At 40.4% G+C, this 104146-nt stretch overlaps 1 protein-coding gene across 2 annotated transcripts; it reads left to right on the top strand.

Annotated features, from left to right (window-relative positions):
* Window positions 1–23069: 23069 nt before the first annotated feature.
* LOC132386054 (adenylosuccinate synthetase isozyme 1 A-like) lies at window positions 23070–81769 on the top strand. Of its 2 annotated transcripts, XM_059958346.1 has the most exons (13): window positions 23070–23320; window positions 37602–37704; window positions 38641–38703; window positions 43658–43708; window positions 43871–43937; window positions 44821–44928; window positions 46413–46494; window positions 55668–55794; window positions 64159–64313; window positions 66194–66318; window positions 67435–67532; window positions 74918–75067; window positions 76757–81764. In XM_059958346.1, the coding sequence occupies exons 1-13, from the start codon at window positions 23147–23149 to the stop codon at window positions 76807–76809; spliced, it is 1356 nt and encodes a 451-aa protein (XP_059814329.1). In that variant the 5' UTR covers window positions 23070–23146; the 3' UTR covers window positions 76810–81764. The 2 variants fall into 2 exon arrangements, with proteins under 2 accessions (XP_059814329.1, XP_059814333.1); XM_059958350.1 differs by lacking the exons at window positions 23070–23320; window positions 43871–43937 and having other exon boundaries at window positions 37629–37704; window positions 76757–81769.
* The last annotated feature ends 22377 nt before the right edge of the window (window positions 81770–104146 follow it).

The following is a 104146-nucleotide window of genomic DNA, read 5'->3' as shown; positions in this document are numbered from 1 at the left end:
GGTGCACATTCCAAAGCCCCCATTATCTCTAGCCATAACCTAAACACTGCTGCTACAGAAAAACCATTACATTAGCAGTGAAACCTGTCCCAGGGCGTTACATTTGTAAAGAAATATATCAGAATCAGAATCAGAACCAGGTCTAATATCGCTGGCATATGTTGTGAAATCTGTTGTTTATGGCAGCAAAATGTTACGATACATAATAAAAACTATAAATTACAGTAACAGATATGTATATATTAAAAATTAAGTTAAATAAGTAGTGCAAGAAGAGAGGAAAATATACTGAGGTAGTGTTTAAGGGTCAATGTCCATTCAGAAATCTGCCAACAGAGAAGAAGCTGTTCTTGAAACATTGAGTGTGTGTCTTCAGGCACACAGTTAGTTCTTCAAAATGCATATAAATCTTGACTTGCATGATAAATTTTAGTGACTGCTAAACAATTCTCTAGCACTGATTACTTTTTAATTTTTAATTTTGATTTTTTTAATTTTTGATTCCTAATTCCAACAGCTATCCCTCTCCTTATCTGGTTTCTTAGATTTGATTTTACATACATTTACATTGTTGGTTTTCACAAATGAAAAAGGCAGAGGTGTTTTATGTTTAAGAAAAACTGTAACAACTTATTTATTGCACCCCAAAACCTGAACACAAAGTGCAGGAAAAGTCCATAAGTCCTTTATGTAATTACATCATCACGTCAGACCAGTCTCTTAAAATGAACCCCAACTTAATGTCGATGGCTGTTAATTATGTAGGTTTCCAGCAATTATATTACCCAATACAGACCCCCCCCCCCCCCCAGAATTCACTAAAACCAGCATTGTTAAGTCTGCCAGGAGTCCAGATGAGCTGCTTGGCTTGGGTCCTATGTTCCATGAGTGAAGGAACAGCTGAAGCCTCTGGTTCATCCAGAAGTGTGGAACATGCTCATGGTCTTGTCGTGACGGCAGGCGTGTGATAGTGGAATCCTCCAAATCCTGATGGGCTGGTTTAAAGCAATCCACTGAAATACATTCAGGTTTATCTATAACAAAAGACTTTTCTCTCCATTCCAAAATGTAGAATAGGCCATCGTAAGGGGCCCAAGTGGATCTTGGTGTGCATCATGGCAGACAAAAACAAATGAAGCGGAATGTAACTCAACAGGAATCCAAGGGTGTTGCACACCATGATGGAAGGTAGCAATACGTGCAAAGGAATTTGATTTACAGGAAGGTCGAATGCTATTGATTTACTGAATTTAATGTTGCTACCTCTATCCATCCCAAAGTCTCTGATGAGGACCGGCGCAGAGACCCTGGTTTGCTCCTTGAATTTGCTGACATTAATTAAGAAAGAACTTGTTGTTATGACACCACTCAGCCAGATTTTCAGTCTTCCATCTATATGCTGATTCATCAACATTCTTGACCATAAGACCATAAGAAATAGGAGCAGAATTAGGCCATTTGGCCCATTGAGTCTGCGCTAGCATTTCATCATGGCTGCTCCATATCCCGCTCATCTCCTGCCTTCTCCCTGAATCCCTTCATGCCCTGACTAATCAAGAATGTATCTACCTCTGACTTAAATATACCCAACTAATTCCACCAATTCACCAGTCTCTGGCTAAAGAAATTCCTCCTTTTCTCCATTTTAAATGGATGTCCCTCTATTCTGAGGCTGTGTCCTCTAGTTTTAGACTTCCTCCCATCATAGGAAACATCCTCTCCATTTCCACTCCATCGAAGCCTTTCAACATTCAGCTTACTGTAGTGGTGTCAGGAATAAAATCAACTGGCATTTGTAACAGCCTCCTGTATACCAAGTCAGCCAATCCTCTTTAGCAGCTGTTCTGAGCCAAAGTAGGACCCACAAGAGATGATCATGCCATTCAACCACCCTCAGAGCAGCCTTTAAGGAGCAGTGGTACCGCTCACATAAGCCATTGGACTACTGGTGATACGCCATGGTGTGATGTAGCCTAACGCTAAGGTTCTGATCCACAGCAGCCCAGAGGTCTGATATGACTTGAAAACCACAGTCAGAGGAGATATCAGATAGCGTGCAAAACCAAGCAACCCAGCTGCTTATAAGTGCCCAAGCCACATCTGCGGCCATCAACGATGCTAGAAGGATGACCTTTGGCCACTTGGTGGTATAGTCCACCATGGTAGGAAGGTGCCTAAAACCAAAGGAGGAGGAAAGAGGACCACATTGTCATGATCAAACCTTCACTTAGGGACCTCAAAAGGTGCCAAAGGCACCTAAACATGAGAATTAATTTTTGCCCGCTGACACTCCAATCATGCATGTCCTTACTAAGGCCGTGCCACACAAAAACTCCATTGCAACCAGTCTCTGTGACGCCTTCTGGCCCGGATGTGAGAGACCACGTATGGAGTTAAAAACAGTCAGCCTCCAATTTGCTGGTACTATAGGGTGAGGGTGACTAGCTGAGACATCACATCACCCAGCACCCTCAAATTTAATGTCAGCCAGCTGCAGGCCCTTTACTGCTGCTTGAAAGTACTGCTACTGCTGCTTGACAGCTAGCTAGAGACTGAGAAGCTCATGGTCAAACATCTGTACTTCCTTTCGAGGGACGGAGCTGCTGGCCAGCGACTGCCACATGCTTTCAACCAACTGTTCATGCACTGCACCCACAGGATAGTCTGAGCATCCGTAGTGATGGCTATGGGTGTGTTAGGGAGTGTGTGCCCAGTAGGGTTGATCTTCCAGTCAACTGAAATCACCCAAACTGAATAACTGTAGAACCCTCACATCAATCTTCCAAAGAAAGTAGCACATACTACATATTTCTCAGATTTAGAACCTCATGAATCTACAGAACAGTACCATTGATAGTTTCTTCTTATACAGCTGAGAAATCCAGCCTTCTGGGCTACCTCATCCATACCAACCACAATAGCTATGTAGACTAACCCTATTTGCCTATGTTAGGCCTGAGTCCTCTAGATCTTTTCTATTCAAGTACCTGTCCAATCATCTCCCAAAAGTCGTGATTCTATTTGTCTCTACTAACTCCAAAAAAACCATAAGACATAGGAGCAGAATTAGGTCATTTGGCCCATCAAGTCTGCTCCACCATTCCATCATTGCTGATTTATTATCCCTCTCAAATCTATTCTGATGCCTTCTCCCTGTAACCTTTGACGTCCTGAAGAACTTCCGTTTTAAATATACTCAATGACTTAGCCTCCACAGCCTTCTGTCGCACTGAATTCCACAAATTCACTACTCTCTGGCTAAAGAAATTCCTCCTCTGCTCTAAATGGACACCCCTCTATTCTGAGGCTGTGCCCTCTGTTCCTAGACTGATCCACTATGGAAACTTCCTCCCCACATCCACACCATCCAGACCTTTCAATATCTTATAGGTTTTGTTACGAATGTGACGCAACTCTGAGGGGCTGAAGGGTACAAAGTTGCCCCCTCCTTTTTGAGAATCGCAAGATCACTATTAATTCGGGTCTGGGACCTAGGAAATAAGAGAGAGACATCCAGAATACACAAGGTTTGGAATGTTTCCTGACCTCAGCGAAACGGAACCACTGATAACGGCTATTGTCTCTTGGAGACGGAATTGTGTATTGAGTACTGTACTATTCATTGAAACCCCTCAGGGGACAACCAGAGTGGTCTGGTTGAGGGATTGCATCATCCCAACCTGATTGACATCTGAGACCCCGTGATTAAGGATAAAAGAGGGTCTGGGGAACAACCCCTTTAGACACACCAGGAGAAACGCTGGAGATCCCGTGACAGCGTTTAATAGCGACAGCCAGTGGGGGCTCGTGTGCGTCCTCCCTTGCTAGGGTGGCGGGCTCCTCATGGAAGAATGGTTTAGCTAAAGGAGAGGCCACAAGTGAAAGGCCACGACAACGAGACTCCTGACGGATTGAATCATAAAAGGAAAAGCCGGCAAGTTTTTCTCCAAATCTCTCTCTCTCTCCAACCCTTGCAACCCAGCGGTCCCCAAAGGCTGCAGCCTGCATGAACTGAGTGAACTTTATATTTCCATCGGACAATACATTATCCCCTAGACAACGATAGAGCTTATTTCTTATTGATTATTATTATACCCGCACTTTTAGATTTAGTATTGACGACGTATATTATCTGTATATTTGCATTGATATTATTTTTGTGTATTTTTACTAATAAATACTGTTAAAAAGAGTATCATCAGACTTCAATGGACTTCTCCATCTTTGCTGGTAAGTGACCCAGTTACGGGGTTCGTAACAACGTGGGGCCTCGTCTCGAGATTTGATACCAAATTGGAGGTCCAGTAAATCGGGCTTTTAAGTCCAAACTTGGATCTGGTAGCGCGGGTAACCAGACAGGAAGCCAGCAAAGATGGACGTAGACGAATTTATAGAAAACCCGACTGGAGGTGCTAGAGGCTGCCACAAAGTCAGACTTGATAAATATGGCGAAAGGACTAAACCTCGCAGAGGTGAGGTTGTCAATGAAAAAGCGGGAGGTGCGGAGGGCCATAACTCAGTATTATATTGTGAAGAAAGTGTTTTCGGCTGAGGTATTGGAAAATATCCCTGACAAGGTACCAGCTAGTGGGACAGCTCAGTTAGAGCTGGAGAAATTGAGGCTGGACGCAGAACAGAGGAAGAGGGAGCATGAGCTCCAGCTGAAGGAGTTAGAGGTGAAAAGGGAGCAGGAAAGAGCTGAGAAGCAGAGGGAGCATGAAATTAAGTTAAAACAGCTGGAAGCAGCTGAAAATAGAAGGGCCGAAAAAGAGAAGGAGAGAGCCGAAAAGGAGAGGGAGTATGAGGAGAGGGAGAAACAGAGGCAACATCAGAGGGACCTGGAGAAGTTAAGGCAAGAGCGAAGAGCTCAAGGGCCAGACCGAGAGGAGAGATTTAATGTTAGTAGGGAGTTTAGGTTAGTACCTCCGTTCGAGGAGATGGATTTTGATAGTTATTTCTTACATCTTGAAAAGGTGGCAGTGAGTCAGAAGTGGCCCAGAGATCAGTGGGTGGTGTTGTTACAAAGTGTGTTAAAAGGGAAGGCACAACGAGCATATGCGGCATTGTCCATGGAGGAGGAGGAGAAGTCTGAGAATTATGAGAAAGTAAAGGAGGCCATTCTTTGGACCTATGAATTGGTACCTGAGGCCTATAGACAAAAGTTCAGAAATTTAAAGAAAGGGTGGAATCAGACGTATGCAGAGCTTGCCTACGAGAAGGGTGTGCTCTTGGATCATTGGTGTGCAGCAGAAATGGTGGAAGAAGATTTTCGGCGTCTCAGGGAGTTAATTCTGATTGAGGAATTTAAAGGTTGTGTTTCGGATGATATTCGGATGTATTTGAAAGAGAAGCCGAATAAGTCCATATCCGAATTTGCTAGGTTCGTAGATGAATATGCCCTAACCTACAAGACAAAGTTTTCCTTGAATAAGAGTTACCAGAAAGACCATGGGAATGGTAGAGAAAGCCCGCCGGCTGAGGCAGCGATCCAGCCGGGAGCTAGCGGTAGAAATAAGGAGGAGGAAAGGCAAGACGGCAGGAGGGTTCCTGGCTTGACCTGTTTTAATTGTGGAAAGGTGGGTCATATTGCATCTAAGTGCCTTGCTCCGAGGAAGGTGACAGGAAAAGGGAAAGCAGCAGTCCCTACAGGATGTATTGTGGTGATCAGTAAATCGACGAGAAAACCCCAGATAGACAGAATACGAGAGGGGCCTGAGAAGTTTATTTCAGAAGGAACCGTGTCTGTGAAAGAGGGAGACACACAAGTCCCACTGCGGATCTGGAGGGACACTGGAGCTGAGCTGTCATTGATTCTCAGTAAGGTACTAGATTTTGGTCCTGAAATGGGAGAGGTAGCTTTGAGAGGCATAGGAAAAGGGACAGAAGCTGTGCCTTTGCATAGGATCATTATAAATTGTGAGCTGGTATCTGGACCAGTTGAAATAGGGGTGCAATCAGAATTTCCGAGAATTGACGTAGACATCCTTCTGGTAACGATTTAGCTGGTGGTGACGTTTGGTCAGCCATGGAGCTGACGAGCCAGCCTGTAAGTGTTGAGGACCTGCCCCTAGATTCCAAGATCTATCCCGCATGCGCGACCACTTGCAGCATGTCGAGAAAGGCAGCTGAGAAAGAGGCCAGTATCAATTTGGCTGAGATGTTTTTACCGACCCTGTACCAAGAGGGGTTAGAGGGTGGTAAAACAGAGAATAGGGAGGTGAAAGAGAGTAAGGGAAAGGAGGTAGTCCTGCCCTTAGCCAGGAGGAAATTTATAGAGGCACGGAGTAAAAATGAGAAACAGATAAGGCTGTTAGAAGGTCCAGGGTTTGACAGAACTGTTTGAAGAAGTTGAAAGTATTGAATGTGTTCCCAATAATGAAATGAGGGCAGTCCTAGATGAAAAGGATGCCATTGCCTTGAAGAAGTCTGCTGGGTTGGCAGATGAGGTTGTTTCAGCCCGCAGGGTTGAGCTTACTCCGGAAGGGAGTTGCCCAGAGAGTAACTGGGAGGATCAAGGGAACTTAGAATTTGAAAAGGGTATGAGTATTGAAAGCCTGGAAGAGGCAGATGTCCCGTTTGAGTGTGTTCAATATGTGGATGCACGTGGTACTGAACCTAGTAATGGAACTCAGAAAAAGTCTGAGGTATTTGATTCAGTTGAAAAGGAATGCAGTCCTTGTGGGTCAGATGGACTTGGTTCAGTGAAGAAAGGGTTAACCTTGGTACTAGTGGGAAGTGAGAATTCCCAGTTGTTTGTGTTCGAAGGTGTGTTAAAAGTTAGTGAGGAGATAAAAGGTGGTGAGGTGAATATTATTATTGAAGGAAAAGGGAAAAGTGTAGTTCCTAAATTGAATGAAGAAAATTTAAAGTCTTGATTGGTGTCAGAAGCAGTAACCAGGCTGAAGGGACAATGGCTTGTTAACACGGTGCCTGCGAATCAATTACAGGTTGATTTGGAAAGTAAAGGTGCCCCATGCGCTATTGTTATTCAAGAGTGTGCTGTGAAGAGGCAGAATTTGAAATGCTGTTTGGACAAAGAGGGATTGCTTGCAGATTTTAAATGGAAAATAGCATGAAGGATCCTGAAGATAAAACTAACGACTTGCTTAAAAATAAAGAATTGTGTGGAAGTTCAGCAAATGGACTATGTTTAGGAAACATTGTTGATAAAATAACTCCTACGAAAGGAGCATGCAAAAGCCTATTCCACACTGGTGCGCAAGCTAACCACGTGGGAGTTAACTGGAAAAGGGCCGAGGGTTGACGGGATGCCACTTTAAATAACAGGATCTGGTTTTAAGGGATTTCGACAAAGCATGTGAATAATAACGACAACCCCCATGGAAGATTGACTGTTAAGTTTGAAAGTAAAATAAAGATTAGTATTTGCATGAACTTTTGTAATATACACGTAAGCTAAGATCACATCTCTTTAGTTTTTGTTTGCTGAAGAAAAGGAATAAAAATAGGTGGTTATTAAATTGGAGTCTGATGCTACAAGAATTTATTAAGGTACAAGATGTTAAGATATTAAAGGAAGTGACAATGTAATCTGTAACTGTTAGATGAGTAATTGAATGTATGACGGTATTACTCTGTAGTGGGAAAAAAACTCTTTTGTATTGTGTTAGATTCTGAAATCCTGTAAGACTCTGTGTTAATTAATTTTTACCTATGGTAAAAATCTTAGAAGGAAGGGGGTGTTTCGAATGTGATGCAACTCTGAGGGGCCGAAGGGTACAAAGTCGCCCCCTCCTTTTTGAGAATCGCAAGATCGCTAGTAATTTGGGTCTGGGACCCAGGAAATGAGAGAGAGACGTCCAGAATACACAAGGTTTGGAATGTGTCCTGACCTCAGCAAAATGGATCCACTGATAACGGCTATTGTCTCTTGGAGATGGAATTGTGTATTGAGTACTGTACTATTCATTGAAACCCCTCAGGGGTGTCAACCAGAGTGGTCTGGTTGAGGAATTGCATCATCCCAACCTGATTGACATCTGAGACCCCGTGAGTAAGGATAAAAGAGGGTCTGGGGAACAACCCCTTTAGACGCACCAGGAGAAACGCTAGAGATCCTGTGACAGTGTTTTATAGCGACAGCCAGTGGGGGCTAGTGTGCATCCTCCCTTGCCAGGGTGGCGGGCTCCTCACAGAAGAATGGTTTAGCTAAAGGAGAGGCTGCAAGTGAAAGGCCACAACAACGAGACTCCTGACGGATCGAAATCATAAAAGGAAAAGCCGGCATGTTTTTCTCCAAATCTCTCTCTCTCTCTCTCTCTCTCCAACCATTGAAAACCCAGTGGTCCCCAAAGGTTGCAGCCTGCATGAACTGAGTGAACTTTATATTTCCATTGAACAATACATTATCCCCTAGACAACGATAGAGCTTATTTCTTATTGATTATTATTATACCCGCACTTTTAGATTTAGTATTGACGATGTATATTATCTGTATATTTGCATTGATATTATTTTTGTGTATTTTTACTAATAAATACTGTTAAAAAGAGTATCATCAGACTTCAATGGATGTCTCCATCTTTGCTGGTAAGTGACCCAGTTATGGGGTTCATAACAGTTTCAATGAGATCCCCTCAGTCAACTAAACTCCAGCGAGTACAGGGCCAGTGCCATCAAGCACTTCTAATACATTAACCCTTTCATTCTTGGAATCATTCTCATATCTTCCTATCATCCTCTATGTAAAAAATTTAACATTCTGATTTTCATTATGTTTCTCCCCACTAACCTTAAATCTATGCCTTCTAGTTCTGGATTCCCCCACCCTAGGTAAAATACTATATATCCTATGTGTGCCTTCCATAATTTTATAAATCTCCACATAATGTCATCCCTCAGCCTCTTATATTCCACTCAGAATAAACCTAGCCCCTCCAATCTGTCCTTACAACTAGAAACTTCATGATCAAGTACTAACAGTCACACACAGCATACAGCACATATTACACATGTAAGTACAATAGCAGAAAACATACAGTTACAAAAATCTAATAGAAAACATAATATTGCTCAAGTCCCTAAATGGCATGGCCCATAGATTGATGGTACATGGTTGCTGTCCTGGAGCCACATTTCTGCAAGAACAAACCTGCAGCAGTCCTCATCTTGCCCGAGTGCAGCCTCAGACAAACACAAACCAGCTTGCCTTCCACTGAGTGAATTTTGGAGGGCAACATAGATGGGAGGGGCCAACCCACAACCCAGTGCAAAATCTACCGGCACACAGCCAACTCCGGTGTCCCCTGCCCAGGTGGCAGCAACAAGCGACCCTGAAACATGAGGGTCTGGTCAGCATTGCAAATGAGGCCTCTTAGCTCCCTCAGTGTCGGTCACGCCAAAGAAGCAGTGAATTGGAATCGTAGTTTTCTATTTTATCAATCTCCAAGAGCATCTTGTGATTATACCCTCCGCATTCTGCCTGTACTGTCTTTTTTCTTGAGTAGCTGAAGCAGGCCACAACACGGTACATAACAAGTCCAGCTCCACTGCTATTGAACAACTCACTAGTGGAATAAACCTGAGTAACTGTTGTTTTAACATCCAGCAGTGAAAGATGGAAAAGATGAACAACCATCCTTTGTTTGGACCCAGAGAGTTCACTGTGTCAGAGCACACCATCATCTTACTAGAAAACAAGGAGGTGATACCATGGTGATATTATCACTGGATTAATAATATCAATACCTCGGGCAAAGTCCTGTTGAGACTGATATTTGCAATTCCTTAATGGTCTGGCATACGCATGATTCCATATGCACTGTAATGTAGTTGACTCTTAACTGCTCTCTGAATTGGCCCAGCAAGACAATTGTGGTTGTAATAAACCACTAAAAAGCCACAAAGAAACAAAACTGGATGTATCACCCAGACTTGAAGTAGGCACCAGAAACAACCATGGCAAAAACTGCCCTGTTGGCCCTATTAGGTTCTTCTTACCAACATCTGTAGGTTTGTGCCAAAGTTGGATGAGGTATCTCATAGATTAGTCAAGCAATAGCTTGACATACATTCAGAGAGTTCCAGAGAAATACAGCACAGAAACAGCCCTTTGGCCCATCTAGTCCATGCCAAAACAATTTAAACTGCCTATTCCCAATGACCTGCACTGGGACCATAGCCTTCTATATCTCTACTATCCACATACCTATCTCCTAAACAATGAAATCAGGCTCACATGCACCAAGTGCACTGGCAGCTCATCCTCCACTTTCATGACCCTCTGAATGAAAAAGTTTTCCTTCATGTTCCCCTTAAACTTTTCAGCATTCACCCTTAAGTCATGACCTCTGGCTGTGGTCCCACTTAACCTCAATGGAAAAAGCTTGCTTACATGTACCCAATCTATACCCTTCATAATTTTGTATACCTCTATCAAATCTCCTCTGTCTTCTACATTCTAACCTCTTCAATCTTTCCTTTTAATTCAGCTCCTCCAATTCCAACAACATCCTTGTAAATTTTCTCTGCACTCTTTCAACCTTGTGTACATCTTCCTTGTAGGTAGGTGACCAAAACGGCACACAATACTCCAACTTAGGCCTTGTCAATGTCTTATACAACTGCAACATTACATTTCATCTGCTGAACTCAATACATTGATTTATGAAGGCCAATGTGCCAAAAACTTTCTTTATGACTCTATCTACCTGTGACGCCAATTTCAACAAATTATGTACCTATATTCCCAGATCCCTTTGTTCACACTCCTCAGCACCCTACCATCAACTATGTAAGACCAACCTAAAGTCCAAAATCTCACACTTGTTTGCATTAAATTCCATTTGCCATTTTTCTGCCATTTTTCCAGCTGATGCAGATCCCTCTGCAAGCCATGATAGCCTTCCTCACTGCCTACTAGACCCCCAATCTTGGTGTCATCCTCAAACTTGCAGATCCAGTTAACTACATTATTATCCATATCATTGATATTGTTACGTATCCCGTATCTGGAGAACTTACCAGCAAAGATAGAGAGGTCCGTTGAAGTCTGATGTCACTATTTTCAAACGTTTTTATTTATAAAGGGGCACAAAAGTAAGGTTAATGCAAACATTCAGATAATGCACATCACCAATACGCAATCTAAAGCACAGGTATAGTCATAATCATCATTAATCTCGGCTGTTGTCTAGGGGATAATATTTTTGTCCATTGGAAATATAAAGAGTCATTCAGAAGTCTTTCGAGGAATCGTTGGGTTTCACGTGTTTTAGAGGGATCGGTGAGAACGAAAAGAAGACTTGCCTGTGTCTTTATGACCACTCCGTTAAAATCAGGGGAGCGTTGGTTTCCCCGTTGTTAGTTCGAAGTCCTTCTCGGTAGTATCAGCCACCCGCTCCCCAGGCAAAGGGGTTAGGAGCACACGTGGCATTGAGTGGCTTCCAGCTCTCCCGGGAGCATTGAGCGAGCAAGTTCCTCTGGTGCATCGCTAGGGTACTGCCTCCTGCAGTCCACTTTTATCTTTACTTGCAGAGTTGTAGCTGTTCATCAAAGTAGGGGGATGCAATCTTCACCCCCACCTGGCCCGAGGGTGTTCATGTTCATGGTAGTTGTCACGTAGCCGGGACATGCATGTGACACAGGTGCCTCTAAGAACAAATGGTCAAAACCGTTGCATTGTCTCTCACTTCCGAGTCCCAAATTAAGAGCGATCTTGCGATTCTCCAGAAGGAGGGGGCTGCTCCCACTCCTTCGGCCCCTCAGAGCTGTGGTACCTTCATAACAATATAGATGACAAACAACAAAGGACCCAGCACTAACCTCTGCGGCACACCACTAGTCACAGGCCTCCAGTCAGAGAGGCAACCCTCTACTACCTCTCTCTGGCTTCTCCCAACATGCAATACAGTTTACTACCTCATCCTGAATGCCGAGCGACTGAACCTCCTTGACCAGCTCCCATGTGGGACCTTGTCAAATGCCTTACTAGAGTCCATGTAGACAACATCCTTGTCTTCATCCATTTTCCTGGTAACTACCTCGAAAAACTTTAACATGACTTACCATACACAGTCATAATCAAACTCATAGAATTATTACCTTACTGTCCCGGACATCATCATCTCCACCCCTATGCATGTCCTTCCCAGTAGCAGGACAAAACTGGCAGAAGTGGTGGGACAATGTTTCACAGTTAGCAGGGAACTGAACTGCGAGTCCTCAACAGTGACTTCAGATCATATGAAATCTAATGGTATCAGGTTAAACTCACATTACCATCCACCATTCCTTTTCAACTGATGAATCAAAACTATTCCATTTAGTACTGAGAGTGGCAAAAGCACAGAAAATACTCTGTGGGACAGTCCAATATCCCTCATGAAAGGTGGCCGAGACAATTCAATTCTCAAACCTCTTTTAATTAAGCAAAGACAAACACATTCCAGGTTGCTTGTCCATTGTGTCCACTGTGTCATTGTGTCAATTAGACTGAAAACTGGAACAGAAACCAATAGAACTTGTTTGGACTTCAACTGTGATGATTGATTATAAAATATAGGCAGAAAGCAAAATTAAATAATTTTGTAAGATTGACTAAGAATGTCTGAAAGAAATATACAGTAACTCTAGTCAGTTTTTGATAGATACTGAAATATGCAGCTAAGTGAAAGGCAATAATGTCATATGATAAAACTTCTATATTATTATCCGCATTCATTTCTAACTCCATATATTAATAGAAAGACAACTAATAACATTTAAACAAACTATAATAATATTGTGTATGGCTGCATTAAACATTGCAAAAAACACTATCTCCTTAAAAGTCCTTTATGTATCTGCTTTTAACTAGCACTTAGTCTACACAACTTGAAGTAATAAAATTCAACTTGTCGGTTTGGCCTGTAAAGTCATGTCCTAGCTATTTACTTTACATTAAAAATCTGAATTTCATCTTGATTACTTGCCCTTTTTCCAAGTAAAGCATGAACATACAGCATATGCTCAACATAGTAAGGTCACTTCAGAGTTATCTTACTTAAATTGCTAATTAACAGAATGCATGAGAGATAGACTGAGTAAAATCCATACCCATCTCTACATGCTCTCGGTCCCAAATGATGATATTCTCAGAGGACGTCAGTAATAAAAATTTATGTTCAGATTGGTGTTAACTCCTTTAAATGATCTTGCTGACTGTTCTCTTATTGCTACTTGCTAGTAAAATCCAATAAGTTAGATTTTTATTTGCATACTTTATGAAGTAAAAACACATGGGCATTGCTTACTTCAATGAACTGAAAGCAGAACAGAATCGTTTTAGGCTGGATTTCAAGCCTGGAATAGTCATTGAAAGCAAAGTGCAAATACACAATGCAGAGTGCAGTTCTGCCCTGGTAATCAATATTTTTAACTTTATCTGGGAGACCTGCAAGCACTTGTTGATGTTCCACAGGCAGGAGGACTAAGTTAAATGATGAATCTTTGGCTGCTTGCCTCAACACCAGTGGCCTGATGCCAAATCCCAGTGCTGGGTTGAGGGAAAGGGCTGACGTTTGGGAGGTTGGAGTGGCAAAGTGGTTATCAATTAGAGTACAACAGAGTTGAAATACTAAGCTTCAAGCTTCACGAGAAGAATTTTTAAAGATACATAGTTCTTAGTACACATGGTAGAAGTCTTAGACGGGAGCACAACCCTTCCTGTACCAGCCAAAATTCTGTGCATAATTTATTAAAGGTCTTGCTTGTGCACGCACTTTCTGCTAGTATGCCATTTGCTTCCTGTCCAGTTTATTTTTGTCACGCTTCTTCTGACATGTTCTTTCCATCATAAATTTTTAGTGTATTTTTATTTTACAGCAAAACATGTTTATTCAATTTATTTGCAAAACTTGGCCCTATCTGCCTGGTACCCAAGGTTTTCTTATATTGCACTGATATGTTCTAACTCAAATTCCAAGCTAGGTGGCACTACTATCTAAAATTTTACTCATTTAAACACATGAAATTAGTCTAATTATTTTTAATTTTTATCAGATGTTGCCATCATTGCTAGACATGATTTAATACTTTTTTAAAAGTAATGACAACTTACTTAAGATTTAAAATACTTATTGTTTATTTAGTGCCTTCAGTACAAGAATATAAAGGAGAATGAAACAAAAGTTATTCTGGATCCAATGCAACATAAAGAACACAACAATAGGCATGAAGAACACAAAAACACAACAAGTGTAAATATAAAGCAATCCCATGAAGCACAATGTGCAAGTAACTGCTTTGATTGTTACTATCTTGAAACACTGCTGTCCAACAATTCTGTACAGCATAGAGTTCAGACATTTGAACCAATGACAATTAAGGTTTAATAAAATAACACATTGGAAAAATTGGTCAAACCTCATATTAAATTTCATACCTCATTTCTGTTCTAAATGGATGTCCCTCTGTTTTGAGGCTGCACCCTCCAGTCCTAGACTCATACATTATAGTAAACATCCTCTCCACATCCACCATGTCTAGGCCTTTCAATATTCGATATGTTTCAATAAGATCCCCGCCTCATTTTTTTAACCTCCAGCGAGAACAGGTCCAGAGCCATCAAATGCTCCTCATAAGTTAACTCTTTCATTCACAGAATCATTCTCGTGAATCTCCTCTGGATCCTTTCCATTGCCAGCACATTTTTTCGTAGATAAGGGGCCCAAAATTGCTCACAATACTTCAACTGTGGTGTGACCAATGCCTTAAAAAGTCTCAACATTACAGCCTTGCTCTTATATTCTAGTTCTTTCAAAATGAATGCTAACATTACATTTGCCTTCCTTACCACCAACTCAACCTGCAACTTAATCTTTATAGAATTCTGCACAAGGCCACCCAAGTCCCTTTGCACCTCTCAGTTTTAAATTTTCTCCAGTTTTAGAAAGTAGGCCTTCATCCCATATGGCATTTACATGATTCCTTGTGAATGAGGAGCAGAGTACATCAGCTAGATGGGACACACAGTGGAAACCCGCATCAAGGAGCACAGGAGGTATATCCATTTGGGTTACCTGGAAAAATCGACAGTAGCAGAACATTGCATTCACAAAACTACTATAGTGTGCCAATGGCTTTTGGGACTGCCTGGTAAAGAAAACCATTGAAATAAAACTGGAGGAAAAGAATTTTAATAAAGATGAAGGTCTCGCCGTAAGTAAGAACTGGAACTCAATAGTAAACAAGTTGGGAGAACAGAAATGTGATTGGATGAGGACTAACCAATCGTGAGGGATGGCGATAGGGTATAAATACCACAAGACTAGTCATGCCCAGGCATCATCCCTGATGAAGGTGGCAGAGTTTATCATCGTAACATTGGATGTAATTGATATCTATACCCGGCTGGAAGCCTGAAAAGAGTTTATTCAACATACTATTAACTCTGAACCCATTCTCACTGAATTAGCCATGCACTGATAGACAAAAAAAACTTACTAGAAACTTACTTAGATTTTCTGTTTGTAATCCCCTAAACCTGTGCTCGCCCAAGCCGTTTGAGCCAAAGTCTGACCACTCTAACACTCTACATCAACAATGGCCCCTCCACTTACACCGTGCTTCTTTTTATTGGCCTTTACCAAATGGTTAGAAATTGTTGTAATTGTAGCCTGCTGAAGAATTATGAAAGGCCCCAAGCATTTTTTAAACCTTGTGCTGCTTCAGACATTTATAGAGTCCTTTCATATCAAAATCTTTTATGAGCATACAAAATAGGAGCAGAAGTCAGCAGTTCTGCCCCTTATAGCCTGCACAGCCATTCAATAAGATCAACTCAACTCCACATTCCCACCTATGGACAGTAATATTTTATGCTTATCAATTGACCACCTCTGTCACAAAAACACTGACATTTCTATTTTTGTTGCCCTTTAGGGAAGAGGGTTCCAAAAACTCATGATTCACAAAGAAAAAAATTCCCTCATTTGAAATAGACATACCCTAGGTTCAAAGTTCTCTCCACATTCACCGTGTCATCTTATATGCTTCAGTCAAGTCCCTTCTTGACCTTCCAAAGTCCAGTTTTTTCAGTATGAGGCTTGGTAGAGAACTTATTTAAAAGAGATATTTGATATATTGATAAATTGCACCATTGTACTTCAATAAAACCCACAAATAGTTCATACAGTCATAACATCGTACAGTGCAGAGTAAAGACCTTTAGCCCATTATAACTAAGTCACACACCATGTCTATCTATACATTAATTTCATATTTCTTTATGCTCTGCTCATTCTGGTACTTGTCCATATGCCTCTTTAATGTTGTTACTCTTTCTGAAAATGTATGCCACCTCCTCTGAAAGTTCATTTCGGATACCAACTACTCTTTGCATGTAAAATTTATCTCTCAGAGTATCTCTAAACCTCCTCCCTCTCACTTAAACCTATGATCTCTAGTTTTCAATGTCCCTACCATGTCTCTGTCTTTGCTATTCATAACTCTACATACTTCTATCATGTCACCATTCAGACTCCTTTGCTCCATGGAAAACAGGCTCAGTCTACCTAATCTTCATGATCTCAAGTCCAGGCCCTCCATCCTTGTGAATATTTTCTGAAGCATGGTAATTGGAACGGCACACAATACTCCTAGTGGCGTCATGTGGTATTACATGATGTCTCAGCTCATGTTCTCAGTGATGAAGGCAAGCATGCTATACACTTCACCACCCTGTCTACCTGCATTGCCACTTTTAGGGAACTATATACATGTACCTCAAGGTCTCACTGTTCAACAACATGCCCAGAGCCCTGTCACTCACTTCTTCCATCATGCTCTGATTTAACTTTCCAAAATACATCACTTCACATGTCTTTCAGTTAGTCCTGACGAAGGGTCTCCGCCGAAAAGTCGACTGTACTTCTTCCTATAGATGCTGCCTGGCCTGCTGAGTTCCACCAGCAGTTTGTGTGTGTCACTTCACATGTGCCTGTATTTACCTTGTATTCTGCCATTCCCTTGCCTACTTTCCAAATTGATCAATATGCCTTTGTAACCTTAGACAAGCTACTTTATCTTCCATTATACCAGTAATTCTGGTGTCATCTGCAGACTTGCTAATCATGCCACCATCATCCAAACCATTAATACATATAACAAACAATAGAGGACCTAAAGCTAATCACTGTAGCTCACTACTGATCACAAGACCCTAATTTGAAAAACAGTCCTCCACACCCACCCTCTACACTCTACCATCAATACCTCCCTTTGCAACTGTTTCCTTTACTTTCTACCATTAGACTGCAATCAATTGATAGGCAGCAACACCTCTGCCATGATGATTCTCAATACTGGTGCCCTGTAAGGCTGCCTGAACACTTACAACTGTGGGGCCAGATTCTGTTCTAACTCTATAAGTTTGCAAATTATACCACCATAGTGGGCTGTATCTCAAATACTGATGAATTGAAGCACAGGAAAGAGATAGAGAACCTTGTGACATGGCATTATGACAATAAGCTTTCTATCAATGTCATGAAAAGAGCTGGTCATTGAATTCAGAAAGGTAGTGATGCAAACACTCCTGTTTACATCAATAGTGCAGTGGTCAAGAGGGTTGAGAGCTTCATGTTCCATCAGTAGCCTGTTCTAGTCCACACTAGTGAAGGGCTATAAAGGGCAGTATAAAAATAAAAGAGAAGAAGTATAACATAGCAATGAGCAGGAAACCAGAGGACTGGGAAGCTTTTAAAGAGCAACAGAAGATAACAAAAAGTGTAAAGGGGGGTTTCTTCTTTTTTCTTTGTTACTGTGTATGTAATCAAAAGGGCTTCTTTTGTTAACTAGCAGGAATGCTTCTTTGTTGTGAGAGAGTGCTGGAAGCTTGTTTAGGTTAAAATTTACCGATAACGAGAATTGTATTCCTTTGTAAACCAAATGGGGATTAATGTTCTTTCTTCTGAGTCTGTAAGCTTTTGTTGACGGGCTTTTGGGCAGATCGGCGCGAGGGGGTTGAGAGAGAGGACACAATGCTGTAAGCTGGGCGAGGAATGGACCCCAAGCGGGGGTCCGAGGCCAGGAGGTACTCCGAGGAGGGGGGATGAAGCTAGATGTGCTTGGTTGACCATTCGGAGGGTCCTGAGCTGCGAGTCGAGGAGTTCGGAGGGGAACGAATGGTGGCCAGAAAACTTCAGTAATTGAGCTCCAACGGTTGTGCACGAAGTAGTTTGGACTTTGATAAGTTTGGCGCCTTTTCTTTATTTTTTCTCTTCATATATACTGTATCGTTATTAATCACTTAGTTATAGTAACCTTTATAAATTGTACTCATTTAATCGCTTATGGTGTACTGTCTGTTTTTGGGCGAGGCGGGGACATCACACAGCATCCACACCAGCTGATTACCCAGTTTGGCGGGGCCGAAGGCTGCTCCCCCAGATGAGAACGAGCTGAGCCAGCCTGAGGTGACCCAGGGGTTACACTGGGAAGCTTTTAAAGAGCAACAGAAGATAACAAAAAAGGCAATACACCAAGAAAAAATGAGGTACGAAGGTAGACTAGCCAAGAGTATAAACGAGGATAGTAAAAGCTTCTTTAGGTATGTGAATAGCAAAAAAATAGTTAAGACCAAAATTGGATCATTGAAGACAGAAAAGGGTGAATTTATTATGGGAAACAAGGAAATGGCAGATGAGTTGAACAAGTACTTTGGATCTGTCTTCACTAGGGAAGACACAAACAATCTCCCAGATGTAATAGTGGTCAAAGGAACTAGGGTAAAGGATGAACTGAAGGAACTTTATATTAGGCAAGAAATGGTGTTGGATAGTCTGTTGAGTCTGAAGGCTGATAAGTCCCCGGGACCTGATGGTCTACATCCCAGGGTACTTAAAGAGGTGGCTCTAGAAATCGTGGACGCATTGGTAATCATTTTCCAATGTTCTATAGATTCAGGAACAGTTCCTGCTGACTTGAGGGTGGCCAATGTTGTCCCACTTTTCAAGAAAGGAGGAAGAGAGAAAACAGGGAATTATAGACCGGTTAGCCTGACGTCACTGGTGGGAAAGATGCTGGAGTCAATTATAAAAGATGAAATTACGACACATTTGGATAGCAGTAGAAGGATCAATCCGAGTCAGCATGGATTTATGAAGGGAAAATCATGCTTGACTAATCTTCTGGAGGTTTTTATGGATGTAACTATGAAAATGGACAAGGGAGAGCCAGTGGATGTAGTGTACTTGGACTTCCAGAAAGCTTTTGATAAAGTCCCACATAGGAGATTAGTGGGCAAAATTAGGGCACATGGTATTGGGGGCAAAGTACTGACATGGATTGAAAATTGGCTGGCTGACAGGAAACAAAGAGTAGCGATTAACGGGTCCCTTTCGGAATGGCAGGCTGTGACCAGCGGGGTACTGCAAGGTTTGGTGCTGGGACTGCAGCTGTTTACAATATACATCAATGATTTAGATGAAGGGATTAAAAGTAACATTAGCAAATTTGCTGATGACACAAAGCTGGGTGGCAGTCTGAAATGTCAGGAAGATGTTATGAGAATGCAGAGTGACTTGGACAGGTTGGGTGAGTGGGCAAATGTATGGCAGATGCAGTTTAATGTGGATAAATGTGAGGTTATCCACTTTGGTGGCAAGAACAGGAAGGCAGATTACTATCTAAATGGAGTCAAGTTAGGAAAAGGGGAAGTACAACGAGATCTAGATGTTCTTGTACATCAGTCAATGAAAGCAAGCATGCAGGTACAGCAGGCAGTGAAGAAAGCTAATGGCATGCTGGCCTTTATAACAAGAGGAATTGAGTATAGGAGTAAAGAAGACCTTCTGCAGCTGTACAGGACCCTGGTGAGACCCCACCTGGAGTATTGTGTGCAGTTTTGGTCTCCAAATTTGAGGAAGGACATTCTTGCTATTGAGGGAGTGCAGCGTAGATTCACAAGGTTAATTCCCGGAATGGCGGGACTGTCATATGTTGAAAGATTAGAGCAACTGGGCTTGTATACACTGGAAATTAGAAGGATGAGAGGGGATCTGATTGAAACATATAAGATTATTAAGGGATTGGACACGCTGGAGGCAGGAAGCATGTTCCCGCTGATGGGTGAGTCCAGAACTAGAGGCCACAGTTTAAGAATAAGGGGTAGGCCATTTAGAACTGAGATGGGGAAAAACTTTTTCACCCAGAGAGTGGTGGATATGTGGAATGCTCTGCCCCAGAAGGCAGTGGAGGCCAAGTCTCTGGATGCATTCAAGAGAGAGTTAGATAGAGCTCTTATAGATAGCGGGGCCAAGGGATATGGGGAGAAGGCAGGAACAGGGTACTGATTGTGTATGATCAGCCATGATCACAGTGAATGGCGGTGCTGGCTAGAAGGGCCAAATGGCCTACTCCTGCACCTATTGTCTATTGTCTAAACGGTACGCTGTAGATGCTACACCCAAGGAAGCTCACCAACGTCTCTACTGCCTCAGGCATGGCCCCTTTGACCCTCAGTAATTCTTATCAATGTACCATAGAAAGCATACTATCTGGATACTTAATGGCTTAGTATGGCAACTCCTCTGCCCATGCCTGCAAGAAACTGTAAAGAGTTGTGCTACAGTTCAGCACCTCACAGACTCTGACTACACTTTTTGGTGTCTTGGTAATGCTGCCAATATAATTGAAGACTCCACCCACCCTAGACATTTTCTCTTCTCCCACTACACCCCCCCCCCCCATCAGTCAGAAGACACAGAAAACTGAAATCATGTACCACTAGGCTCAAAAACAGCTTCTGTCCTGTTGTTTTAAGACTCTTAAATGGTTCCCTAATATGATACGATGGACGCTTGATTTCACAGTCTACCTTGTTATGGCCTTGCACCTTACTGTCACCAGCACAGCACTTTCTTTGTAACTGTAACACTATATTTTGTATTCTGGTATTGATTTACCTTATACTACTTCAATCCAGTATTGAAATAAAATTATCTGTATGAATAGCATGCAAAGCAGTTTTTCACTATTCGTGTGTATATGTGACAATAATAAACCACTTCACTAATTCTCTTAGTTATCACTTCAAAAGATCTCAACCAAATTCATGACATAGTTTCCCATGCACAAAGGCATGCAGGCTATGTCAATATTTGCTTTTTTTTAATGCAAATAAATCCCATCTCTCAGAACCCCTTCCAGTAATTTTCTCATCAGCCTATAGTTCACTGACTTGTTCCTACTGCCCTTCTTAAGTAAAGGCACAACATTAGCTCTCCTTGTGCCTTCCAGTGCTTTACTTGTAATCTATTAAGATGGATAAGCCTTTACCAGAGCCCCTTGCCCCCCCCCATGACATTCCAGGATACACATGATCAGGACTCAAAGATTTATCCACCTTTATACATTTCAAGACCTTTAATACCCCCTCTGTTACATTGATATGCTCCAGAAAAACACTATTTTTGAACTCACTAGCTTACATGTCCTTCTCCACAGTAAATATGAATGAAAAGTATTCATTTAAGACCTCGTTCATTTCCAGTAGTTCCACATTAATCCTCGAGGGGGACCTACCCTTTCCCTCATTACAGATTTTGAGATGTCCAGAGATACTAGATATATCAGTTTATAATTTTTGTAATGATAGACTCATTTTCACCAGGACTAATACAACACCACTCAATCACTTTTAAATATATGAAAGACTGTTCTGTTGAATGAGGAAACATAAACAATTACTTTGAAACTACTGGAAATGAGTTTGAGCTGCAACTCTGAAACTTAAACCTTCACTTTACTGTGGAATCCCAGTTTATGTCCAAATACAATCTGTGGCCATATTGTCTATTAGACCCAAAGCAGAAATGATACCCTCCCAAGTCACTGGAGCCCTGGTTGCCTTTCAATGTCAGAACTCCAAATATCTACCAACCATGTAGTCAAAAACCATAGGCTATTTCATGTGATTCTGTATCATTCATCTGTCTATTTCTCAGCTCATCAGATTACAGCAAACAATATGCTGGAGAAACTGAACAAGTTAGACAGCATTGTGCAGAGAAATAGGTAGTCTGAGATAAGACACAAGACACTTCATCTTGGCTATTTCCTTGCACCAGTGTTGCCTGATCTGACCAGTTCCTCCAGCATCTTGTTGATTGTTCCATATTCTAGCATCTGTAGTATTTTGTTTCACTCTTTTCTATTATATCTTTATCTTTGTAATTAACTTTTCCAATGGTCCCCTCAATTTTCTGTCCTTTACCCTCTATACACACACATGTGCACACTCACATGCACACACATTAGATTAGATATTAAGAATTACGTATACACTAACTGTAATTCCTTTTTCTATATTTATCGTGTATTGATTCTACTCTTGCAGCTAAGTTAACAAATTCCATGGCATATGTCAGTGTTATGAAACCTGATTCAGATTCTGTAAACTTCACCTAAAACTCTGCAGACATATCTTAATTCACACCATTTATTGTTTTTCATTGCCTTCCAGTCTGCAACATTTTTACATTAAAATGATTATCCTAGTTTTCAACTTTTTTTCTTATCTGCATAGCATCATTTGTGACACAAAGGACAATTTTTCAATTCAATCCTCATTAGTATATGTAATTTTCAACTTTCCATCAATGATCGTTACACCTTCCATTCCTTAAATGCCCAAATTCCCTCTTTTATTACTTCAGCCTTGATATCCAGCCCTCTCCCATTGTTTATTTTTGAACAAGCTCTTGGCTTCGTGTCCTATTTTCTTTATGTGGTGAGGTGCTAAATTTTGCCATAGAACATTCTAATGCTGTTCCTCAGCACACCTGAGGTACTTCACCCCAAAGTCTACTGACATATCCCGATTTGTTCTTTCATTGATCTTCACTGGTTCCACCACACCTGCAACACCACAGATTCATAAAATGGGGTCTGAATTAGATGCTGGAAGTCTGGGGCCACACAGGAATGTTTTTCACGGCACCTGCTCACATGGATGGAGGTAAATGCCGTTGCTCAGGTGTGAATCCTCCATTTCGACGACGACTCGCCGCCACCGGGGTTTCGCAGCAGTGACGTCAGGGCGCGGGAGGAGGGGCGAGGCCCCATGGCCACGTGCGTGGCGCTGACGCGAGCCCGCGGAGCGGCGGCGAGCAGTGCGCGTGCCGCACGGACCCGGAGAGCACCATGAGCGAGTCCAGCCGTCGGGGCAGCGACCACAGAAGTTACACGGGCTGCAAGCGGGCCCGGAACGGAGAAAACAAAGTGACGGTGGTCCTCGGTGCGCAGTGGGGCGACGAAGGGAAGGGCAAGGTCGTCGATCTGCTTGCGACCGATGCTGACATTGTGTGCCGGTGTCAGGTAAATTGTGCCGGGGAGAGACAGCCAGTATCATCATATTCCTGTAACTCAGATAGCAGATGTGGAAAGAATTGAAGAATATGCATGCTTTGCAAACATACTTTGCCAAAGAATCTATTTACAAAATGTTTATTTAAGTAAATGCAGCATGTGCATTTGATATCATAGGGGAGCTGTGATTCCAGGTATCATTTCCAGTTGTATTCTTAGTTAGAAGACTCTCTGTCTTGAGAAAAGGCTAGACATTGTACACTAAAGAGCCCAAGCAATAAAATGCTACTTCAAACATAACTAAAAATAGCAGGCTTATTTTGTTTGGTTAAAAAGTGTCCTATGATTCAAGCAAGGTCGATCGCCCTCTGACGCAATTGTAACTGATAGTTAGTGCAGGAGTTTTGAACATAACAGTGAACCGGTATATGTTGTTCTGCAATAACTATTGGACTGCATTAAATATTTAGGCTAAATTTAAGTGCATTGTTCTAATGTTGAGAGGATCACATTTTATTATTCCTACAAATTTGATTAAATAGTTCTGAGTGATCTGTATTTATATATGATAATACATTTTTACGGTAAGAGTTTTAACAGTTCAGTGAACAGAATGTGCTGTCTTCTAATAAATGAGCACTGCATTAAATAATCCGTGTGTCAAAATATAATTTAATGTACAATCAAATATTCTTATGTAAATATAAATCAATAAATTGTAAGTTAAATACTTTGCATATTAAATATTTTGCATTGGAATAAGTACCCGCAAGCTTTTTATTTGGAATGTGGAAATGTATATTCAAGTTGATAAAAAGTATTTTTTCCAAGTTAATAGATGTAATGAAGGAAGGCAGTTATATATCACATGCAACTTTCTTTGAAGCTATGCCGAAAACTTCACCTTTTCTGGGAATACATTTCATGTATTAAAGACTGCATGGAGTACTTCCAAAATCAGCTTGAAATTTTCCTTTTGTCCTCTGAACATAGTTGTTTCCTTATCACAGGAATTGTGGATGGGTAATACTTTGCCTTTAGCTAAAACTCACCCAAATGTGTCTTTTATGGAGAAATTATTTTGTTTCAGAGGAAAACTTTAAACATGGCTTAAGTGTAATACAATGTAGCATTTTTTGTGTAATAACTAGGTTTCATTCAAAATTATGCTTGTACAGTATTTTGTGTGTGTAACTAAATAGTGTTAATGAAGACATCCAGTTATGAGGAAGACCAGATACTCAGTTTAAAATAATGGAGCTTATTCATTTTCATTCATGCAAGCAACATGGGGGGGGGGGGGGGGCTGCATGAAAAAACTTGGTCATGTATGTATCAGCCAATTTACAGATGATGAGTGCTAGATTCTCATGTTTTTTCAATTGAAATTTGAATGTATGGATTGGCAACCTATATTTCCTTGAATGGTTGTCATTACCTTCATTTTCCAACTCACTTTGCTTGGAGGGCAGTCTGCTTCAGGAGCAAGAGAAAATAGAAGTTCCCAATAGTTTTGTAAAATCAACATTAGAAATAAACAATACCGGAAGTAGGAATTCCTAATCAGAATTAACATGACAAGCAGCTGCTAATGCTGCCATTAGTAAAGCTAGAACTAAACAATTTTCTCTAACATTAGGCTTCTTATGGATAAGATAAAAGTTCAGAAAATACATTTTATTTTTGTTGTTTATTTTGAATAATCTACATTCTCAATACTCTATACCTTGCCAATTTTAATTCAGTACTTTTTCGACAAATGGAGAATTTTCCTGCTTCCAAGGAGAAATTCTGTAATTTTTCAGTTTTAAGTGCAGAGATTCTTATCCATTGAAATTGTTCAGTAGTTGGATAAAGCTATTTCCTTACCTGTGGATTTTTTTGTTGAATGTTGAAGAAGTAACTTATTTTGGAAGATCATTTACTGTTCTGGCATTTTTTTGACAAATAAAATGTAAGATATTCCAATATTTTCATTAAGTTTATTTATCTTTTCTGATTGCCCAAAATTTAGCTTCATATTTTAATTTGACTTTCTCTAAATATATCAAACCAGTGTGCAAGCCAGGTTTGTAACGTTTACAAAATGCTAAATTGTTGCACAAATTTAGGAGCACAAATTATTACGTTCTGATGAAGAGTCCCAGATCTGTTTCTCTTCTACCTGTACTGTTAATCTTCTAATGTCTTTCCCCATCTTTCTTTTTCATACAATGTGTTACATTTATGATATTCAATAAGCTCTCACATTTTTTCTGACCAAATGCCAGGATTTTTAACATACATTTGTGGGGAGACTTTCACTTTAAAAAAAAATTAGAAGCAAAGGCATAACAATTGGGAGGAAAGTCCTGCTTTGCCCACAGCCCAAAGTTCTGGGCCATTTAATTTCAGAGATTTACTATTGCATAGCCAAAGTCAAAATAAATACTAGACCCCTTCATTATATACTTCCTAAAATTAAAAAAGTGCACGTTTAAAACGTCCAGTGTGTTAATTTTATTAATATTTCTAATTATTGCAGCATGAACAATCTAACAATTATTTGAAAAATGTACTAGGCATGAAGATGAAGCTTGGATTCCAGTTGCAGTATTGAGTAATCATGGAAGTAACTTAAAACTTGAGGATCTGCCCCAATAAACTAGTATTCTATTCGGACATTTGCCCTATTGTCATATCTGTCAATACGATTTAAAGTTGGTTCTGAGGGCACTGCTTGTTTACACTGCCAGCCAAGAACAGCTGCTCCCAAGCCTCATCCATTACGTCCCCTTCAAGCTTGTTTGCCTTCTAGAGTTTGCTTGGGCTTCAGAATCTCCGTGCCATCTGCACCAATAAACTGAGTGGTTGGCCTTCACCATCTGCAGCTAGTCACACATCAATATCAGTCTTGTGGCAGGGGGAGGCAGAGAAGATTCTCTCTCCCAGATTTGATAGTGTTAATATAGAGAATCCTGTGTAGATTCTGCCTTGCAGTTTTGTAACATAGACTACCTACAACAGACTTCACTGAAGAAATGAAACCACACCATCTTCAAAATCCTCCAAATTCACTTGAATGGTAAGTAAACCAATGTCAGCTGCCTTACCCAGTACAGCATCCACAGCCTTGGGACCTGAGTCAATAGACAATAGGTGCAGAAGTAGACCATTCGGCCCTTCGAGCCTGCACCGCCATTCTGAGATCATGGCTGATCATCTACTATCAATACCCGGTTCCTGCCTTGTCCCCATATCCCTTGATTCCCCTATCCATAAGATAACTATCTAGCTCCTTCTTGAAAGCATCCAATGGACCTCCAGTGGAGAATTGGCCTCCGCTGCCTTCCGAGGCAGTGCATTCCAGACCCCACCAACTCTCTGGGAGAAGAAGTTTTTCCTTAACTCTGTCCTAAATGACCTACCCCGTATTCTCAAACCATGCCCTCTGGTACTGGGCTCTCCCAGCATCTGGAACATATTTCCTGCCTCTATCTTGTCCAATCCCTTAATAATCTTATATGTTGCAATCAGATCCCCTCTCAATCTGCTTAATTCCAGCGTGTACAAGGCCATTCTCTCTAACCTCTCTGCGTAAGACAGTCCTGACATCCCAGGAATTAACCTTGTGAATCTACACTGCACTTCCTCTACAGCCAGAATGTCCTTCCTTAACCCTGGAGACCAAAACTGTACACAATACTCCAGGTGTGGTCTCACCAGGGCCCTGTACAAATGCAAAAGGATTTCCTTGCTCTTGTACTTAATTCCCTTTGTAATAAAGGCCAACATTCCATTAGCCTTCTTCACTGCCTGCTGCACTTGCTCATTCACCTTCAGTAACTGATGAACAAGGACTCCTAGATCTCTTTATATTTCTCCCTTACCTAACTCTACACCGTTCAGATAATAATCTGCCTTCCTGTTCTTACTCCCAAAGTGGATAACCTCACACTTATTCACATTAAACGTTATCTGCCCACTCACTCAGCCTATCCAAGTCACCCTAAATTCTCCTAACATCCTCATTACATGTCACACTGCCACCCAGCTTAGTATCATCAGCAAACTTGCTGATGTTATTCTCAATGCCTTCATCTAAACCATTGATGTAAATCGTAAACAGCTGTGGTCCCAATACCAAGCCCTGTGGCACCCCACTAGTCACCACTTGCCATTCTGAGAAACACCCATTCACCGCTACCCTTTGCTTTCTATCTGCCAACCAGTTTTCTATCCATGTCAATATCTTCCCCCCAATGCCATGAGCTCTGATTTTACCCACCAATCTCCTATGCGGGACCTTATCAAATGCCTTCTGAAAATCGAGGTACACTACATCCACTGGATCTCCCTTGTCTAACTTCCCGGTTACATCCTCGAAAAACTCCAATAGATTAGTCAAGCTTGATTTGCCCATGGTAAATCCATGCTGGCTCGGCCCAATCCTATCACTGCTATCTAGATATGCCACTATTTCATCTTTATTAATGGACTCTAGCATCTTCCCCACTACTGATGTTAGGCTAACAGGACGATAGTTCTCTGTTTTCTCCCTCCCTCCTTTCTTAAAAAGTGGGATAACATTAGCCATTCTCCAATCCTCAGGAACTGATCCTGAATCTAAGGAACATTGGAAAATGATTACCAATGCATCCGCAATTTCCAGGGCCACCTCCTTTAGTACCCTAGGATGCAGACCATCTGGACCTGGGGATTTGTCAGCCTTCAGTCCCATCAGTCTACCCATCACCATTTCCTTCCTAATGTCAATCTGTTTCATTTCCTCTGTTACCCTATGTCCTTGGCCCATCCATACATCTGGGAGATTGCTTGTGTCTTCCTTAGTGAAAACAGATCTAAGGTACTCATTAAATTCTTATGCCATTTCTCTGTTTCCCGTAACTGTTTCACCCAATTCATTCTTCAAGGGCCCAACATTGTTCTTAACTATCTCCTTTCTCTTCACATATCTAAAAAAGCTTTAGCTATCCTCCTTTATATTCCTGGCTAACTTGCATTTGTACCTCATTTTTTCTCCCCGTATTTCCTTTTTAGTTAAGCTCTGTTGTTCCTTAAAAATTTCCCAATCATCTGTCCTCCCACTCACCTTAGCTCTGTCAAACTTCCTTTTTTTTTAATGCTATGCAATCTCTGACTTCCTTTGTCAACCACTGTGGCCCCTTTCCCACCTTTGAATCCTTACTTCTCCGGGGGATGAACTGATTTTGCACCTTGTGCATTATTCCCAAGAATACCTGCCATTGCTGTTCCACTGTCTTTTCTGCTAGGATATCCGTCCAGTTAACTTTGGCCAGCTCCTCCCTCATGGGTCCATAGTCTTCCCTGTTCAACTGCAGCACTGACACCTCTGATCTGCCCTTATCCTTCTCAAATTGCAGATAATCATATTATGATCACTACCTCCTAATGGCTCCTTTACTTCAAGATCGCGTATCAAATCCTGTTCATTACTCAAGGCTAAATCCAGAATAGCCTTGTCCCCGGTCGGCTCTCGTACAAGCTGTTCCAAGAATGCATCCCATGGCACTCTACAAACTTCCTATCCTGGGGTCCAGCACCAACCTGACTCTCCCAGTTCACCTGCATGTTGAAATCCCCCATAACTACTGCGACATTACCTTTGCCACATGCCAATGTTAACTCCCAATTCAACTTGCACCCATTATCCATGCTACTGTTTGGTGGCCTGTAGACAACACCCATTAGGGTCTTTTTGCCCTTACTGTTCCTCAGTTCTCTCCACACAGACTCTACTTCTCCTGATCCTATGTCCCCCCTTGCAAAGGACTGAATCTCATTCCTCACCAACAGGGCCACCCCACCCCCTCTGCCCACATTTCTGTCCCTGTGATAGCACATACACCCTTGTACATTCATTTCCCAGGTCTGATCTCCCTGCAGCCATGTCTCCGTTATCTCAACAACATCATAGTTACCCATTCGCACCTGGGCTTCAAGCTCATCCGCCTTATTTCTGACACTTCGTACATTCAGATATAGAATTTTTAGCCCATTTCTCCTCTCTCTGTTTAAATCACTGCCTATTGTGCTTAACCCAGCTCCCCAAACTCCCCTTGAATTTTGTTGTCCTTCCTAAATTTACTTATTCTTTCTGCACATTTAACTCCATGTTCCATCAGACCATCCCTCTGTACATGTGTCCTCCTTATCACTTGTTCCGCCTCACCTTTCTCTACTACACACTTAATATTCCAGAACCAGTCATGCTCAGTCAATTGTTGGCAAGGTCAGATAACTTGTATACTGGACACCAGAGTCCTGAAACAGATACTCTTGTTCAAGATCTGTCGTGGGAAGAGACTACCAAACAGAAAAAGGTCGAACGATTATGCAAAGCTTCCCTGGAGTACACCATCCCAACATTTTCTAGAAGCTTCTAGCCCATAATTACTCAAAGTGGAGTGGGGGCATTTGGATACTTTTGAGAACCTTGAAGCTAAACGTCAAGAACATGCAGAAGTTTTGCTCAAGCTTCACTTCACAGATTACTCATCCATCTGCCCTTTCAGCCTTCTCTTGCCCCATCAAAGGAAGAGTCTGCATTCCCACACTGACCTTGTTAGATACCCCAGAGTCCACAAAACCAGAGTGGAAGCAAGTCATCTGAAGAACCTATCTAAAAAGGAGTTAGGATTAATGTATTTAAGGGCTTAAAGTATACGAAAGTTTAATTTAACAAGGAAACTTTACAAATTTAGTGTGGGCTGTCTTGCTGCCATATCACAAAATGGATATAATGAATTATAATTATATATATGTGCCTCAGGAACATACTAAGGGGGTAATTGTCAGAATCTACCTATCTAAATACTATCACATTTTGCTAGGTATAGAATAGATACCAAAGAAATATCACTCTATCAAAGTATAAACGAATGGTAAACTGTACCTTTGTCTAGTAATAGTCAATGAAACATTGATCTTCAACTAATGGTTTGTAGATTAGTTATTCTGAAATTTTAAACTAATGGGTGTCTTTGAGAGGCAGTAATAAGAGCTTTAAAAGTATATTCAATAAATTTTATATGCTAACATTATGACACAGCAATATGTTTGACCAGGAAAAGATGTAAGTTTTATGTTGGTCATGTGTTGGTTTTGGTATATTTCTAAAAGTCCTAAATTACATTTATTGGTGGTCTTAGGGATTTTATTTCTTTTTGACATCTTGCACCAATAATGATTTCTATATATATATATGTAATGCTCTTTACGAAGTAGTGAGTCCTTAGATACCTGATACACAGGACCATCTTATCCACGTGTAGACACACTCATGTATGGACTGCATTCTGGATCTAAGCAGATTCTTTGCTCCTCTAATGCTGATCACCAGAATATTTGACCCAAGCCATCCTGCTTAATCAGCAAGCAGACTTACTCCGACTGCAGTCAGGATAACATTCTAGAATCTACTTCCACTCTAATAGTATATTCCATATACTGTACATCTCACCCTCTGTTAAGATCCTTTTGTTGGCTTTAGTTGAAAATTTAACTAAATCCCTTATAATGGCTCAAACATCATTATTTCAGTAATATTTATTAACATAACAGTATCAATTTATTAAGAACCAATTAGACGTGTGAAACACAGTATAACTTTAGGAAAATGTACAATTCTGCTTGTCGAGCTTGCAAGATAATCTGAGATAATATCACTAACTTGTCATTGAGATAGCTCTACGGAGGATTTGCTTTAAAAATATAGTGATATTATTTAGCATTTGTTTTACATAATTCCCTCGATGTAAAATACCATTTTATTTTTGGTACCCGAAGTGTTGAATTTTGAAGCAATTTTGAGACAATGGATCAAAATTCAATGTTAATTTATTATCGAATCACATATATCTCACGATATACAATACTGAGATTCATTTTCTTGTGTGCATATTCAATAAATTCATAATAGAATTAATGATAGACAGCAGCAACTTGGGTGTTCAACCAGTGTGCAAAAGACAAACAGTGCAAATAAAGAAAGAAAAAATAATAATAAAAATAAATAACCAATAAATATCAAGAACATGAGATGAAGAGTCATTGCAAATTACCCCCTTTGGTTCAAGAGCCTGATGGTTGAGGGGTAATAACTGTTCCTGAACATGGTACTATGAGTGCTGAGGCTCTAGTACCTTCTTCCTGATGGCAGCAGCAATAAGAGAGCACGTCCTGTGTGGTGGGGATCCCTGATGATGTATGCTGCTTTCCTGTGACACTGCTTCATGTCGATGTGCTCAATGGTTAGGAGGGTTTTACCTGTGATGAACTGGCCCATACCCACTACTTATTGTGGGATTTTCCATTAATGAGCATTGGTGTTTTCACGCCAGGCTGTGATGCAGCCAGTCAATATACTCTCCACTACACATCTACAGAAGTTTGTCAAAAGTTCTAGATGTCATGCTGAAGGAAGTGGAGGCACTGCCATGCTTTCTTGCATTTATGTGCTGGGTGCAGGACAGGATCCTCTGAAATAATAACACTGAGGAATTTAAAGACGTTGACCTTTTCCACCTCTGGTGAGGTCTGACTCATGGACCTCTGGTTTCCTCCTCCTAATGTCAATAATCCAATCTGTGGTCTTGGCAACATGGAGTAAGAGGTTGTTGTTATGACACCATTCAGCCAGATTTTTTATCTCCCTCCTATATGCATCACCACCTACGACAGTAGTGTCATCAGCAAACTTGAATATGGCATTAGAGCTGTGTTTAGTCATACACTCATAAGTTTAAAACAAGCAGCGCAGGAAGCTAAGCACACAGCCTTTCGGTGCACCTGTGCTGATGGAGATTGAAGAGGAGGTGTTATTGCCAATCCAGACTGACCAGGGTCTGCAATTGAGGAAATCAAGGATTCAATTACAAAGGAATTATTGAGGGATAGTTCTTGTAGCTTATTGATTAGTTTTGAGGGGATGATAGTATTGAATGCTGAGCTGTAGTCAGTGAAGAGCATCCTGCTGAATGCAATTTCACTATCTGGATGCTTCATGGTTGAGTGAAGAGCCGGTAAAATGGCATCTGCTGTTGAATTCTTGTGACAGTAGGCAAATTGGAGTGGATCCAAGTCACTTCTCAGACAGGAGTTGATATGTTTCATCACCAAACTCTCAAAGCATTTCATCACAGTCAGTATAAGTGCTACTGGACGATAGTCATTGAGGCACATTGCCATGTTCTTCTTAGGCACTGGCATAATTGAAACCTGTTTGAAGTTGGTGGGTACCTCAGACTGCCGAAGCAAGAGGTTAAAAATATCAGTGAACACTTCAGCCAATTGATCAATGTAGGTCTTTACTACTTGGTCAAGAACTCTGTCTGGGCCAGATGCTTTCCTTGGGTTCACCCTCCTGAAGGGTGCTTTCATGTTGGCCTCTGAGACTGAAATCACAGGGTCATCAGGCTGTGGGAGATAATGAAGGTTTTGATAGTCAAAGCAAGCACGAAAGGCACTGAACTCATCTGGGAGCGAAACCTTACCTATGTCACTTGGTTTCAACTTGTAGGAGGTGATAGCATCAATGCCTTTTACAGTTATCAAGCATCCTCCAGTGATTCAAGTTTGGTCTGGAATTGTACTTTCACATGTGAGATAGCTTTGCGGAGGTCATACCTGGTCCTCTTGTATTTTACTCAGTCACCAGACCTATACGCCACTGAACTGGCCTTCAACAGATTGCAGGTTGTTATCAAGTGTATTGCATCAGAAAATGCAATTGGTTAGAATGTGGACAATTGCCATGGAGCACAGGAATACAATCCAGTTGATATCTGTGTTAAGGCATTTCTAAAGTAGATTTCCATCAGTTTGAAAGTCATGTAATAGAAGAACAATTTATAGTTATTAAAATTGAATGGTTTCATTTCAGCTCTTTTTCTATCAAACTGGGATTTTAAGACTGGTGGTTTTATTGATGAAAGAATATAAAACCTGAATTAATGTCTTGTACTTTGAAAACCTTTCATTTCTTAACATTTTAAGACCTTTTCTATTAATGGTAAGCTTCTTTGGTCATTAGGCAGCCTCTGGGTAGAGCAGAATGTAGATTATTGCCCAGCATTTTGTCTCATCAGTTGTATACCTCAAAGTTCATCAAGTATCGGTAAAGTAAATAGGCCGATCTGTGCTTTAAGTGTTGTTTGAGCATTTAACCAGATCCAGAGTGATCAGAAAATATATGCCTATATAAATAAAGTGAAAACTTCCATCCGTTAATACCAGAATGCAAATTCTAATGATTAATGGGAGTTTTAGTACTGGTAGGCTGTATGTACAGAAGTAATTCCACATCAGCCTTCAGAGCCAGAGACAATATGGCTTGGTGTCAGACTTGAAATAAATTTATAATAATAAGTTTATGATATTAAATTTAGAGTGAACTTTGAGGTTGCTGTTGCAGCTTTTTACTTGACTGGCACATGATGTAGCACAGGTGGGAAATACCTCAGTTTACTGGAAGCAAGATACATGATTTCTTCTAGAACTTCAGTGTTGTCCGCTATTCCATTCCTCACCTCAACACTTAAAAAGGTGTTCATTATGCTGATCTGCTGCTATTCCTTCTTCTAATGTCCCAGCACTAATGACAAACCAAGCAATCTCGCATGTTGTAAATTCAAGAGGAGAGACTGTCTACATTTGCAAAAGAGTGCATTGTTTTAAAAAACAACTTAGCGGTTACCACAGCCAGAAATTGACTTAAAAGAAACTGTTACGGGCTTAAAACAACTAACTAAGGATATCCCTGAATGCAGTTTAGGTTCCTTCTAAATAAATGTTGCATTCATATCTGTTGTCACTTGATAACTTGATATGGTATTAGATTAATTGATTGTAGCAGTTACTAAGTTCAATTTCCACATTAAGTTCAAGAATCCTACTTTATATTTATTTATTGGCTTTCAAATACCTTGGATTTGCTACAATATTGTGACCTGAACAATTCACTTCACTTCAATCACAGCATGGTGTTTATGCTGATTTTTTTTTATACTAGAAAAACAGTATATGTGAGTTGACTTTCTAACCCAAATTTTATTTAGTTTTCCCAAGATTCGAATTGGTATGTCTAACCCATATCTTTCACAATCCCCTATGAAAATGTAGGTTGTTTATTCAACATGTTCTACACTTATGCACTGTTATTATCTTGTGTTTATTAAGCCAAAATATCTGGTCCAGTTTTTCCTTGTGGAGTAGCTAAAGGTCAGATTGGAGTGCTAAGTAAGAACTTGAGAAGGTCAGTTAAATGTTTGTTATTGGCAGCCACACAAGATATAAATCCATGTCATTAGTCACACCAGACATATCAAGGTTTCATTGCATGATTAGATGCTATTATAAACTCATTCAGAAACTCAATCCCAATTGTTGTTTTTTGAGATTGAAGTTTAAAAAAAGCTTCAGAAAGCTGTTTGAATATTTAAAAAAATATTGTCAGACTATTTGTGCGCTTTTCTACATGCTACCATTAGTGAAGTCATATTTCTGTGCCAAATGGTGATCCCTGAAATACAGTACATGAATAACATGTACAAAGATGGGAATCAGTTTCAGCAAGTCTCAGACATGTGTGATAAAAATAACATTTATTGTTTAACTTCTTATGTGGCTGTGTTGTACAGATTGAAGTACTGAAGCCAGCTTCCTCAGCCAGACCACTATGATTTGTACTGCTTTGTAGTATACAGCAATGGCATATCCACTGCTCCAGATAATGAATGATATGCTGACACACGCACAAAAAAAAGTCATTTAATGCATTCTCCTTGGTGGAGTGAATAGAGATACTAAAGAGCTATTCCACAATGACAGAGACTGAACCTCCCACTATGCCCTCTGGATTCAACACTTGAGCCAGTGACAGCTCTGAGACATGCTGAGCTGATGGTCAAACGCACATTGAATCTGACCCTTCAGCTGTATACACTAGGAATGCCTGGCATACAAGGATAAAGATTCATTGAAAAAATAAGTTCAACTTAAATTTGATTTGTTTCTTTATTTCACTTTATATTTATTAATTCAGTTTTCAACTGAAATGATTGTTTGAATTACTTAAACTGTTTGATTTTAATTATCTTCAAATTTGAACAGTGGCATCATCCTGAAGGCCTTCTGGTCTGAAGTGGGTTAGGATGGGATTCCGGATCCACTGGCAGGCTGTTTGCTACTTGCAGCTCACAGCCTTATGGAAGAATTGCAGAGTGAATATCGCCATCTGGCCCATCTACCAGGCACATGTGGCCACAGCGTTAGTGTACAGGGCATTGGTAGTCCACAGGTTGGATAGAGCACCACTTGGTCCAATGCACTGTGCGTTGGTATTGGTTTATTATTGTCACATGTACCAAGGTACAGTGCATTGAGGTAGAAAAAGGTAAAACAATAACATACAGAATATACTGTGGCAGCTGCAAAGAAAGTAAAGATATATAATAAAATGCAAGATCATTACAAGGTAGATTGTGAGGTGAAGAACCTGTCATCATGCAAGAGGTCTGTTCAAGAGTCTAAGAACAGCAGAATTGAAGTTATTCTTAAGCCTGGTGGTATGAGTTTTTCAAGCTTTTGTATTTTCTGCCTGATGTGATGGGGGAGTGACATGTCCAAAGTGGGCAGAGTCTTTGATTATGTCGCTGCTTTACTGAGGGTACTTGAGATGCTAACTTTGAATAAAGTAAAACAACCTAGTGACCAAAGGCAAGACAGGTGATAACAAGGCAGGAAGTGAAAAATCACATGGGTCATTATGAAATAGTCCCTGTGAAAAAGTACTAGAGCCAGAGATGAGACATTGACACTAATTTTAATGCTACAGGGAACAGCAAGACTTGGTCAGCAGAATTCCTTGATTAGTCCAGGAGAAAAACCATTCTGCTTTCATGCCCATGGGAATTCCAGAAAGTTTTTAAGTTGTTGAAATGGCCTTAGCAGCTTCTTCCTGCTCAGCTATTCTCCCCATGATTTGGAATTAGGAATTAGCACCTACAATCTCCTAATTCAAAAATCAAAATTCCATTGCAATCCAAGTAATATCACTGGGGGATAAATATACAATCCAAAGTGTCCCAGAACAAATAGCCCTTCTGAGCTTGTTGTGAGATAACTTTCATATTCCTTGGCATCTTTTGTTCACTACCCATTCCCACCAAACACTTCTCCACCTTGTCTGTCTATATTTGTTACAGCTGTAATCCAAAATTAATATATACCTGAAGAGTCTTATGTATTTATCACGATATTCAGTTTTTCACCTGCAGCCTTTTTAAGTGGTCTGGTCTTTCAGCACATTGGAACTCTGTGTTTTGTCACGTGGAGTCTAATACTAAGTTGTGAAACTCAGAGTGTGCAACTGTAGTGAGTCATGAAGAGAATTTAGTACTTCTCTGAAGACGGGAGGTAAAGGAGTGGGGTGGAATTAAACAGTCTGCTTAATGCACTGATACACAGTATGTTATAGTATAGTTCTTTATGTGTATGTCACACACAATCATGGAGGTTATTGTGCATACTTAGTGACTTCAGTTACCATGCAGCATGCAATTGATGTCGTGACCATGCTTTTCACAGAGATTTATTTTGATAAGTAATTTCATTACTTCATAATCTCCTGCTTCCAACACTGGGTAATCTGGCATTTAATCTCAGAATTTTGCATGCATGGCACTTAGTGTGAATCTTTGAAGGTTCATCAAAAGGTTAAATTATAAATTCAATAACCTGTGCAAATCCTCATTCCTTATTGGTTAATTCAAGCATATCATTGCAATTAATAAATACCCCTCCTTTAGGCTCCTCAGCCACAGTATCAACCACCCAGTTGTCATTATTTCCATACAATATTGATCTCTGGCCAACTCACCTGTTCACTCTGATGTGAAGCCAACCAACACTACCTAAACATCCTCAGTTTTACCATTCCCTCAGGTCCTAACCATCACCCCACACCCAACAAATACCTCACTGCGATCTCACATGTCTTGCACATTCAATTGCATCTGAAGGATATATCCAATGGCAGTTCAATAACCTGCATCTTCGGATACTAAAGAAGTGTGCAGAGAGACTTCACAGTTTATGCAACAACCCTTGTGTATCTGTCAGGGCGTTTGATATACAATTGTTTAGATCATTTTCTGTATTGTTAAAGCACCTCAACTTGGAAATTACTAAAGTACAAATTTTTTCAAGTACAATTTCACCTTTATAATTTCACTACAAACACTAATTTACAACTTTAACTGTGATACAGGGTGGAAACAATGCTGGCCACACTGTTGTGGTGGATGGGAAAGAATACAAGTTCCATCTTTTCCCAAGTGGCATTATTAACCCAAAAGCTATTTCATTTTTAGGTAAGTAAACTGATTCAATGAATATAGAATAAAAGTTTGAATGTAATGTAAATATGGACAAATGTTACCATTGCTTGGATCAAAAAGGTATGTGGATCTTCCTTTTTCATACTTTTAAGAAATAGCCTTTGCAAAATACTGCTCACCAGCATTCTTAGATTAGATGGAGAAAAATTGTTTACCAAATCTGTTCTGGAGATTATTATGTAACTTCTACGGGAAGCTTGAAACATCGAGGGAATGAGGTCAGAGTTCTCAATGATCTCCTTACCAATGACAATAAGCATAGAAATTAGTATACAAACAAGGAAAGTCAACACTGAGGCAAGAGATTGTTAGGGATCTTTGATCACTGATGTACTTGTTCTCATGTCATTGAGATCCATAGAAAAACAAAGACAACAAGGACAGAAAGATTCTATATACTTGCATTACACAGATGTAACTTAGTACTGTCTTTTTAGTTAAAATGATTTGATATACAGTACATTTAACAAGAACGTCTTAACTCAAATAGTTGTACCCAGGAATGTACAAAAAATGATAATGTGTTCATTATTTTCAGAAAAAGTTAGACATTAATTTGCAGAGATGGGAGGATGTTACTGAGGCGTAATCGAACTACAGAGATTGGATAACAAAATCGTTAAAAGTCTATCCTCCATACAGAAATAAATAAAATTGAAGCAGATTTTAATGCCATTTCATGTTATAGTGGGGAAAATTATTATCTTCAAAGAACTTGAATTTCACACCAAAAGAAATTAATGCTCAGGGCTCTTTATTCTGCTAGAAAAGTTACACTTCTGTAGAGAAGGATGTTCTAGACCATTGACTCTAAACTGAAATCACTTAAGACTTTTGATGAACTTTTAACTTATTATAGATTGCAATACCTAGCTGTACCAATATCTCTCACTGTTTTTACTACTTTAGGGAATGGTGTAGTAATACATCTGCCTGGATTGTTTGAAGAAGCTGAGAGAAATGAAAAGAAAGGTATTTTAGTTCCAGATTAAGCATCGTTCCTTTGTAACATGCAAAAAAATACTCCCTTATGTGACAATATTTCTATATCTATAGTTTTAGATGTGCAGGAAACACATCTAGTCACCTGGGAATACTTTTCATCATTACTGTTTAACTTGCCAATTGTAGGTTCAAAAGTAAATGGATAAGATGCATTTTATCTCACTCGGATATAGCCTCCTCTAGCTAAATATATTCATGTTTAAATGCTTTTTGTCCTTGTCTATAATTATTTTAAACTTAGTGATATCGTGATCACTGCTCCCCAAATGCAAATTTCTGATGCATGATTGCTTTAATGTCTATTCTGTATTATATTTCTTTGTTAGACTGAAAGCACACTGATCAAGAAAGTTTTGTTTTTACTGCTTTTAAGAATTCTTCAGACTTCTGGCCTTTTATCCCTGCATATTGGGGTAATTGAGATCCTTTGTTTTCTTAGTTATTGCATCTCTTTGTAATATGGTGGCAATTCTTTTGCTACTATTTCCTCCCCATCTGTAGAATGCAGCTGGTGATATAATAGCTTTTCTCTTCCTTAACTTTAACTAAATTTGTTCTGTCTTTTAAGTCACTAACTACATATATTATTGTTAACAAACAAGAGAAAATCTCCTTATGCTGGAAATCCAAGCAACACACAAAATGCTGGAAGAACTCAGCAGGCCAGGTAGCATCTATGGAAAAGAGTATAATCGATGCTTTGGGCCAAGTCCCTTCATCAGGAATGGAGAGGAAAAAATGATGAGGACTCAGAGTTAGAAGGTGGGTGGAGGTGGAGAAGAAACACAAGGTGACAGGTAAAACTGGGAGAGGTGAGGGGTGAAGTGAAGAGCTGGGAAATTGAATGGTAAAAGAGATAGAGGGCTAGAGAACTGGAAATCTGATAGGAGAGGACAGTAGGTTATGAAAGAAAGAAAAGAGGAAGAGCACCCGAGGGAGGTGATGGTCAGGTAAAGAGATATAGTGAGAGAGGGAAATTGAAATGGTGAAAGAGATCGGGGGTTATTACTGGAAGTTTGAGAAATCAATGTTCATGCTATTAGGTTGGAGGCTACCCAGACGGAATATAATGTGTTGTTCCTCTAACCCAAGTGTGCTTTTTGAGGGAGTCTTTTATTATTGTCACCATATCATAGTTTCACAAGTGTAATTACTATTTCAGTTTATTAATCTTTTAAAAATCATTTTGTAGGATTTTTTGACATGTATTGTCAAATATTAGAGAAAAAATATCAAATGTTAGAGGACATAGCTTTCATATGAGAGAAAAAATCTTTAAAGAAGCTATGAGGCAAGTTTTTTATAACACAGAAAGTAGCAGGTTTCTGAAATGTGTTGCCAAAGGATGTGGTGGAAGCAGATATGACAGCAGTGTTTAAAAGGCCTTTAGTCATTTGAACAAGCAGGGAAGGAAGGGATATAGATCATGTGTGGGCAAATGAGCAGTTTAATTTGGCATCATGGAAATTGCTGGGGCCCTGGTAGAGATATTTAAATCATCCTTAGCGACAAGTGAGGTACCAGAGGATTGGAAGATAGACCAAGTTGGTCCATTGGTAAGAAAGGCCCTAAAGATAATAGGAAGTTATAGGCCTGTGAGTATGACATCAGTACTGGGAAAGCTATTTGAAGGTATTCTAAGGGACCAGATATATGAGTATTCATATAGACATGGACAGGTTAGGGATAACCTGGCTTTGTACGTGGTAGGTCATGTCTAACCAATCTTAAAGTTTTTCGAGGAAGTTACCAGGAAAATTGATTAAGGCAAGGCAGTGGATGTTGTCTACATGGATTTAGCAAGGCATTTGACAAGGTCTGGCATGGGAGTTTGGTCAAGGAGGTTCAGTCACTCAGCATTCAAGATGACGTAGTAATTTGGATTCAACATTGGCTTAGTGAGAGAAGCCAAAGAGTGGAAGTAGATGCTTGCCTCTCTGACTTGAGGCCTATGACTAGAGGTATGCCACAGGGATCAGTGCTAGCTCGGTACATTGTGGTTTGCTGTCTATATCAATGATCTGGACGATACTGTGGTTAATTGGATCAGCAAATTTGCAGATTGCACCAAGATTGGGAGTGTAATGGACAGCAAGGAAGACTATCTGGGTCTGGACCAGCTGAAAAATGGCAGATAGAATTTAATGCAGACACATATGAGGGTTGTACTTCAGTAGTACCAACTAGGGTAGATCTTACACAGTGAACGCTCGGGCACTGAGGAGTACTGTTGAACAAAGGGATCTGGGGATGCAGGTCCATAATTCATTGAAAGTGGCATCATAAATCAATAGGGCTATAAAGAAAGCTTTTAGCACATTGACCTTCATAGATCAATGTATTGACTATAGGAGGTGGGATGTTATGTTGAATTTGTGTAAGATGTTGGTGAGGCCTAATTTGGAGTATTATGTGCTGTTTTCGTCACCTACCCTGAAGAAAGAAGTAAATCAGTTTAAAAGAGTACAGAGAAAATTTACAAAGATGTTGCCAGGACTGGCGGACCTGAGTTATAAGGAAAGATTGAATAGGTTAGTACTTTATTGCTTGGAACATAGAAGATTGAAGGGAGATTTCATAGTGATATACAAAATTGAAGGGTATACATAGGGTAAATGCAAGCAGGCTTTTTCCACTGAGGTTGGGTGGGACTACAACTAGAGGTCATGGATTAAGGGTGAAAATTTTAAGGGGAACATGAAGGGAAACTTTTTCACTCCGAGGTTCATGAGAGCGTGGAATGAGCTGCTCGTGCAAGTGGTGCATGCAAGCTTGATTTCAACATTTAAGAGAAGTTTGGATAGGTACATGGATGGTCGTATTACGGAGAACAATGGTCCTGGTGCAGATTGATAGGAGTAGGCAGTTTAAATGGTACAGCATGGAATAGATGGGCTGAGGGGCCAGTTTCTGTGGTGTATTTTTCTCTGACTCTATGTTAGCCTCCAATATCATTCCAAAAATATCCAAAGCAAGTGCAAAGGATACCGCCGTCTCTTCTTACAGGACCTTTTACAGCTTTCAAGATTCATCATTAAATTCAATAGTGAATAAATACCAATTCCAATTTTATATTTCATATTTTTAGCAGTCACAACTTTTCCCTACTGTAATAACTCAATAAAGCATAAAACAGTACAGCACAGGCCTTTCGGCCCACAATGTCAAGCCAACCTTTTAACCTACTCCAACATGAATCTAACCCTTCCATCCTATGTAGCACACCATTTTTCTTTCAACCATGTACCTTACTAACAGTCATTTAATGTTTTTAATGTACCAGCCTGTTCCACCATTACTTGGCAGTGCATTCCATGTACTTAACACACTGTGTAAAAAAAAAACCTACCTTTGATATTCCCTGTTTACGTTCCTCCAATCACCTTTAAACTATGACCCCTTGTATCAGCTATTACCGTTCTGGGTTATAATATTATGGCTGTTCACTCTAACTATTTTTGCACCTTGATCTAATTTAATCCTTAAAGTGGGCTGAGAAGTGGCAGATGGAGTTCAACCCGGAGAAGTGTGAGGTGCCTTGGAAGGACAAACTCCAAGGCAGAGTACAAAGTAAATGACAGGATACTTGGCGTGGAGGAGCAGAGGGATCTGAGGGTACATGTCCACAGATCCCTGAAAGTTGCCTCACAGGTAGATAGGGTAGTTAAGAAAGCTTATGGGGTGTTAGCTTTCATAAGTCGAGGGATAGAGTTTAAGAGACGCGATGTAATGATGCAGCTCTATAAAACTCTAATTAGGCCACACTTGGAGTACTGTGTCCAGTTCTGGTCGCCTCAGTATAGGAAGGATGTGGAAGCATTGGAAAGGGTACAGAGGAGATTTACCAGGATGCTGCCTGGTTTAAAGAGTATGCATTATGATCAGAGATTAAGGGAGCTAGGGTTTTACTCTTTGGAGAGAAGGAGGATGAGAGGAGACATGATAGAGGTGTACAAGATATTAAGAGGAATAGACAGACTGGACAGCCAGCACCTCTTCCCCAGGGCACCACTGCTCAGTACAAGAGGACATGGCTTTAAGGTAAGGGGAGGAAAGTTCAAGGGGGATATTAGAGGAAGCATTATGTCAAGTGTCTTATGTCAGGACTTTGCAGTGGGTACAGAAGAGCTTTACTAAAAGGATTCCAATGATCAGGAACTTTAATTATGCTATGGTTGTTCTCTTTGGAGCAGAGGGATTGCAAGGAGATCTCATGGAAGTGTTTAAAATCTTGAAGTGTATAAATGGTGTAGGTAGAGAAAAACTGTTCCCATTGATGGGGGAACTCATGAACCAAAGGACAAAGAATGAAGATGATCTGTAAAAGATCTAAGACTGATGAGATTAAAGTATAGGATAAGTGGCTAGGAGAATTGTGAAGGCAGATTCAATTGTTAATTATCTGAAAGGAATGAATTTGCAGACATCTGGGGAGAAAGCAGGGGAGTGCGCTTGATTTGATTATTCTTGTGCCAATGTAGATTTTTGAGTCAAATGGCATCCCACATGCTATAACCATCCTATGATTCTTTAAAGGTGTCATGAAACTTGTGGGTCAGCTCCCACACAACTGGCTTTATTTTAGTTAAGTAGAAACTCTGCTAAAAAAAAAACTATTGATCTATGTCTCAAATATTTTTTGGGTTTATTCTTGTCACATGTACCAAGATAGAATAGAAAGCTTTTGTTTTATGCGTCATCCAGATCGTGCCAAACATTATTACATTATCGTAGTAGAGAGAAAATAGAGTGGAAAATATAGTGTTACAGCTACAGAGAAAGGCCAGCAGTGGTAGACAAAAAAAAGCGTAAAGGCTATGGTGAAGCATGTTGAGAGTTCAAGAATTCATCCTTTAGCATATGAATGATGTTTTAAATTCTGCATTTATCTCCTATTTTCAAATGCATTTTTTTTTGTCAGGCTTAAAAGAATGGGAGAAGAGACTCATTATTTCAGACAGAGCACATTTAGGTAAGTTAATTTAAAGCTTCTCAGCAACATCTTAAAAGTGTAAAACTTCAAATATCGTGCCGACAATGCTTTAATGTTTTCTCTCAGACCTAGAAAACAGTAAGTATACCTATTGAAGCTTTAGTTTTGAACTCAACATTATTTTTCTATTTAATTTGACAGTGTTTGATTTTCATCAAGCAGTTGATGGGCTCCAAGAAATCCAGCGGCAAGAGCAAGAGGGGAAAAAGTAAAAAGTGTCTCAGTGTTAAATGTGTGCTGCAACAGATTTTACTACATGTTAATAACTCAGTCAATGTGTGCTGCTAAAACTCCACTTTGTAGAGTTGCTTCCAATTGTAAAAGTATGACTGTAGGCATCTAATAATTCTGATGTATGAAATACCAAATACCCCTTTGAAGGTCTGTTTTCATTGTTACATGGCTGACTTCAGTGATTTCGGTACCAAGTAACAATAGAGAAACTGAATTAAACATCAAATTTTAAATGGAATAACCTGCTATAAGAACTCAGAATGGTAGTGATAATTGTGCTGTATGTTTGTATTGTGCGTTGACCAAGCTGGAAGAAATACCCAGAAGCAGTTGAATGAATGTAATTATCTCCTGTGTAGCTACGAGAAAATGCCTCCAGTTAGTTAAGCCCTTCACCCCTCCTGGGGTGTAGGCTGCTGACAGCAGCTCGCCAGAGTCCTTTACCCTGAGCCAGTCTTACAGCTAAATTTTCAAATACACTAGTGCTGTTTATAATGATTCTGTTTTTAAGTCAGATGTAGATAGACTCATTTTTCGGGTACACTGTGAGGCTACCCGATATCAGTGAAAATCTGCTAATCCTGACTAACAAAGTTGAAAACATATCCTTAACTTCAGAAATTAAATATCATATTGGTAGAACAGATTTTGTCAGAAAGGGAGTGGATCATAATGCAGAATAAATTGAAATGAGATATTTTATTTGCCACAATCTTGAAAAAACACTTGTTAAAAAATCATTGTCTTGTATAACCAACTGACATGAATAGATAACTCTGGTTGCACTTTTGTTATACAATATATAAAGGAGACTTTTTGTACACAGTACAGTGAAGAATTATATGTTGTTATTCTAGTATTGGCACAACAAAGAAAGGAATAGGACCAACATATTCGTCAAAAGCAGCTCGAACTGGTCTTCGTGTCTGTGACCTTTTGGCTGATTTCAATGACTTCAGTGCCAGGTAACAACAGAGAAACTGTGGTTAAACATCAGAATTTAAATGGAATAACCTGCTATAGTATGGTAGTGATGGTTGTGCTGTATGTCTATATTGTGTGTTGACCAAATTGGAAGAAATACCAAGTAACAGTTGAAGATTTGTAAGCAACTCCTGTGTAGCTACATGGAAATAGGTTTTGTAATAAGTTGTTTAATATTGGCTAAGCATTGCTGAATTTGATAAAGGAGGAGAAAAATAGATTTAAAGCAGAAAATTGGTGAAAAGCAAATAATAGATACTTTTAGTGCTGATTTAACAAAAAAACCCTGAACTTACTTGTTATAAATTCTGTCTAAATGTGATGTAGTCAGTGCAAAAGTTGATGTTTTATTTCAAAAAATTGTATTTCAGAAAATACTTAGTTGTCTGAAATGACAATATTATGCTTATAAGGACAATTAATGCAGACCATTACTAAATGCAGATAATTTTTAACTTTGTATTCAATGAAGGTCTGACTGCAGTAGGGCATTGAATTAAACTTTGAACATGCACATGCTGATCAAGTACATAAAATTATGAAAAGCATTTATAGATGAGGCAATAAGACACTTTTCTCCATAGCAGAGTAGTCTGGAACTAGAGGGCTTAAAATTAGAGAAGATCTCGGCAAAATTGTTTCACCTAGAGCAGGGATTCCCAACCTGGGGTCCATGGTAGGGGTCTGTGGCTTAAAAAAGTTTGTGAACCTCTGACCGATAGGGTCTTTAGAATCTGGGATGCATAACTGCCAGAGAGTCTCATGACATTAAAGAAGTATTTGAATGATTCAACATCAAAGTACATTTATTATCGAAGTATGTATACAATATACAACCCTGAGATTCATCATCCCACAGAGGGCCATGAAACGAAGAAATACCATGGAACCCATTCAAAGAAAATCTAAAACACCCAGTGCACAAAAAAGAACAAATTGCATAAACAGCAAAAAAAAGTGAAAAACACGGATTATAAAACATCAAACCATAGAGTCATTGAAACAGACTAAGAATGTTCAGTTCAGTTCAATGAACTAAATGAGTACTTAAATCACCAAAGGATAGTGCTGTTGGATATTATTAGTATCAATAGATGCTCAATAATTGAATGTTAGCTAAGCAGTCTGTTTCTGTGCTGTATGTCTCTAGGGTCATGCGGGCAGTCATTTAAACTAAATATAATTTATGCGGCAGGTGTATCCACTGGAAACAACCAGGTACATCATGAACCCTGTAATAGCCTGACAATTTAATTATAGCTCTGCCATTTCTTTAATTAGTGGATGGACTCTTTGTTCAGAGGCCAGACAGTCATTGAATTGAGCAGGTTGTGTGTCAATAAAGTAATGTTCGATTACGCTAGCACAGAACAAACTGAATCACCATGTTCTGTGCTGAAATATCAGGTACAAAAGGAAAGGATCCTAATGAAGATGTTTTATATAATTTTTGTATTTCTGACAGATTTAAACTTCTGGCACAACAATATCAGTCCATGTTCCCAAGTCTGAAAATCGATGTTGAAGGACAGCTAAAAAAGTTAAAGGTAAAAGCATGGGGGGACGTTGCTAACTAAAAATACTTATTGTTATGTTAATCAAACTGAATCTGAAAATACACCTGTACTATATCATGGCATCATGCATTTACTTCTCATAACAGTGTATATACTACAACCGTGACAGTAACCTTCTGTTGGAGTGATTTAAAACTAATCTAACTCATCAGGGGTGATTGGTCAGTTTGTGGCCTAAGGTAGAAAGAGATGAGTTATTAACTTCAAACTTTCTGCATAATCACTCAAAGATTTGACCTGCATGTGCATGTAATGAGAGCTGTATAACTCATCTCTTTCTACCTTAGGCCACAAACTTATCAATCACCCATCTGTGGACACTTTCTGGAGGTCCAAGATCCGTATGCACCACGACCGCTGGACTAAGTGTGTAAATGTAGGAGGGGGCTATGTTGGAAAATAAATGTGCTAGGTTTTCTAAAATTGACTCCTTCTACATTGGGCCACAAACTTATCAATCACCCTTCGTATTTCAGGTTGAGACCCCGCATCAGTACTATCTATCTCTCTGATACTGTCTCTCACCTCCCTCAATTAAGCCCATTATCCATCTGTTCTGGATTTCACTTCTGCAGTGACAGGAACTTGTAGAGGGAAGGGCTTTGTGTCATTACTCTCACGAGAAGCTCCCTTTACTGCATAAAGCACTGGGACCTCATATTTGCAAGAACATCAACGACAAGAGGCTCCACACAAAACTAGCAAGGCTGCCATGCCTCCATCATAAACACTGAGAAGCTGTTTGCTAAGAATATTCTCCTTTAAGTAAACATTGAAAAGTTATAGAATCACAGGGCACTACAGCACAGAAAGAAGCTCCTCGGTCCATCCACTTTATGGCAAGGGTAGTGCAGGTGTGGAACGAGCTGTCAGCAGAAGTGGTAGATGCAGGTTTGATTTCAACATTAAGATATGTTTGGATAAGTACATGGATGGGAGGAGCCTATAACATGCTTCTGAAAATACAATGGACAGCACCAATAAACATTTTGGGTGCCACATAGAGTAGTGGTTCGTGCAATGCTATTACAGCTCGGAGTGTCAGAGTACGGAGTTCAATTCCTGCTTCATCTGTAAGGTGTTTGTACATCCTCCTCATGAACATGTGGGTTTCTTTTAGGGTTCCTCCCACATCTCTAATGATGTACTGGTTGGTAGATTAATTGATCATTGTAAATTGTCCTGTGATTAGTCTAGGGTTAAATCAAATGGTTGCTGGTCCAGACGGCTTGTTGAGCCTGAAGGGTCTGTTCCACTTTGTATCCCTAAGTATGATAAATAGTAAATATAACCCTTATACCAATAATACCTCCTCAAAAGATTCAACTGATTTGGTCAGAAATGAACAATCCTTCACAAACTTGGATCTAGGAACAACAAACATAATTTTCAGGGAGAGAAGTTTTAATCAACATTTCCTAATCTTGAAGATGTTAAAAATGTAAAGGTCAAGCAGAAACAATGCATATTCCTTTTTTAAAAAATTTATTCTCCAGCTAAAGTCTCTGCTGACTTTCCTCAGTTGACCTGAGATTGTGTAGTTCTTCCATTTGAAGAGCTACCGTCTAATTTGAGTTGTGATAAAAATAAATATTCTGATAATCTGCTTCAGAAGGCAGGTACATGTGACCATATGACATTGGACAGAAGTTTAATACTGTAAGGAGCACGAATGAATGCTGAATTTCCTACCTTACAAAGTACTTGTGTTTTTCAGTAATCTAGCAATGTCATGATCACAATTTACGATACCAGGAGTTTTTCACAAATTTGCACACTGTTGAGATCTTAATTGGATTAATAGCTAGAGGAGGTTACTAGTCCTGTAAATCTATTTTCTTCAGTTTTTTCACCTGAAAATTCCTGTTTCTTACATAGAAACATGATACTGTGATAGTGAAGAATGAGAAGGGTATCAAGACACATCTTGTTTCCCTTTTCCCTTGTCTCTACCCAATGTAAAACAAATACCTGAAGCAACCTCAGAAGGAGTTGCTAGCAAATTCTCAACTTGCATGTGGTGGGTATAGTAAATGTCTTGCTTGGGCTTGAGGCTCTGAAGCTGCTATTTTTAGGCTGTAGGCACGATTGCAAATCTTGCAGTCAGAACAATTCATTGAATTATCCTTCCACTGAATCTATATTGCATTGGAGACCACCAGAACCATTTTAATGATCTGGATTTTCAAACTAGGTGCACACTAAATGTTCTTCACATGAGGTGCATTCCCATACACTATAATTTAGCTCATCCAACCTTTGTATAGTTAAAGCAGCAAGTGTGGTGGTTAGCATGAAATTATTAATTTGAGTTTAGCTTCTAACTGAAAGTATTGACACAATGGAAATGGTACTGGGTGTTACATGATATGGGAGTATTAAACCCTGTGCGCATAATATTGTATGTTGATACACTGTTGGTGAGGACAACCTACCGGGGACAAGTTGTAGTGGTTGTGTCTCTGGCACCGAGACTGGACCCTCAGCTCAGAAGGGAAGGAGAGCAGTAGTGATAGGGGATTTGATAGGGGGACAGATAAGAGGTTCTATGGGAGAGGTCGAGAATTCCACATAGTCTGTTGCCTCCCTGGTGCCAGGGTCCACGATATCTCAGATCAAATTCTCTGTATTCTCAGGATGGAGTGTGTGTAGACAGATGTCGTGGTCCATGTAGGGACCAGTGACGTGGATTGGAAGAAGGAGGCGGTCCTGCAGAGAGAGTTTAAGGAGTTAGGTGCAAAGTTGAAGGACAGGACCTCCAGGGTTGCAATCTCAGGATTGCTCCCCGTGCCACGTGCTAGTGAGGCTAGAAATAGGAAGATAATGCAGCTAGATACGTGGCTAAGGAGATGGTGCAGGAGGGAGGGCTTCACGTTTCCGGACAATTGGGCTTTGTTCCAGGGAAGGTGGGACCTGTTCCAACAGGACAGTTTGCACCTGAACTGGAAGGGAACTAACATCCCTGCAGGTAGGTTAGCTAGTGCTGCTCCAGGGAGTTTAAACTAGATTTGCAGGGGGAGGGGAACCAGAGTGTTAGAGCAGATGGTGAGGTGGAGGAGGGTAAAGGTCATGCGAGGACTGCTTGTGTGGACAGAAATCAAAGGTTTGTATGTGATAGAAATGTTTTCAGGTGCCAAACTGAAAAGACTGGAGAAGAGGCGTTTGGCTCTCAAATAGATAAAGATAGGAGACAGTGTGTGATGAAGGATAGGCAGGTGATAGAGAAGGGATGCACTCAGACCGAAGGTTTGAGATGTATCTACTTTAACACAAGGAGTGTTGTGAACAAAGCAGGTGAGCTTAGCACGTGGATCAGTACTTGGAGTTACGATGTGGTGGCCATTACAGAGACTTGGATGGCTCAGGGACAGGAATGGTTACTTCAAGTGCCGGGTTTTAAATGTTTCAGAAAGGACAGGGAGGGAGACGAGAGATGGGGGCATGGCACTGTTGATCAGAGATAGTGTCACGGCTACAGAAAAGGTGGACGTTATGGAGGGATTGTCCATGGAGTCTCTGTGGGTGGAGATTAGGAACAGGAAGGGGTCAATAACTTTACTGGGTGTTTTTCATAGGCTGCCCAATAGTAACAGGGATATTGAGGAGCAGATAGGGAAACAGATCCTGGAAAGGTGTAATAATAACAGAGTTGTCGTGATGGGAGATTTTAATTTCCCAAATATAGATTCGCATCTCCCTAGAGCAAGGGGTTTAGATGGGGTGGAGTTTGTTAGGTGGGTTCAGGAAGGTTTCTTGACACTATGTAGATAAGCCTACAAGAGGCGAGGCTGTACATGATTTGGTATTGGGAAATGAACCTGGTCAGGTGTCAGATCTCTCAGTGGGAAAGCATTTTGGAGATAGTGATCATGATTCTATCTCCTTTACCATAGCATTGGAGAGAGATAGGAACAAACAAGTTAGAAAAGCGTTTAATTGGAGTAAGGGGAATTATGAGGCTATAAAGTAGGAAATGGGAAGCTTAAATTGGAAACAGATGTTCTTAAGCAAAAGTACGGAAGAAGTGTTACAAATGTTCAGGGAATATTTGTGTGAAGCCCTGCATAGGTGCATTCCAATGAAACAGAGAAGTTGTGGTAGGGTGCAGGAACCATGGTGTACAAAGGCTGTAGTAAATCTGGTCAAGAAGAAAGGAAAAGCTTACAAAAGGCTCTGAGAGCTAGGTGATGTTAGAGATCTAGAAGACTATAAGGCTAACAGGGAGCTTAAGAAGGAAATTAGGAGAGCCAGAAGGGGCCATGAGAAGGCCTCGGCGGGCAAGATTAAGGAAAACCCCAAGGCATTCTACAAGTATGTAAAGAGCAGAAGGATAAGATGTGAAAGAATAGGACCTATCATATGTGACAGTGGGAAAGTGTATATGGAACCGGAGGAAATAGCAGAGGTACTTAATGAATACTTTACTTAAGTATTCACTATGGAAAAGGATCTTAGTGATTGTAGTGATGACTTGCAGCAGACTGAAAAGCTTGAGCATGTAGATATTAAGAAGAGTATGTGCTGGAGCTTTTGGAAATCATCAAGTTGGAGTTGGATGAGAATGAGATGAACCCCAGGCTACTGTGGGAGGCGAGGGAGGAGATCGCTGAGCCTCTGGCGATGATCTTTACATCATCAAGAGGGACGGGAGAGGTTCCAGAAGATTGGAGGGTTGCAAATGTTGTTCCTTTATTCAAGAAAGGGAGAAGAGATAGCCCAGGAAATTGTAGACCAGTGAGTCTTACTTCAGTGGTTGTTAAGTTGATGGAGAGATCCTGAGAGACAGGATTTATGAACATTTGGAGAGGTATAATATGATTAGGAATAGTCAGCACAGCTTTGTCAAGGGCAGGTTATTCCTTACAAGCCTGATTGAATTTTTTGAGGATGTGACTAAATATACTGATGAAGGAAGACCAATAGATGTAGTGTATATGGATTTCAGCAAGGCATTTGATAAGGTACCACGTGCAAGACTTATTGAGAAAGTAAGGAGACATGGGATCCAAGGGGACATTGCTTTGTGGATCCAGAACTGGCTTGCCCACAGAAGGCAAAGAGTGGTTGTAGATAGGTCATATTCTGCCTGGAGGTTGGTCACCAGTGAAGTGCTTCAGGGGTCTGTTCTGGGACCCTTACTCTTCATGATTTTTATAAATGACCTGGATGAGGAAATGGAGGGATGGGTTTGTAAATTTACTGATGACAGTAAGGTTGGAGGTGTTGTAGTGTGGAGGGCTGTCAGAGGTTACAGCGGGACATTGATAGGATGCAAAACTGGGCTGAGAAATGGCTGATGGAGTTCAACCCAGATAAGTGTGAAGTGGTTCAAATATGATGGCAGAATATAGTATTAATGGTAAGTCTCTTCGCAGTGTGGAGGATCAGAGAGATCTTGGGGTCCATGTCCATAGGATTCTCAGAGCAGCTGCACAGGTTGACACTGTGGTTAAGAAGGCATATGGTGTATTGGCCTTCATCACTCATGGAATTGAATTTAGGAGCCAAGAGGTAATGCTACAGCTATATAGGACCCTGGTCGGACCCCACTTGGAGTACTGTGCTCAGTTTTGGTCGCCTCACTACAGGAAGGATGTGGAAGCCATAGAAAGGGTGCAGAGGAGACTTACAAGGATGTTGCCTGGATTGGGGAGCATGCCTTATGAGAATAGGTTGAGTGAACTTGGCCTTTTCTCCTTGGAGCGACGGAGGATGAGAGGTGACATGATAGAGGTGTTGATCGTGTGGATAGACAGAGGCTTTTTTCCAGGGCTGAAATGGTTGCCACAAGAGGACACAGGTTTAAGGTGCTGGAGAGAAGGTACAGAGGGAATGTCAGTTATAAGTTTTTTTTACTCAGAGTGGTGATTGTGTGGAATGGGCTGCTGGCAACGGTAGTGGAGGCGGTTATGATTGGGTCTTTTAAGAGACTTTTGAATAGGTACATGGAGCTTAGAAAAATAGAGAGCTATAGGTAAGCCTAGTAATTTCTAGCTTAGGGACATGTTCGGCACAACTTTGTGGGCCGAAGGGCCTGTAGGTTTTCTATGTTTCTAAATGCAACTGGCATTTACCTTGCCTATATAATTACTGTGACCTTGTGCACAAGGCCTGCCAAGCCGGAACTATAAAGCTCCTCAAACAATTTATATTGAAATGTTAATAAACTCGACAGATTCCGAACGAGGTGTGCCAGTGGAAATAGTAAATTCAATATCATATTAGGTTAGAAAGTGTGGAAAAGGAAGGACTGGATAAAACAGAGAGGAATGCAATGGCAGTAAAAAGGGACCTAAGGAAAAATAACTGCTAAAATATAAAGGAAAGAGACTCCACATTTATTAAAGACAAGCTTCATTGCTAGAAGGTATGGTTATATGTGAATGGGGTGGGAGGAGGGGGTCCATGCAGTGAATATGGTTTTCAAGTTAATAAGGAAGAGTAGAGCATCTGGGATAAGAGACTCCACTTATCATATTAAACCATCACCTTCACTCAGATGAAATTGCTGTGTGAAGAATGATGAGAGGCACTGTTGGCCTCTTATTTAGTAGTAAATTTTGACCATTCAGATGGCATCTAATTACATGCATGTGTGATTTTTACCAGTAATTCTCAAGCTAAGCTATAGTCCTGCAGAGTGTGAAGGAAATAATATGAGGAATGATAAGGCCCTTCTAGGTAGGCAGTATATCTAACTGACACTGCAAATAATGTGGTTCATTTCATTAAGTTAGTATTCCTTGCTGCAAGAAGACCTATAGTGTTTGAGTAGCAGTGGCTTGTTACCTTTCCCTGCAGCTACATGACCACTTTCAGAACAGGGTCACTTGTTAGTAATAAATATTAATGAACTTCATACATCTTGCAAACTTTGCATGGTACTACTTTGTGCATGATACATCTATGCTTCACACAACTCAGTCCTGATGTAATATTTACGTGATTGTCTCCAACATGAAATTATATTCTGGTTGTGTAATTAAAATGCAGTTTTGGGTCACATAACAATACATGCTTTACATAGGGATAGGGATAGGGACCTGCCCTGCACCTGAACTGGTTAAATAGATCATAGGTAACTTGCATTTTGCTGCACAACCATTTGCAATTTGTTGCCCTTCAGTTGAGAGGCCCAGTCATTGCTGCTAGAACTTATCTTCTACTGCTGGTGAGTGCTGAGCCTCACAGTGACTATCTCAGTGGTGATAAATGGGTGCTTTTGTATGGTTTCTACTGTTCCTATGGCATGGTCAGGAGTCAGAGCACAAGGATGGCTCACCAGAAGAACCCAAAAAAGAAGAGCACCTATTGCCAGAGGAGCCTAAATGACTCAAGGTCTACAGGGAGCAATCTTCTACAGCGACCTGTAAATCTGGTGGCTGAAGTGTGCTAAACTACTGGTAACAGACGTATGTCATTTCTGCAGCTCGATCCCCTCCGTGCACCCATGCCCGGACTGTGCTGCTACCAGAGGTCAAGGTCACTGTCGCCCTAAATTGTTCCTTCTTCAAATTATACTAGGAGAATAATTCTGTTGTACGGTTATTCTAGAGCTGGCTAATCTTTCCCACTATGTAGCACACTATAGACACCTTTGGGTGATCTGACCAGAATGCAGACTCATCAAGGCTCAGGTTTTCCTGGAGTCACTTGGATCTTTAACTAAATCAAAGTCAAATTTATTGCCATTTGCACAGGTGTAATACAAAAGCTTCTTGTGGCAGCATCAGAGGCACATAGCATCATATAAGCACCATTCACAAGGAAAAGAGAAATTACACAGTTGTTACAAGAAAACATAATTAGAAAACAAGTCAATTTTATTGCAAATGGTTAAAGTGGTCATGATGTTGCTAATCTGCAGTGATTATGGTTTTGCTAGTTTATCCATGAATTGTACAGTTAAAGGGAAGTAGCTGTTCTTGAAACTTAGGGTGTGGGACTTCAGGGACCTCTGTTCCTCCTTCCCAATGGTACTTGCAAAAAGATGGCATGGCCCAGATTGTGGAGATCTTTGATAATTGGTTTTGCCTTCTTGGTGTGGTGCCTCCTTCGATACCACTTTGATATCTTGGTGGAAAGGGATGTGTCTGTGATGTATTGGGCAGAGATCACTACTCCCTGTAGCTTCTTGCATTTCTGCGCATATGATTTCCTGTACCAGCCATGATGCGGCCTGCCAGGAGTGTTTCATCAGTACACCTGCAAAAGTACATTAGAGCATTGAGGACAAGCTTAACATAGTTCATCTCCGAAGAAAGATGCTGGCATGCTTCCCTTATGATCACCTATGCGCTGGTCCATTATATTAACATTCAGTAATTTAAAACCACTGAATCACCACCTCTAGTACTCAATGCAAACTGGTGCACGTTTGTCCTCCTTGGTCAACAATCAGCTCTACACTCTGTGCCCACTTTATCAGGAACCTCCTAAACCTAATGAAGAGGCCACTGAGTGTAGTATCACTGACATTGAGTTAGAGGTTGCTTTTGTGGCATCAATCAACCAGGAGACTATTCTCACTCCAATAAGCTGACTAACGATCTTCATGAGTGTATCTGAGGGCCGACTCCCTTTCGCAGGCAACCATCTCTTTGCATTGTATTTGTAATTCCGCAGGTACTTTAAGTAGCTACTTCCTCGTTTGGAGCTAGTAGAGTTCCTGTGAGTCTATTTAAACAGGTGTGAAGAATTTATGAAATTGCCAGTGAGAATTAATTGAGAAATAGATGTGATATATTATTCAATCTGTCGATTTTTTTTCTATGAGACCAGAAGGTGAAATTGGAATAGGAAATTTCCCATACAAGGATAGTACATTGCATATTTTTATGGGCAGTTATTTTCCCTTAATATTGTCAGCACTGTTTGAATTTAAGTTTTCTATTGTAGAGGTTCTGGAACTCGGCAGTGCAAAATTTTAAACCATTTATGTTTACCTGTCACATCTTTTAAGTAGAGAACACTAGAATTGTCTTTGAAAATAAATATATAACACAATAATAATTCAGCAATTTAAAAATATATGAGAAAATACCTGATTGTCTAGCAGATTGCCATTTATCAGAATAGCCTGTGCTTAAAATTTTCTTTGTTCTTTGGCAAAAACATTCTTTAATATCCAAATCTTATTTTAGGAATATGCTGAACGTATCAGGCCAATGGTACGAGATGGTGTTTACTTTATGTATGAAGCTCTTCATGGTCCAGCAAAAAACATTCTTGTGGAAGGTGCCAATGCAGCTTTACTAGATATAGATTTTGGTAAGTTTTTAAAATAATACACACTACTATTTAAATAAAAACGTGCACATCATATTGAAGAATTTAACCTCAAACCTGATATGAATAATTGAATGGACTTTATTTCTTTCATCCTTCATATATATGAGTAAAAAGCTATATGTTACATCTCCATCTAAGTGTGCAATGTATAGTAATTTGTAATAACTAGTACGTACAACAGACAGTCAATATAATATAGAAATATAACTGTATCAGCGTGAATTAATCATTCTGATGGTCTGGTGGAAGAAACTGTCCTGGAGCCTGTTGGTCCTGGCTTTAATGCTGCGGTACCATTTCCCGGATGGTAGCAGCTTGAACAGTTTGTGGTTGGGGTGACTTGAGTGTACGAATTGTACAAAATTCATGTTAAGGAATAATAATAATAGATTTAAATATAATATTTTAGTGTCATTATTTTTATTACTTCCTTCACATTATTGCATCACCAATGAATTGAAGTTAATGCAAACTTAGTTGCAAATATAGTAAAGCAAGAAAGACTGCCTTTGTCCTAAGTAGCATTGTTAGGTCCTCCAGACTAGTAGTGATGAAGAAGCCAAAAGCTGATGAGCACTGCTCAGGGACAAAATAATCTGGACTATTTTCTGTGGAGAATGATAGCATAAGAATTAACCAGGTACATGTAAAACACAGTATGATTAAATACAACATATGGAACCTGTTACTTGTTTACCTGGTCAGGGCTGTTGTGTAGCTAAAACACAGTTAGTAAAACAAGTTTGTATATTGAAATTTGAACAAGGTATTTTCAGCCCCTATAATGAAAGAGAGAGAGATGGCTTATTGGAGCGACATAGGTCATCTGGTTGATCGGTGCCACAAAAACAACCTCTAACTCAATGTCAGTGACATTACTCTCAGTAGCCTATAGCATATCTTCAAGATTGTAATGTCGGCATTCAACGTAATGAGTCTATTCTTGGTATGGAATTTCACCAGCAGGCGGCAGAGGTACACAGCAGCCTATCACACAATTCTTTTATTCTATCTAGTTAGAATAAAAGGCAAGGCTAATAGGTTTAAGGAACCATGATTTTCAAGGGATATTCAGGTGCTGGTTATGTAGGAGGAAGTACATAGCAGGCATAGGCAACAGGGAACAAATGAGGTGCTTCAGGAGAATAAAAAATACAAGAGTCCACTTAAGAGGGAAATCAGGAGAGTTAAAAGAAAGCATGAGGTTCCTCTAGCAGACAAGGTGAAAGAGAATCCCAAGGGCTTCTACAGACATATTAAGAACAAAGGGATAGCAAGGGAGAAAACTGGTTTCTTGAAGGCCAACGTGATCATCCATGCATGGATCTGAAAGATATCAGAAGTGACCCCCTTTAATGAAAATTTTGCATTTGTATTTACCAGGAAATAGACACAAAATTTATAGAGCTGACATAAAACATCAGAATTAGCTTTAATATCCCTGTCATATGTCATGAAAGTTGTTGTTTTGTAGCAGCAATGCTTGCAATACATTATTTTAAAAAATATAAATTACAGTAAGAAATAGATACGGTGGATTCTGGTTAATTGGGACACGTCGGGACTAATACATTTTGACGCAATTAAGCAGTTGCCCCTATTACAAACAGACAGACAGACTTTATTGATCCCGAGGGAAATTGGGTTTCATTACAGTTGCACCACCAAGAATAGTGAAGAAATATAGCAATATAAAACCATAAATACTTAAATAATAATGTTAATCATGCCAAGTGGAAAAATAAGTCCAGGACCAGCCTATTAGCTCAGGGTGTCTGACACTCCAAGGGAGGAGTTGTAAAGTTTGATGGCCACAGGTAGGAATGACTTCCTATAACGCTCAGTGTTACATCTCGGTGGATGAGTCTCTGGCTGAATGTACTCCTGTGTCTAACCAGTACATTATGGAGTGGATGGGAGTCATTGTCCAAGATGGCATGCAACTTGGACAGCATCCTCTTTTCAGACACCACCATCAGAGAGTCCAGTTCCACCCCCACAACATCACTGGCCTTACAAATGAGTTTGTTGATTCTGTTTGTGTCTGCTACCCTCAGCCTGCTGCCCCAGCCCACAACAGCAAACATGATAGCACTGGCCACCATAGCCTCATAGAACAACCTCAGCATCATCCAGCAGATGTTAAAAGACCTCAGTCTCCTCAGGAAATAGAGACGGCTCTGTGTTCTTTGACCTGTCCAGTTCATATCCCCAGGTATTTGTAATCCTCTACCATGTCCACACTGACCCCTTGGATGGAAACAGGGGTCACCGGTGCCTTAGCCCTCCTCAGGTCCACCACCAGCTCCTTAGTCTTTTTCACATTAAGCTGCAGATGATTCTGCTTGCACCATGTGACAAAGTTTCCCACCGTCGCCCTGTACTCCGCCTCATCTCTCTTGCTGATGCATCCAACTATGGCGGAGCTGAAGTTTCATTGAAATAGTTAAAAAGGTATAAAACAGTTCGACTATCATTTAACTGAGTGACAAAAATTATGTATTTAAATGAAATACAGAACAAATAAGAACACTATAGAATTATAATAGTGTATTAGTTCCTAATTATTATCAACAGAGGAATTCATCCAATGCACCTGCATGCTGCAGTTTTCTTTTGATTGACGATAAATGAACAAAATCAGCACAGACACCTAGTGTGGATAATGGAGTGACTTCACACAATGTTATCGATATTTGCAACTTCCAAATCTTCACTTCCATTGTAATATTCAAGATGATTGTTGATACCTTCAGTTTCTTCATAGTTCATACCTTGTTGAAGTAGTGAAATCATTTCATTTTCACTCATGGTCATTTCTGGCATCACTAAGCCTTAATGTTTGAAATCACTTTGAGCAGAACTGTTCTGAATTGTCTTGCAGTTATTTCTCACCAACTATCAGTGACAAAAATCACCGCTTTTGGAATACTAATGCACACAACTGATACTGTTTAAAAACTATTCACTCTAAACACAGTGTGATGTCTAACAGCCACACAAATGCATGCATCTGACACTAGTTAGAAGCTGTTTGGCAACAGTTTCCTGCCCTGATTAAGCAGCCTAGTGTCCCAAATAAACAAAGGGAATCCCAGCTACTTTCTTGATTAGGTTTTGTTCTTATTTCTTCTGTAGAATTGTCCCAAATAAAGAGGCTGCGCTGATTAACTGATGGCCCAATTAACCGGAACTGTAGAAATTAGCAAGTGTCTTTGGTGACACACCATGTCTCTTCAAACTCCTAGTGAAATATAGCTGCGGTCCTGCCTTCTCTGCATGTTGGATCAGAGTAGATCATTGGAGACATTGACACGCAAGAATTTGAAGCCACTCACCCTTTTCACTGCTGATCCCACGATGAGGACTGATGTGTTCCCTCGACATCCCCCTTTTGAAGTCCACAGTCAATTCCTTGGTCTTAATGATATTGAGTGCAAGGTTTTTGTAGCAACACCACCCAAACATCTCACGTCTGATCTCTCCTTCTGTGCAACTCCTCTTCACCACCTGAAATTTTGCCAATAGTTGTGTCATCAGCAAATTCATAAATTATATTTGAACTGCGCCTAGCCACACAGCCATGGCTGTAGAGAGAGCAGAGCAGTGAGTTAAGCACGCATCCCTGAGGTGTGCCAGAGTTGATAGTCAGCTGAGAGGAGATGTTATTTCTGATCCACACTGACTGTGTTCTCCCAGTGAAGAAGTCAGTAATCCATTTGCAGAGCGAGGTACAGAGACCCAGGTTTTGGACCTTGTTGATTAATTTTGAGGGTATGATTGTGTTGAATGCTGAGCTGTAGTCAATAAACCACAGCCTGATGAAGGTATTGCTATTGTCCAGGTGATCCAAGGCTGAGTGGAGAGCAAATGAGATTGCATTTGCTGTTGATCTGTTGTGGCAATAGACAAATTGCAGCAGGTCCAGGAGTTGATTCTAGCTATGACCAATCTCTCAAAGCACTTCATCAAAGTAGATGCATGTGAAACTGAGCAGTAGTCCTTGAGGCAGCTCACCATGCTGCGCTTGGGCACTGGTATGTTTGTCGCTCTTTTGAAGCAGGTGTGAACCTTCAAGCAGTGAGGTCAGCAGATTACAGAAGAGGACGTGCTTGTTGTCTTGAGGCAAGTTAAGGTGGATGAGTCCCTAGGGCCTGTTCCCTCACACCTGCTGGAAGGAAAATACAGCAATTGCAGGGGCCCTGGCAAAGGTGTTTAAATTGTCCTTAGCCACGGGGTGAAGCACTGGAAAAACTAATGTTCCATTGTTCAAGAAAGGCTCTAAGAATAAGTCAGCAAATTATAGGCTGGTGCGCCTGACGTCCGTAGTGGGTAAATTATTGCATTGTATTCCAGGGGACCAGATTTATAAGTATTTGGATAGACAAGGCATGTTTAAGGATAGTCAGTATGGCTTTGTATGTGGTAGATTCTGTCTAACCAATCCTATAGAGGTGTTTGAAGAGGTTAACAGGAAAGTTGATGAACACAAGGCAGTGAATATTGTCTACGTGGACTTTCGCAAGGCCATTGACATAGTTTCACATGGGAATGTGATGAGGTAGTAAATTGGATTCGACACTGCCTTTGCAGGTTAAGCCAGAGAGGTAGTAAATGGCTGCCTCTCAATCTGGAGGCCTGTGACTATGGTGTGACACAAGGATCAGTGCATTGTCTATTGTGTCATCTATATCAATGATCTGGATAATAATGTGGTAAAATGAATCAGAAAATTTGCGATTGACACCAAGATTTGGGGCATAGTGGAGAGTGAGGAAGGCTATCAAAACTTGTAGCAAGATCTGGAAAGAATTTAATGCAGACAAGTAAGAGGTGTTGCACTTTGCGAGGACAAACCAGGGTGAAATTACACAGTGAATGGAAGGGCAGTGAGCAGTGTGGTAGAACAGAGGGATCTGGGAATACAGATTCATAATTCCTTGAAAGTATGTGTCACAGGTACATATAGCCATGAAGGGTAGTTTTGGCCTTCATAAATCAAAGTATTGAGTACAGGAGTTGGGAGGGATATTATGTTGAAGAAGATGTACAAAACTTTGGAGAGGCCAAATTAATACTCTAGAATGCAGTTCTGCTCACCCATGAACTGTACAGAAAATATCAATAAGCTTGAAAGAATACAGAGAAGATTTACAAGAATGTTGCCAGGACTTGAAGACCTGAGTTATAGGGAAAGGTTGAATAGTTAAGACTTATTTTCTAGAGAATGAGGGGAGATTTGATAGAGATGTACAAAATTATGAGGACATTTTCCACTGAGGTTGGGTGAGACTAGGACTAAAGATTATAGGTTTTGGGTGAAAGGTGAAGCATTTAAGGAGAACCTGAGGGGGATCTTCTTCACTCAGAGGGTGGTGCAGGTGGAGAATGAGCTGCCAGTTGAAGTGGTGGATGCAGGTTCAATTGCAGAAGAGAGTTTGGATAAGTACACAGATGGGAGAAGTGCGGAAGGTTATAGTCCAGGTGCAGATCGATGGAGCTAGGCAGAAAAACAGTTTGGCATGGATTAGATGGGCTGAAGGACCTGTTTCTGTGCTATAGTGCTCTGAGTCTATGAGTCTATGACAAGTATGCTACTGTCACTACTCTACCATACATCTTGGCCCAGAAATTGGATTGATAGTACCTATTTAGAAACATAGAAAACCTACAGCACAATACAGGCCCTTCGGTCCACAAAGTTGTGCTGACCATGTCCCTAGCTTAGAAATTTCTAGGCTTACCTATAGCCTGCTATTTTAAGTTATTTTCCATGGTAGGGGATTCCAGGACAAGAGGGTATGACTTCAGGCTTGAAGGACGTCCTTTTAGAACTGAGATGTGGAGAAATTACTTTAGTCAGAGGGTGGTAAATCTGTGGAATTTGTTGACATGCGTGGCTGCGGAGGCCAGATCATTGCGTGTATTTAAGTCAGAGGTAGATCTTAAGTATTAATCAAACAAAATTCTGTTTTACCTGCAATAAATCATTGCTGGAAATCACTTACAGGTAAAATGCACAAATTACAAAATTGGAAAAGACCATAGGACATAGGAATAGAATTAGGCCATTTAGTCTATTGAATCTACTCTGCCATTCCATCATGGTTGATGTATTATCCCTTGCACCCCTATCCTCCTGTCTTCTTTCTGTAATCTTCAATGCCCTGACTAATCAAGAACCTTTCAATCTCCGTTTTACATATCCCCAATGACATGACCTCCACAGCCATCTGTAGCAATGAATTACACAGATTCACTACCCTCTGGCTAAAGAAATTCCTCCTCATCTCTGTTCTAAATGGATGCCCCTCTATTCTGAGGCTGTGCCTTCTGGTCCTAAGTTTCTCCACTAAAGGAATACTTTTTCCACATCCGCTCTATTCAATAGGTTTCAATGAGATCTCCCCTTCATTGGTCAGAGTCAACTATGGATGTTATGTGGATGTGATAGGCAAGCTGGTATGCAAGCCAGGACAGTTGAATATAAATAACAGGCTGTTGCCCATGCAGCAAGCTCACACTCTCCACGCAGCTGATAAATCAGAAGGAATGAGAGAGAATGATACAGTTTAGCACCAGCAGTGTGACAGGAGTTGTCAGACAGTGCTGAACGCAATGTTGGACTGCTTTAGGGTCTCCAGCTCCAGATGTTCCCCTGGTATTTCCTCCAGAAGCCTTCCCTATGAGTGGGTATAGCTGCATGACAGCAGAGGTTTGAAATCAGAGTTTTCCTTTTAGATGAGCTGCCAACCACAGCTGATGAACCCCTTCTGCCCGAAGCTACTGGTTTTAAGGCACCAGTAACCCGCCTTTACCCCTTCTCCTATCAGTAAAAGTGGTTCCACTGGGCTGAGTAGCCGAGCCACACGTGAAAGCCAGGAGCTGGACTCGGTTGTCAGAGGCTATTTGAGAAGTACACCATTAGGAGCGTTTAATAGGAGTTTTCTCCCACTATACCACCCACTGCCCAGCTATGACAACCTTAATGCTCCTCATACATTAACCCTTTCAGAAGAGGTAATTCTGTGTGTGCAACTCCATAGAACCAGACACATCATTTGTTTTCCTAATTGTCTGTACTGAATACCTGCATATTAGTTTCTACCCAAATTGACAGTCTGCCTGTTGTTTACTGACTGAAGAAAACTTGCTGGTAATACAAAGATAGCTGGCCGAGCTATGCTGTGAAACTAGATCAAGCTAAGATAGACTAAGTAACTAGTCAAAGGTCTACCAAATGGAGTATAATATGGAAGATGTGAAATTGCTCATTTGTTAGGGAAAATAGGAAGACCATATACAAGTGTCCCCTGCTTTCAGAACGTTCGCTTTACGCAACTTTGCTTTTACAAAAGACTTACATTAGTACCTTTTTTTGCTAACTGAAAAAGGATTTTCACTTTTACGAAAAAAGGCGCCCGCTTTAAACTTGTGTTTATCTGGAGAAAGACTACCATGACTGTGAAGCCTTGCGTGGGCAGGTGTGTGTGCATGTGTGTACATGCCGATTTTTTTTACTACAAATCGGTTTTGGCTCAATCTTCCCAATTCTTGTAAGTGAAACTACACTGTACATACATTATTTCTACTTTATATTGATGTGTATTTATCATATCATTCCTGCTTTTACTACATGTTAGTGTTATTTTAGGTTTTATGTACTATTTGGTTTGATTCAGTAGGTTATTTTTTGGATCTGGAAATGCTCAAAAAATTTTCCCATATAAATTAATGGTAATAGCTTCTTCGCTTCACGCCATTTCGGCTTTCAAACGGTTTCATAGCAACGCTCTACCTTCTGATAGCGGGGGAACATGTAACTAAAAATTAAACATTACTGGAACACGGTCCCATAGTGGCTAACAAAACACTGTTACAGCACCAGTGACTCCGGTTCAATTCTGCCACTGTCTGTAAAACATTAGTACATTCTCCGCATGGGTTTCCTCCTTTTTGATTCTGTCCAATAGTTTTCTGTAGGAGTTTTGCTGTTAACTCAGTGGTGGAGAAAACCTCCTAATTTTGGCAAAGGATCACGAATGCTTTGCTTGTACCATTTGTTATCGAAAAATTTTAATTACTTAAGACCAGTGTCCTGTCTACCCTCCATCTGCTTACATGTAATTGGCAATTATTGTTTTTCTCATTAACAAACTTGAGTGTTTGGAAACTCATTAAAGTGAATCACGAAATGGCAAGTTGATCAAAAGAAAAGTTTTGACATAATGACCAGATGACATTTTTTTGTTTTATAATAAAGATCTTGAAAATGTTCAGTTATGTGTTAAGGCAGATTAAAAGATATTTATAGAATCTGTTTTTAACTTTGTCTTATAAAAGGAACATACCCATTTGTGACATCTTCAAACTGTACTGCGGGAGGTGTATGCACTGGACTAGGAATACCTCCATCAAATATTGGAGCAGTGTATGGCATTTTCAAAGCCTATACCACCAGAGTGGGAATTGGAGCATTCCCAACTGAACAAAAAAATGTAAGTCTGGGTTATTCACACTAACAGATCAGAAATTTTTGAAGCACATTGAAAGTTGTACTAACAAACACCACTCTGCAAAGTCAATTCCTCCCCCCCCCCCTCTCCTTCTCTCCCTCCCACACCCCTCTTCCTTCCTGCTTTCCCACCCCCACCACCCCCTTCCTCCCTCCCCCTCTCCCCGCTCCCCCTCCCTCTCCTTCTCTCCCTCCCACACCCCTCTTCCTTCCTGCTTTCCCACCCCCACCACCCCCTTCCTCCCTCCCCCTCTCCCCGCTCCCCCTCCCTCTCCTTCTCTCCCTCCCACACCCCTCTTCCTTCCTGCTTTCCCACCCCCACCACCCCCTTCCTCCCTCCCCCTCTCCCCCCTCCTGATTGATATCTGTACCCAGCTAGAGGCTCAAAAAGAATTTATTCATCATATATGCTGGGAAAGCACTAGATTCTTTTACCAGTGAATAGAGTGGACACTTCAAAGGTATGCTGTTGGGCAACTGACAGGAGCACATTACAAGCTTTGCCACTGTTGAATTAGCTGAAAAACATTGAGAGCTTTTATTTCTTCTCCTCGCCAGCGATGGTGGAGAAAGCTTGGAGACTGGGGAGTTCCATATGCAGTACGTTGCACTATTCTTGTGTTGTCTCCTCAAACAAAGCCTGGTGATACTGCCCTCTGCTGGCTGCAGCCTGGCAGGGAGCATGCTTTGACCTGGCTGCAACCTGACAACATGCAAAATGGGAGAAAGGAGACCAGTGATTCCCACAAGCACATCCACACCCTAACGGTCAGACATGGGTCCCAAACATCTCAGAAAGGTCACGGTATTCTATTGACAAAACATTGTTTCCTGCAACTTATACCAAATAACATTAATACCTTGCTGACTTTCTTAGTAGTCTCTACAATGGATATAAACCTTTAATGATCTATTAAAATAATATCAAGATCTTTCTCTCTGTCTCCTCAGATAGTTTTGGTATAAAGTGCAAGCTGTGTCTCAGATGGGGCATTCCTGGAAAACAGTCCTTATAATGTTATAATGATTTTCTGTAACACGAAGGTGTGTCGCCTGTGCATGTACTACGAAATACAACAAAAATTATATTTGCATCTATTTAGTTTTGTCTCACAAAATGAATGATTAGTTTCCATTTCTAAAACTTTTGGCGTGTGACTTATAAATTCTGTAAGGACAAATTACAATTACCCTAACAGCTGCAACCTGGGAATTCCCGTACCCAGAAATCAAAAGGAAGAAAATATCCTAAATCCCACCTACCAAAATTACATTTGTTACAAACTGAAGACTTTTTACCAAAATAAAGGATATAAATTCATTTTAATTGACTTTATTTAGAGATACAGAGTGGAATGTGCCCTCCTGACCCACTGTGCCATGCCACCCAGCAACCCACCGATTCAATCCTAGCCTAATCACAGGACAATCTACAGTGACCAGTTAACCTATTAACTGGTTCGTCTGTAGACTGTGGGAGGACATCAGAGCACTTGGAGGAAACACATGCACACATGGAAAGAATGCACAAATTTTCTTACAGAGGACTCCGGAGTTGAACTCTGAACTATAACACCCTGAGCTGTAATAGCGCCATGCTAACCGCTATGACACCGTGTTGCCTAAATGAAGATATGATGGTGATTGGACTTCCAAATCCACAGAAAGTCCTGTAATTAAATTACTGCTGTAATTGTGTTGTTGTTGCTATCCTCCATCTGTTGTTTAATATCAGGCAGACATCATGCAGTAACAGAAATCATCCATTGCAATCTATTTATGTGCATAGTTTCTAAATGATGTTGTGCCTTAAATATAAATAGTTCATGTATCAGTTTCTGAAATTGAATTACAATGTTTCAGGAAATTGGTCAACTGCTACAGTCGCAAGGCAATGAAGTGGGTGTAACGACAGGAAGGAAGAGGCGCTGTGGCTGGTTAGATCTAGTTATACTGAAATATGCTAATATGATCAATGGATTCACTGCGTAAGTACATTGGCGCAAATTCCATTTTATATTTTGCATTTTCAGTGATGAAACATTTATATTTACTCAGCCCCTCTTGCATCTCAAAACATTCCAAAGAGTTCGTAGCCAAATAATTCTTTTCACACTTCTTTATAGCTTTGCAGACAGATTCAGCAAGGCCCCTGTACCCCTTGCCAACCCTGATAAAAAGCAAATGATTTTTAATCTGAAGCTGGAACACACAGTTCTCCAGCACACTGAAGTTTGATTTGCAAAGTCTGAGAGATCAGTAATTGGCTCACTTGATGACTATTCAGAAAAAGGCAATGGTGTCAGCCTTAGCCATTCAGAGCATGACAATCCGAAATGTAATTCTTAATATCTACTGAGCCAACTGTTCTTAACAAAACCAATGTTAGGCGTTGTATTTACCTTCAAATGATATGTCAGTACTTTTATTCTTGAACTCTTTCTGTTGATCCCAGCTGGTGTGTAGATCCTGTGTGAAATGAAGCTTTGCTGTGATTTCCCCTTCCTTTCCCACTCCCCCCCCCCCCCGCCAAATGTTTAATATCCATCAGCTTTTACTGTTGTGTTTCATGAATGAGAACATGTAAAATTACCTTTCAGCACACAGCATAAATACTCTAAAATGGATAAACACTGAGTTTTTAATAGAAAATACATCAGGAGTGATGAAATGGACTGACAAATTATGATCACCAATTTACACTAATTGGGAAATATCAAAATGTACACCACTCTACTGCCTCAAATCTGAAACTTCTAATTTATTTTAGTTAGGAACCAAAGAAAATCCCGTACTTTCCAGAATATTTTACAGATAAGTAAGAAACAATAGCTTTTAACTTATATAAAATAATTTCCCCAAACAAAAGTCAGGAATTCTAACATTATAACCAACGTATCTAATAGTTGCTCAATAACTTGGAAAATTATAAAAATATACGTGTCAAAATATCTGTGTTTCACATAAAATAATTAAATTAATGATTCCAGACACAGTGATGCAATGGTATTAAAGGTCAGAAAAGTTCTTGCAACTTCTTATAGCTAATGAAACGTTTAATTTCTCATTCAATTTTAACAGTGACATTATTTCTAAACCCACAGCTTGGCACTAATGAAGTTGGATATCCTGGAGACATTTGATGAGATAAAAATTGGTTTAGCTTATAAACTCAATGGAAAGAAAATCCCGTACTTTCCAGGTACAGTATGAAACCATCTACTTTAAGGTAATAATTTATAACCTTCAGTTATTTTCAAAAGTAGCTTTCCTGCAAAGTATGAAAATTTGCACTTCCATCAAGAAAATATGCTCAGCTTCCAATATCCACATCTCTGATCTCTTCATATGGAATTGATGAGAATAAGCCTGTTCAAAATAATGACTTGCTTATAAAACAGAAATGAATATCAAAATACAAAAATCACAAAAACAGCAGTATTCAGTGCATATGACCAATCTTGCTGGTTTTCTGCAGTAAAGGAAGACCTATCAAATATACACTTAAAGTTATTTTAATTATCTACATAACTGTTGCTGAAACCATTTGGTATAATGAATATGCCTTTCTTCATCTAACCATCTTTTATAATATTCTCATGAATTTGTTTTGTTTTACCCATCAAATCTGTGTTAAGTAGGTAGGGCATCTTTAGTACCCAACAAGTTCAAGTTTAACTGTCAATCATATATCAGTACAAACAAACGAAACAGCATTAGTCCAAGGCCAAAGTGCAAAACACAGTGCAAACAGTCATAAACAGCAAAATGCTCTTATAACACATAAGACAGCAGTAAAATACAGTCATACAAGAAAACATATAGTCCAAGTCCTCGAGTGCATGTATTTTGCAGCAGTCTGCAGCTGAACACAATACACATTGTTTTCTGCTGAGCAACCATGGCGGGGGGGGGACAGCACCAACTCCAGCATAGATGTTGCACCACATTGCCTCCAGTACTCCAGTGGAGCACCCAACTCTGATGTCTCCCCCTGGGCAGCTGCAAACAGGCGACTCTGTGGCTTGAAGCCAAGTCCTCATGATGACTGAGGCCAGGCAGCTCTCCCACTGTTCACCAATAAACCAATGGATTGTACTTGTAGCATTCTTCACCACCGATATCCAACAGGATCTTGCAATCACAAGAAAAATCACTAAGATGATCACACACTGTTAGACTGCACACTTCCTTTGCACACCGATGTCTCTCTGCCAACAAGCAACTTGCTGATGGGGTAGACCCACAGTACTTGAACTTTTTAATGTCCAGCAGGGTCTTGTAAAAAAAAATTATTAAAAAGACCTTTGGTTGACCCTGTAGAAGCCAATGCATCTGAGTACGTCAGCAACTTATGGAAGTTATATCACAAACCTTGCTGAGTTCACACCAGCTTTAAATACACTTAAAGGTTTTAGCATTATTCTTGCTAGTTATAGCCAGTTTGTTCATGGAGTGATATAATTGCAGGCAGACTGTCACCATTTATATGCGCCTTTCAAAAAATTAAGATTTAGTTATTTATCACATGCACATCAAAATTAACAACCAAAACAACCTAAGGATGTGTTGGGAACAGCCAGTAAGTATTGCCACACATTCCGTTGCCAATACAGCACACCTACAAAGTTCAGCAGAACAACACAAGCAATAATAGAACAATAGCAACAAAACAACAGCAAAACTTGCACTTTCTTCCTTCCCACCTGCCAACTTGCACACACAGACAGTCCTCCAACCCCAGGACAAACTGCCTCCGGGCCTCCAGCCTCTAGTGAAGTCATGGATTCACAGACATTGGGCCAGTGACTTCCTTTGGACTCACAGACTTGCTGGCCCAGGGTTTTGGCCATTGAGGCCTTGACTGCCAGGCCTTTGCTCTTTGGTATCCACCTCGGGACTTGCTGATGAAAGGACCCCAATCTCCAGGACTCCACTTTGGGACCCTTAGCTCCAGGCCATGAATGCCAGACTAGCCAATTCGCATACCTAGGGGATCACTGACCCCCGTACCTCAGCATGCACAGATCTCTGACTCCGAGACCCGAAAACCTGAGGAGATTCATTGACATAGGGGAGGCCACTGTTTCTCGTCTTCATCCACAGCACTTGTTATGGATGTCCTTCGTCACACGTCCACATTGTTGGCCTTTGCAGAGCAAAGGCCTAGACACTAGCCTGGCCTTTAACTCCAACATATCCCTGTTCCTAAACCACTACTTGACAACCACTGTAAGTCTGAGCCACTGCCTTGATGAAAACCACAGCTCAGAGTCATCTTGACCAATATTTTACTCATGCTTCAAACTAAAAAGTAAGGTAACACAACAGTCTGAATATCAGAACTCCATAATTTGTAAGCAATAGATACTTTTTCAAAGGAGGGTTTTAGAAGGAAACTGACTCTAATTGAAGGATGAACATGGTCAAGGACAGCAATACACTGGTGATATGTAGAGACGGTGGAATAAATTAATTCCCTTGCATTGTGTCCACAATCCGGCAAGAAATATTGAAAAGAATTATAATGATTTGACCAGAATGCCAAGATAAAGCTCTTTATTTACAACTCTCAGTCTTTGCTCTGCCCCTGTAACCCCATCATTCTTCATTAAGCACAGAATCATTTTTCATTCTGCTGTTTAAACAATCTCTGCCCACTGTTCTCTCAGTTACAGTCCTCAGCAGTTCACATCTCTGCCAACTTTTGCATATTAACTAAATTGTTCTTCTCTGACACAGTTTCCCTACCCGACAGAAGACTCCATATGAACACAACCCTTGAATCAGGATAAGCATACACTGCAATATGGAACGGATGTGCATGAAACAGCCATGATAAATTCAAGTATTCTGCATATTGCTTAAGCCTTGATTGATGCAGAGGCTAGAAAGCTGGCAATACTTCCTCATATTAATCTGTATTCCTGTCATGCTCAGCAGGGTACTGACCTCTGGTCTGAGGTGTCGTATACCTATTCCTGGCTGTTTCCAGCTGAACTGTCTCTCTTTATTTTTCAGGGTTCAATAACAAGGCCTCAGCATGATGCTTCTCACAATGATTCACTGTCACTCTGTTATTTTCAAATCCTTCAATTCTCTATTCAGTGATTTACCAAACACATGTGTACAGGGCAGGAGCTTATAAGACAAAAAAGCCATTTATTAGTCAAGTCGCAAAAATTGTAGATAAAGAGATTTGGAGCCAGATTAATGGCTATAACTACCAATTATTCAGTGCCTACTTGGTAACGTAAGAACATCATTACCTTGTGTGAAGGAGTTTATTTTCAAATTTTCGGAAGTTATTGCACAATCCATCAAGTCAAGGGAATCAGAGGTGAAACACATGGTCACTTTGTATCTACAACATAGGAATGACCCTCAATTATAAATACTGCAATGTTGACCCTGACAAGTTTGATGGATGTTACAACAGATGAGTTTAAGGCTCTGGTTACCAGGCCAAGTGTGAATAAAAGCATGGATGGTGTGCCAAACCTTGTGGGCGGTAGTTGGAATGCTGAGACATAACCCCAAGCGAGAGGCAATGGCATCGCCGGAGAGGTGCTTACTGTCCTCTCTCAGGGTGTTGGCTCACCTACTCCCCTACCAGCTGATCACCCAGTGCCCATGTTGGTGTGGAAAAGACACCTGGCCAGACTGGCACTTGCCAAAACATTACAGTCTGCAGTTACACTCTCCTTGGCTGTAACCTTGTGGCTGCCCACAGTCATCAGCGTTCAGCAGCTATCCTTGCACCCTAGCTATTTAAATTGCGTCTCCAATGTGCACAGAATTCAACACAAAAGCACCCAAATCAAAATGGATTTGGGCTTCCTATATTACAGAGTACCACGACTGTACTCTTTTCCTCGAAGCTGCCTGGCCTGCTGAGTTCCTCCAGCATTTTGTGTGTGTTGCTTGGATTTCCAGCATCTGCAGGCTGTCTCTTGTTTGTGATTGGACAATTCAAAAGTGCTTCATTTTGCTGTGAGGCACTTTAGAATGTCTTGAATATTGTGAAAAGTGTGTAAATACTTTATCTTCTACGATCATTCACCCTTTAACAAACATTTCCTCCCTTCTGTTCTCCTGCCTCTGTGCTTGTTTAACATTAGTTGTATCCCTAACTATTACCAATTCAACTGAAAATCATTAATCAAAAATGAGAGCTGTTCCTCCTTTTACAAAAGTTGTTTGAGCAGCATAGAACATTTCTGCTGATTTGTCATTTCATTTCAAATCTGCATGGTCCATGATATTTCCTATTTATTTGAGCTTAAGCTGCCTGCTTTAAAATCACTATATGGCACATCCTTTCATTTCTCTTCTATTTAATAAAGTAAACATTTGGAATCCTAAACCAGTCAGAAGATAATTTTCAGTGGTGCATTTTATTTGCTTAGGATGGGGTGTGGAATCTGTCCAGTCATCATTTAATAGAACTCTTACAAGGAAAAGTCACCCAGTAGTTTGTTAACTTAGTATATCTATTTGCTCTATTTAAAAAGTCTGCATGGCATTTTGATAGCTAATATGCGTCTCTTGGACATTACCAGGACAAGCATCAATTCTTCAGAGAGATTATCTATTCTCTTTCCTCAGTCCCTGAGCCATCAAGAAATCTATCACTGAATGTCAGCTAGAAACAACTACATGGAACCTGCTCCATGTGAATTGCTCCATAATTTTTATGTCTAATCAGTATGTTTACTAACTGCTTGGGGGAGTCACTGTTTTAGCAGATCCAAGCAAGATGAAACCAATTAGCTGCAATTTTGAGCCTATTTTCATCCTTCAAAGTAACCACTTTATAATTGCACTAACTAACTTCTGTCATTTAGTTATCCTGACCAGGAAGTAAATAGTTTGTTCCAGTATTTAAGTCATAATTGCCTAGAAATTCATCCCTGGTCAATGGTGCAAATATGTTCTGTCTCCAAATTCAACATTCAGTTGAAGACAAAAAGAATTTCAGATATGGAGTACAATGAACTTACGCTGTTAAATAGCTCATCTACTGCTACTATCAATGGGGGAATTTCTAGGAAAATTTTGTTTAAATTTTTCTATCTTGGACTTGGATAGAATTTTTAACCTGTTTTTCATCCTTCAACTTAAGTATCTCCTTTTTAATTAACACCTGCCCATTCACTTCCTCTATCATCACCATTCAGGACCCCAAACAGTTGTTCCAGGTAAGGCAATGCTTCATCTGCAAGTCTATTGGGGTCAACTACAGTATCCAGTGCTACTAGTGAGGCCTCTTCTACATTGGTGAGACCTGACAAAAAGTGGGGCCGGCTTTGTTGAGCACTTTTGCTCTGTGGCTAACCATTTTAATACCACTGCCAATTTCCATCCCAACATGTCAGTGCATGACCTCCACTGCTGCCAGGATGAGGCCATTCTCAGGTTGGAGGAGCAACACCTCATATTCCAAGAAAGCCTGGGTCCTCATTTAATTATATTATGTGTTAACAACGTTAATAGAAGTGAACTTGGTAGCAACATGTGGGGGAGGTGAGAACAAATATTGTAGATGTAGGAAATGTTCAAGAAGAAAACTAAAAGAAACACACAAAATGCAGGAGGAACTCAGGAGGTCAGGCTGCACCCATGGAAAGATTGGGAAGACAAGATCTTTACAATTAAAGAGTTAACATTTTGGATCAGTGCAAAAGGTGATGTCATAGTTTGCCTTTGATCTTGTTTCCATTCTCTTGCTCTTTTATAACTGAAATTCTTGATTTTAACACTTGAACTTACATTAATTTTTATATCTTATACTGTATTGCTGCTACAAAACAAAAACAATTCATGGCATATCTAGTTAACTTGCAGATTGAGACGGTGGTGAGGAATGCAAATGCAATGTTAGCATCATTTCAAGAGGTCTAGAATACAAGAGCAGGGATGTGATGCTGAGGCTCTATAAGGCACTGTTGAAGCATCACTTTGAGAATCATGAACAATTTTGGGCTCCTCATCTAAGAAAAGATGTGCTGGCAAAGGAGAGGGTTTACAAGGATGATTCCAGGAATGAAAGGGTTATCATACAAAGAACGCTGGATTGCTCTGGGTCTGTACTCGCTGGAATTTAGAAGGATGGGTTGGGGGGAGTAATCTCATTGAAACCTTTCAAATGTTGAAAGGTCTAGACAGAGTAGATGTGGAAGGATGTTTTCCATGGTGGGGAAGTCCAGGTCAAGTGGGCACAGCCTCGGGATAAAGGGGTGTCCATTTAGAACAGGGCTGCTGAGAAATTTCCTTAGCCAGAGAGTGGTGAATTTGTGAAATTTGTTAGCTGAAGCAGCTGTGGAGGCCAGGTCATTGGGTGTATTTAAGGCAGAGCTTGGACAGGGCCATAAAGGTTATGGTGAGTGGGGCTGAGGAGGCAAAGAAAGGAACAGCCATGATTGAATGGCAAAGCAGACTCGATGGGTCAAATCGCCTAGTTCAGCACCTGTGTCTTATTCTATCTGTGTAACCCCCAACCTGATTTCTTTAGCTTCTGGTAATTCCTCCCACCTCTCCTCCTCTCTTGTTCTATTTCCCATTCTGGCTTCCCTCTTAACCCTTCTGTTCACCTGCATGTCACTTCCCTCTAGTGCCCCTCCTCCTTCCCTTTCACCCAGTCACCCATGATGTGCTCTACTCTCCTATCAGATTCCTTCTCTTCAGCACTTGACCTTTTCCACCTTTCATCTCCCAGCTTCTCATTTCACCCCCCCCCCCTTCACCTGATTTCACTTATCACCTTCAAACTTTCTCCATCAGAAAAAGTGGGATTACCCATTTCAATTCTATTTCCCATTCCAACTCCAGCATGTCAGACCACGGCCTCCTGCAGTGCAGTGATGAAGCCCACTTAGGTTGGTGGAGCAAAACCTTATATTCAGTCTGGGTAGCCTCCAACCTGATGGCATGAACATCGATTTCTTGAAATTCTGGTAATTCCACCCCCCCCTGCCCCTTCAACATTCCTTATCCCCATTTCCCTATCTCACCTTATCTCCTTTCCTGTCCATCATCTCCCTCTGGTGCTCCTCCCCTTCCTTTCTTCCATGGATTTCTGTCTTATCAGATTCCCCCTTCTCCAGCCCTTCATCTTTTTCACCAATCAACTTAGCAGTTCTTTACTTCACCCCTCCCCATCTTAGTTTCACTAATCACCTACTACCTTGTACTTTTCCTCTCCTTCCCCACCTTCTTATCTAATCTCTCTTTTCCAGTCCTGATGAAGGGTCTTGGCTTAAAATGTCGCCCATTTACTCTTTTCCGTGGATGCTGCCTGGCCTGCTCAGTACCTCCAGTATTTTATGTGTATTGTCTTCTAGCTTGTACTCCTTCCCCTCCCCCACCTTCATATTCTGGCATTTCCCCCTTCCTTTGTAGTCCTGATGAAAGGTCTCAGGCCGAAATGTCGGCTCTTTATTCTCCTCTATAAATGCTGCCTGTCCTGCTGAGTTGCTCCAGCATTTTCAATGTGCTACTGTTTTCTAATTGCCCTAGTTTGCTTCTGTCATTCAGAAGATATTAGAATGTTTTTCTTCATTTATTATTGCGATTTATCTATTTCAGCAAACCAGGAAATTCTGAATCAAGTAGATGTTGAGTATGAAACACTTCCTGGCTGGAAGAGCAGCATTACCAATGCTCGAACATGGGATGATCTTCCTCCAAAGGCTCAAAATTACATCAGATTCATTGAAAATCATGTGGCTGTTCCAAGTGAGTTTCCTAAGTGCTCCAGAGAAGTTGATTAAGATCACCTAACAATCAAATGTCAGATTCATATTTTTAAAAATAAAGGGAGGCATTGTTGGGCCTGGTTCTGGGAATGACAAGAACCAAATCAATCTGGTATTAATGGGAGAAGTGATGAATGAATCATAGTGTTAGATAATTAATGGAGAGAACATATAGAAACGTAAAGTAGAACTTCTTAACAGGCAGAATACTAAGTTCAATAGGCTGGGAAAGAATCTGGCCAGGATACAAACCGGTAGGTTAAACTATAATGGAATACTATGTGACCTTTAAAGCACAGATGTTTCAGATAAAGGCCTGTGTATTCCTTCAAGGGAATTGGGGATGGAGATAAGGGAGCCAAAGTTAAAATGAAAAAGAAAGATAAATGATTGAACAATTAAAAGAAATGCTTAATAAACTTGTCCACTGAAAGAAAAACAAATGACAACCAGACTGAATCTAGTAAACTGACAGCAGGGTGAAAAGGAAAATGAGATAGAGATTAAAAGGAAATCCACAAGTGGGGAGAACAAAGAGGAATGGGGAAAATTGTAAACAAAGGAGATCTTTGTATTGAGGCAGAAGGCATTGATGAAAAGCTAAATAAAAAAGCTAAATTTGTTTCAGTCTTTTACCAAGGAAGAGCGTGCTGCCAAAGTTCCAATAGAAAGACATTTAATAAAGATGAGATAAAAGCTGAGGAGGTACTAAAGATGCAGCACACGTTTGTTGCTGGTTATATTTGATTAACCTAAATAATTATTTTGATGAAGTAGCAGAAAAGTTTGGTGAAGGTAGTGCAGTAGATGTTGATTTTAGAGAATTTAAGTGATAAAGTTCCAACACAAAAGACTATTCAGTAAAATAGAGGTTTGATATTTCCAAGAGCATGGATAGGGAAGTGGCTTAAGGTAAAACTGATGAACAACACACACAAATTGATGGGAAACTCAGCAAGTTAGGCAGCATGCATGGAGGGAAATAAACAGTCCATGTTTCAGGCCAAGGACCTGATGAAGGTTTTGGCCTGAAACATTGACTGTTTATTTCCCTCTGTGCATGCTGCCCACCTACTGACCTCCCCCAGTATTTTGTGTGTGTTGCTCAAGATTTCCAGCATCTGTAGAATCTCTTGTGTCTGAAAAATGGTGAATGGGTATTTATGGACCGGAGTAGACAGTGATGATTCCCAGGGTCAATTGTGGGTTTCTTTTATTTTAGTACATTAATAACTTAAGTATTCACTTGTAGAATAACAAATTGTGGATGATAAAAAGATTGCAAGAGAGATAAATGGTGGGGAAATATTGACTGACTGCATGAGGACAGACAGGCTATCAGAATGGACAGACAAATGGTAGATTAAATTTAATACACATAAGTAGAAATACTTGCAAAGAGAAACGCAAGCAGAGACAGTCTGGTGAGAAAGATGTGCAGTAATTATATAAACGTAATAAAAGACTGGGAAAGAATGAGGGAATGTGTTTAATAGCAGGGAGGCAGAACAGACTTGAATCATCAAAGACTAGGAATTATGTGACACTTAAGTATCTGATTTTCACTACATCATTATAAATATTTACCAAAAGTTATTTAATTGTGATAAAGTTGCAGTCCTTTTTTTTTGTTCTATACCACCTGAATTTTCTCTGTGCTTTCTTTCAGTTAAATGGATTGGTGTTGGAAAATCAAGGGAGTCTATGATTCAACTTTTCTAAATACATAACTGGACGCCATTGGATTATTTGAACAACTAGTTTATTTAAAGGAACGTAACTGATTGCTTTATTGTTACAATAATCCTGATACTGTGTAAAATATAATTACTTCACAATTTCATTTGTGTATATATAACCAGTAATATGAGTCTTTATAATTGCAGACAGAAAATATCAAAAATACTATTCTTACTGTTCATGTTCATTTCAAAACATAAAGTATGGCATTGAATGCAATTTCCTTTAAAAGTTGTATGAAAGAAATGTAACACTCATGATTGGAGCAATATCATTAAAACCAGTGCACAATTTATGTTCTGATGAAGGGTCTTGGCCCAAAATGTCGACTGTGCTCTTTTCCATAGTTGCTGCCTAGCCTGCTGAGTTCCTCCAGCATTTTGTGTGTGCTGCTTGGATTTCCAATATCTGCAGTTTTTCTCTTGTTCACAATTTATGTTTTTAATAGTTTATTCTTAAATCATACATTTGTGTCTACCTTTTACAATAGTGAACTAATATGGGATAAAAATGCATGATTTGCAGTGTTGGATTTGGGTACTTTTCATGCTGCTTGCAAAGATTTGCACAGAAAATCATCATGATACCAGTCTTCTGGGATGAAAATTCTACACAGATCATTACTTTTTAAAAAATTAACCTGTAGAATGATATTTTTGTAGTTTACCATAATGAAAAGAAAATGTTTAATATACATAATAATAGCTTCATAATTATTTGCAATTGGTAATCATTCACATGAAAATGTAAAATATTTAAATGATGAAAAATTAGTCTATGGGTGTTAAGTTGAACTTTTTATTAGAAACTGAAATTAGTCAGAAACATTGTTTGATATTTGTCCTTTTGCGGAAGCTGTTGATCTTTCTGAAGTACAGAGATGGTGCTCTTATTTCCAAGTGCCCTGTAAGATATGTCGAGCAAAGGCAGAAATGTATGACTTGAGATTATGTAACACCTCAATGAATCAAGTTTCACTTGTCTGCTAGTTCTTACTTACGTCTGGGTTAATGTTGTATGATGAATCATATTCTGTCTTCCAGCGATAAGTATCGGGTTTCCCATATACATCTTTAGGGATTCTTTTAGGTGTCTCACTTGATAGTTGCAAATTACTGTAAGGGCTAACTTTACAATTTAATTCTTCAATTTTTCTTGCATAATCTTCACTGTAATGTTTATTAAACAAACAGTAATTAATGAATAAATTTTGTCCTAATAATTTAAGTATTAGTACATTTCTGAATAACTTGTTTATTTATTTAACGATAATCACAGGGTAATTTACAATGACCAGTTAACCAACCTGGTACGGCTTTGGACCATGGGAGGAAACCAGAGTACCCAGGGAAAACCCATGTATTCCACGGGGAGGACGTACAGGGACTCTTAACAGTGCCAGAATTGTACTCCAAACTCCAGAACACCCCCTAGCTGTAATTGTGTCTCACTATGCCACCATGCTGCCCATCATATTTTCCAATTATTTTTAAGGCTTCAGGATTCAATTATTGCAAACCTAAACATAGATAACAGGCTTTAAGTACAAGCTATGTATTAAATATGATTTTGAATCTGCTGCAAATGACAACTATGAAATTGTATTTGTTAAACCTCATCTGATATCAATGGTAACACTCGTAGATGTTCATCAGAGGTGTATACGTTAATCTTCTCAATTAGTACTGACATTTCTTTGAAATATAAAGAACCTGTTCCAGAATAATGAAAAATTTCCAGATGAAATATGCAATTGAGCCAAAATCTCTTTTACTTGGACATGGAAGAACACGTGGCAAGGTTTGAAAGAAATGGAGTACTCACAATGTAAATTCTAATAATTATTTTGCCTATTCTCATTATGTGCACTATATAATACATACTCAAACCAAACAAATAAAAGTAACTTCAACTCAGTTAATTAATTCAAATGATAAACCCTTTAACATAAACATCTGGATCCGTGTTTGAATTAAGAGAGCTATTCCCAGTACATTCCCAAATGCCCCGGTGGCATCCATGGGATTTCCTGTCCCACCAATAGTTCAGATCTCCCAGAGGAAATTAACAGTAATTTACCACCAAAATAAATAGTGGGAATCACTGGCATTAACCTCAAACCCCATAAAGGCCAGTAGTAACAGAGCAGACACAAAGAAACATTTATTACTGCTCACACTTGGATGCAAAATCAGTGCTCCTCCATGCTGAATATGGATAGCAAAGGCATGTGATGTACTCTGGGTATGGGATTCTGATATTTATTGCCAAGGGATATTTTAAAAGTCATTCCTGGAATGTGAGCTAAGCTTGAGGAGTCCCATATAATTTTTTAATAAAGTTCCCTTCTCTCCCACCTTATTCTCTAAGCACCCGTCCCCTTCACTGCCAAGAACACTTCCACCAAATATTACTCTTCCAGTAGTTTAGGTAGTTCCTTTGGAACCCATCAAATTACTGTTGCTTCCTGTCAAGTTTGATTAGAAGATTAATAAAATTCCTGGAATCAAATAGTTAATTTCAGTGCTCACCAGAGGTCTATTAGTTAAAGCTTCAAACACATTTTAAATTCTACAAAAAGTGGAATCAATGCATCTTACCTGACAGTAATTTTACCCCCACAAAGTTCAACGGTCCCTAGGGGTGGCACTATAGAAGTCTGGAAAAAGGAAGTTTCAACAAAGATTCTTTTAATGCTATTGAAAGTGCCCAAAACACTCACTCTATTGTACTTAAGTACTTTACAAAGCCACCTTCATACCTTTATAAATGTTCTTTAATCTCAAGATCATTACTAATCAGTGTTTATTTTTATGTTTTAAGTATGTGATGTTCTCATTCATTGAAAAGCACCTTAAATGGATCACCAATTATAGCAATACACACAAAATGCTGGAGGAGCTCAGCAGGTCAGGCAACATCCATGGAAATGAACAAACTTTATAATTCAGGCTGAGACCATTCTTCAGGACTGGAAAGTTCTTTATCATAAACCCTTTGTTAATTTACAGCAAATTTTATATCCATAAATGCAAATACAGCAATAAGAAACCTTCATTTATATTTTTTACGTCAAACTTCAAACTATATGTTAATATAGACAATAGGTGCAGAAGTAGACCATTCGGTCCCTCGAGTCTGCACCGCCATTCTGAGATCATGGCTGATCATTCACTATCAATACCCAGTCCCTGCCTTGTCCTCATATCCCTTGATTCCCCTATCCATCAGATATCTATCTAGCTCCTTCTTGAAAGCATCCAGAGAATTGGCCTCCACCGTCTTCCGAGGCAGTGCATTCCACACCTCCACAACTCTCCGGGAGAAGAAGCTCTTCCTCAACTCTGTTTTAAATAACTGACCTCTTATTCTCAATCCATGCCCTCTGGTACTGGAATCTCCCAACATCTGGAACATATTTCCTGCCTCAATCCTATCAAATCCTTTAATTATCTTAAACGTTTCAATCAGATCCCCTCTCAATCTCCTCAATTCCAGCGTGTACAAGCCCAATCTCTCTGCGTAAGACAGCCCTGCCATCCCAGGAATCAACCTAGTGAATCTACGCTGCACTTCCTCAATTGCCAGAATGTCCTTCCTTAAACCTGGAGACCAAAACTGTACACAATATTCCAGGTGTGGTCTCACCAGGTCCCTGTACAAATGCAAAAGGACATCCTTCCCCTTGTAACAAAGGCCAACATTCCATTTGCCCTCTTCACTGCCTGTTGCACTTGCTCATTCACCTTCATTGACTGGTGAACTAGGACTCCTGGGTCTCTTTACATTTCTCCCTTACCTAACTCTACACCGTTCAGACAATACTCTGCCCTCTTGTTCCTGCTTCCAAAGTGGATAACTTCACATTTATTCACATTGAATGACATCTGCCCACTCACCCAGCCTATCCAAGTCTCCCTGTATTCTCCTAACATCCTCTTCACATGTCACACTGCCACCCAGTTTAGTATCATCAGCAAACTTGCTGATATAGTTTTCAATCCCCTCATCTAAATCGTTGACATAAATCGTAAAGAGCTGTGGTCCCCCACTAGTCACCTCCAGCCAGTCCGAGAAACACCCATTCACTGCTACCCTTTGCTTTCTATCTGCCAACCAGTTTTCTATCCATGTTGAAACCCTGCCCCCAATGCCATGAGCTCTGATTTTACTCACCAATCTCCTATGTGGCACCTTATCGAATGCCTTCTGAAAATCTAGGTACACAACATCCACTGGCTTACCCTCGTCTAACATCCTTGTTACACCCTCAAAAAACTCCAACAGATTAGTCAAGCATGATTTGCCCTTGGTAAATCCATGCTGGCTCGGCCTAATCCTATTTCTGCCATCAAGATGTGCCACTATTTCGTCCTTAATAATGGACTCAAGCATCTTCCCCACGACTGACGTTAGGCTAACAGGGCGATAGTTCTCCGTTTTCTCCTTCCCTCCCTTCTTGAAAAGTGGGATAACAATAGCCGCTCTCCAATCTTCAGGAACTGATCCTGAATCTAAGGAACATTGGAAAATTGGAAAATACTCTGAAAACTTCCCATAACCAGAAAGCTGTAAAGACTGTACAAATCTGGCAGCGTTTTGGGTTATCTCTGTAAATGTTTCTATTTTGTAACAACTTTTAGATATAGTTCCTTCTGTCCAACAGTATTTAGAGTGGATTTTCTGTTTATTTGTATATTTAAAGTTAATAGTTATATGTTTGTTGCTGCTTATGTGTGATTCCCTGACTTTGTTAGCATATGTTTAGTGTTTCTGTTTTTGTTTGTGTTCAATAAAATTTTTTTTAAAAGTTTAAGGACTGGAAAGGAAGGCGCCAGAAAGAAAGGAGTGGGGAGGGGAAGGATAGCTCCAAGCCTTCCCCAGTAATGCTCCCCCCAACTCTTCCTCCACTACATTGATGCTGCTTCAACCCCTCATGCCAAGCTCATTAACTTCATTACTTTTGCCACCAACTTCTGATCTGCCCTTAAATTCACTTGGTCCATTACCGACACCTCCCTTCCCTGTCTCAATGTCTCTGAATCCATCTCTGGAGACAAACTGTCAACCGACATATCATAACCCTACCAATTGCCACAGCTTTCTTGACTATACCTCTTCCGTCCTATTTCCTGTAAAAATGTTATCCCTTTTCTCAGTTCCTTCCTCTCTGCCACTTCTGTTCCAGGATGAAGTTTTCTTTTCCAGGACATCATGGATGTCCTTCTTCAAAGAACAGGGTTCCCCTTCCTCCACCATTGATGCTGCCTTCACCCACATCTCCTACATTTCCTGAACATCTACACACACACCATCTTTCCACCGTCTTTATAGTGATAAGAGTTCCTCTTAGCCTTACCTACCACCCCATGAGCCTCCACATCCAAAACATTATTCTCTGAAACTTCTGCCCTCTCCAAAGGGATCCTATTACGAACTGCATCTTTACCTTCCCCTGCCCTCTCTGGTTTCCACAGGAATTGCTCCTTCCATGATTCCTTTGTCCATTCATTCCTCAACACTAATCTCCCTCCTGGCATTTATCCCTGCAAGCAGCCAAAGTGATACATCTGCCCATTCACCTCCAATCAGGGTCCAAAACAGTCCTTCCAGGCGAGGCAACACTTCACCCGCAAAATCTGCTGGAGTCATCTATTGTGTCCACTGCTTTCGATGCGGCCTCCTCTATATTGGTGAGATCCATCGTAAATTGGGGGACTGTTTCATGAACATCTGTGCTCCATCTGCCAAAAGTGGAACTTCCCTGGTGGCCAAACATTTCAATTCCAATTCCATTCCCATTCCAACCTGTCGACCCATGGCCTCTTCTTGTGCTATGATCACCTTATCTCCCATCTGGGTAGCCCCCAACCTGAAGGAATTTCGCCTTCTCGTAAAAATAAATTTCCCTTGCCCTCCACTCTTTACCTATACCCCACTCTGGCCTCTTCCCTCTTCTCACCTGCCTGTAGCCTCCCCGATGCCCTTCCTCCTATGATCCACACTCCTCTCCTATTAGATTCCCTCTTCTCCAGCCCTTTATCTTTCCCACCCACCAGACTTCACCTGTCACCTACTATCCTTCCCCTTCCCCCACCATTTTATTCTAGCATCTTCTCCTTCCTCTCCAGTCCTAAAGAGTCTCAGCCCGAAATATTGCTTGTTCATTTCCACAGATGCTGCCTGATCTGCTGAGTTCATCCAGCATTTTGTGTGTTGCTTTGGATTTCCAGCATCTGCAGAATCTCATGTGTTTAGTATAAATATTAAGATTAGTTTTTTAAAAAAGCTTAATTCTCACATGTATGTCGACACATACAGTGAGATGCATCCTTTGCATCAAATCTAATCAGTGAGCATTGTGCTGGGCAGTCTGCAAGTGTCCCCATGCTTTCAATGCCAACATACCATCCCCACAAATACCTACATTTTGAAATACATTAGAGGTATTAGTAAGTCTAATAACTGCATTGTCTTGATGCTGAATGGGGCAGAGGAGCTACGATAGCACTTAACAGTAACTATGGAAACTACCTCTTGTTCCATTTCAAGGTGAATGGGGTTCTGTTACACACTGTTTTCAGCTGTTTGCAGTGGTGGGACCTACTCCTGGGGACTTAAGACTGGCTGCTTTCCAAAATCCCAAGGACGCAGCCTAGAAGATGAGCGTGCCTTCAGGGTTCTGAGGCTTCGTGGCCCTGTGGACAAGCTGATTCTATGCTGGTGCCACCAACTGAAGCATTGCAGGAGAAAACAAAACATTGGGACAGTGGCTACTGTACCTGGCAAATCTCCCTCTCTCGTTGGTGGGGAAGAGTTTGTTGCTGATTCTTGAATCGGAGAAAAAATTGTGATAGACTTTATCATCGCAAATCAACAAGTTGTTTTGTTATGTCTCCCCTCTTGCTGTGGAAGGGGGCACCTCTCTTTCCCTTTATTAGAGAGTGAATGCGTCTGTAGTAGGTCAAATTCTCAGGTGGACGATTAGTTTTTGTTGCTCTGCAGATCATGGTCTTTATTGGGGGCTTTGCAATTGCATTCTTGGTGGGTGGAGGGCTCTGATGCTTTTTGCTGAAGTCGGGGTAGGGGAGTTGTTGCTTTGCTGTTTGTGCGAGGGAGTAGGGAGGGTTTTGAGGTTCTAATGTTTTTACTGTCACTCATTCTTAGGGGCACTTCTGCTTTCATGGATGTCTGCAAAGAACAAGAACTGCAGGCTGTATATTGCATACATTTCTCTGATATTAAACTGAACTATTGAAATTATTGAAGAATTTGAAGTTTAACAGTGTAGAACAACAATAAACTTTGAAAATTTCCTCTCACATTGCAGATATGGAAATATTCCAGTTACTGAGCTGGATCTCTTTTGGACTGTATATCTAAGATAACTTCTCATCATAAGTATAAAAAACACAGCTACAACACAAAACACAGAATGAATTTTTTTAACATCAAGCAAACAATATAATAAACTGTTGAAACCATGTTTGCCATCAGTCAGTCCCACTCCAGGTTCACTCCAATGCATAATTGTTGATTTGTATGAGATGCAAACTTGGCTTCAACCACTCTCTTAAATGGGATATAACAAATTCCTTGAAACTATTCCAGTGGGGGAGAAATCTGGAAGACGTCCATCATGGCCCAGCCAATATTTATCTCTCAACGAAAATAACTGAGACCAGATTTCTGGCTGCAAATCGGCAGCTGTATTTCCAAAGTTGTGTTTAAAAAGTATTTTGTTGTGTGCAAAGGCACTGCAGGACAATCTAATAGAGAAGTAAAATTTGAGGCATAAATGCAGAGTTAAGGTAGTCCACTAAACTTGATATGACAATACCTGGAGACCTGGCACTAAGTTTTTACAGACCAACTGAAAAGAAGGCAGAATGGCTTCTGGGATCATCAAAATGATGTATCGCCACTATCCCACAGTGCTCCCCATGGTGGTAAAACCTATTTAAAAGTGCAGGAATAAAAATGTAGTTACAACTTCCTGCATCTGCAATTTTAATTTTAATTTTCTCTGAAAATGCAGGGCATGCATGCTCAAGAATAGGAAAACAGGAAAATGCAGCTTAGTGCTAGAACTAAAAGCCTACCAAAACAGATCCAACATCAAGAAAGGTACAGGAAGGCACTTAAAATAGCAGGGGAGCAGAGCCTGCTGTAATCAAAAATTTTCACAACATACCACAGAGCCTACCCTGATATAAACAAATATTTAGAGATAGATCAAGGATGGTGGTACCAAAGGAAGACTTAGAAAAGGTTGTATGAATGAAGATGGTTCAGGCAACATTCTTTCAATTCATCATAGATAGGATGGATGTGGAGAGAATGTTTTGTATAGGAGGGGAGTCTAGGACCAAAGAGCACAGTCTCAGAATCGAGGGACGTCCACTTAGACAAAGATGAAGAGGAATTTCTTAAACCAGAAGGTGGTGAATCTGTGGAATTCATTGCCGCAGATGGCTGTGGAGGCCAAGTCACTTGCTATACTTGAAACAAAGGTTGATGGTTCTTGATTAGACAGGGTGTCAAAGGTTAGGGGAGACTGCAGAAGAATGGAGTTAAGAGTGATAATAAATCTGCCATGATGGACTGGTGGAAAAGACTCGATGGGCCAAATGGCATAATTCTGCTCTTATGTCTTATGGTCTTATCCCTTGCCATTGTCTCGATTAGTAAGGATTATCTTACTTAGCAAATACATGCAATCCCAGGAAGATCTAGGTTTCAAAATAAATTGTTGGAAATGTTGGAACAGCAGGGCTGATTGTACTTTTTCGCCACCACTGCCAACCTTTTCCACATACCTTCTTTTACTGCCTGACACCAAACTATGATACTGTTTAAGTAGTAGGTGGGAATATTGCTACATGGTCTACATATGAATCCACTGCCAATTTGGAATGACTACAGAGAGATTAAGTCAGTGAGAGAATAAATGACTTAAGGAAAACTGTGGGACAGTTCTATGAGAGAAGTTTAGATTCCCATTAGTGGTTACAGTGTTTAGAGTTAGGAAGAATCTGATGTGAAGTTTTTATTGTACTTAATCCTCTGAGTAAGTTGCAAGTTGAGTGGCAGTGCCTCTTTCAGAAGTCCAGGTCTTTCCCAGAAATGCTGCCCAAGCTCACTAGCTTGAATGAATGAAAATGTTGGAAAATCCCGCTCCTTTTAGATGTATTCATCTTGAGTATACCCACTCAGGAGAAATTAATTACTACACATCAGGAGAAGTTCAGATCTAAAACCAAATGCACAAAATGGAAACGATCCTATCCTGACGCCAGTGCTAATGCTGGGACTTCCCTAATTATCCACAGCTTAAGCCTAAGTCAGCCATGGCATCTTCTATCCTGTTTCCTCTAGCTCCAGCTGCCCTTGTGTTACTCCAGTGACTCACAGAGTCAAGCTGGGTAGTGCAAATTTCCACAGGACTCCCAGCTGGAAAGCTGGGAAATCTGCCCAAGAGGTTTAACTCACTGCTCCACAGAGCAGGGCAGGGGAATCGCACAGCACACTTTCAGTGTGCACCAGTTTCCCCCACTTTAGGAAACAATCACTCCACATCTATTCTATCTAAGTCTTTCAATGTTCGATGGGCTTCAATGCAATGCTCCCATATACTTCTAAGCTCCAGCAAATAAAGGCTCAGAGCCACCAAATGCTCCTCATATGTTAACCCTTTCATTCCTGGGATAATTCTCCTGAATCTCCTCTACACCCTCTCCAATGCCAACACATCTTTTTCTTAGATAAGGGGCCCAAAACTATTCACATTACTCCAAATGTGGTCTGACCAGTGCCTTATAAATCTTCAGCGTTACATCCTTGCTTTTGTATTCAAAATGAATGCTAACATTATATTTTCCTTCCTTACCACCGACTCAACCCTGACTCCCAAGACACTTGGCACTTCTGATTTTTGAATTTTCTCCCAATTTAGAAAATTGTTCACACCTTTATTCCTGCTACCAAAGTGCATGACCATACATTTCCCTCCATCTACCACTTTGTCCGTTCCCAATCTGTCTAAGCCTTTATGCAGACACCTTGTTTCCTCAACACTACTGCCCCTCCACCCATCTTTGTATTGTCCACAAGGACATCAATTATTTAGTTAAAGCCCACATCTCTTGAATGAATTAAAAACAAGGGAATAGATGGTTATGTGATTAGTGCAGGAAAACAGTTAAGTTCAAGTTTAGTGGTCATTCAAACATACACGAATGAGTCAAACAAAACAGCATTCTTCTAGGGCCAAGGTGCAAAACACGATACCAACAGTCACACCACAGCACAAGGCACACTTAGCACATAAAGGATAGTAGTTCAATACAGTCACACAGAAAATATATAGTCCAAGTCCCTGTATCCAAGAGAGTTTCAGCAGTCTGCAGTCGAACACAGTAGTTTGTCTTCTGCTGAATGAACAGTAGAGGGCAGAACTGATGCCATCAGTATGAATGCATGCCTCACTGCCTCCAAAGCCCCTCTCTTGAATGGTTGCAAACAGGCAGCAGCGTGGCTTGATGCCTAGTCCTCACTACAACCAAGGCCACACAGCACCCCCCCCCGCAATCAACGACACAAGTGAACCAGACTTGCAGCATTCCAGTGGTCTTGCGATCACAAGAAAATGACTCAGACAATCACTCACTGTTGGACTGCACACCTTCTTCGCACACAAACTCTGGCGCCTCTCTGTTGCAGGTAGCAACATGGTCGGCACCAAGTCCAGCTCCTCCAGTTTCTCCACCAAAAATCAACTCACTGATGGAGTAGACCTGCAGTACATCACATTCTTAATGTCCAGCAGGGTCTTGCAACTGTAAAAATACATTTAAGAAAGACAATAACACCTTTGTTTGTCCCCACAGAAGTCACTGCATCCAAACATGCCGTCATCTTACCAGAAGACCAGATTAGCCATGATCTTACGGAATGGAAAAGTAGACACGGGGGGCGGGGGGGGAATGGCTTGGTCTGACATCTGTTTCCTATGTTCTTATACTCAAATAATTAAGTAAACTAATCCAAAATGCAGCAAGAGCTGAACAATATTAAGATGGACAGAATAGTAATTCATCCTAATATGAAAGTTTGGTTTTGTAGACAAAACTATGTTATCCATGTTTGCCTATTTCTCAAATAACTGACTGTTTTTCATTATTATTGCATTTTGAACATGCATATTAGTCTTCTACTTACAGCTGGACCATGTTGGCACCCAATGCATGTTGCTTTTTCTTGTTTTTGTTCTTCTTCCGTTTTCCAATTAAAAGTAACACCCTGCAACGTACATATGAGATAATATTAATCATCCAGAGTTGGTATGTGTCCGACTAGTGCTTCTTGTTTAGCTCTCTACATACAATTAACAGTACCAGGGTGTGAGGTAGGGAGAATGGGAGCTAAAATGGTGCAATCCACTGGATTTGTAATAAGCTGTAAAATAAAAAAAAATAAATTTACTGCCATCACACAACAAGTATCTTTGAGGTATAGACTTAGAAAATTCATTTTTGAATTTTTACACTGTGGAGGCTATAATCCAGAGCAAAGAATAGTCTTGATGTGGGGGTTTGATCTGAAAGGTTGACCATCATTCTGTCTCTACAAATACTTCCTAAATTCCTCCAGCAGTTTCCCTTTCCAGTAAATTTTTAAAATTAGTTGTATCACCATAGGAAGGTGAATTCAGGCTCTTTCCTTAGGAACACAGAAAAATCAAACACGATCAATTCATTGTCCATGTGCACCACAGAACACAGACATTTTTTTAACGCAGCCAGAATATTCTAACATGGTCTATCCAAATATTTTTGTTTTACATATATCTAGAAACCGGTTCCTACTTTTTATGTGCAGTACTAATCAACTTTTAAAATTTAGCATTACAACTATTTATATACTGTTATCTCAATGTGCCGCTTAGTTTTTCAAGTCCCAGCTCTTGTTTAGATATAGTGAACAGAATCTCCCTAATTATTTTCCCATCCCTGCAAGACTCTTTATGTCTTCTTATATTTTGTGATCAGCATTAACAGCTTAACCACTGAACTTGATGCAAATTTTAACTCCATTCCTTCAACTGCTGAATGCATAAGTGTAACACACTTGTAAAGAAAATCCCTTCATTTCAGATTCTTTGTTAATGAATCTTCCCATTTAATAATTCATCTGGTAGTAAACTGTGCTTTATTCACAACAATTCATTCTCAGCAGATGTCCCTTGTTGGACTCCAGTGATCATCTATTGACTGCATATGTAAATACTAGTGGGAGGAGGTGATTTTATAATAAATAATAAATTGGCTTCGTTCCTGTTTATTCTATAAATATACATGTAACTTAAACTGGACTGAATTTTAAGTACACCAATGAACAATAATACACATTCAAATTCTGTGGGAAAATTATTAATATAATCATTATCATGGCAACCATCACATTGCTTAGAAAAGCAGCCCAAATGGATATCTATTCACATAATTGCAAGAAAAAATGGATAGCTAATCATACACCTTGTGTGTAGAGAATAGTTCATTGCATTCAGGCCCTCCATTGTTCGGGGTCAACTTTGAATAGCTGTCTACGTGATGCCCAAGCCGGTACGCAAGGCAGAGCAGTAAGATATGGAGAGTAGGCTGTTGCCCACACAGCAGGCCCACCTTCTCCACATCCACATAGCTGAAAAGTTCAAAGGAATGGCAGAGACCAGTACGATTTGGCACTAGTAGTGTTGCAGGATTTGCCAATCAGCATTGAACTCAACGTAGGACTACCTTTGGGACTCCAGCTCCAGATTTTTCTTCAAAGTTTACTCACGAAGCCTTCCCCATGAGTGGGTATAGCAGCAAGACAGCGAAGGTTTGAAATCAGAGTTTTCCTTCTCCTAGATGAGCTGCCAACCACGGCTGATGAGCCCCATCTGCCCAAAGTGACTGGTTTTAAAGCACCAGTAACCCGCCTTTGCCCCTTCTCCTGTCAATGTAAACAGTTACGTGTCAATGCCAGGAGCTAGATGTGGTCAGAGGCTATTTGAGATACTCATCATTGGGATCTTTTCATCCCCACTATCTCACCTGTCTATGACAATCTTAAACAACCTTAAATTCAGTGCATTATCCTCACTTAAAAATTGCATTTCACTTACGTCCCTTGAATCATGGTATGTGTTGTAGTCCCTATGATATGTAGTCATCCAACGATTGATGTCTGGTCTGCCATATACATCTAATGGAACCAGCTTTTGATGTCGAGTTGATGTTGAGACACAACATAAATTGGATGGAGTATTTGAGTGCATTTCAAAGTTATTCGATTGTTCTGTAGTTCCCTTACATTGTTCTCTGTAATAATTATTAATACATCAGATAGCATGCAGACATGGTCAACACTCCCCATCCCCACCATGGATTCATCTGGCCATCCCATCCCTTCATGTGGTTCTACCAATCACTAAACCAGCTTGCACCTCACCTCTCTCTTTCACTTCTATACCCTGACTATCTTCCCTCTACGTTCTCAGTCCTGAAGCTGCTTACCCGCTAAATTCTTCCAGCAGTTTGTTTTTTACTGCTGATGTACCAGACTTACACATGGCATCACATATGTTTGCAATGATGTCCCATAGTCGGCATTGCACTTTTGAATGCATGACTGTCACAAAATACCAGGACTACAAACCATGAAATTCTCAATCAGGCACAAATTAAAGGGTCTCAGTTATGATTTCAATATTTTGACCACAACATCTAACAACTCAACACTCCAATGGTAAAAATACTTCTAGCATCATTTTCCCTTTGTTGCATTACTGTTTTCAACTTCCTTGTTACAACATCACCTCCTCACTGACAATTCAGCATTTTACTGTTGGGTCATGGAGCTAGGGCTTGATAACGGCACCAGATCATGTACAGAGAGTGACCACTGTGTTCCTTCCTTTCCCAAGTTTCATTCGCCTTCACAGCATTACTTTATGCAGTTGGTCAATGAGGGATGTATCCTTTCATCAGTTTTGGAATGGTTTTGTGGAACTTCTGTCTGTAATATGCCACTTAGGACTTACAACCTCATTTGTGCAAGGGCTATTTTGTGATTTTATTTTGCAAGTAATAAAATGAAAAAAAAAGTTCCAGTGCTTTCCCGGTGTCTATGACGAATAATCTCTTCTCGGGCTTCCAGCCAGGTACAGGTACTGATTGTAACTGATGTTTCAATGACAAACTCTGCCAAAGGTGGCAGAGCTTGCATCAAAAAGTCAGTTAAAATTGATACTTGTACTTGGCTGGAAGCCCAGCAAGGGTTTATTCGCTAACGTGCCTTTAGCGCACCTAAATGTTCCAGTTCTACTTTCAGCCAGCCTTATGCAAAATATTTTGTTACATAGATAAACCAATTGACCTATTCACAAAAAGATATTGTCAGGAAGTATTGCATTGAAGAAATACACTCAGTAGTTACTTTATTAGATACACCTGTATACCTGCTCGTTAAAACAAATATCTAATCAGTCAATCATATGGCAGCAACTCAGTGCATAAAGGAATGCAGACATGGTCAAGAGGTTCAGTTGTTGTTCAGACCAAACATCAGAATGGGGAAAAAATGTGATGTAAGTGACTTTAAGCATGGAATGATTGCTGGTACCAGTTGGTGATTTGGGTATCTCAAAAACTGCGGACTCCTGGGATTTTCATGCACAACTTCTCTAGAGTTTACAGACATTAGTGTAAAACACTAAAAACATCCAGTTCTGTGGGCGAAAATGCCTTATTAATGAGAGAGTCAGAGAATGGCAGGATCAAACAGATAGGAAGGCAAAAGTAACTTAAATAACCACCGTGTAACAACAGTGGCAGGTGGAAGAGCATCTCTGAATGCACAACACATTGAACCTTGAAGTGGATGTGCTACAGCAGCAGGGGGACCATCAACATATACATTCAGTGGCCACTTTATTTGGTATAGGTTGTACCTAATAAAATGGCTTCTGAATATATGTCTTTCCAGAATCCCTAAAATCTATTGAAATAACATGAAGTTCTTAGTACTTACCCCGGAGTATACACATTTGCGACTGAGGGGCAGGAAAAATCCATCTTTTCTATTGTCACATTAGCAGACTAGGTGGAAAATCAGAAAAGTGCTTTTACTCGCAGATGATTGGATATATTAGTTTTTGTTCAACTGATATTTAACTATTTTGTTAAATTTACAACATAACCAAGTCTTTGCTGTCTGTACTCTACCTGATGTCATTCTAGATACACACTGACAAGCTGAAATTGCAAATTGCAATATTAATAAATATAAAACATTTATTTAAATTTATTTGTTACACCTTAATGATTGAAATAATCAATACAGTTGAGATGAAGAACAGTCTAGCAAAGAATAAAGGCAAATGCCACTGATCAATTGAACAAGATCTCACCATTGAAGTAACTGTTTTAATTCTTCACTTTCACTTCATACAATTCTCACATCTGGTTTCATAGTCTGTATCCACAATATTGTTCCTGAACCTTAAAATGAACAAAATGAAATCAGACTACAAATGTGTAAAGTACAAACACGCAGTTGAGCCACTTTTATCCAATAACCAAAAAAATTCAGTTACCAAATATAAAGATGAATGGTAATTATTGAGTGAATTAGGTATCTTATTCATAATGTTAAATTCTAAGATGAATTAAGTTACTTTTAACATATTTTACCTCAACAAAATTATAGAATTTGCCTGTTAGTGGTAACCATCAATTTTCTACAAAAGGATACTTCAGTATAACTGGGTGATAAAATAAAGCCATTGTGACATCAGTCTAGTGAAAGTAACATCACAACTGATGTCAGGGGAGGGAAATAGTTTAAAAATAGTAAGCACAAGAGATTCTGCAGATACTGGAAATCTTGAGCAACATATACAAAATGCTGGAGGAACTCAGCAAGCCAGGCAGCATTTATGGAGGGGAATAATCAGTCAATGTTTTAGATCAAGACCCTTCATCAGGACAGGAAAGGAAGTATTTAACATTAGTTTACAAAATATAGGAGTATTTAAAGTCAGAACTAACTTAATGAAAAGATTTTTTAAAGAAGAGAACCAATACAGCTATTTCACAATAAAATTGCATTTAGCAGTGTCATGATTTTTCGTGCCTCACAAATGACCAGGAGACGCAGAAGATTCTTCAAGAAGGGTTAAACTTTAATTTGCAAATCAAAGCTGAGACAGTCATTGAGCTAGTCGCTGATTGCCCACCGATCCCCGGACACAGCATTTTTTATATCAATCTCCTGGTCCAGTTTCACATGTACCACACTTACGTCCCATGTTCTAATCTACATCTCTTAGCTACCTCTCATTAACACACCATTGTCTTTTACATTCCTAAGATTTCATTCTCTAGCAAATAGCAAGTTTACATTCTTAATACTTCATTCTCCTGCTAAATTGGGTACACGCATAGCAAATAGCAAGTTTCAAAGCTGATTACATCTCTTTAGCTACCTTTAACACGCCATTGTCTTCTACATTCCTAGGATTTCATTTTGGATACGTGCATAGCAAGCTGACTACATAGTTTTGGTTACACGGCAAATAATACAATTTTTATACTCCATAATATTTTTATACTCCAATATATCCACACAGAGAAAGAAGACTAAGAGTCCGTGCACAAAAGCCCCAATAAACTCAAGCACTTATTTCCAAATCTCAGGTTAAACTATAATTTTCTGCACCAAGATCTCAAAGCATTCTCTCCCTGTTACCCTGGGCCGCTGAGCCAAAAACCTGTCCCTCTGTACCTGAGACAGGGAAAAAGACTCATAAGCCCTTACAATCTACTCCCACACTGTCGTTTTGCTCTTGTTCATCCTGCAGGTGTTGTAGGCTGTAAACGATACATTTTCGGTGTTTCTTTCTCCACTAAGCTTGCTTCAGTAATTGCCATGAGCATCGGAAATTGTTTGGTTGCAGCACGCACTACAAGAGACTTGAGACAAGGAAGAAAACAGCACAGCACAAGTGCACAGCTCAACAATACAATACTGACAGTTATTGCTATTTTAGTCAGCCATGCTCCCCATCCTCTGAGTCTACTTTCTAACCAATCAAAAAAACTGATGTCTGAACCCTGCATTCTGTTTGACCTCCGTTTGCAGATACTTTAATTTATTCATTGCTCTGGTGAAAGACCCTTCTGAGCTAGTATTGTTCGGTATGAAAGTGCACCATTGTTCTCCAAACATTACACACACACCCCCCTTTTCTGCCAAAAGCCAATCCAGTACCTGTCTCTTTTGCCACGTCATCCTGCTAGTTGCATCTAGCTGTTGCCCTAAGGCCTCCAGTGCATCATCGGTGTAGTTGATGAACCTCTGTTGATTGTAGTATATATAGTTTATCCATTCAACATTTTTGCTTACCCCTATCACAGGTATGATAGCTTCCCAGTGAGCATCTCATGCGGTGTCAGGCATGTCATTCGATTAGTTTGCATGCGGTAACTCATCAATGCTAACGGTAAAGCATCAACCCAATTAAGTTTAGTGTCTGCACAAATTTTGTTTAGTTTGGCTTTCAGGGTTCCATTAATTCTCTCTACCATGCCCTGCGACTGAGGGTGGTATACACATCCAAATTTTTGCTTTATCTTCAGCGCCTGTAGTACCAGTTTGACCACTTTCTGGATAAAAGCTGAACCATTGTCTGAGCTAACTTCTGTAGGTATTCCAAATCTTGGGATCACTTCATTTGTCAGAAATTTTACCACCGCCTTTGACCCTTGACCTCTTGAAGGTACCGCCTCCACCCATCTGCTAAATCGATCAATTACTACCAGCATGTATCTTTTCCCTCTCACTGTCTTTATCACGTCTATGTAATCGATCAGTAGATGTTTAAATGGTCCTTCAGGTACAGGAATGTGACCTATTGGGGTTGTAATTCCCTTTCGAACATTATTCTGTGTGCATACCTCGCACTGTGACAAGACAAAGTCCACTGAAGCCTGTAAATAAGGTGACCAAAAACCATCCTTCTTTATTTTCTTTATCACATCCCCCCTTGCACGATGGTCAATCAGAATCGTCAGTAGAGGGGTGGGCGCTACCAACAAACCATCTTCCATGCTTCCATGCTCCACAAGCCTTCCAGGTTCTGCTTGGCCCCCCTTTTTCTCCACATTGTGTGTTCTGCCAAAGTTGCCTTACCTTGTATTTCAATCAGGTCCTCTACCTCCGGTTCTGGAGCTGGGCTTACCTGGGGGGCAATGACAGCTGATGTACATCCAGACGCTTTTCTGGCTGCCTCGTCCGCAGTTTGATTTCCCTTTGTTATTACATCATTTCCCTTTTTATGTGCCTGGCATTTTACTATAGCCAGTGCTTTAGGTTTCATTATGGCTTTTATTAAGTCTAGAATTTGCTGACAATGTTGTATGGGATCTCCATTACTTTTTTTAAAACCTCTCTGCTTCCACACTGCCCCGAACAAATGGCACACTCCATGGGCATATGCCGAATCAGTATAGATGTCCACTTTCTCACCTTCCATCATTTCACACGCAGCTGTCAGGGCTTTGATTTCTGCTAGTTGGGCAGAACTCGGTTGGGGTCAGGACTCCATCCTAATAATCTTATAGCTCGACTGATCCTGCTGCACGACTGAGAATCCTGCATGATTTCCATCCATAATCCCTGTAACAAGAGCCATCTACGAACAGAACCTTTTTATCTGCATCCTCTAGTGGTTCTGACTGTAAATCTGCTCTCAATTTGGCAAATGCCATTGTCTTCCCTACACAGTCATGGGGTTCTCCTTCATAGCCTAAAGGGACAAAATCGGCTATATTACTGGTAGTGCATCTCTGTATAGTTATATCTGGAAATGTCAATAGCATCTGATATGCTGCTATCCTGGCTGGCATCAGCACAAATTTCCCTCTTTCCAGCAATTCTGCTACTTTGTGGTGTGTGTACAGAGTCACAGGATAGCCCAGGGTTACAGATGATGCCTTTTCATATGCATAGTACAGCGCCGCCAATCCCTGATAACAGGGTGGATACCCCTGAGCCACCTCATCTAGTCTCGTACTGTAGTATGCTATCGGCTGCTTTGCTTTTCCTGTACCTGTCTCTTGTGTTAGAACCGCGGTGACATAACCCTCCTGTCGGTTAGATACATACAAATGAAAAACCTTCTCGTAGTCAGGCAAAGCTAATGCTGGTGCTGACTGCAATTCCTGCTTAAAAGTATTGAAAGCTATCACCGCCTCTCCATTCCACTGTAAGCCGTTCTTCAAATTTGTATGTCCTGCTTCTTTCATTATCTTTCTCAAAGGTGCCACAATCTCAGCATATTCTCCTATCCAATCTGAGCTGTACCCTGCCAATCCCAAAAACGTCATCATCTGCCCTACAGTCTGGGGTTTGGGGGCCTTAGTTATTGCCCCAATCTGATCTGGTGCTATCGCCTTCACTCCCTTGGATATTACCCTGCCTAAGTATTCCACTTGCTGCGTGCAAAATTGCAGTTTCTTTTTGGATACTTTATGTCCTCGCTTGCCTGGCGCATATAGCATAGTTATAGAGTCCTGCTCACACTGTTCCTTACTGTGGGAGTAAATCAACAGGTCATCCACATACTGTGACAATGTACTTTCCAATGGTATGCCCTCTAGGTCTGCCTTCAACACCTGATTAAAAACACGTGGTGAATGTTTAAACCCTTGCGGCATTCTGGTATAGGTATACTGAGCACCTCTGTAAGTAAATGCAAACAGATATTGACACTGGTCGGCTAGAGGAATGCTGAAGAAAGCCGAACACAAATCAATCACTGAAAAGTAACTTGCTTCTGGTGGAACATTAGTCAAAAGCGTGTGTGGGTTGGGGACTACCGCTGGCCAGTCCTCTACCACATCATTTACCGCTCGCAAATCATGCACCAATCTCCACTTAGATTTATCTGCTTTTAAGACCGGCAGCAACGGGGTATTGCATGGACTGTTTGTTCTTTTAAGCACTCCTATTTCAAGCAACCCCTGCACTGTCGATGCTATTCCCGCTTCTGCTTCTGGTCTTAGAGGGTATTGTGGTCTCCTGGGTGGAATTGCTCCTTTTTTCAGCCTTATTTCCACCGGACTAGCTGTTTTTATTTTCCCTACGTCCGTGTCATGCTGTGACCACAGAATAGACGGCAACTCATCTAACCTTCTATCTTTCTGCTGGCCTCTTTCCTTTCCCAGCAAGGGCAGGTGTGGTTGGGGAGTTATTTCGACCTCTCTCACTGTCCCTACCATATCTACACTTACCATTATTTTAATGCAATTGTTGTCTTCTGATATCCACACCTCTGGCGTGATTTTCCTCCACACTGTTACGGTTTCAGCACTCTTAACTAAGGGTCCTAAGTCTTTAAACTGATATCCCTTGTTTACCAACAATGTTACGTGGGGCGCAGCCTCCGGTATCCTGTACCATTTTTTCTAAAAAGGTGTTCCATTTAACTTGTAAAGCTGCCGCTTGCTTTCCAATTATCACAGCCTCCCCTTCCAGGTGCTGTTGGGTAAATGCCTCCAGGTGCCATCTCTCCTCCAACTCCCTGTTCTGAGTCTCGTCAAAAATCACCGTACAATGTAGCTCAGATTTGGGCATTACAGCCCTGGGTAATATAGCCTGCACGCCTTTTTTCCATTTTTCCCAGGTTCCCTGAATCTGATCTGCGATGTCTCCTATCCAAAAGACAGTAGCCTTCTTGTCTTCTCGCATTATCGATTGAGCCTCTGCTCTTTCCACACTCAGCCCATATCTGGTGCATTCTAATTTTAATTCCAGTTTCAATAAGGCATCTCTGCCTAACAAATTAATCGGAGTTCCTTTAAATACTAGCACAGACAAAACAATTCCTTTATTGCCCATTCTCAACCGCACTGGAGCCGTGCACTGTGTCAACTGTGTTTTCCCAGAGAACCCTACCGTCTTAATAAACTTTCCTGACATGGGAAGGTGAAGGGCATACTGTGGCTGTACACAGGTGTACGTGGCTCCAGTATCTATCATCATTGGTGTCAGTTGCCCTTCTAACATAACCTGAACAATGGGTTCCTTGTCTGCCTCCCTTGTTATCATTGGGTAATGTCCCTTCCCACTCAAGTTCTAGGGGCACCCCTAATACCTCGCATAGGGGTTCACAGGTCTGCTTGGGCCTTTGGGGGCTGGTCCCTGGCTAAACTTTAGTTCCCTTCTTATCGGTTCCTGCTGGTGTGTGACAGGCCATGGTGTAAACGGACAATCTCTTCTCATGTGACCTGGCTGATTACATTCCCAGCACAATCTCTCTACCTCTCTTTCCCCTGTCTCCTCACTGGTCCCCTCTGCCCACAGCTCCTCTGTCCCCCTCCTTGGGACTTCCAGTCCTGTCTGGGCTGTTTGAATTTAGTCTGTTCCTGAAAGGGCATTTGTGGGAATACTCCTCCAAAGACAATTATTGGCATGGGGTTTTCCAGCCCTTTGGACCGGTGATTGCTGGCAGCATTTTTTTGTTTTTCTCTTTTTCCTTCTTTTCGAGCTTTTCAAGCTGCATTTGTATTAACTTTCTTTGCACCTCTTCCTGCTGCTCAGCCAATCTTTGTTTGTCTTTCCAGTATTTCTCAACCGCATGGACTACGTGGTCTCTAAATTCTTGTGGGGTCTTTGGCATTAGCCCAACCACTTCCTCCAGTTTGGATTTTACTTGAGGAGGCATTGCATCCAAAATGCTATGTCGGAACAGTGAGGTCATAAATAAGCTATTCTCCACCTCTTGCTCAGTCTCCAGTCTCCACCTTTTCAACTTGTTTTCTACGTAGGCTGCTGGGTTTTCAGTGTCTCCCAGTGGATCCCCCTTTAAGGCTTTGGGGTCCACTTTAGGTGGATAAAGCTTTCTGAGGGCCTGCCATACCCTCTGCCTCAGTCTGTCAAACCCATCTCCATCAGTTCTTGGGTCATTCGAGTTTACTATGCCAGCCATTTCCATTAGTTCATTAAATTTGGAGGTTCCCATCAACCTTATCAATAGTGCCTTCAAATCTCCCATAGCCAATAATCGTCCCGCCGTTTCTTCTTCAAAGGCTCTAATCCATTTCCCTGCTCCTTCATGTAGATTGGGCAGAGTGTTTTTCAGCCCTTCTAGGGATCCCCAAGGGATATACTGCACTTGTCCTGATCCTTTTACTAACAACGGCACCATTCTTCCTCCTTCTTCACACCAGCCCTGGCTCTCCTCCTCACCTGACTCCCCATCTGTCTCAGGGTATGTCTTTACTGCCTCCCACACAAATGTCTCCGGGGTCCTCTTCTTCCCTCGGTCTCCTTGTGGAGTCCTTCCTTTCTGTCTTGATTCAATACTTGGTTGGCCCCTGGAGTATTTTTTGCATCTCCTCTGGCAATCCCCTCTCAGTAACTTATCTAGCTCTCTCTCTACTTCCGCAAGTCGCTCCCCTACCGCCTCCTTCTGCTCTTCTAGGCTTCTGCCTCCTACCTCTTCCCCACAAATTCTCACATCCTCTCTCTCTCCACTTAACTCTTGCTCCTCCAATGAGTCACCTTCTTTTCTAGTCTGTGTGTTTCTATGGTATAACCGATACTCCTCATATTCCTTTTCCTCTCTCAAGTATTTCATCCGTTCAATCCCTTCTTCCATTTCTCTCTGTACCTGTTCCACCTTTATCCTTTCTGCCTGTATCTCCTTCCATATCGCCGCTTTTTCCTTCTCATATATTTTTTTCTTCCTCATTATCCCAAACTTGTACTTCTCCCTGCATGTTTACTGTTCCTGTCAGCAGGGGGCACTGCTTAGGGGTTTCTTCCTCATTACAGGGAGGGGGCTTTTCTGTTTCTTTCGCATCCGGGTACGGAGCTGAAGCCAGTTTCTCACTGTACCTTCCTCTCTCTCTAACAGGCTGTTTCTCCAGCACCTGAGTGTCTTCCTCGCTTGTAATCAATATTCTTACCTGTCCTCCTCAGCCTTTCTCCCTCCGTTCTGAAGAGTTTTAGCACTTCCATTTCTTGTTCTCTTTTTTGCCCTCTTTTCTTAGATTTATCTTTTGGTTTGTAATTTTTCATTAGTGCCTCCATTTCTTCGCACAAACTTACATCAAACGTTCCTTCTCTTGGCCACTTTGTGACCAGGTTTTTGGTTATTTTTTCTCATTTTTCTGAAGTTTTTGTGATCTCATATTTATTTACCGGGATTTTTTTTTTTTGCTCAGAATCTCTACTGCCGTTCCTTTACCTGTCATGTTATTCTCTCTTTTTAAGGTATTTCAGAGATTCACAGTTCATTTACTGGATAATATTATTTACTCTAATTCTATGCCTAGTCTATCGTCTATCTACCAGCACTTTAAACTATATATTGGACGTTTCCTATTCTGTTCTGCCCGTACAGACCTCTATTCAGAGCGGTATCCACAGAACTTTCTCTTTGCACCTTGTCTATTCAGACCCTTATCTCTTAAGGCGGTATCCACGAGGATTTTCTACTCTAATTCTAGTCTATTTTCCTTTCCCTGCCCGTTCAGCCTTGTTTCATACGAAGCGGTACCCACAGGGATTTACCAACACCACGTGGACTTTTTCTTAACTTAACTTCTTATTAACTTATTTGTACTTACCCTCACTGCAGTGTTCTTGATCAATCCTCTGAGCCTCCTGTTAACCCCCAATTCTGCCAGATTCTTTGGACCGGCAAGACCCTTCGGCAGTGGTCCCACACTTCCGAGACTCCAAGACCTCCCCAAAGCTAACCGAATTCTTAGTCCAAATTGTCGCAAAAAGCGCTTACCTTTTGTTTGGGTGCATCCTTAATTCTGTTAGCTTTGTGGGGGTCCCTAGAGGACTGGGAAGCGTCCCCAATCTGCCATTTCCTTTCCGCGGGTCTCTTTACAGTCCTGCCGTGGTCGCCAATTTTGTCATGATTTTTCGTGCTTCACAAATGACCAGGAGACGCAGAAAATTCTTCAAGAAGGGTTAAACTTTAATTTGCAAATCAAAGCTGAGACAGTCATTGAGCTAGTCGCTGATTGCCCACCGATCCCCGGACACAGCATTTTTTATTTCAATCTCCTGGTCCAGTTTCACACGTACCACACGTATGTCCCATGTTCTAATCTACATCTCTTAGCTACCTCTCATTAACACACCATTGTCTTTTACATTCCTAAGATTTCATTCTCTAGCAAATAACAAGTTTACATTCTTAATACTTCATTCTCCTGCTAAATTGGGTACATGCATAGCAAATAGCAAGTTTCAAAGCTGACTACATCTCTTTAGCTACCTTTAACACACCATTGTCTTCTACATTCCTAGGATTTCATTTTGGATACATGCATAGCAAGCTGACTACATAGTTTTGGTTACACAGCAAATAATACAACTTTTATACACCATAATATTTTTATACTCCAAAAGCAGGTGCAATATTTTGTTGCTGTGTATATGCTAAAATAAAAAACTTTTCTGGAAGTAAGCATTTTTAGATCATGCAATGCATTTGTTTGAAAATAAGTTCGATCATGGAAAAAAGAAACTGCCTATCCTTACCAATGCCAACTCATCATGACAGAACACACTCAGAATGTTGTTAACTGAGTAATCCTTCAAACTATGTGGCATCAGAGAACAAACAGGCCAACCAAAATTCTGTAGACTCTGCAATAATTCCTGCAGATGGGAGGGTATTAAATGTGCTCAGCCGTTTAATAAAGGAGTGAACTAATCGAGTAACTATCAAAGCATTAGCTTAACATCACTGAATAAAAATTAAAATTGCAGCTGCTGGAAATTTGAAATAAAAACAGAAATGTTAAAAAGCACTGAGCAGGTCAGGCAGCATCTCGTAGCACAGCACAGAAGCAGGTCTAGCTAATCCATGCCACCTAGGATGCCCCATTCAAGCTAACCACATTTGCTAGCATTTGGTCCGTAACCTTCTAAACCTTTTCAATCCATGTACCTGTCCAAATGTATGCTAAAAGTTGCTAAAGCAGCTGATTCCTTTTAAATAACTGTGCAGTATTCCTATTAAATCTTTCCCCTTTCACCTTAAACTCATGCCCTTTAGTTCTTGATTCTCCAACCCTTTGAAAAAGGCAGAGTGCATTTATCCTATCTTTGACCCTCAGACTTTATATACATCTACAAGATCATCTCTCAGTCTCCATGGGGCCCTCCATTGGTCAGGGCCGATCACAGTTACTGCATCCTGGCTGCCTACCTGATACACAGGCCAGCACAGTACAATATGGGGAGCAAGCTGTTGCCCATGCAGCAAGCTCTCCCTCTCCATGAAGCTGGTGAATCCAAACGAATGGCAGAGACTGATACAGTTTGGCACCAGCGATGTCACAGGAGTTGCCAGTCAGGTCAAACTCAATGTAGATCAATAAAGTTTATCTCCAAAAATCTAAAAAAGAGGGTGGCATGGCTTTACCTAACTTTCGTTTATATTATTGGGCAGCCAATATACGTTGTGCGACCTTTTGATCTTTTTTCCATGGCCAACCCAAGTGCCCTAATTGGGTGGCAATGGAGTTGAGTTCCACTAAAGATTTATCTATTTCTGCACTTCTTGGCTCTGTACTCCCTAGTAGTTTGTCCAGATTAATTGTTAATATCTTGTTAGACACACTTTGCGTATATGGGCTCAGTTTAGGAAATTTTATGGTTTCCATAGTTTTTCCTTTTCTAGCCCTATCTTACATAATCACCTTTTTTTACCTACTACGTATGATTCAGCATTCCATGATTGGTATAGGAAGGGCATTAGACATTTTGAAGATCTTTTTATTGATAATCACTTCGCATCTTTTCAACAGCTCTCTGCTCAGTTCAATCTGCCCAATGCTCATTTTTTTAGATATCTCAAAATTAGACACTTCATTAATCCTTTAATTCCTAACTTCCCCGAAATGCCTGAGAAAAATGTTATGGATTTATTTCTTTCTACTAATCCACTAAGTAAAGGTTTAATAGCATTTATTCATGATAAGTTAGCATCCTTACGACGTGCCCCTGTGGATAAAATTAGAATGGCTTGGGAGCATGATTTAAATGCCTTCTTATCTGTTGAGACCTGCGACTCGATTCTCAAATCAGTTAATTCCACCTCTCTTTGTGCTCACCATTGCCTTTTACAGTTTAAGATTGTTCATAGAGCCCATATGTCTAAATCTAAACTATCTCGATTTTACCCTAATATTAGTCCTCTTTGTGATAAATGCAAAAGGGGCAAAAGGCCTCTCTTATTCATATATACTGGATTTCTCCTAGCTTGGAGAAATTTTGGAAAGATGTCTTCATAACGTTATCGTATATTCTGAATCACCACCTAGAACCTAAACCTTTAATTGCTTTGTTCGGTTTTTTGGGTGAGACAGATTTACGTCTGAGTTCGACTATGTGTCGAATATTATCTTTTGCTTCTCTCCTGGCTAGAGGTTTAATCCTTCTTAGATGGAGAGATGTTGCCCCGCCCACACATGCTCAATGGCTTAATGATATTATGTCCTGCTTAGACCTTGAAAAAATTCATTATTCAGTTCTTAATTCGGATATAAAGTTCCATAAGGTCTGGGGACCTTTTATTGAGTACTTCCATAACCTTCCTCTTAACTAAGGTTTTTTTCTCGGTCCCTTGCTTTCAGCTCCTTTTTTTTGGTAGTAGGCATTAATATCTTCTGTTGCTAAGTGTATTTACAGTTTTGGGGGTTTGAATGTCCTGATTTATATTCTCTATATTGTGTTGTGGTTGGTCTGGAGTTCTTTTTTTGTTGCGGGGCTTGGGGAGGATACTAATTTTACACGTTTTCAATTGAGAAAGCAATTGGGTGCTTTCTCAATTATCTTTTTTGTATTATATTATTATTGTATGTTTATTTTTGCACTGTATTAATGTTCTTCATTTTGATCTGGGTTTTATCTGTAGCGATGTAGAAAATGTATTAAAAAACTAATTTTTAAAAAAACCTCAATGTAGGACTGCATTAGAGGCTCCAGCTCTGAATGTTTCTTTGGGGTTAACTCCCAAAACGTCTTCCATGACTGAGTATAGCCACAAGGCAGCAGAAGCTTGAGATCAGAGATGTCCTTCTCTATGAACTGCCAACCACAGCTGACAAGCCCCACCTGCCTGAAACAACTGGTTTTAAGGCACCAGTAATTTGCCTTTGCCCCTTCTCCTGTCAGTAAGAATGGTTCTGCCTGGCTTAGTAGCGAAACCACATGTGAAGGCCAGGAGATGGACTTGGTT

This window comes from Hypanus sabinus, chromosome 2, assembly GCF_030144855.1.
Source record: "Hypanus sabinus isolate sHypSab1 chromosome 2, sHypSab1.hap1, whole genome shotgun sequence".
NCBI lineage: Eukaryota > Metazoa > Chordata > Chondrichthyes > Myliobatiformes > Dasyatidae > Hypanus > Hypanus sabinus.
The sequence above is the reverse complement of the archived record's forward strand: the minus strand, read 5'-3'. Positions and strand labels throughout refer to the sequence as shown.

What these genes read in the sequence shown, in the direction of transcription:
- LOC132386054 (XM_059958346.1), top strand. Translation starts at nt 23,147, where the DNA reads ATGAGCGAGTCCAGCCGTCGGGGCAGCGACCACAGAAGTTACACGGGC. An exon ending in TTCAGACAGAGCACATTTAG is followed by an intron (nt 43,709 to 43,870) that starts GTAAGTTAATTT and finishes TTAATTTGACAG; the next exon opens with TGTTTGATTTTCATCAAGCA. An exon ending in AAATCATGTGGCTGTTCCAA is followed by an intron (nt 75,068 to 76,756) that starts GTGAGTTTCCTA and finishes GCTTTCTTTCAG; the next exon opens with TTAAATGGATTGGTGTTGGA.